Source organism: Lissotriton helveticus, chromosome 1_1 (assembly GCF_964261635.1).
Source record: "Lissotriton helveticus chromosome 1_1, aLisHel1.1, whole genome shotgun sequence".
NCBI lineage: Eukaryota > Metazoa > Chordata > Amphibia > Caudata > Salamandridae > Lissotriton > Lissotriton helveticus.
The window spans coordinates 1,140,981,113-1,141,125,291 of NC_136057.1; the positions used below are offsets into that span (position 1 = coordinate 1,140,981,113).

Consider the following 144,179-nt stretch of genomic DNA (forward strand, 5'->3'; position numbering starts at 1 on the left):
GCCATTTTCAATAAGTTTACACCTGACGTAGTGCACTCTCCCCCTCAATCGATCGTCGATACTGGCCCCACATTTGCAGCTTTTGAACCTACCACCTGCGAAAACACTCTTCCTCTGATCGCTCGAACCAAATCTGGTTCACCTTTGGACCCTTGCCCTCCAAGTATCTTTAACCTCATCCCTGAAGTCATTGCCCCACCACTTACCATCATATGCAATGCAATGTTTGCATCAGGTGTCTACCCTTCAGTATGGAAAAAAGCAATAATCAAGCCCCTACTCAAAAAGCCCAGCTTAGACCCTCTCCTGCCTGCCAGCTACAGGCCCATTGCCTGCCTCCCATTCCCTGCAAAAATCTTCGAAAAGATTATGAATACCCAGCTGTCACACTATATTCATCATAACAATCTACTAGATGACACCCAATTTGGGTTTCGACAAGGCCACGGAACGGAGACGGCTTTATTAAAAGCTGCAGATGAGATCAGGGCTACGATGGATAACGGAGGAGCCGCAGTACTGATACTCCTCGATCTATCCGCGGCCTTTGACACGGTCGACCATGCCACCTTGATCGACCGTGTCGAGGCCATAGGAATCACAGACAAAGCCAAAAACCTCTTGGCTTCATTTCTGGCAAACCGTCCGCAAACTGTAAGGCTGGGCAATTTTACATCCCAGACTTTCTCCCTGCCATGTGGAGTACCGCAGGGATCCTCGCTAAGTCCGACACTATTCAACATCTATGTGTCGGACCTGGCGAGGGTCATAAAATCCTGCGGAATCTCCCTGACTACTTATGCTGACGACACCCAATTGGTGCTGTCAATACACAATGACGGAATCTCGGTGGCAGCCAACTTCCAAATGGGAATGATGGCAATAAGCTCCTGGATGTCATCCAACTGTCTTAAACTCAATTCTGATAAGACAGAAGTGATGACATTCGGGAGGCTTCAACCTACCTGGTCCCCACAATGGTGGCCCCACCAGATGGGACAACCCCCAGAACCTGTAACGAAGGTACGCAACCTGGGCGTTATCTTCGACAACAAGCTGTCATTTCAGCAACATGCTAATGCAGTGGTTTCCTCTTCCTTCCACACACTAAAAAGGATAAAAAAACTAATCCCATACCTTCCTCCTCATGCAGGCAAAACCCTGGTCAGCACTTTGGTATTCTCCAAGACTGACTACTGCAACGCACTGTTTCTCAATGCACAACAAAAGGTCCTCAATAAATTGCAAACAGTGCAGAATGCAGCAGCAAGGACACTGCTATCCATCCCTAGGTTTGCATCGGTCTCCCCCTACATCCGACAGCTGCACTGGCTACCGGTGAGGAGCCGTATCAAATTTAAAGCTCTATGCATAGCATACAAGGCTATCCATGATCATGGACCCCTATTTTTAAGAAGAGCCTTCCGACCGCTTGAACACACAAGAACCTTGCGGTCATCCTCAGCACATTTACTCATGGTCCCCCGTACAAGAAGGGCCAACTGGGGCGACAAACGCTTCTCAGTGGCAACAGCCATTTTGTGGAATACGCTCCCTCTACATATCAAGTGTGCTCCGACTCTTCTGAATTTTAGAAAGAAACTAAAGACCTGGTTGTTCCCTGCCTAAACCTCCATACCCCTCACCCCCCATGAGAGTTCTGTATCTACAGCGCCGAGACACCCAAGGGTATTTGCGCGCTTTAAAAATTGCCAAAATAAATAAATAAATAAATAAATAAATTTGTTGTAGGAAAAGTGGCCAAATAAAATTCCGCAAAATTGACGGTAAATTTCCATATTTGTGCCGCTAAATTTCCATTTTTGTGCCGCTAAATTTGCTAATCCATGCTGCTATATCCTGGGGGGTACTAATTTAGTAGAAGTTACAGGTGAAAACGTTGACACAAATGACTGTTTTTTTCATCTAATTTTAATTTTTTCCTATATTTAACTGTTAGTTTCTATGAAGAAACCTTGAAGGATCTACACAAATGTCCCCTTGCTGAATTCAGAATTGTGTCTACTTATCCAAAATGTATAGCTTTTCAGGATCCATTATTGCTTTTATACCCATTTATACCATTAACTGGAAGGAGGTTGAAAGCACAAAAAATAGCAAAAATAGGCTATGTCCCAGAAAAATGCCAAAACTGTGTAAAAAATATTGGTTTTCTGACAAAAGTCTGTCATTCCCTAAAAGCTGGCAAAATGGTGATTTCAGCCCTACAAACCCTTTTTTGATACCTGTTGCAGCAAATAAAACAGACGCTTTTATTTGCAGCACTTTTTTCCTGCTTTTCCCTCAAAAAACAGATTTAGCTGTATTTCGTCTAATTTCTGGCCCCCCTCCAGGGAAATCTACAAACCCTGGGCACCTTTGGAATTCCCATGATACTGTAAGAAAAGGACACAAATTTGGCGTGGATACCTTATGTGGTCAAAAAGTTACAGAAGCCTAAGCGTGAACTACCTCACATAGCCAAAAAAAGGCTTAGCACTCGGGAAAGGCCTAGTAGCGAAGGGGTTACTTTATCATTAAAGGTACGGACAAGAAGTTATAAGACTTTCTTGTCTGTAAGCTGAAATTCAGGCTTCCAGTGGTATGTCCTGATTGGTCAGAAGTGGATTAGCCAGTATGCTTTGATGAGGTGATAAGTAGACTATGGGATTAAAGATCCATTCTGGGAGCAGAGGGTTCTGCTACATAGGAATGCCAGAGCAAGGGGGAGGGGTTGTAAACAATAATCTTCAGTAGAAGGAGGAGACAGGAAGGAGAAGCCAGTTTCATCTACACCCCTACTCTTTGAACCCAACCAGATGGCAGGCTTAAGGAAGGGATGTGCAGATGCCAAGGGCAGAGTGAATATTGATATGAGCCATCCTAGAAGTTGGGGTAGCCAGCTCTTGCCTGTCTGCTGAGACTTCAGCCATATTGCATTTTGGAGATCAGTGCTTTCTGGGAGACTATTGTGCCACACTTTGTAGGAAGTTGTCATGCTCTGGGGAGCTGTCCTGCATTTCATTGGACAGGAGTGCCCTTCTGTGTGACCCCATAGAACACTGAATATGTATCTGAGAGAAGCAGTGCCTCTGAGCTACGCTGCTTGAAACTGAGAGAAGAAGGATTGCCAAGCTGAAACCTTAATTTGCATCATCAGACCCTGCATTCTGACTAACTGCCCCTGCTGCATTATCTGGAACTACAACCCTTTGGATGTACCTTGCTTCAAGAGGAATAATGAGTGAGCTCCCTGCAAGTTACAGGTTAACAGAGCCCACCTGAATCAACTCCACTGTGTCCTCTGCCTGGAGTGTGTCCCGTGGACCTTTAAGGGTGTTGTCTAGATGCATTTTGGGAATTGTGGTCCCAACCTTTCAAGGATCATCTCGGAGATTCCAGACCCTTTGATTGTGTTTTGTCCACATTGGACCCTCAAGAGGAACTTTAGGAAGAAGCTCCAGAAGTTTGGGAATTTTGGTAAACTTTTGTGAAAAAGATCCAGGGGGTGACCGGACTCTCACAGAAAGGCAATCCAGCGAACCCTCACTGAATCCATCCTCCTGGAGGAGGCTGCACAACGTCTGGTGAGAAGCCCTTCAGGAACGTTTGTAAGTGTGAAGGTAAACTTGACTGGGGCCTCCCACTTAGTGTATCCGACCAGGGCTCCATCATGGCCGGCCTCAAACTTTGATTTTGTCCCAGTCAGAGGCGACCAAATGTCCAGAAGTGGCACTATTGTTTTCTAAGCACCAGAAAGTGTTTAATCTTTTAAAAATTCATATCTTTGGTTCCATACAGTCGATTTTGTTTAGTTTTGGTGACATTTTAAAGACAAAAATATTTTCCATTTTGATAAATTCGTGTTTGATTTTTTTGTGTGTTGTGTCTAAATAATGTACTGAATTGGTGTTTTTATATGCTTTACATACCTGTCTCTCAAGTTAAGCCTGCCTGCTCGCAGCCAAGCTACTAAGGGTTGTTCATGGGAATATTTTCTGAGACCTATTCTGAGCCCTAGACTGTGTTAATTGCCTTATTGCCACTACTCATAACCCACTTTTCAACAACTTTACAGATTAAAATCAAAGAAGAAAGTGAACAGGTTTGTGTAGCAAGCATTTTAGTAAAAGGGAATAAAACTGCGGGAGGTTACTAAACCTAGTGACTGTTGACTGTGGCATCTGGCAATTTGCAATTGGATGTTGAGGTGGCTATCTTGATAAGACTCCACATAGTATAGTGTACCCTAACAACTTCCAGTCGGAATGTTCTCATGTTTGTCTTCACAGAACTATTTGTCTAACACAAATTATTCACAAACAGATTACTCGATGGAGAGATTGAAAGGCAAAACCTTAGGATAACTGTTTTTAAGAAATGTTGTGTGCACCTCATACCAGCTCAAAAACAACAGCATATCTTGCCTTGGTGGATGGGATACGGATTAAAAAATGGGAATTCATCCGGTCATTGGTAGGTTAAGGTTAAAGTAAATGGGGCACATTTACAAGCATCCCGCGCCACCGGTACGTCACTTTTTGTGACCTACTGCTGGTGCATGTTATGGCTCCATATTTACAAGGACAGGAAAAGCTACCCTGTGTGGCGTTTTCAGTCCTTGTAAATAAGATCCGTTTACACGCAGCACTTTGTGTGAAAGGGGCATTACATGGCTGTTGCTGTGGGTGTTCCCACGCAACACCCATGGAACAAGACACATTTCCAGATTAACGAGGAATCGTAAATCTGGAAATGAGTCTGAATGCCACGCCACCCTAGGAGTGGCATAGCGAGGCGCAACGAGGTGAAATGTTTTCATTTCTCCTCGTTTTTTCCTCTTTCAATGCGTGCTGCATTCTACAGCACGCATTGAAAGAGGAAAATGCCTGTAGTGATTGTTTTTCTGCAGGAAGGTGCACCTTCCTGCATAAAAAACAATCTCCCCATGACGCAGGTATCCTTGCACCATGGTGCAAGGGTGCCTGCCCCAGCGCCAGCGCATGGCAGCAGTCTGTGCGCCAGTGCAGGGGAAAGCACAGGAATGAGACATATTTTTGTAAATATGATACATTCATGTGCCTTGGAAGTGTCACAGCGTGGCGCAGCCAAAGGGCTTGTGTGACCGCGTTACAGCACTTCCTTGTATATCTGCCCCCTTGTTTTTACAACAGGTGTACTTAAATATTCATGCTGTCAGTGGCACCCATGACGTGACCTGTATCACTTGCTCCACCTTGAACTGAATATTAATCGGACAAACACATTACTAAATAATAAACGACCTTGCAAAAAAAGAACATTATTAAGAACTCATATTTCATAATAATTATTTTGACAAAACGTCGAATTATTCACGCACGTAAAAAAGAAGTCATGCATCAAATTTGTAATGTGGTAATTTATCAACAGTAGAAAAAAGATAATCCTAATTCAAAATTCAGAAGTGTAAATGATCAAATAAATCTAGCATAAGGCAATTAAAAAATGGGACATTTAGAGAGAAGTGATGCGGTAAACATAGCAGTAAATGTAGAAATATCACATTTCAACAAAGCAAGTTTACATTAGCATAAATGACTATTAATGTACAGGTCCAATCGATATCACCATTAAATACTTCAGTCTAATATTGCTCTATGCTTACTCCTGCTGCCACATATTCTTGCCCAATATGTTTCTTCTGTTATTTTGGCGGTAGAACCCCTTTGCTTTATACTATATTGATGCTTAGGGTTTGCCCCCCTGCTTGAAATGACAGGAAAATGTACACATAGGGAAGTCGTCAAGAAGAGGAGCTAGCAGTTTTCGTGCAGAAGATTGTTCATAACCATTTCTCGATAAACTACCTTCACAGCAATACTTTTTTGGCAATGAAGAGAGTACTTTCCGCTCTCGCCTTTACATTATTGATAGTTTCTCGAGCGTGTCCCTTCATTGGAAAGGTTAATGCTTATCATTCTAATTTCTTTCTATTGACTGTCCACCATGTGTCTCAGTTAGATACGAGATTTTGAGTTGTGACCTATTAGAATATAAGTAGTCTCTCAAAAACAACAGACAAGTCGCAAAATGTTGTTTTGCAGTTTGCACTACTTGTGACTTCCCTGTACCTACATCAGGCACAACATTATTTATAAATGTCTGATTGGTTCATTGAGCCCAAATCGTTGGCCAAGAATTAGCTTTATGACATGGGTATATATTTAAAGGACATCAAAACTTCTATTACAACTAAAGGATACTTTGTGGATTATGGGCCATATGTATCAAGCCTTTTGCGAATCGCAAACGGCCTTTTTGCATGTTTTGGGATGTATGAAATATTCCCAAAATAAGGAATCGGAAAGATTTGCGATTCCTTATTTTGCCATAGCATTTAAGGAATCGCAATTTTGCGGTTCCTTCCTTCCTATGTATGTAGTATTTTTGGGTTGCAAATTTTGGTTAAGAATTCGCAAATTACCACCAACTTGTAGTTGATGGTAACTTGCGAATTCTTCAAAAAATTCACAATTTGACATTTTTTAAGGTGGCATGTGATGCACACACATGCCCATAGGGCATGTAAATGCGCCATATGCACACACATGTACATTTCAGGGGTGCAGCAGGGTGTCTTTAAGACACCCCTGCACCCTTGAAATAATTCTCATATTGCGATTAGCAAATTGCGAATTCGCAATTTGTAAATTATTTCGCAATCATGAGGCCCATAGGAATGCATTGGAAATTATTCCTTAATTGCGAATTCGCAAATAAGGAAGATTAAGGAATCGCTAAAAAATAGCGAATTTCTTCATACATACCATTTTGCGATTTCTAATTAGCGATTCCTTAAAAATCGCTATTTAGGAATCGCAAAAGGGTTTGTTGATACATATGGCCCTATGTTTTTCTCATTCATTTTCAAGCCAGGCTGAGATCATTTCCGGAATGTTTCTGTCACAAGGATTATTTCAAGAACACAGACAAATTAAATAACTTCTGGCAGGTTAGATGGCCATGCAGAAGTTGGGATGAGATCAGTATAGCCTCTTTCAATTTTGTAAAGAGTAGTTTTTTTAGAGCTGCATGTAAGATTTAGCATCTGAGTCCCTGTTTATCACAAAATGCAGACATAATCGGGCAAAAACCATGGGAATAGTTTCTCAAAAGAAATGTGAGAATATACTGATATAAAGCAGGATCATGGTCTTTAAAGTTTGATGTTGAATTGGTTTGAAGCATTAATAAGCCTCTAGTAAATGCAAAGATCTTCTGGTCCTAGTATGGAACATTCACTCCGATACTTTGGGGCCCACTATTCATAACCTTGCATTGTCAGTTCTCTAGACCCAAATGATTGCCTATGCACTGCTCTCACACAAGATAGTCAGAAAAAACAAGGGTGGCTGGGCCCAATGGGAAGGAGGGTAGGCAGGGCCACACTAATATGAAATAGAAATATTTGCCTATGCCTCCGAACTAATTAGGGTACACACTGATTCATGTACGAGTAAACCACAATTTATTAGTTTACCCAAACAACAGTTTATGTCTTTCAATTTTTACTCAATTTACAAAAAAAGATATTCAGAAAAACAGACCTAAGACCACTATCAACCTCATGTCTTAGCCATATACAATTTCGAAAAAAACTGTTTATCCATATATACAGTGAAACAAACAGATACTTGACGTTTTAACAAAAAGTGACTTTTTACCATAAATACATATCACCATGAATACATTTATATAACATGGACAAATTGACCATACACATTTGTGAATAATGAAGAACTTTTTACCAACAATCACAAATAACGGGAGAAAAAAGAGAAAAGAGTGTTTTTCAAAACGAATTCAACTCCCAAGACCTGAACAAGAAACAATTAGTTAAATTTCAGGAACATTGCCCATTTTTGCATCATTAACATTGGCCAACTGGCCAGTGAAAAAGAAAAGGGGGGTGCCGACGCGTTTCGAATCCTGATTAGTGACTTGCAGGATTCTCGTCAGGGCAGTATGATTCTAGTCCATGGGAACTGTTTAAAATAAAGAACAAAACAGAGTGTTTACTAAAAAGTGGGTCCTCTAGCCACTACTCTCAGAACTCAGTGAGTGACAGAATAAAGCGTACCTTGTGTTATTCCTGCCCACAGTCACTCCTGTTTGCATGGGAATGTCGTCTATGCCGTGGGGTTTACGCTGCAACAGAGTAAGGAGTGAGTCAAGTCTGGCGGGGGTGGAGGCCCTATTTACACATGGATGTTAAAAGGTTTGTTTGTTACCTGCGTTATTCTTGGAACCTTTGGCAAACTGTGCCGGTGTCTTTCAACACTTATGGTTGTGCTCATTTAATTTCTGAAACAAGTAGACAAAAAGAAGCGCGTGTTTTAATGCACTGCTCACTCGGTGACGCGCTAGTGATCCGCTAGTGATCATGGCCATTGATAGATGACTTACTTGAACACCGATCCGCGGTGGCGGCAATGGGGGTTCTGGTTCTAAAACCGTGTTTGCCCAACAATGTTTCACTTCGCAAATCTAAGGGGGTAAGGAGAGGAAAGTGTTAGCGCCCTGTTGCGCTAATTCTGTGTGCTTGCAACCTGCAATGATGGCAGATCTGATTACCGGCGGGCTCCTAGCTTACCGCAATTGTCCGTAAACCTCCGCTCCGTGTACTTGCTCCAGACCGACAGACAAAGGTATGTGGGTGTCCGTGGCATTGCCGGTTTAGAAAATCACGGACCATGTGATTCGTCTGGGGCCAATCAGAATTGAGAACAGATACTAGTGCTCTCTGGGACCTGTAGTTTCAAAAAAACAGTCGATTGTTTTTTCTCTGTTTCTTTCACTGAAACTATTCAGAACAGATTCTGATGCACTCTGGGACGTATAGTTTCAATGAAACGGGCGATTGTTTAATCATGCCCTGTTTATTTCACTGAGACTATTCAGACCCTTATTTACACTGTCAAACTTGAGGATTAAATAAGCCTCCTTGCGCAACAACATTGCGTCCACGTCTTGAAAATGTTTAGGGTCAATCCATGCCAGTGTGGTCCATTTGAAGTCATTCTCAGAATGATCGTTACTGATAAAATGTTCCACCATGGAGGCGGTCAAGACTTTTTTCTTTAGACGGGATCGATGCTGGGTAATCCGAGCGTTAATGGGCTGGTTTGTTTTGCCTATATACACTCTGTTGCATGGGCAAACCACCGCATAGACGACATTGCGAGTCTTGCAATTAGTGAAGCATTCATGCTTCCACCTGATGCCATTATTCATGAATGTATCACCTTCTAGCGTACTGGAACACGACACGCAGTTGCCACATTTGTGGTGCCCGCATATTGGTTTCAGCTTCCACTGTGCGACAAGATCACTTTTGGGTAATGGGATATGACTGTCCGCTTTAATCAATTGTTGCCCTATGCTTCTATTCTTGCGCATAGCGAAGATGGGTTTGGAGAGGGGATGCTCCAAAGTCTCAAGCAGGTGCCAATTCTTCCGAATTATATTCTTGAATTGATTTGTGTGTTGGCCAAATGTTGTGACGCAAACCAATTGTTCCAAATCTTTCTTTTCTTTCTTTATAAATAATGTTTCTCTTGGAGTGAATTTGGCCCTGTTTTTCGAATGTTTTAACAGTTTTTTTGGGTACCCTCTTTCTGCCATCTCTCTGCAGAATCTTGTTGCATGACAGTCAAAATCACATAAATTCGTACAATTTCGCCTGATCCTCAATAGTTGCCCGTAGGGCAAGTTGTTTTTTAGTGATTGAGGATGCGAACTAGTATAGTGCAAGATTGTGTTCCGGTCAGTTTCCTTCTTATGCAAGGAAGTCGTCAACTTGGATTCGCTGGTGCCTACAGTGACGTCAAGGAAAGTCATTTATTTTGGACTGTGATTCAGCGTGAATTGAATATCTGGGTGCCTAGAGTTCAACCACAGATGGAACTGCTCGGGTGACGCCTGACTCCCCTGCCACAGGAGCCAGACGTCATCGATATATCTCAGCCACTGAGTGATATGGCCTGAGAAGGGGTTGTCATTCAGGACAAATCTCTCCTCGTATTGTGCCATATAAAGCACTGCCAGCTCCGGTGCATAGGGACAACCCATGGCTGTCCCTTTGATTTGAATAAAAAAGTTATTCTCAAACTTAAAATAGTTACTAAGAAGAGTAATCTCAGCCAATGACAAAATGAAGCTGGTAGGCACCCGGTGGGGTCTCGCCCTTTGTTCTAAGTAGAGTTCAATGACCTCTAAAGCTTCATCCTGCGGTATTTGGGTATAGAGCGAGGCAACATCCAATGTCACCATCAACTCAGTCTGTTCATTGAATGTGTGCCCCTCGATATGTTTGATGAAGGCTGTTGTGTCACTGAGATGCGATCGGACTTGTGCTATACACGGTTTTAAAAAGAAATCGATATATTTCGATATTGGTTCAAGCACCGAATCGCATCCAGAGACAATGGGTCTACCAGGGGGTGCCTTTTCATTTTTATGAATCTTCGGTAAGAAGTAGAGAATGGGAGTTCTTGGCATTTTTTTGTTCAGAAATTCGTACTCTTTGGACCCTAAAAAACCTTCGTCCAGACCTTCCTTTGTGATTCTGGATATTTTATCCTGAATTGCATGGACGGGATCTTCTTTTGAAGGTCTGTACCATTCCCTATTGTTCACATGTACTTGGCCTTCAGCAAGATACATCGGGCGTGGCCAAAGAACCACTGCCCCGCCCTTATCGGCTTGTTTTATGACTATTGATGTGTCAGATTTCAGATCACCAATAGCTTTTTGTATGCCTTTGCTGATGTTGTTTTTAACAAAACTATTTTTCTTCTCAAGTTTAGTGAGGGAAGACAGTACAGCTTGCTCAAAAGCAATGATCTGTTTTGGGATGTTTGAAGTTGGAGTAAACCGTGACTTCACTCTGAGTCCAGTGGTTTCCTGTATTGACGTCATTTCGGCTCCTGCGAAATAAGTTTTCAACCTTACCTTGCGGCAGAAGTCAAGTGCTTCCAATTTTAGTTTCGTAAAATCAGTTCTTTTGGTGGGGACGAATTTGAGGCCCAGGTTAAGAAGCATTTCTTCATCCCTAGATAATTCTTTATTAGAGAGGTTCACTATAGTGGACAAATTTAATTGTTGTTGTAATTTTTGTTGCGAGTTCGCATTTGCCATGGTTGCTTGAAACGAGGTCGCGTTTGGCCGCCCCTGGACAAAAAAGGAGCCGGCCCGCCAGTCGCGCCTCGTTTGTTGAAGTTAGACTGCCTAGAGTCTGTGGAAGAATCAGAAGAAGTGGTGTCTGAAAAAGTCAGAAACCTATTTTTAGATCTACCCTGGAATGTGTTTAGGGCCCCTCGTGATTCACCAGAAGTGTAGAAATCCTCTTTTAGAAAAGGATACACCCGATCTAGCTGGAAAGATTTGGAGTCTTTATCAAACTGTGCTGATTTTGTGTTCAGGGTGTAATCTTTAAATGTGGCAATTTCCTTTTCAATTTTGTCCAGGAGTGCCTTAGCTTCAGTCGTGGTCTGGTTATCATTAATGATTTTGATCAAATCCTCTATCTCCTTTTCTTCCTGGCTGCAAATGCGTTGGGCAGTTTCAATAGTATGTACCATTAAATCTCTACTACATTTAGTATTGATTTGACTGAACCCTTTCTTGTACTCGGTATCCTCTATGAAGATGACCGGAATGTTCTTCACCTGAAGGCCCCAAGGAATGGTGCCTGCTTTTAAATGTCTGAGTAGGAAATGGCCGTGAAGTTCCGTTCTAATGTGCTTCTTTTGAAGCCTAGTTAATTTGTCCGCCTCGTTTTGCTGCTTGGCTGAGGCACTCAGAGTAATAGAAGAGAATGGCGAGGACGCAATGAGTTTTTCAATATGGCTTTCCGTGAAGGACAGCGTGTCCTTGTCTGCCATACTAAGCAAGAGTGAACACTCTTGCACGGCAATTAATCCTCACTAGAAAAATCAATGGACACCTTTTTTTTGTGTCGTTCCCAAGCCACTCGGGCAATTGCCCGCACAAATAATCAGAAAAAACAAGGGTGGCTGGGCCCAATGGGAAGGAGGGTAGGCAGGGCCACACTAATATGAAATAGAAATATTTGCCTATGCCTCCGAACTAATTAGGGTACACACTGATTCATGTACGAGTAAACCACAATTTATTAGTTTACCCAAACAACAGTTTATGTCTTTCAATTTTTACTCAATTTACAAAAAAAGATATTCAGAAAAACAGACCTAAGACCACTATCAACCTCATGTCTTAGCCATATACAATTTCGAAAAAAACAGTTTATCCATATATACAGTGAAACAAACAGATACTTGACGTTTTAACAAAAAGTGACTTTTTACCATAAATACATATCACCATGAATACATTTATATAACATGGACAAATTGACCATACACATTTGTGAATAATGAAGAACTTTTTACCAACAATCACAAATAACGGGAGAAAAAAGAGAAAAGAGTGTTTTTCAAAACGAATTCAACTCCCAAGACCTGAACAAGAAACAATTAGTTAAATTTCAGGAACATTGCCCATTTTTGCATCATTAACATTGGCCAACTGGCCAGTGAAAAAGAAAAGGGGGGTGCCGACGCGTTTCGAATCCTGATTAGTGACTTGCAGGATTCTCGTCAGGGCAGTATGATTCTAGTCCATGGGAACTGTTTAAAATAAAGAACAAAACAGAGTGTTTACTAAAAAGTGGGTCCTCTAGCCACTACTCTCAGAACTCAGTGAGTGACAGAATAAAGCGTACCTTGTGTTATTCCTGCCCACTGTGCAGGTTGCAAGCACACAGAATTAGCGCAACAGGGCGCTAACACTTTCCTCTCCTTACCCCCTTAGATTTGCGAAGTGAAACATTGTTGGGCAAACACGGTTTTAGAACCAGAACCCCCATTGCCGCCACCGCGGATCGGTGTTCAAGTAAGTCATCTATCAATGGCCATGATCACTAGCGGATCACTAGCGCGTCACCGAGTGAGCAGTGCATTAAAACACGCGCTTCTTTTTGTCTACTTGTTTCAGAAATTAAATGAGCACAACCATAAGTGTTGAAAGACACCGGCACAGTTTGCCAAAGGTTCCAAGAATAACGCAGGTAACAAACAAACCTTTTAACATCCATGTGTAAATAGGGCCTCCACCCCCGCCAGACTTGACTCACTCCTTACTCTGTTGCAGCGTAAACCCCACGGCATAGACGACATTCCCATGCAAACAGGAGTGACTGTGGGCAGGAATAACACAAGGAACGCTTTATTCTGTCACTCACTGAGTTCTGAGAGTAGTGGCTAGAGGACCCACTTTTTAGTAAACACTCTGTTTTGTTCTTTATTTTAAACAGTTCCCATGGACTAGAATCATACTGCCCTGACGAGAATCCTGCAAGTCACTAATCAGGATTCGAAACGCGTCGGCACCCCCCTTTTCTTTTTCACTGGCCAGTTGGCCAATGTTAATGATGCAAAAATGGGCAATGTTCCTGAAATTTAACTAATTGTTTCTTGTTCAGGTCTTGGGAGTTGAATTCGTTTTGAAAAACACTCTTTTCTCTTTTTTCTCCCGTTATTTGTGATTGTTGGTAAAAAGTTCTTCATTATTCACAAATGTGTATGGTCAATTTGTCCATGTTATATAAATGTATTCATGGTGATATGTATTTATGGTAAAAAGTCACTTTTTGTTAAAACGTCAAGTATCTGTTTGTTTCACTGTATATATGGATAAACTGTTTTTTTCGAAATTGTATATGGCTAAGACATGAGGTTGATAGTGGTCTTAGGTCTGTTTTTCTGAATATCTTTTTTTGTAAATTGAGTAAAAATTGAAAGACATAAACTGTTGTTTGGGTAAACTAATAAATTGTGGTTTACTCGTACATGAATCAGTGTGTACCCTAATTAGTTCGGAGGCATAGGCAAATATTTCTATTTCATATTAGTGTGGCCCTGCCTACCCTCCTTCCCATTGGGCCCAGCCACCCTTGTTTTTTCTGATTATTTGTGCGGGCAATTGCCCGAGTGGCTTGGGAACGACACAAAAAAAAGGTGTCCATTGATTTTTCTAGTGAGGATTAATTGCCGTGCAAGAGTGTTCACTCTTGCTTAGTATGGCAGACAAGGACACGCTGTCCTTCACGGAAAGCCATATTGAAAAACTCATTGCGTCCTCGCCATTCTCTTCTATTACTCTGAGTGCCTCAGCCAAGCAGCAAAACGAGGCGGACAAATTAACTAGGCTTCAAAAGAAGCACATTAGAACGGAACTTCACGGCCATTTCCTACTCAGACATTTAAAAGCAGGCACCATTCCTTGGGGCCTTCAGGTGAAGAACATTCCGGTCATCTTCATAGAGGATACCGAGTACAAGAAAGGGTTCAGTCAAATCAATACTAAATGTAGTAGAGATTTAATGGTACATACTATTGAAACTGCCCAACGCATTTGCAGCCAGGAAGAAAAGGAGATAGAGGATTTGATCAAAATCATTAATGATAACCAGACCACGACTGAAGCTAAGGCACTCCTGGACAAAATTGAAAAGGAAATTGCCACATTTAAAGATTACACCCTGAACACAAAATCAGCACAGTTTGATAAAGACTCCAAATATTTCCAGCTAGATCGGGTGTATCCTTTTCTAAAAGAGGATTTCTACACTTCTGGTGAATCACGAGGGGCCCTAAACACATTCCAGGGTAGATCTAAAAATAGGTTTCTGACTTTTTCAGACACCACTTCTTCTGATTCTTCCACAGACTCTAGGCAGTCTAACTTCAACAAACGAGGCGCGACTGGAGGGCCGGCTCCTTTTTTGTCCAGGGGCGGCCAAACGCGACCTCGTTTCAAGCAACCATGGCAAATGCGAACTCGCAACAAAAATTACAACAACAATTAAATTTGTCCACTATAGTGAACCTCTCTAATAAAGAATTATCTAGGGATGAAGAAATGCTTCTTAACCTGGGCCTCAAATTCGTCCCCACCAAAAGAACTGATTTTACGAAACTAAAATTGGAAGCACTTGACTTCTGCCGCAAGGTAAGGTTGAAAACTTATTTCGCAGGAGCCGAAATGACGTCAATACAGGAAACCACTGGACTCAGAGTGAAGTCACGGTTTACTCCAACTTCAAACATCCCAAAACAGATCATTGCTTTTGAGCAAGCTGTACTGTCTTCCCTCACTAAACTTGAGAAGAAAAATAGTTTTGTTAAAAACAACATCAGCAAAGGCATACAAAAAGCTATTGGTGATCTGAAATCTGACACATCAATAGTCCTAAAACAAGCCGATAAGGGCGGGGCAGTGGTTCTTTGGCCACGCCCGATGTATCTTGCTGAAGGCCAAGTACATGTGAACAATAGGGAATGGTACAGACCTTCAAAAGAAGATCCCGTCCATGCAATTCAGGATAAAATATCCAGAATCACAAAGGAAGGTCTGGACGAAGGTTTTTTAGGGTCCAAAGAGTACGAATTTCTGAACAAAAAAATGCCAAGAACTCCCATTCTCTACTTCTTACCGAAGATTCATAAAAATGAAAAGGCACCCCCTGGTAGACCCATTGTCTCTGGATGCGATTCGGTGCTTGAACCAATATCGAAATATATCGATTTCTTTTTAAAACCGTGTATAGCACAAGTCCGATCGCATCTCAGTGACACAACAGCCTTCATCAAACATATCGAGGGGCACACATTCAATGAACAGACTGAGTTGATGGTGACATTGGATGTTGCCTCGCTCTATACCCAAATACCGCAGGATGAAGCTTTAGAGGTCATTGAACTCTACTTAGAACAAAGGGCGAGACCCCACCGGGTGCCTACCAGCTTCATTTTGTCATTGGCTGAGATTACTCTTCGTAGTAACTATTTTAAGTTTGAGAATAACTTTTTTATTCAAATCAAAGGGACAGCCATGGGTTGTCCCTATGCACCGGAGCTGGCAGTGCTTTATATGGCACAATACGAGGAGAGATTTGTCCTGAATGACAACCCCTTCTCAGGCCATATCACTCAGTGGCTGAGATATATCGATGACGTCTGGCTCCTGTGGCAGGGGAGTCAGGCGTCACTCGAGCAGTTCCATCTGTGGTTGAACTCTAGGCACCCAGATATTCAATTCACGCTGAATCACAGTCCAAAAGAAATGACTTTCCTTGACGTCACTGTAGGCACCAGCGAATCCAAGTTGACGACTTCCTTGCATAAGAAGGAAACTGACCGGAACACAATCTTGCACTATACTAGTTCGCATCCTCAATCACTAAAAAACAACTTGCCCTACGGGCAACTATTGAGGATCAGGCGAAATTGTACGAATCTATGTGATTTTGACTGTCATGCAACAAGATTCTGCAGAGAGATGGCAGAAAGAGGGTACCCAAAAAAACTGTTAAAACATTCGAAAAACAGGGCCAAATTCACTCCAAGAGAAACATTATTTATAAAGAAAGAAAAGAAAGATTTGGAACAATTGGTTTGCGTCACAACATTTGGCCAACACACAAATCAATTCAAGAATATAATTCGGAAGAATTGGCACCTGCTTGAGACTTTGGAGCATCCCCTCTCCAAACCCATCTTCGCTATGCGCAAGAATAGAAGCATAGGGCAACAATTGATTAAAGCGGACAGTCATATCCCATTACCCAAAAGTGATCTTGTCGCACAGTGGAAGCTGAAACCAATATGCGGGCACCACAAATGTGGCAACTGCGTGTCGTGTTCCAGTACGCTACAAGGTGATACATTCATGAATAATGGCATCAGGTGGAAGCATGAATGCTTCACTAATTGCAAGACTCGCAATGTCGTCTATGCGGTGGTTTGCCCATGCAACAGAGTGTATATAGGCAAAACAAACCAGCCCATTAACGCTCGGATTACCCAGCATCGATCCCGTCTAAAGAAAAAAGTCTTGACCGCCCCCATGGTGGAACATTTTATCAGTAACGATCATTCTGAGAATGACTTCAAATGGACCACACTGGCATGGATTGACCCTAAACATTTTCAAGACGTGGACGCAATGTTGTTGCGCAAGGAGGCTTATTTAATCCTCAAGTTTGACAGTGTGAATAAGGGTCTGAATAGTCTCAGTGAAATAAACAGGGCATGATTAAACAATCGCCCGTTTCATTGAAACTATACGTCCCAGAGTGCATCAGAATCTGTTCTGAATAGTTTCAGTGAAAGAAACAGAGAAAAAACAATCGACTGTTTTTTTGAAACTACAGGTCCCAGAGAGCACTAGTATCTGTTCTCAATTCTGATTGGCCCCAGACGAATCACATGGTCCGTGATTTTCTAAACCGGCAATGCCACGGACACCCACATACCTTTGTCTGTCGGTCTGGAGCAAGTACACGGAGTGGAGGTTTACGGACAATTGCGGTAAGCTAGGAGCCCGCCGGTAATCAGATCTGCCATCATTGCAGGTTGCAAGCACACAGAATTAGCGCAACAGGGCGCTAACACTTTCCTCTCCTTACCCCCTTAGATTTGCGAAGTGAAACATTGTTGGGCAAACACGGTTTTAGAACCAGAACCCCCATTGCCGCCACCGCGGATCAGTGTTCAAGTAAGTCATCTATCAATGGCCATGATCACTAGCGGATCACTAGCGCGTCACCGAGTGAGCAGTGCATTAAAACACGCGCTTCTTTTTGTCTACTTGTTTCAGAAATTAAATGAGCACAACCATAAGTGTTGAAAGACACCGGCACAGTTTGCCAAAGGTTCCAAGAATAACGCAGGTAACAAACAAACCTTTTAACATCCATGTGTAAATAGGGCCTCCACCCCCGCCAGACTTGACTCACTCCTTACTCTGTTGCAGCGTAAACCCCACGGCATAGACGACATTCCCATGCAAACAGGAGTGACTGTGGGCAGGAATAACACAAGGTACGCTTTATTCTATCACTCACTGAGTTCTGAGAGTAGTGGCTAGAGGACCCACTTTTTAGTAAACACTCTGTTTTGTTCTTTATTTTAAACAGTTCCCATGGACTAGAATCATACTGCCCTGACGAGAATCCTGCAAGTCACTAATCAGGATTCGAAACGCGTCGGCACCCCCCTTTTCTTTTTCACTGGCCAGTTGGCCAATGTTAATGATGCAAAAATGGGCAATGTTCCTGAAATTTAACTAATTGTTTCTTGTTCAGGTCTTGGGAGTTGAATTCGTTTTGAAAAACACTCTTTTCTCTTTTTTCTCCCGTTATTTGTGATTGTTGGTAAAAAGTTCTTCATTATTCACAAATGTGTATGGTCAATTTGTCCATGTTATATAAATGTATTCATGGTGATATGTATTTATGGTAAAAAGTCACTTTTTGTTAAAACGTCAAGTATCTGTTTGTTTCACTGTATATATGGATAAACTGTTTTTTTCGAAATTGTATATGGCTAAGACATGAGGTTGATAGTGGTCTTAGGTCTGTTTTTCTGAATATCTTTTTTTGTAAATTGAGTAAAAATTGAAAGACATAAACTGTTGTTTGGGTAAACTAATAAATTGTGGTTTACTCGTACATGAATCAGTGTGTACCCTAATTAGTTCGGAGGCATAGGCAAATATTTCTATTTCATCTCACACAAGATAGAGCATGATAAATGTCAATACGCAGAACTAGATTTATCAAGTGAAGTCAGTCAAATGGCTCTTTGGAGGTAATGGCAGTAAAGTTAAACATTTGTATTTATTTGTTCCGATGCCCTGCAGCACATGATAAAAAAGCCAGATTCTGAATCAGATAAAGAATAGGGTAAGCACTTGATCTTGAAGATGGCCAATTTATTATCAGCCATGACAGGATTTAAAGGAAACGCTTGAGATAAGATTATCAGATGATGGAACTAGATAAATGCCTTACTGGTGAGCAAAATAAAATGAATGACCAAAATACACAATGTAAAAATATAAACATGCAAAAATATAGAAACTTGTAAATATATACAACCAAAATGTTGAGTACAATAACACACAAATTTAAAATTAAATTTAGATTTAACCACAATAGTTATATCAAGAATACACAGTACTAAAATATTATTAATATATAATGTAGTAAAAGGAAATATATTTTTAATCAATTTAATTACCAAAATTACATTTTAGTCATTATTAAAACTAAAAAACATCTTTTAAATATACTTTTTTATGCATACATAAAAAACGTGTTTTTTAGACATAATTAAAAAATAATAATGTATACTTTTAAAAACTAAGGGGCATATTCTCAAGGAACTGTCGCCGAGTTATCAGCAGTTTATCGCAGCCAAAGTCGTGATAAATTTATCACTCCATTCAAAAGCAGGTGCTAACAGGTGACATCACCAGTTTACCCGCGATAGCAGCAGCGAAAAACATTGCCACAGACGACCCCGGCAACTATCGCTAATGAGATGCAGAGTAGGCGTTCCTGTGCAAAAAGCCGCTACAACACCACTCTACAACATTCTCAACAACCAGCCAGATCGGCGATAAGATCACAAAACATGCGATAAGGCGAGTCAGCAGCATCAAATTAGGACGACAATTTGCACCACCAAAGAGAGCCCAGCCCAGAGCCACACCTGAAGAACAACAGATGCCATGGAGCCACTGAACATGCAGGCTGGACACCCAAGAGGGCCACAACACCAACCGCCACCACCCCAAGGACCCACCCCCACCCCCCCGGGCCCTACCTCAGGCACCCCCACCTGCCCCGGACCAATATACTGCACAGTACCGACAAGAAAACATGACCAAAAGCACCCGCCTGATGTCGCACAATTACAACAATCAACATACATGTGAGTACAGAAATCCTGATTCATTCATTCACCATTGAAAGACCAAACAAAATAACACATTCTAACTTGTCTCCAAACAACTATTTTGAAGAGTCATGGCGGGGCATCCCTGGACAATCTGTGAGTCACAGCCTGCAAGACAATATCCAAGATAAGAAGGTGTGTCAGGCACTCATCAAAGGACAGGGAGAGAGAAAAAGAGAGAGAGAGAAAGAAAGAGAGAGAAAGAAAGAGAGAGGCTGAACAAGGAGCGCAAGGCAAATCGGGTCCTTGGCACATGCAAACATGCCAACAGCTGCGCGTGTCTCGAAATTGCAAGCAGTAGTCAGACTAAAACTAGGTATGAAAGCTCCTTTGTCTCAATACACAAGGAGGAAGGCCAACCAAACATCCGACCTTGGTCCTGAATGCGGCTGGCACACCCTTCATCAGATACCATACCAGCCTCTGACGTCTCCGACTGAGGAGTGCCGGTGCTACGAGACCAACAAACGCAATGGCAGGCATTCCTGGGCACATGCAAAAACCCTGTCATGTGGAACTGTACCGTGCACGAATGCTGCATCTATTGGGATCTGTGCCAATGGCAGTGTTGCGAATCAGTTACTGTCTGAGTTTCCATCTTGCCTACGTCAACTTCGTCCAGCCCTGGTTCCACTGTCGATCATGCACATTTGAGGGGCCCATGGAGGTCTGCCTATCCAACGCAACGGTAGCTGAATTGGATTATGACCTGACAGAGCGCCCCCTGTTGGCCCATGAACAGGAGTGTCACCGGTATAGCCGTGCATGGGATGCACTGATCTTTGGCGTATGTGCTGGCAGTTGTGTATGGGAGATTGCACAACTCCTCGTATGCAGTGACCACATCGAGGCACTCCCCTATTGAGCTGTGTGGTGGATTGGGGAAATAGAGTGGACTGAGCACATCTGCCAGGACCAGTTAATGGATTGGCTCACCCTGGTGTTCCTTGAACCCGACAACGACGTACTATTGGAACACATTGCCTATGAAGCTGCCCTCGCATTCATGGACGAGTAACTATGTTCCTGCAACCACATTGGATTGTCACCCACAGCACAGGTCTCAGCATCATGGGGAATGCTCACATATCCCACCACAACTGTTGACATGTCTGCCTTCGTCTGGACTCAGAATGCATGTTCGTGGAACTACGCGTGTGTACACACACCTGTGCAAGGTGATGCAGTTCCATGGTCGGAGCAGCACAACGCTAGTTTGGAAACGTTTCCAATTTCGACATACTGCTGGGGGGAGAGTACACAGATGGCAATGTAGCACAACATGTGACCTTGTCAGACCCTTTCACCTGATCACTGTCAGCAGAGCAGTCGGCGCAGTCCGTGGCACAGCACTATGCAGATCCCATGAGCTGTGAGTCGTGTCCCCTCACACGGGGCAATGAGCAGACGCCAAACATCACATGACTAGTCCAGGAAGTCAAGGTGGGCTGAGACCGTTGCCATCGGTAATGATTTTGTGTACATTTTTGCCTCCCCATTCCTTGCACCTCGAAATTTTCCAATGCTGCGGATAAGGGTCTTAAGCATTTTTCTGCATGCTGTGGCCGTTGCATTGTCCGTACTGCCACGCTCATGCCAATAAAGTATATGCAACTTCACTGGTGTCTAACTGTGATGAATGTTGATTAGATTGACAAATTGTGTGCTACAAAGAGCATCATACTTACACAGGGAGGGACTGACTGACACATATACAATGGTGGTGGGTCCCTTTTGACAGCTCCACCTCTGTGAGCCAGACTTTGTTTTGGGATAGTTGCTGGCAGACCTGTGCACTTATGTGTCTTCAGCAATGTGAGTATGGTGTCCAACCTCTGACCATGTGGAGCAATGTTGTAAATCAAAACAGAATGTGTTCATACAGATGTGTGTGAGTAGGTATGTAAAGTGAAGTTGTATTGTCACATGTGATGTAGGACACCACTTCTGGCCTGCTACCGATTTGGTCATTTCTACACACATCCCTATTCAATACAAAAATGTGTGGCTACGTTGGGGTATTGCGAGATTGTTATTCATGTGCAATGAGGCCATAGCTAGTGCACACCTTCCAAGTCATCTAATTGGCCATGTGTCTCAGGCTCAAACATGTGCATTGATGTCATTTACCAGGGTGTACCTTCTTGTGCAATCATTGTCCCTTCATCCATACATACTTTCATACTTGAGTGAACATAGTCATGTCATATCTGTGAGATTTCAAATGTTTTATTCACATTCTGGTGAATGCCGGAGCTGGAGCTGTACATGGCCATGCCACACCCACATTAAATGGTAGCCCAGTGGTGGGCCAACAAGAGTCATTTGGGGATTGAAAAGTGAATTGGAGGAGGGAGAGTGCAGTCTGCTGCAGCATTGCTTGCTGTGTCATTGTCAAGCAGTGAAGATATGGCAGTCCATGTTGGGGTCCAGGTGAATGTCGCAGAGTGTTCCAGGAGTCAGTGGGAGGTGTTGTCCCAGGGCATGATGCATAGGGCTGATCCAGGCATGGACAGGACATATGGCGGTGATGAATGCTACTACCTCCTTCCTCACACAGTAATTAACATCCGCATTTTGCTCCACTGATACGAGTTCTGTGTCCAGTGTGTCCGGTGTGTGTGGTGGTGTAATGGCTGCATTACCTTGTGCCTATGACATATCAGGGTGCGAAGGTGATAGGGCTGCATCACTGTGTGCTACTGACACATTAGGGTGGGAAGGTGATAGGACTGCATCACTGTGTGCTACTGGCACATCAGGGGTCAGAGATGTGTATGTCAAAGTTCCCACAGCAGTTATCTGGGAGAGGATCAGTGGCAGCACTGGCAATATGAGGAAATTGAAGGAATGGAAGATCCCATGTACATCTCACTGGTGTTTAGCTGTGGCAGCCATACTTCTAGCCTGCATCTGCTCCATGGTCTCCTTTGTCCTGCGCATCTGTGCCAACTCTGTGCTGTCATCGCTGGTGCCTGTCTGACTAGACACTTCTTGTATCCGAGTAATTGCCCCAGCGAAGTCAGCCATGGATTGTCGGGGAGCATGGTAAGGACAGTGGGTGTTCATTAGGGATTGTAAGTGGTCCCTGATGGGACTCAGGCACCCACGTATGGCATTGAGTTTGGCTGCCACAAGCTCAAAACCCACCCGCAGCTGATCAGCCATCTCCTACTGGCAAACCAACACATGACGTTGAAATTCCATGTGTTGTTCGGGAGGTCCTGGGAGACAGCAGTGGTGGTGTGTGTTTCCTGCTGTGTGGTCTGTGCAGGTGGTGGGGTCACCTCGAGGCAGCTGGGCTGCCCTACTCCTGGGGCTGGGGAGCGGAGGCTGTCCATTATCCATTGGAGGGTGTCTGAACATATGAGATTTGTGGTCTGCACTACAGTAGGTGTTGATTGTCCCTATGCAATGTAAAGGGGAGATGCAGGTTGACAGAGTATCCTAAGTATGTTGATGCTTTGCAGATGTTTACATACAGACTGCATGACAATGTACATTCTGACTGTTTTAGTGGAGCTGGCTATTTGATGGCATACAGTGGTATTTTTGACTACATGACGATGTGTGTTTTACTCATACATTATCATCACAAAGTGTCAGGCAATGCCAGATGTGAGTGGCCAGTTATTATGCACAAACAGAACCTGATGTGTCCTCTGTCCTGTGGTGCAGGTGTTGCACTTTGTACCACATTGCCGTCATTTTTAATGTGCTGAGATTGCTATATGTGTGTGTTGTATTGTGGGAGACTCGCCCCTGCAGCTCTGATTTCTTGGACCTTTGTCCCTTTGAGGCGGTGTGCCTTTGAATTGTGTGCTTTTTGGGGGCTGAAATGTTTGCGACTTGGGTCATTTGTGCTCTTGGACAGATTTTGTTGTCTTGTGCATTGTGTGTCTGCTGCGTGTATTGGACGGCATGGGTTGTGGGTGCACATGGATGTGTTAGAGTGTGACCTGCTACTTTACGGATGTGATCCACACTGGGCCACCTCCATGTCGAATCGTGCACCATGTCATGTATTTTGGCTGCAGCCATGCAATCGGGCATTCAGTGTCACTTGCACAGTCAGTGTGGCTCACACAGCTGCTGTTTTTTTGTTTTTTGTGCATGAGGTTGTGTCGTTGGTGATTTGGAGGGGGCGCATATGTGCACATGGTGGACGGGGGCCTACGTGGTGTTTGTATGTTTACTGCAGTGTGCCAAGGGTATCCGGAATATGTTCCACAATCATTGTGGGTGTGCAGTGTGCTACACATGATTGTGCATGTGTGCCATTGTGCCCGATCTCCCCCATCCCCCCAGTCCCTGGTCACTACTCACCCTGTTGATGTTGGGTCAGGTCATATCAAGCTGTGTCCAGACCCCCAACTCCTATCACCGTCTCCACACTGGTGGCTGTGGCCATTATTTCCTCCAGCTCATCCAGCTCCTCTTGTGGCGCAGGACTCCCACCTCCAGTCGCCGTTGCTGCCTTCCTGTTGGTGGTGAGTTTCTGTTTGGTCTGGTTTTGCACATCATGCCAGTGCCTCTTCACCTCCGCCATTGACCTCCTCGACACTCCGACTGCATTGACATTGTTGACAATGATCTGCCATATTTCTGTTTGGGGTGCCAGTGCCGCAGTGGAGGTGATGAACAGTTGTTGGTAGTGTTCTATCACCTCCGTGACGATGATCTGGTCTTCCTGCAGACTGATCCCATCTTCCTCTTCCTCTTCTTCTTGCCCTTCCCCGAACACGGGGTTCCTGGCTGGTCCTCCGTGGAGCTTGTTGGGTTCGGCTTGTCTTCTGCACTTGGTCTGGGTGCATCCATGGTGCTACGCAGTTTGATTTTGATTTGGTTTGGTGTGTTTTTTTGTTGCTTTTATAGTGCATTGTCCAGCATGATGCATGGGAATTGCAGGCATTTCGCTGTTGTTTGCTGATTTTGGTATCGCGCTTTGGGGCATCGCAACTTTTTTGGCCTTTGTGTTTCACGGGGAACATCATTTACAACGCAGTATTTACACCGCATTGCCTTTTCAACGATGCCATTACTGCGCAAGTCGTTACTACGACTTGCGCTGGATGGCGCTGTTGTATAAGGAATATGGTAATTTTATATTCCCTACTGTTACGTGGACTGGTGTTGGAATAGAAAAATATAATATTCCACAATCCACGCCATACATCGCAAGGCGTTGTAATAGCAGCGTTGTCATGTACGGCGATCTAAAAGATCGCGTTGTACTGACATACATCCTGTTTCACATTTTTTGTTTGTCGTGTTGATTTTTACGTGGTCATTTGATGCGTTCGCATGGTGCCGCCGGGTTGGGAATTGGACGTTAAGACTGTGTTATTTTCTTACGATAGACTGCGATATGCAAAGTTGCGTTAAGCAAAATTTGCGATGATTTTCACATGTTCTTAAGAATATGCCCCTAAATGTAAAAAAAAATGCATGAATTGAAAAACAAATGTAATGTTTAAAACATGTATTGTCTAAAAATAGAAAAAACTGTGATATACGAATCATTTACCTTAAAAAAATTAAAATATTTTTAACTAATCAGTAAAGAAATAAACATTTAGTTGATAACAAACATATTTGTATAACAAACAAAAAATACATGTCAAAACACACACTGATCATTCATTCAACCAAGATATTTAAATGTAATAATTAATGAAATATCAAACATTCCTAACATCATTTCATGAATATCTTAAACATTAAACAATTATTTATAAAGTCAACATTTAAATGTAAGTTAATTCCACACCAAACAACATTTTTATAATTGTGTGTGTGCTCATATATATATGTATATAATTATTCACTGAAAAAAAGGATGTAATGTTATAGTTAGGTAAAAATTTCAGTGACCACCTAACATATTAAACTAAAAAGTACAGTTGCATTTGTCATTTATAGTTATCTCAAGTAACCATAACTCTTGCCCTATAATACCTATAACTCACATTCCCACTGTGCACAGTGCAGTCATTTAGGATGTCAGTTCAGTTGCCCTCTGCAATGCTATCAATGATGTCAGTGAACATGTAATGAGTATTGTAAAATGTGAGGTCTTAAGCACTGCATGGCGAAGGCGTGAGTTATATTTGCTTAGACCATGAGCTGATAAACTTGAATGTTTTCTTTATTTTAAACCATTGCGTTGCGACTGAAGTTTTCACTTAACTATTACCTTACTTTAGCCTTTGCTGTTTTGCACTAGATTTCTTTTCTTAACTTGAAGTAATATTTTATCGCATATAAAGCCAACCTCATGCCTTCAGTGGTTTCCGGCATGGGATTGGCTGCATGTGTTGTCACAGCGAGGCCTGGTAATCCCCGCAGGCAGCCAACCCCCAAAATGCACAGCCTTTGGCCATGTGCAGAGTGGGTTTGCCCACAGGCCTGGCTAGGACCTGCACTCAACCCCCTACAAACACCCTACCCCCACTGTGTGCAGCCTGCAGCCAGGCACTGCGCCCAACTCCCTACAACCACCTTACCTCCTGCAGCACACGGCCTTCTGGTAGGTGCAGCGTTCTGTTGGTCTTGCAGATGCTGGCAGCACTCAGACAGACTTACTGACTTTGTCAAAGGGTCACAACACAAAAATATAAAAAGTGGGCCTATTGGCTTTAATAAGGAAAGACCATATCAATATATACACGGCAGATCTATCATCATTGTCCAAAAATCAGTAATATTTTTTATCAAATGTATATTTTAGTAATTCACACAGTGCAATGTTTAATAACTCTTATCATTATAAAATCATGATAAAAATATTTAACAGAATTTAAATGAAAAAAGTCTCATCAAAATCTCTGTGAGTTTTTCTTTTAACATAGTTTTTATGATTGCATTTTGTGGGCTGAAACTTTTTGAAAGAAATACTCAGAGACTTAAAAAAGAATGTAATAAACATGTGTCTGAGTCTTTCTTATTACTTTTTAACTCCATAAAATGCAATCATAAAAACAACCAGAAGAGGGTCTTGCACTTCAGCTGAAGAGCATAGAGCTTCAAATAAGAGTGTTTTGAAGAATATGTTATGTTCTCCTGGGGTCATTCATTAAATAACCAAGGCCACTTCCTGAATTTTTGTGTATGTTGTTGGGGGGGGGTGGCTGCTGCACTTCCTGCGGGGAACATCCTTTACAAAGCGGTAATGACACCGCAGTGCCATTACAACGTGGGTTTCACAATGCAAGTCGTTACCACGACTTGCGCTGGTGGGCGCACTAGGCTAAGGAATAGTAGATTTACTATTCCAGCACATTCCCTACTGTACGTAGGCTGGTGTTGGAATAGTAAATCTTACTATTCCTAAGTCCAGCACCCTACAGCGCAAGTCGTGGTAACGACTTGCGTTGTAAAACATGTGTTGTGATGGTCTGCGGTGTTTTATACTGCGTTGTACCATCATACATCCCTTCCTGCGGCCCCAAATCATATTAATAAATGCTTGGTGGTGCCTCAGTTACTTCTGGGGATACCACCAAGAAAATAAACACACAACAAAACTTTCTTGAGGGGTTGCAGAAAGAGCCCCAGTGACCCCCCCCCCCCCCCGACCCAGCTGGCATCCCTGGCAGGAGCTGGCCTTAAAAACAATTCTGGTGGGTACCTAGTGCCCATCCAGAGCACCCACACTGCTGGTTATGTTAGGGGGAGTCCCAAGGCCCCCAGCCGGTTCCCTGAACAGCACCATACTGGGTGCTGCAGGGAGCCAGCATGTTTCCTTTGCTCACACACTAGCAGGAACACCATTTGTTACTGTTCCCATTAGGAGGAGGCAAAGTTGAGTTTACTGCCTGGGAGAGTGTGTTCAGGGTATCCCTGCACTCTCCTGGACAGGGAACAACAGTCTTCCGGGGGTGGGCTCTTCAGGAACTCGCACAGTACAGACCTAGTGGGATGGGGTCCCCGGGGTGGATATTGGCATGGGAAGGGGCATGCACCCCCCCTTTAAAGTATTTTTACCATGAGGGAACGGGTCCCCCAGGCCTGTAGAGGCATGTGGAGGGGTCCTCACATCTATGTAATCAAATATGTCATTTCAGATGTCATGTGTGATCTCATTAATTAAGTCACAGAATCTGTCATGAGTGATATCATATTGAGGTCATAAGCAGTGTATAGCAGGGGCATAAGTGATAGTTTGTGCTGCTAACTATAGCTGTTGAATGTCTGTGTTTTTCTTGTGCAAAAAACATTAATGTTGTCATTAACAAATTAGCTGAACTATAATTGTACCTTAACTTTAGGTTTTTTTCAGTGAATTACTATGTTAAAAAAACTAGATCTTTTCATCACACCTTAATATAAAGTTACTTTACCTTTTGGCTTTTTCAGTGAATTTCTAGTAAATACATCATTATTACTTTTTAATACTTGTTTATTGTTTTATGCATGACAACATATACTTTAACACACTTGTTACACAATCCCTTGAACAACCAGGTCACCGTGAAGCACCCTACAGCGCAAGTCGTGGTCACGACTTGCGTTGTAAAACCTGCGTTGTGATGGTCTGAGGTGTTTTATACCGCGTTGTACCATCACACACCCCTTCCTGCAGCCCCAAATCATATTAAAAAATGCTTGGTGGTGCCTCAGTTACTTCTGGGGATAACACCAAGAACAAAAACTCACAACAAAACTTTCTTGAGGGGTTGCAGAAAGAGCCCCAGTGACCCCCCCCCCCCCGACCCAGCTGGCATCCCTGGCAGGAGCTTGCCCTAAAAACAATTCTGGTGGGTACCTAGTGCCCATCCAGAGCACCCACACTGCTGGTTCTGTTGGGGGGAGACCCAAGGCCCCCAGCCGGTTCCATGAACAGCACCATACTGGGTACTGCAGGGAGCCAGCATGTTTCCTTTGCTCACACACTAGCAGGAACACCATTTGTTACTGTTCCCACTTGGAGGAGGCAAAGTTGAGTTTACTGCCTGGGAGATTGTGTTCAGGGTATCCCTGAACTCTCCTGGACAGGGAACAACAGTCTTCCGAGGGTAGGCTCCTCAGGCACTCGCACAGTACAGACCTAGTGGGATGGGGTCCCCAGGGTGGATATTGGCATGGGAAGGGGCATGCACCCCCATCCCATTTAAAGTAAATTTACCATGAGGGAAGGGGTCCCCCAGGCCTGTAGAGGCCTGTGGAGGGGTCTTCACATCTATGTAATCAAATATGTCATTTCAGATGTCATGAGTGATCTCATTAATTAAGTCACAAAATCTGTCATGAGTGATGTCATATTGAGGTCATAAGCAGTGCATAGCAGGGGCATAAGTGATAGTTTGTGCTGCTAACTATAGCTGTTGAATGTCTGTGTTTTTCTTGTGCAAAAAACATTAATGTTGTCATTAAAAAATTTGCTGAACTATAATTGTACCTTAACTTTAGTTTTTTTCAGTGAATTACTATGTTAAAAAAACAGATCTTTTCATCACAGCTTAATATAAAGTTACTTTACCTTTTTGCTTTTTCAGTGAATTTCTAGTAAATACATCATTATTAATTTTTAATACTTGTTTATTGTTTTATGCATGACAACATATACTTTAACACACTTGTTACACCATCCCTTGAACAACCAAGTCACCGTGAAATCCAGACAAATACCCAGTTGCAGAATCAATGGTCATCTTGGCTTCACTCGCCACTACTGCCTTGCCATTCCTCCTATAGTTCTGAATCCCTTGTGTGGAAAAACATCTTGACCTGCAGGCCTCTACCCTCTCTGTCTGTATCAAAGGCATGCACCTGTCCCTGCCACTCTCTCAAGCAACTCCGCATTCCGAGTAGAACATTGAGTTGCAGATATACTCTGCAACGGAGAAGAGGCGTTTTTTTTTGTTGGTGCACCCAAAATGCATTTTCACGTGCACAGGAGCGACTTACTGAGTGTCCGCTATCGCCAACGAGATTTCCAAGCTGTTCGTGAGCACCACAAGATTTGCTAGGTGGCTGCATGGCCCAGCGGTCGCCAACATGTCATTCGAGCACGCCAGTGGGGTTTTGTGAAGAACGTGATCCCGAATGCGCAGGTTCTACCACAACTGCAATTTGGAGAAGGTTCTCTTCCCGAGCAGCATGCAAACCTTCTCGAAATGATGTTTTCGAGTAAAAAAGCTCCTCAAATTAACATTTGGCTATACCTTTTTGTGTAAGGAGTCTTTTTATACTTTTATTTTGAAGAGGAAGGAAGTGCCCCAGCGTCTCCAACTTCCTGTTCCTGTCAAGCAGGCTCCTCTCAGTGCTTTGTACATCTCCTAGTCACTCTTCATTTGGATTTAGAGCTGAAAGGATCACTCTTTGTGTCTGCTGCATAATATATCATTGGATTTGAGGACTTTGAATTTGAAATTTCACAAGTAAGTTGGAAAACTGCTGTTGTTTGTTTGATTAGGCCATGCACCTACATTTATTTGTACTTGTCATTGATTTTTTAAAATATAATGTGGTGGGTGGCCTGTAGTTTCAGTGGGGGCCTAGTTGTTTCGTTATAAGTAATTTGTGTTCTTTTATAAACAATTTATTAAATTTTCTCCAACTTTTGAAATCAATTTGCAATTTTTATTTAATTCACTATGCAGCTCAGTAGTATGCCAGTAGGCCTTTCGGCCAGTAGGCCCAGAGGTACTCATGGGTGCATGAAACAACCGTGTCTATGGTGTCTGTTGAAGTTAAACATCATTTAAGGCATGGATGGCATTGGATTGAAATACAAAACGTGTTTTTATGTGGTATTTCCCTTTTTTACGAGTTCATGCCTTTGTTGGATGTGTGTGGTTGTAACTTGCAAACCTTTTTAGCCCTGTGGATTATCGTTTTTTGGCATTGTTGCCTAAAAGATGTGTTGTTTAGCATGCTTCCTTTGCCTGGCCAGTGTGTGAGTGTGTTTGCATTGCAATAGGAGGCAATTCATTTGCCATGGTTCCTGATGTGGTGGGGGCCATTTTGTAAAGTCTGTGTCCTTAGACCTGCTTGTGTTCATTGTTTTCCAGTCCTCCTGCTTGTTGTTGTTGATGTGACCATGAGGCTAGCTGCCATTTTGTGAAGCCAGTCAGTGTGCTTTTGCCGTAGGTTGGCATGTCTTCCCTCTGTTCCCCTTGGCTTAGTGCTTCTTTTTGTGGCCTGGGCATTTTGTGAAGACAGCCAGTGTGCTTTTGACATAGGCCTGCAAGTCTTTTCTTTGTTTACAAATGCCTTTTTCTTGTTTTTGTTAATGATGCACATGTGGCACTGGCTGGCAGCCATTTTATGCGTTGAGCCATTGTGCCCCTTTGCTATATGCTGGCATGGATGGTTGATCAATGAGATAATAGCATATTAATAAATTAATAATTTGACACTTGAGGATAATTTTTATTTTTTACTTATTAACAAAAATTCAGTTATTTAACATTTCTGTATTTTTGTTTATTTAAATTTCTATTTATTTTAATTTTTCCAATTTGTTTAATGGTTTCTTTTATATATTTTTAATTTTGCAAATACTTTTTACATTTGGAAAAGTAAAAAAAAATGCATTTTGTTTTTCAGTTTCAAAAGTAACATGGTTTGGCATCAATGAACCATTAACCCCATGTCTACTATATGACGTGAGCAACAGTATTCATCGTCTAGGGATTGTTCCATCGTCATTTGTCAGCTGCAGCTCTCAATGCCACACAGTTACATTTGTAATTTTGGTTTTCTTTTTCTTGTTTCCTGTCTTTCCTGAGTGTACTGTACAGTACAGTACACCATGAAAGCCCTTGTTGTTGTCAAAGTCTCACAAATTGTTACACTGTATTGTTAATTTTTTAATACCTGAGGTAACACTAACAATTGTGACTACAGACTAAATTATATTATATTTGTTTGTACTAGTAATTGAACTACAACAATGCCACGTTTCACTGATGTTCTTCTTGCTTTTTTGCTTTTAGGTGCACAAGAGAAGGAGACATCATCACCCATTATACTGCCAGACAGAAGGCCTGCGACCTGCACATGACGTCACGTGACATGTGACAACAGACATCTCTTCAACTTGCGAATCTAAGACAAGTACCTCTGCGTGCTAACTGACAGCCTCAAGATGGCCCACAGAAAGGTACCAGTACCAGTTGCCAGTGAGAAGACGAAGGCACACTTACCACCACTGGTATGTCCCCCAAGACCTTTTTTGGAAAACTAAAAATTGCACCTGCAGCAGCGATGTTGAGGGAGAAAGCTGAGAGCAGCTCCCCTGCATCAGCGGACCCACCCCACCAAGTTAGGCCCAAGCCCATGTCTGTCTCAGAGGCAGCTAGTCTAATTACGCCAACAACGGCGAGCTGTGACGTTGAAATGGATTTATCGTTATCACAAAGTAGTACCCAATCAATGGAAACTCAGATAAGTGGGAAACAACAGCCGCAATCACCACCAATAGTAGTAGATCCTCCTGAAGTAGGGTCAGTTCCGGAGATAGAGCTTCCTGCTGAGGAAGAAGAGCAAGCTGCTCTTTCGAAAGATCCAAGGATTTTCAGATCCCCAGCAAGGAAAAGGAGGCTAGTCCATCCACTTCTTCTCCAAGCCCCCCTTTTGCTGATCTAGACATCACTTGGATCCTGCCTCAGTCTGAGAGTGAGACACGCCGCACCCACAAGACAAGGCTAGGGAACAGGAAGGTTTCAGAAAGCTCTAGAGTTATTGAGGTAGATGTAGAAGAGGAGGATCATTATTAGCCAGTCATCATAGATGTTAGGCCCGCCCCAGTAGAGACCAACACTACCCCATCCCAAATTGCTGTGAGGGATGCGGCACAGATACCACCAACACAGATACCACCAACACCACCACCAGCTGCCATATTTACAAAGTCCTGGCAACTACCTACATCCAACACAACCACTTCAGTAGAAGTAGGTAATGCAGAGAGTCAAACATCATGCCCACCCACCAATTGATCCGGCATTGCAAGTGGCACCAGCAGCATCAGAAAGTTGACCTCCCTAGTTTGGGACTTTTCGGTTAGCAGGAAGGAGCTGAACATTGCTATATGCTCCATTTGCGGAGCAAGGGTTAGTCTGGATTAGCTTGGTACAAACTATGGTACCGGAGGTCAAACAATCCATCTGAGAAAACACCACTTAATCAAGTGGGAGATGCACCGTAGCAGCCAAAAAACTGCCAGTGTTGTTTGTGGAGGGGTAAAGATCCAATCACGGTGGGAGGTGAAGAAGAGGGACACATTTTCTCTGGTACATTAAGCAGCCCTGTCCCCAGCAGCGCATAGGTATCACCCACATCTTCATCAGTAACATCGCAATGGCACAAGGGTCATGTCGAGACACCAAGAGGTCCAAGGCAAGAGAGTACAGTGACTGCCGCAACGAAAAAATGCGCATTGATTCTAACAATATCTGGTCTCATGAAGTCACCTACACTAATGGCACCATAAAAGACTACCATTCTCGGCAAGTTTAGGCCGGAGGGGCAGTAGGAATGCAACCACCCAATGGCACATTTGCACAACGAGAAGCAGGCTAAAATATTAGCACTGTATCTCTTCCCTTGTTCCTTTCTGTAAGGGGTGGGTTTTCTTGAATTTGTGGCAGCCATCTGTTTGAAATGGAAGGTTGCCAGCCGGTCCTATTTCGCCAGAGTTGTTGTTTTTGCACTACACACAATGTGCTGGAATTGCTTAAACAAGCTTTTGACATTTTTAATAGCAGGCAAACCACCAACAACAGTAAGAACAACATCAACAAGAACAGGAGCAGGAGCATCAGCCCCACAATCTGCAAAGGAATGGTTTCTACTGGCAGGGCTTAAGTCCAATATTGAGGCAAAGGCAAAAGAGGATGAGCAAAGCGGAGCACCCATGACTATTAAGCGGATGGTCCAGGCCTATCTGGATGACGCAACAGAGGTCTACTTTGATCAAAACGCATTGCTGTATTGGTATGGGAAAAGGCACCAATGGCCAGTGCTCAGCAGGCTGTCGATAAACTATCTGGCTTTCCCATTAGCAAATTTCTCTGCTGAGCGTGTTTTCAGTGCTGCTGTTGCCATTCTGACAGTGAGAAGGACCAGCCTCTCGCCCCAAAATGTGGAGTGGTTAAATGAATCAGCACTTTATGCCACCGGATTACACCATACATGAAGTACCACAGTGGGAAAATGATGACAGCAACTCAGATCATGGACATAGTGTGTTAGATGACCTATTCCTGGGCGAACCACCAGAATTTTAGGACGAGCTCTACGTCCTTGACAACTAGGCTTTCTATTTACTTTCCTTCTTTGATGTTTAAAAACAAAAAGGTATAGCTAAGGAACATTATTTACTTTATTATTTGTGTGTGTCTGGTTTACCAATCCATCCTCACCGTCTTACTCTTAGACAAATTTTATTGCCAGTTTTGAGTTGCAACTATTTGCAGGGAAGAAGTCCTGACTTGCCCTAAAGCCATTTCCCTCAAGCCATACATTGGATGGAGAATGCAAACAAATGTGTGCCTGCCTCTGCCTCCAACCCTGGGCACTAACTATCTATCTATCATTTCCTCCTAGCCTAGAGGGACTGTCCTACCTAGGACATTATCAATAATTAGATTTACAGCGAAGAAATGGATGATCTGCATTCTGCAATGTGCCACCAATAGATCTCGGTGAGTACACCGGAAGTACACAAGTAAATGATGGCATGCATTACATGCTGAGTGATTACTGTTTGCTGTGATGTCATCTTGTGAATGATGATATGTCATCATTATCATGTGTCTGTCAACTTGAGGTCAGACTTGAGAAGAAGAGATGATTCATGTGGTGGCAGCAGGCAGGATGAGACTATGTCATTGTTTTTTACGCATAATGTGTTAGTAATGATGATTGAGATTTACAATGTTGTGGTGGCCTACCGACGGCTGATCAATAATTTTGCCCTGAAGGTTATTTTTTATCCTTCCCCTTTGAAAGATCGGATAGCGAGATTCCTACACTGGGTTCACACTACACTGTCCACACTGCTTTTTTTATGGTTTTATGCTTACTTATACTCCTCTAAGAATCATACCTGACCAGTCACTTAGTTAATGCAAAGCTTGCAAACACAAATCTAGTCTACTCTACACACAAAAAAGTGACTTAGTCAAGTCAATCTTTCCCTTCTTGTTCAATAACAAAATTGTTCTTCTACAGACTGATCCACTGCATTGAGTCAGGATTCACTTGGGACAATGTTGGTACCGAGTTGTACGCCATACTCGGAGTGACTCAGGTTGTGGGCGTGACTGTGACTACTTTGAGAATGCCACCAGAAGAAGATGGAAGTTTTCAAATTCACTGAAACCAACTGTGTATGTTTTTTTATGTTTGTTTACTTGACTCCTACAGATATTTACATTTTATTTGCTATCTTTCAAAGCCCGCTACAAGAACATAATGTAACTTGGGTCTCTCTGGGGGCAGACGGAAAATTTGATTTTTACTTATCATCACGCATGCTTTTCCTTTTCCTCCCACACAGATTTATGATGGTCGGCCCCCAAGATGAATGTGTTGTCCTTGTGTAGTAGTCCTTGTGTAGTAGTGTTTGTCTTTGTGAAACCTATGCCTCAAATTCCCCTTCCCATCCATTCATCGAACCCCAAACCTTTTTTCCCGAACTGTGTGATTTATTGAGATGTGACTTAATTGATAAAACACTTGGTGGGATGGATCTGGTGAAAGCAACACCAACTCAAGGGTAGCTAAGTAAAACTATAGCCCACACTGGCAATATATATATTAGATTTCCCACCCATGCACAGACAGTATGCGATATTCAACTATTTTTCAGATAAACATAATCCATCATAATTCACAGCATCATCATCCTTCCAGAACTAAAGGTTATGCTTGTCCACTCCACTTCATAGCTTGAGTCGACTTCAGTTTGTAACTTGTACTAGCCCACCATTTTTTTCCTTGTTTTTTATTTTACTTTAGTATTGCTTATCATGTTTTCTTGTTTGGTAGTCTTCTTCTTGTGTACTACTAGTTGTACTCTACTCTGTCTAGTCTCCCTCAGGTGACTGTCTCATTTTTGTTGCAAATAAAACAGCATTAACTCAGTTTGTAAATGTAATTAATATTCCTCATCCTACAGTTTGAGTTGGTCTAGGAGGGAGTGGAACCTCGCTGCAGAATCTGGTGCTTGTAGCATTCGACTATTCTGCTAGCATGCTCCTACTGTCTACTACCACCCCCACCATGGCACCGTGGGAAACCATCAGCATGCAGCCATCACTTCCCGGTAAGAGAGAAGAACTATGGGTGATCCATTCAAGATGCAATATTCTAAATACTATGGAAATGAATTCACACACCCACACCCCTTCTGAGTCCATAGGGGTTAAGATTAGTTGCAGACTACATGGACTAGGAGGAGAGACTGACAATAGTAGGAGGACAAGTGAGGGTACCACATCTATCTGTTGATGTGTTACACTAACAGCAGATTTAAAACAATGCCTGCTGCCCTGCAGCAAAGGAAACAGTGCGAAATAAAAGAGTAACCCCCCAATTTTCTTTTATATCAGATGTAAAACTATAAATGTGTTCCCCTAACAAATATATCCTAGAATGAAAAAAACCTACAACACTCGACCCACCCCTCTCCCTAACCCCAACCAATGTCCAGTAAAGCAAGTCCAAAGAATTGTCCATAAAAATCAAATGTCCCAAAAAGAAAAACAGTACACCCAAGTTTTCCCCACCTTCCTCATTCCCACCCTTTCCCGAACAGGTGCCATGCACCAAACAAAAGATTAAAAAAGAGGCAAGAGAGGTATATCTAGTGGCAGGCTAGGACCCGCATATTCCTCTCTAGCTGGTCGAAAAGCTACTCGATCCTGGCTTCCAAGCGCGCCAATCTGAGGAGCATGCAGCGCTGAAAGATTCGACATGAAAAGAGGGGGAGCGGCAGTGGTTTAAGACTTGCGACGGGCGGCTGCCAGACCACGATGACGTACCAGAGGCTGCAGCTGATGCCTTTTCCTTTCCAGGACCATCAACCACCGATATTCTGCTCTGATGGCCTCCAGCTTCCGTTGCCGGGTCTTGCCTGCTAGCTCCTGCCTGGTGGGTTGGGAAGGAGTAGCTATATCAAGAAAGACAATTAAAAATAGACAATTGTAACTAAAAGTCTTAGCAAGACAGTAACATATAAAATTATGCACATAAAATTATAGTGCCACAGTAGCACTAGCAGTACATATTATTTGTGGTATCCTCAATTCCTCTGCCCCTAAGAATGATATTGATGTGATTAAAGTTTCACTTTCTGGCATTAGGTACTATGGTGAAGACAACTATTCTTCTCTCTCTTGTTTAGGAAAATTAACCTTGTAGGCATGCCAGCTCAGCTTGCACTCTAGAGAGATTATCTCTTGTTCTACTATGGCCATAATCAGTTACATCAAAGGAAAATGCTGAATTTCACTTTCACCCTGACTACTACAACAAGGCAGATGATAAGATTACTAATATGAATGATAATATACTGCACAATGTCACATGATGTCAAGTACTATTATTGTTACCATGCAGCTGATAGAGCACCCATGGCTGACACTGTCAAATTACTAACCCTGGGCGAAGCACTACGCTCCGCTTGCGGAGTTTGCGAAGTTTTTGCAACTTCACACTACGAGAGCAGCACGTAGCACAGTGCGAACATGCGTAGTGCAGCGTAGCGTAGTGCAGCGCTCATTTTTTGCTTGTTCGCGGTCCTGAACGTCATGTTCGGGACCGCGAGCAAGCAAAATGATATCCCGGCGAGATTCTCAATGCGAGGAGGTCAGGTTTCTCATTGTGAGTGGTTGTGCATGCTCGCGACCGCTCTCAATGAGAAACTACCTGTTCGCGTTGAGAAAGCTGCCGCTCGAGTAATAATCTCCTCGAGCAGCAGAAAACTACAGCTCACACTATGCAAGATGCCGTTTTCAATGCTTGCACAGTGCCGGATGCTTGTCCGCACTGTGCAATCATTGAAAACGCATCTTGCACAGTGCGAACATGCTACTACGCAGCTCGCGTAGTGCTACGTGAAGTTCGCGTAGTGCGAAGTGCACTTCGCTTAGCTTCGCATAGCGCTACTTTGTGAACTACGCCCACCCTTACAAATTACATGGGTAGGGAGGGAGTGGGCCTCGGAGTCGGAGGGAGGCGATGGATGATGGGTGGGTACATACATATGCATGTTGTGATTGCAAAGTACTGTGAGTCAAGGGAGAAGTCTGAAATACAACCTCAAACCTTTGAATCAAAATCCTTGAAAAAAAACCATTCCTTGTTTATTCTTTTTCCCAAGATTTTTCCATTTATCATTGCATTGTTCTTCTAGCCTTATTTGTATTCTTCACTCTTGGCTTTGTTTCACAGGCACAGTTTAATTTTATTTTACATTTTCTTCATCCAGTCTTTACATATGATTTACTACCATCCAGGTATTCATCCATCCAAACATGGCTATCATTCTCAACAAACCTTTTACCAACAAACATTTGTCATTTACCCACCCAGGTGTCCTTGCTTGCCTTTGAGTTTGACCCATAAAACCCCTGGAGGATTCCTTTCACCCATACAGTTTTATCCAACCAGGCAGGTATCCTTTCTTTCACCTTTCACCCATCCTTCAACCACCCATGTATCCTATCAGCCACCTATATGCATCCCGGGCCCCCTTCACCCATGCTTCCTTTTCTGCCAGTCAAATATTACATGTCACCCGTCCTTGCTCCTTCCATCCTTATTTCCCTTTTCAATCAATCCATCATTGTTTGACCCTTAGTCATCTTCATAAAACTTTCTCTGCTGAGTTGAAGATAGAAGCGGTCATTAGTTAGTCAACTCCTGATAATGCTAATGTTGTCTTCTTCAACTCTTCACAACCTAGTCTCAACAGTACAGTGTACAGTGTACACCCTTGCAGCGAGTGAATAAATGTGATTGTCTATAAGCAAGCAATAAGACTTACCCCCACCTGCCACTGCTGCTTGCTCACCCCCTGCAGCTGCTGCATCGCCTCCCTCCTGGCTGATGTCACCATCCCTGCTGGCCCCGGCACTGGTTGTCGGTACAACTAGAAAAAATATTATACATTTTTTACATGCCATATACGCCCCTCCTTATGTATTTTTTTCATTAGCAAGATTAAAAATACAATACGTACACCACACACATCACTATAATTTGGGGACCCTAGAGTAGACAGTATAGGCAATGAAAAATAATAAAATATCCGGTTGAGCATTTTGTTGGTGTCAATTTTTGAAAAGCCTCTCAAGAAGAGGACAACCCGAAGGCCTAGACTCGGTAGCTAGAGCTATTGGTGAATCTGAGTTTTTGAAAAGAAAAAGAGTGGCCAACTGGTCAGACAATCTGACATAAGGTCAGATTGTCTGCCCAGTTGGCCATAAGGACATGAGGGCTTCTTGGTTAGAAAATGTACTGGTGCTGTCCTCCTCCTTCTCTTACTTCCTTCCGGCTGTGGTGCATGTTAATCAATTCACCATCAACTGCAGCTAATAATAATACTAGGCCTAGACGAGAAGAAGATACAACTTTGGGGTGTCCAACATGACCATCATTTACTGACAGAGCATGAGAAAGTAAAAGAAAGCCTTTTGATCTCAACAAACATGCGTAGAATACCTTACTTGAGCATGCAATCCACTCCGGTTCAAGCTCCTCTAGCAGGGTTCGCAGAGCTTTGCGCTGGCAGCGCACCTCAGGTACTCTTTCTCCTCTTTGCCTACTTTTTTTCCGTTCCATTTAAACCCCCTCACTCACTTCTTTTATTGGCCTGTGTGTAATTTGCTGTATTTAAATTATTTACTGTTGTTTTCACTTGGTTTGTGCAATCTTCCTGCCGCTAGCCCCCTGCGGCCCCACCCCCCCGGCACAGCCCCGCTCCCGCCACTCTACCTCGGGGCCCACCCCCCTACTTAATGCCGACCGATGTGCGGTCACGCAGCTGGCACGCCAAAGGCGCGCCAAAGGCAAGCCCTTCTGTGCCCATCTGACACCCTACCGTGACCAGCACCAGGGCCCCTGGTTCTCCGAGAACTGTCTGCTGCTACGACTCAACCAACCTCCACGCACTCAACCCCAGAAGACACACCGACTACACAAGATCCTCGCTGAACATCACCCATGGGCATTTTTCATGCAGACCCTGCCGTAAATCCTTCACCATCGACAGAGCCCCCGCGACCTCTGAAGAAACACCCAATACACACACTACCGAAACCCTGACTTGCATCCTGCTCAACGTACGCTCCCTGCACTGACACGCCGTTGAGATCTGGGACCTGCTCGACACCCTCTCTCCCGACATCGCCTTCTTCACGGAAACCTGGACCAACACCACCTCCGGTCCTGACCTCGCCACAGCTGTCCCTGACGGCTACAAGATCCAGAAAAGAGCCACCCGCTCCACCCGGAGGAGGACTCACCATCGCAGACAAGACCCACCTCCAATTCTCCACATCCAGCATGAGTGACCCCCAATCCAGCCATGAACACCTCCACTTCCAGAGCCACACAAGCCCCAGCATCACTCTATGTGGCACCCTCATCTACAGACCGCCAGTACCTTGCACCCACTACGTAACCACCATCACAGAGCTCACCGCATCACACGCCATCACCTCCACGGACTACATTTTACTCAGGGACCTGAACTTCCACCTCGACAACGACTCCAACTCCACTACTCTCCTTGACAACCTCGCCAACCTAGGGTTGAAGCAGCTCATCAACACACCCATCCACAGAGCGGATCACACCCTTGACCCATCTTTGTTGAAGGAACAAACATCCGCTTCTGCCACACCACCCAACCCCTCTGGACTGACCACCACTGTATCCATTTACTTTCAATACCACCACTGCACCCCAATCCGCACCACGTTCACCACAATGGAACTGGAGCAAGGTCACTGAGGAGCACCTCATTACCACCCTCCGTCAATTTCCCCCATAGCTGCAACCGACATCAACTCAGCAGCCAGGGAATTTCACCGCTGGATCTCCTGCTGTGCCGACAAGCTTGCACCCCTCCTCCCCGCCAAACAACGTCTGCTGAAAGCTGCATGGTTCACCACAGAACTTCAAGAAGCCAGACGCACCGGCAGATATCTAAAGACATCTAAAGAAAACGTGGAGGAACCTGAAAACCACAAAAGGAATACCACCAGCGCATTAGAGACACCAAACGAACCTTCATAAGAGACAAAGTCCAGACCAACACCAAGGAACTGTTCAGCATCATACATCAGTACGTAAAACCCACCTGCGAAGCCACTGACGTCACACCCTCCCAGGAACTCTGCAACAAACTCATCTCCTACTTCCATCCTAGAATCAAGGCCCTCTAAGACAATTTCAGCGAACCAATGACAAGCACCACCCCCAACCCACCGCCACCAGTAAGCCGACCATTACGTCCTGGGATCCTGCTACTGTCGAACTCATCACAGCGACCATGAAGAAAATCCACTCAGGAGCCGCAACAGACCCTTGCCCACCGCACATCTTCCACAGATAACCACCATCATCGCACCCAAACTAAGACGCACAATCAACGCCTCCCTCAGATCAGGCATCTGCCCAGATGACTGGCAACATGTAGAGGTAAAACCCCTCCTCAAAAAACCTTCAGCTGACCCAACGGACCTGAGAAACTACCCTCCCATCTCTCTCCTCCCCTTTGTGGCCAAAGTCACTGAGAGACTTGTGAATGCCCAGCTGACCGCCTTCATAGAAGAAAACTCCATTCTGGACACCTCCCAGTTTGGATTCTGCAGCAGCCACAGCACCAAGACCGCTCTCCTCGCTGCCACTGATGACATCCGCGTGCTACTTGACCAGGGTACACCGCAGACCTCATCCTTCTGGACCTCTCCGCAGCCTTTGACACCATCTCACATCGCACTCTTGCAGCCAGACTACACTACACAGGAATACAAGGAGCCACCCTCGACTGGATCCAATCCTTCCTCTCCGGCTGAACCCAGAGGATCTGACTCCCTCCCTTCCTCTTCAAATCCATGGAAATCAACTGCGGAGTACCCCAGGGATCATCACTCAGCCCCAAGCTTTTCAACATCTACATGGCCCTTCTCGCAGCCATCGTCAGACATCATGGGCTCAGCATCGTATCCTAAGCCGACAGCACCCAGCTCATCCTCTCTCTCACCAAGAACCCTGTAGACACCAGACTCCGTTTCCAGGAAGGTATGAAGAAAGTGGCAGCCTGCTTGAAGCTAAACTCAGGGAAGACTGAGGTCCTCATCCTCGGACCCTGCCACTCCGCCTGGGACAACACCTGGTGGCCCTCCACCCTAGGGAGCCCACCCACCCCTACAGACCACGCTCAGAACCTCAGCATCATCCTCGACTCCTTCCTCTCCATGAACCGCCAGATTAACACTGTTGCCTTCCATAGTTTCAATTGCCTCTGCATCCTCCGTAAGACCTTCAAGTGGATCCCCTCAGACTGCAGAAGGACTGTGACCCACACACTCATCACTAGCCGACTGGACTATGGCAACACGCTCTACATTGAATCAACAAGTCTCTCCTGCACAGGCTCCAGACCCTCCAAAACGCCGCAGCCAGACTCATCCTCAGGACATTGTACCATGAGCACATGACCCAACACCTACGAGGCCTCCACTGGCTTCACATCGAGAACAGAGTCAATCTCCTCACCCACACCTACAAATCCCTGCACAACATCAGACCTAAATACCTCAACGAGAGAGTATCCTTCCACATACCCAAGAGGAACCTCCGCTCCGCCGACCTTGCCCTGGCTGAGTTCACCCATATCTGCAGAAACAGAACCGGCAGGAGAGCTTTTTCCTAAATCGCGGCCAGAACCTGGAACAAGCTCCCTGTGAACATCAGACGCTCCCCGAACCTGCACAGGTTCAGGAAGGTTCTCAAGACCTGGCTTTTTGACTGATCTGGAGCCGCCCACCCCACCATTAGCTTGAGACCCTCACGGGTGAGTAGTGCACTTTACAAACCCCTGATTGATTGATTGATTGAATCTGCACTGCTGAGTAGTATTACTATTACTAGTAGCAGTAAGGACCAATGGGTTCTCTGAGTCTTACAGTACCACCACTAGGCAGTCCACAAAATATATAGGGGAGAGGGAAAGCTGACTGAAAAACCAGAAGAAAGCAAGCCACAGACAGACTAATACAGGGACAGAGGCAGTTTGAGGTAAAAAAACAGACACTAGAAATATAAAAAACTAAGTCAAAAATAGGGAAATGCTGGGATAAGAATTTAGAAACAGATAGATCGAAGAGGATTTGGGAAGCAAAAAAATTAGGAAATGGTATTAATAGTTCAAAATAAGGAGCAGTAAAATTTAGGGAAATATATTCATATTAACAAATTACTGAGGGCCAGTTGGGTCATCTGATGAGGAACATTCCTGGTAGGCACCTCCAACTCCCGCACCCGCCTCAGACGACCTTGTCTTTTTGCCCCTGGATGCTGATGATCATATTAAAATGATTGGTGTTAAATAAATATTAAATAATCGTTTCAAAAAGATTTTTTGACAGGAAACGCCAATTGCAATAACATTGACCTTTCCTAAATCAGATCGACTAGTAGTAGACCAGTATCATGGTTGCAGATCGTCCTATCTCTATTATTCCACAGTTCCATTCCGATTCCTAAATACTAACCTACCTAGCCCACCTATTCGAAAGACTTTGGAATGAATTGCAAAAAAATTATATTTGCTTCTAAGTTCCAATCTCTTTCGCAATCATCTCAACCCCCTTTGACGGACCGATTCACTATGTCTGCATTTAGTCTTAAGTGCACAGATGGATGTATGCATATTGCATACAGAAAATTAGTTGGTTGCTATTCACTCACTTTACAAACTACTAAAAACGTTCTACTAACGAGTCAAGGAATGAAGTGAGTGGCCGCAGGCCGCTAAATTACTAACTAATACTAAGTAACTAACTATCACTATCTTAGTGACAGGACAAAGTAAATGAATTTCTCTAGTCTGCATTACTTAATTTAAGTTCTCTTACATAATCAGCCCAAGCGAGCACAATGTTACTAACAAGTAGGATTAGGTAGCTCCGAGTACCTGTCTAGAATAACAATCACATAATATAAGATTTTTAAACGGAACTTATCTGCATGTGAGCAGCAGCATGCTTGCTATTTGGCAAAAAAATAACATTAGCAATAACATAGAGCACACAATAAAAATTATAACCAGCTTTTTACCAAGCCCCATGACCTCAACCCCTAGCAGGTACAGCAGGTCCTGCTGCCACTTCCTGATCCTTTACCTGGAGCCAGGCCTGCCGCCTGCTGCCAAGGTGGAAGGGAGGTGGCGCTGTACAAAAAAAACAAGCGCTGCCATCTCCACCTTAGAAAACAAGGCCCGGGGCTGCAACCCTTCAGGGTGCCGCCTTCCATAAGGAAGGCGACTCCTCTTTGCCCAGGTCACACTCTCTGCCATGATGCTGGAGGGGCCGGGGAAAAGAAAATTAAGCAAGAAAAAAAGGAAGTAAAAAGAAATTTGAAAGCATGTAATATAGAGAAACAGTACATAATGCACTGCAAAACACACAAAAATAGAAAACAGTATAAAATATACACTTAAGATTACACAGGGAAAGATATTAAATAAAAAGATCAGGAAACATTTGATGAGAAAGAAGGTCTGAAAAGATTAAGGTAGGATAGAAATGTAGTCCCCAGCACCATAACAGTGAGAAGAAAACAAGATGGCTGCACCCATGCATGACCACATGTTGCAGTTCACATTATATTTCTCTCCCTCTCTGTGTTTATTAACTCTGAACTACTGGAACTTTTTTGATTTACCTTTAGCAACCAAGCTAGGAGTTCCATGGGTGGCTAAGGCAGAACCAGAGCCAGCCTTTGCCGTTGATGGCTTAGTATTATCTTCTGGGCTAATTCGATTGCATACTACACCTCTGATCACAGGTTGTGACAATAGAATCACCGAACAGGTAGCCCTTGATCTGATCGATACACCCACCTTTAGTGTTATCCTCAGCATTCCATGGCTGAAATACCACAATCCCAAAATCGCTTGAAACTTACAGACCATAAACCTGGACTCCGCAGTTTGTATGACCATTTGCTATCAGGAGGCTCCATACCCAGTTATGCCAATACATTTTGCAGACGCTCACCACTCCCGCTCCCACCCTGATATTTTGCCTGAGGCATACCATGACTTCCAAGATGTTTTTGACCCAGTAAAAGCAACTCAGCTACCCCCCACACAGAGTTTATGATTGCTGTATTTATCTAATTCCTGTGGTGGTTCTTTACTACATTAGAGTATATGTTCTCACCGAACCGGGAACACAGTAAATATGCAAAACCTTGATGAGCTCTAAGACATAAGGCTTCATAAGACACCTGTTTCCTCACCCCTCTTCTTTGCCCAAAAGGAGATTGGGGAATTACAGGCCTGCACTGATTATAGATCGATCAACAAGACTATAATAAAACATCCTTTACCATTACCCTTGATTAGTCCAGGTTGAAGGTTCCACAATTTACACCAAGCTGGACGTACACAATACCTATTACCTTACACATGTAAAAGAAGGGCATGAATGGAGAACGGCCTTCAAAATGGAATGTGGGCTCTTTGAATAGACCATGATGGCCTTTGGTCTTTGTAAGACCCCAGCAGCCTTTCAATATCTTTGCCATTGTTTATACTGAATGATATTCTGATCCATTAAAAAACAGAGTGAGAACATGTTCAGCATGTGCAGGCTGTTTTGCAGCATTTACAGGAACATGCCCTATTTGCCAAACTGGAGAAATGCTTATTTTATATAGTATCTGTGGAGTTCCTTTGCTTCCATTTAGCTCTAGAAGCAATAACCATGGAACCTAAAAAGGTGCCAGCCCCTATGACAGTTAAAGTGGTCCGAGACTCCTTGGCTTCACCAATTTGTAAAGGTGATTTATTCAACAGCTTTCGAAAATAATGGTGCCCATCATCCATTTACTCAACACAATTGTAATTCGACATTCTATCTAAGCAGGGTTATTCAGGGATTAGTGAGAACACCACTCCTCCACCCAGATTTTTCCATCTATTAAAATTGTGGCTGTCATTGAAGCAGGGACATTCCTGCGTATTGTGAAAGAAGCACGTAAAACATTCAAATACCAGGACTTGGAACTATGATTCTGTATTAGCAGGAGGTAACCTTGGAGACCAGAAAATCATTAACAAGAGCATAAAATACTTTGTTGGGACTCAGTGCGCTATTATGTACTGAGCTATGTTAATACCTGCCCTTTTGCACCCGCAATAAAACACATAGCGCCTCCATGTCTCAAACCATTACCAATACCTTGTACGCCTTGGCACACAATTAGCCTGGACTTTATCACAGACTCGCCAGAATCCAATAAACACACCACAGTTTTAGTGGTAGTAGATTCATTTTCCAAGATGGCACATTTCATAGCCTTAAAGAAGATTCCAACAGTTGCAGAGTTCAGTAATTTTTTTCTAAATCATGTAGTAAAATTGCATGGCCTACCAACAAAGATAATCTCAGATCACTAACCACAGTTCACCTCAAACTTTTAGAAGGTCTTGCGTACAACATTATGACTGTAGGTAGTCAACTCATCTGCATACCACCCCAAAAAACAGATGGACAGACAGAAGAGAATAACCAGACCCTTGAACAGATCCTTAGATGTCTCATGACCACTCTGATTAGTCAGTGTGATCAGGCCCTCCCATTGGCAGAATTCACATATCATAACAGGACACATGCCTCCCTATGATATTCTCTTTTTTTCTACCCCTCTGGATTCCACCACAGGCACTTCCAAACACCCTAATCCCATCTTTATCGGACAGGTCCTACAAGATATACAAGAACACGCCAAGACGTGTTTTGTCAAAAACAAAGGTCTAATGAAGATAGAAGCTGACAGGCATCCAATCCCTGAACTTCTGTTTAAGATGGGGGTTCTTATCTGGCTTTCCACATGACACATTAAATTAGAAGGCCCATGAAAATTACAACTATGCTTCATTGTTCTCTTCTCCAAAGAAAACTGTCTGACTTATGTCACTGTCCGGTTGCACTTACCCCCAGAATACACTAGACACCAAGTGTTTCATGTCTCTCTGTTAAAACCATAACATACCAACACCCGCAGGTATTCCCTAACTCCCCCAATCCTAGTGGGGGATAATCAAGAGTATGATGTGCAATGTATTCTGGATGCAACTCAAGTCCATGGTAAACTGCACTGTCTTATTGATTGGAAGGGTTACAATCCCTCTGAGCATTCTTCGGAACATGCGTTCTTTGTCCATGCCCCTCACCTGATTCATTAATCTTATTCCCATCATCCTACCAAACCCGGCCTGTAGGGTGGTGTTTGACAGGGGGTGACATTCATGAATCTTGTCACCCACAAAGATGTTTGCACAACTGCGTGGTCCTGGTAACACTGATAGGCATGATTCACACAGTAAATGGCCCTCCTCCCCTTGGTATGGATGTTGAGTGCTTTCTTGATCTCTCATGTGCCTGGTGGCAGTGGTAGCAATTCTATTACTAAATTATAACTTAAACATAAAAGAGCAATGCATGTATATTATATTACTGATGGCAGTGGAGGAACATGTGCTAGTGAGTTTATTAACTTAGCTTTTGTACTAACCAAAATGATACAGCATAAACAAACCTGTGTTTTCAAACACATGCATTGGCAGTTTCAGACAGCTCTCCACCCTGTGCACATGACACGTGCAAACTGCCACTTTTCTGATCGTCTCTTTGCTTCCACTGCACATCATTTGAAGTCCACAGCACCGTAGTTCCTGTAAATAAAGCACACAAGAAAGATTGTTAAAGACTTTAAATAGGTAATTCTGGCACTGCACTCTTGTGGTTGCTCGGCTGCATCTCAACAACAACAGATTAGGTAAAACACTTTCATTTGACATTCTAAAAACACAAAGACTTTTGTGCTGAAGGTAGTAGGACATATACTACAGGCACTTGATTACGATCGCGTGTAACTCAAAAGGAAAGCCTTATTTCTTGTGACTTTGGAATATGAAACCTGCAGCCTTGTAACTTTATCATATGATACCTGCTGTTCATTTAGAGCAATACGTCTGTATATTACAGGTGTGCATTAAAAAACTGTTTATTGCATCATGAACAAGAACGCTAACGAAAGACTAAGATATATGTGATGTTGTAAAGAACTGCATATCTTCAAAACATATTATTGAAGCTTTGTTTGAACTTCAAAACTATGAGAGAGAGTCTCTTGAACACCATTTTGTTGGTATGCTACTTAGAATACTGGTGCAAATGTACATTCATGGATAGTTTTATGTGAAACATTTTGTAAGCAGAGTTATCATGAATAGTTTATGTGAAGCATTATTTAATCAGTGATTATCATTCACAGACAATAGAATCCCTGAGATCCCCTAGTACTTGGGTCCCTTGAGTCTTGAACCTAGTAGACATTATCTTTGTGGAACCCCAAAAACCTGTGATGCTAAGCAGAGCTCACAGAAGACCTGGTATTTTTCTCTCTCTTCATTATCCCAACCACCCCCCTTCCACTTGTGAACTACAAGGGTGGCAATATTATACTTCATTGCTACAGGACTAGTTCTCACAGGGATATGGGGAATATTATTGCCCCATCTGAACCACCTGGAGTTCAGATGAGTGACTCACAAACGGTGTGTGCATGGACTGGCCTCTCCTTTGAGACCTCTCTCTCAGATGACGGGTGTGCATAGTAAGGTGTATGGGAAGTGACTAGTCTCTTCTTTGAGATTTCCCTCTCAGATGATGTGTGCGTAGCAGGGTGTGTGGAGGGACTGGCCTCTCCTTTCAAACCTCTCTCTCAGATGATTATTGTGCATAGAACAGTGTGTGGAGGGAGTTCCCTCTCTTTTTAGACCTATCTGTCAGATGATGGATGTGCGTAGTAGGGTGTATAAGGAACTGGCCTCTCAGCTGAGACCTCTCTCTGCAGTATTAGGTGTGCGCAATAGGGTGTGGGGAGGGACTGGCCTGTCCTTAAGACCTGTCGCTCAGATGATAGATGTGAATAGTAGAGTGTGTGGAGGGACCAGCGTCTCTGGTGATACCTCTCTCTGTTATGATAGGTGTGCATAGTAAGGTGTGGAGAGGGCCTGAGCTCTCCTTTCCTCTATCTAAGATGATGGGTGTACATGATAGGGTGTTTGGATGAGCCTTAACTATACTCAAACCAATGAGCATGAATAGCAGATCCTGATAAACACCATCACGAGTAAGACTCCTTTATAAAGTAGCAAGTGTGAATAGCAGAGTGTATTCAAACATCACATAAACCTTCCTAGTTGTCGTGATCCCGCAAGAGGCTCGAGCGATCACAAAACATTTTTTCAAAATGATTTAACCTTCTACTCATCACAGTATTATCTCTTACATTCTTCCTCTTGAAAACAAGGACCAAAACATGTATTCCTTCATTGACAGTATTGAGAACTCATCTACTCCTTTTTACTATTCACTATCCCTCAAAAGTTCTGCAAGATTGTGATAATTAATTATTAAAAGCAATATAAATGTAGTATCTTCACTATAGTTATCCATAGACACCTCCTCTCTAAATCTAGGGGGGCAGCATGTTTCTGCCTCCCGGTGTATATCTTTTTGCTTCTTTTCCACAACACCTCCAATTTTTCACAGTAAACAATGACACCAGTCATTTAATGTATCACATTGCAACTGCCAGCCAATCAAAGTGCTCGCTTCTTCGAGAGCATGAAAGCTCACAGGAAAATGTGGTCTCTCGGCCAATCACGGGGCTCTATTTCTAATTTTGTGCTCTTGCTGGCGTCTCACAAGCCCAACTGCCAAAATATATGATCATATTTGAGCCTTAATAACTCAAAACTACTGAGCAGAATTACACCAGATCAGGCACAATCTGTGGACCAAGATTTAGGTTCCGGCTGAATTTGATGCAATTTTCTTCAGCACTTTTTGCTAAAAACTGTTTTAAAGTGGTTTATGGAAAATGCATGAAGATTTTATGCTTTGGGACTTCCCTTTTTCTTGGCCCCCGCTGCACAAATCATTCCTCAACTTTCCAGGAACAGCTGAGGTGGATGATGTTTGTGGAAAGATTTGTCTAACTGAGCCAATGTTATTAGTAAACCAAAAAGCGCTCCCGTCTATGGAAAAGCAGACCTAACTATTACTACCTAGTGGCAACTGCCAGTAGGTCACGCATTTTTATATATATATAGTATAAAGTTTCAGGGACGTTATAGTAAAGAATTAGCATTTTAAAAAACTGAAAAAAGGAAAGGTTATAGAGATGTTATATTTAGTCTCAGGTATCACTTGTACAAAACCAGAGAAATTCAGCCATTATAGTTAGTGAGCTAACTATAACTTGCGGCCCCGCTATGCACTACATATGACCTCACATATTACCTCACTCATGACATGTCAGTGATATCACTGCTGACATCTCAAATGACATCACGGATGTCATCACTGAATTGATATGGTTATTTAACTAGTAGTCGCGTTTGCAGAGTGGTGGAGAAAGGGACCTGGGCCTCCGACCAGCTCTCAGGAATCCCCCTGTTGAGGACTTACAAGAGGTGCCAGGAGGGCTTCGTGGCCCAAAAGGTCCCACAGGAGTAAGGTGGGCTTCATCTCCCAACCAATAGTGCACCACAAGCTGTGTTTGGAGCCAGCTAGCTCTCCTGTTACCTCCAGTAAGTCCCACACAGCAGCTTTGCTGAGACCTGGAAGGGGGTGCATGGCCTCCTTCCAGGTCTAATGCCCCTTTTCTCCACCACTCTGCAAACGCACCTCCTGGCACACTACTAGTGTCCTTGGGCACCAACTAGCCCTCCTGTTGCCGCCAGCAAGTTCCACGCAGTGGGTTTGCTGAGTAGTTTTTGGTGGCCACGCCCCCTTTCTCCACACTATGTAAACGTGTCTCCTGGCACACTACTATTTGAGGGATGAAGCCCCTTTAGCTCTTGAGGGTCCTTGAGGGCCAACTAGCCCTTTTGCTACCTCCAGTAAGCCTACAGAGCGGGATTGCTGACAGGTCATCAGAGGCCATGCCCCCTTTCTCCACCACTCTGCTAAAATGCCTTCTGATGCACTGCTGCTTGGGAAATGAAGTCCCCTTTAGCCCTCAGGAGGCAAGGCGACCTCATCCCCCACCAGCAGTGCACCGAGAGGCGAGTTTGCAGAGTGGTGGAGAATGGGGGCATGGCCTCTGACCACGTCTCAGCAATCCCACCGTGCAGGGCTTACCGGAGGTAACAGGAGGTCTTGTTGGCCCCGAAGGACCCTCAGCCGCCAAGGGGACTTCATCCCCCAACCAGCAGGGTTTTATTTAGCAAAGGGGCCACGTGGAATTTAAAGAAAGGCGTTCACCTCACCTGGCCTGCCTAGGGATGGTGCAGGCTAAGGGGGGACCTCCTCCTCATCTAAATAATGTTCCTGCCTTTCCTCCCACCAAAAGTGGAGCAGGAAAGGGGGCTTGGTACCAAACATCTTAGAAATCAGTGAATCCATCATGGAGCTAGAAAACTTGTGCTGACAAGTATTCAGCCCATGAACTCTTTATGGCTTCCCTGTTCACTTACATAATAACAGAATGGATAGGACATTGTAAGGACATGTTTACTCATGCTGATATGCTCAAATATAGGATATAGTGCACCCTGCCTTAGGGCTAAAGGCCTGCATTAGGAGTGACGTACCTTTATCTTATGCAGTTCAAGGGAGGCATGACGCACAGGATGGTGTGCCGTCGACTCTTAAGATTTCCCTGCACCAAGACAAACAGCCTGCAATGGCAAAGTGCATAGCCTTGCTGAGGGTCCATGTGGTGGCACAACCTGTGCTGCAGCCCTAGAGGACCCTCTTTAGTACCCATGCCCTAGGTACCAAGGGTACCAGTTACTGGGGAATTATAGGGGAGGCTGAAGTTGTGCAATTGTGGTACAGTTTTAGGGAAAGAACACTGGTACTGGGGAACCTGGTTAAAGCAGGGTCCTAGTACACCTCAGTCAAAATTGCATTAAAAGCCAGGCAAAAAGTATACCTAATAGATAATAAGACGAGGGGGATTCAATCTACCTTTAAGTCCCTAGTATAGGGCCTCACAGCGGTAAATTGTGCAGGCAGGGAAACTGCTGTTTCCCAGCATAGGCTCCCCGAGACACAGTCACTGAGTTGGCCCCAGGGAAAGGTGTCCTTGACGGCTTTAATTGCTCAAGGAGGGGGGCTGTGTCCCTTTCCCTCTTAGTTAGAGTAAAAGCCTTGAGGGAGAAGGTGCCCATGATCTTTTTGAAGCTTGTGGAGGGGGACCTCTGAAATTCATCATGTATATTCATTTCAAAGAACTATAACTCGCTTCTCTGACATGCACAGCATTGTCACCAAATGATGTCATTATAGATGTCATATTGATATTATCAATAATGTCATAATCTATGTCATGACTGAAGTAATATATGAGATGATCAATCAATCAATCAATCAGGGGATATCTAAAGCTTGCTACTCACCTGTGAGGATCTCAAGGCACTGTTGGGGGGGTGCAGCTTCGGGTCATCCAAAAAGCCAGGTCTTGAGGCTCTTCCTGAAGGTGTGCAAGGTAGGGGAGCATTTGATTGTGACTGGTAGCTTGTCACAGGCTTTGGCTGTGACGTAGGAGAAGGCTCTTCCTCCAGCTCTGGATCTGTGCATGCGCAGGGTCGCTGCCAGGGCGAGGTCGGCAGAGCGGAGGTTTCTTTGGGTTCCGTTGAGGTTGAGGTTTCGTTGAGGTATTTGGGTCCGATGTTGTGGAGGGATTTGTAGGCATGGGTGAGTAGCTTGAAAGTTACTCTCTCCTCGAAGGGGAGCCAGTGGAGGTCTCGTGTTGGGTCATGTGCTCATGTCGTGGGGTGCCAAGGACTAGTCTGGCTTTGGTGTTCTAGATGGTCTGGAGTTTGTGCAGCAGGGATTTCTTGATGCCTGCGTAGAGGGTGTTTCCATTTTACAGTCTGCTAGTAATGAGTGTGTGGGTGACAGTCTTTCTAGCTTCAGGGGGGATCCACTTGAGGGTCTTGCTGAGGACGCAGAGGTATTTGAAACAGGTGGAGGTGACGGCATTGATCTGGTGAGTTATGGTGAGGGAGGAGTTTAGAATGATGCCGAGGTTCCGGGTGTGGTTCATCAGGGTGGGTGGGTTTCCAAGGTTGGAGGGCCACCAGGAGCTATCCCAAGCAGTAGGGGAGGGTCCAAGGACGAGGACCTCTGTCTTCTCTGGTTCAGTTTTAGGCAGCTGTTGCTCATCCATGCTGGGACCTCTTTCATTCCTTCCTGGAAGCTGAATCTGGTGTCTTCGGGGATGTTCATGAGGGAGAGGATGAGGAGGGTATACTCGGCATAGGATACTATGCTGAGCCCATGCTGTTTGACAATGGCGGCGAGGGGGGCCATGTAGATGTTGAAGAGTGTGGGGCTGAGCAATGATCCTTGGGGTACTCCTCAGTTGATCTCTGTCGGTTAGGGCTCATGAGCAGTACATGATGAGAGCACCAGTTATAGTTACATGAAATAGGAGATGTAACATGATTATGGCCCGATAATGCTAGCATTTTTTAGAGAGGTGAGCCCTCAACTCCTTCTTAAATTGGACCAGTGTTGGGTCAGTCCTGATGGATACCGGTTTATTTTCAGTAAAAGTCTGAACTTTTTTTAATGCAAAGATATTATTACTAGGCTTGAGCAATGAACTCCGCACCGCTAGCGTAGTTTTGTTAACTACGCATTCCAATAAAAACACGGAAATCAGGCAAAAACTCTGTTCCTCCACGTAGCGGTGTTGGCTACTAAATGTACCCACAAATGCTTTGAGAAAGCAACTTTACATGCTAAAAAGCATATAACCAATTCACAAAAGTGAACTTTATATGAAAAATATCAGGCAATGAGAGAGGTTAGGATTTTGGGGTCCCCCCTAACCTAGGGGAGGACCGAGCAGATGCCTTGAACACCAAGAGCACATCATGCTGAACGATTCAGTGGTGGTCCCATCCTCTTAGGATCACCCCAAGCACAGTTATGGGCAAACATACAATCCCAACCAAAGGCCCTGCAAAGCATTATGGGACGAGATTAGCAATAGGCAGTAAATATTATAGTATCCAATATCAAAATAATTCCACAAAGAGCTGCAGTTCAACTAGTCATTACTAGGTGCCCCTCATGTCAAAGGCTTTTGGGACACCAGCTGATGCCCGTGTACAAAGAGTTTGAACTCCCAAACGCGTAGGGATGCTAATATTTCGGGACACTGTTAAATCCGGCAATTTGAAATAAAGAATGCTGCTTTCAAGATGCAGAATTCGGCTGCTTACTGAGTGTGGCCTCCAAGATGAGGCAACCCTGTTTTGTTGATGTAAATCCGGCCAGTCCTGGTTGGGAGGCATGCACCACCTTTGAAAAATAATATGGGATGCTGTGTTCGGATCACCTGAATCGTGAAATGCAGAGCAAGCAGTTTGACAAAGAATCGGACCGGAGATCTTTGCCCTGAGGCTCACCAGAGAGCTGTGAAACAGAGCAGAATTTAATGTAAATCAGCAGAACCCACCGGAGGGTTTAATTTGTGAGCAAAAAGGAAACAACAAAGCCCAGAATGCTAAGGGTGAAAAACAAAGCCTATTAGAGGGTATAGAAATGTTGAAAATGACGCCGCCTTTCTCATCTCTGCCTAATTTACAAGCTGATGCCGTGAACAAGGAGTATGAACTCCAAAACGTGTAGGGATGCTAATTTTTCAGGACACTGGTAAATCCGGCAATTTGAAATAAAGAATGCTGCTTTCAATATGCAGAATTCGTCTGCTTACTGAGTGTGACCTTGAAGGTGGGACAACCCTGTTTTGTTGATTTATATATATACTAGCAGCCCGCCCCAACGTTGTCCGGGTATGAATTGCTGCCGGCCAGTAGTATATTGTTTTGTAGGATTTCGTTTTGATAGCATTTCTTATCTGTGACAGGCCTGTGAAACGCTCCGATTAACAGTGCACTGCTGATGCACTTAAGAGTGCGCGTTCGGTAGTGTGTGAACTCGAGTTTCCCTACTTTCTTTTTCCTTGCAATATTATATAGCGCGAACTCGACAACATGGCATGAGCACAATTTACATTACAGAAGAACACATTCATTTGTGGTAGGCACGGGGAGACAAAGCGATTTGTCTGGAATCACAGGATGTTGAGCTGATGCCGAGATTCGAACGTAGCTCCTCAGCTCTAAAGTTCGCATTCTAGAACTTGTGGTGGGAGGTGTGTCTAAAAGTGAATGTCGGTATTGGCCATCAAAGAGAGAGACCTGTGCATTTTTCAAATCGGTGGTGAAAAAATACGAGTATGTTGCTGGAGATGTGGCCCGCCGTGCCACCAATGTACTTACCGGGGGAGGGTAAACACACATTATTCCGCAACTTTCTTTCCGCATACCATCACTCCACATACTTTCAATACGAAAGTACCATGACTACGCAATGCCATTATAACGCTTGGCATTACATTTTATATGCTTTTACCACGCATACATTTACAACGAAATTCGTTGTAAATGCATGAATGGTAAAAGCATGTGCTTTTTTTATGTTTGGATAAGGTAAGTATGGGTATAGGGGTATATGTTTTAGGGTACTGAGGTATATGTTTTCGGGTGTTCAGGTATTTTTAGGGTTTAGGGATAGGTATGGGTTTTGGAGTACAGCGGTATTTTTAGGGTTCAGGGCTAGGTTTGGGTTTTGGGGTATAGGGGTATTTTAGGGTTCAGGGGTAGGTTTGGGTTTTGGGGTACAGGGTTATTTTTATGGTTCAGGGGTAGGTGTGGGTTTTGGGGTACAGGGGTATTTTTAGGGTTCAGGGGTAGATTTGGGTTTTGGGGTACAGGGGTATTTTAAGGGTTCAGGGGTAGGTTTGGGTTGTGGGGTACAGGGTTATTTTTATGGTTCAGGGCTAGGTTTGGGTTTTGGGGTACAGGGTATATTTATAGGGTTAAGATGGGTGTTGGGGTATTTTAAAGAGTAAGGGTGGGTTATGATTATGGGGTGCTGGGGTATTTAAGGGGAGCTGGAATGTACAGAACCTGGGAAGAAAAACCAATGAAATATTGGGCACAACGCTCGCTTTTTTTCCGTAATCCCGCACCCCGCACACGCACACACCCCCAGCACATGCCCACTGCACATGATATGAGACATGGCATGAAGGGCGGAACGTACCACATGCCCCCAGCGTTTGTCACGCCCCCAGCACACGCCCACAGCACAACACAGACACGCCCACAAGGGACTACTTTGCTGGCACAGTTCTTTTACCTTTTAAATGTATATGGTGGGCGTCTGCATAGCCTATGTCCTTCTGCTGTACCTGCCCTTTCCAACGCTGTATTGGGTGTTGTGATTGGTGCTGTGGTTCCTGAGATTACCCGCCTCAAAGGTTTGGGCTCTCTCTTTATTATATTAGTATGGATATATTAATGGATTGACACTGGTCGTACTACTTTGGAGAATACATTTTTACTCTGCTTATAAACCAAGATTGCTTTGCCGTGTTCTGACTGTCCGGATTGAAAGGAGGTTTTTCTGAGGTCTACACCTGATCTTTCTCGCTGTGCATTGGCGACCAGGAACATATATATATATATATAAATATATATATATATATATATATATATACATATATATATGATTGATGAGTTTGCTTCTCTAGAAGAGGAGAGGAGATTCAATCTCCGCCCAAGACCCCAGGCAACATACGTAAACAAACCAAGAGGCAGAGGAAACAGAGGCGGAAAGGGGCCAAACTCCGACAATGCGTCCTCGACGACAAGCAAAAAATAATGGAATCTGCAATCGCGGTGGAGAAAGGGACAGTAACCAACTTGCCCAATCTTAACCTTTCTGGTAAAGAGGAAACATTTTTACAACTAGGTCTTTCATATTGACCTCCGGCGGATTTTAATTATGTTGCAACGAGGGTAGATACTTTAAAATGTATAAGATCTCTTAAATTGAAGACGTTTTTTGCATCAAGTCATCCAAAAAGTCAAAAAGAAGGAGAGCAGATGATGAATGCTGCTTTGCAAGCCAACCAGCTTTCAGTGGCTGATATGGATTTATTACTTGACTTGAAACCAATGGATGAGCAACTTGGAACCAGTTCTGAGACTGGTGTAGTAATGATGACTGATCAGGATGAATCTAGACCATTGACCACTAGCCAGGTCTCTGAGGTAGCAAGAGAACAAGAAGTGAAGATCGATATCAGTGCTCCATCAGGATTTTGACCTTGGCCTGAACAAAACCCAGTGCTTAACAATTGTTTCAACTATGCAGTACGAATAAGTAAAACACCCACTTGGGTAAAATGGAGAGCAAAAGTCTTTTGTAATTACACTTTTGGTAATGAAGAGAATCCCACTATTATTGGCGGTTTGGAAGCTTTCATAGCTATGCACTACGCATAAAGTTTTATTAAAAGTCTTTTTTCTGTCGTTCAGAAAGAGCTCGATGGCGTTGCTATTACTATTATTTTGTAACATAGTATTTTATTCAGTACTGCATGCTCTAAATGTAAATGCATAATACATCTGGAGATTTTAATATTAAGAATGGATTTAGAATGAGCAGATGATGTAATTGTGGTTTTGAACTACTAGTCTTTTTTTGTTTATACTGCATTTGTAGTCACGTCATGTGACCAGGTGGAAAATCACTGTGTTTAAAATAGTTCTTTGGCAAATAGTGAAACTATTGGTGAACAAGCTGGCTGTGCCGACGAAACGCGTCCTTTTCAGCTGCACCATTAAAAACTTTTGTGGCCAGCACACAGCATCATGGACCCGTACTTTGTGAGTGGGGAGGAGGTTGAGATATATATATATATATATATGTATATATATATAGATAGATCGATAGATAGATAGATAGATAGATAGATAGATAGATAGATAGATAGATAGATAGATAGATAGATAGATAGATAGATAGATAGATAGATAGATATAGATATATCAAAGTCACTTTCGATCGCGGCATGAAATGCACGGCATGCGCACTCTCCCTCAACAAGAAAAGATTTCATCCCAATTAGCTCATGAAAAAGATTTAATTCAAAATGCCAAACAACTCAACATGTTTCCCTTTGAGCATGGTGTGTTCTATGATGTAACACATTGGGCTGTTCCGCATTTTGTTAACATCAGTAATGTCATTTGAGATGTCATCAATGATGTCACTGACCATGTCAGGAGTGATGTAATATGTGAGGTCATAAGCAGTGTATTGTGGGGCACAAGTTATAGTTAGCTCAAGTAACAATAACAGCTGAAATTCTCTTGTTTTGTATGAGTGAAATGTCAGCCTATCTATAATGTCCCTGTAAACTTTGATTTTGTCTGTGAATTTCTAAGGTTTTTTTAAATGCTAATTTCTAACTATAACGTCCCTGAAACCTGTGGTTTTTTCAGTGAATTTCTAAGGGTTTTTAAATGTTAATTTCTAACTATAATGTTCCTGAAACCTGTGGTTTTGTCAACGAATTTCTAAGGTTTTTTAACTAGCAGTCATGTTTGCAGAGTGGTGTAGAAAGGGGTCTGGGCCTCCGACCAGCTCTCAGGAATTCCATTGTTGGGGACTTTCTGGAGGTACCAGGAGGGCTTCTTGGTCCCCAAGTGGCCTCTGGAGTAAACTGGACGTCATCCCCCTACCAATGGTGCGCTAGGAGGTTCATTTGAAGAGTAGTGGACAAAGGGGGCATGGCCTCCGAAGACCTCTTAGCACTCCCACTGTGTGGGACTTACTGGAGGCAACAGGAGGGGTAGTTGCCCCCCAAGGACGTCATTGGGGGCCAACTACACCTCTTATTAACTCCAGTAAGTCCCACACAGCAGGTGTGGTGATTTCTGATAGCAGGGCACGCCCCATTTGTCAATCACTGTGCAAACGCGCTTCCGGGTGCACTCTTGGTTGGGAGATTAAATCCCTTTTGCTGCTGGGGGTCATTAGGGGCTAACTATCCTACCCATTACCTCCAGTAAGCCCCACAAAGTGAGATTGGTGAGAGGTGGCCACAGGCCATGCCCCCCTTCTCCACCACTTTGCTAACGTGACGCCTGGTGCACTCTTGGTTTGGGGCTAAATAAAAACAAAGCACTGGATGGATGGATGGATGGGTTTTTATATAGCGCAATATCACCGCCAGGTCTCAAAGCGCTTTGCATTGGGAACCCGTCCTGGTTTTTCCCTGTGAGATAGCCCCTACTGGGTATCCCCAAGGTGAAAGCCAGGCATCCCGCCGCGGGGGGCCGTAGTGGAGATTAAGCAAGCTATTGCCCAGAGTTGCAGAGTGTGAACCTGTGATTCGAGTAGGCACCGAAGCGAGAATTACTGAGTCCGTGGACATTTTGGGCTCAAGACCCTGCCGCGTCGGGAATTGAACCCTGGTCCCAGGTCTGATCTCAGCGTCCGGATCTGCCTCCTCTAACCAGTGAGCCACACTTCTGGAGCCCGCACTCCATTTTTTTAAAAACAGTTTGCCCTGCCAACGCAAATCCTGCCCCAAAATTTTTTGGGGTTCCCTGTGGGACCCCCTGAGCCGGCCTGGGGGGTCAGGGTGTTTCTACCCTGACCACTTTTCTTGTTTTTTAATGTTATTAACCTTTTTTCTTGGTATTCGGTTGAACCGAGTCTCATATGGCTGCAACACTTCCTGGTTTGAAGTGTTGGCAGACAATTAGATTGCAGGCACAAGATTGGGAGGGTTCACGGATACTCCACGTCCCCAGTTGTATATCTTAGAAATATTTACATTTTTCATGAACTACTGAACAGGATTACAACAATTATCAAAAAGAGTGATTTGTGAACCAAGAGCTACCTTTTTGCCAAATTTTGTGTCATTCCGTTCAGCAGATCGCGCTGTAGCCATATCTAACAACATGTTCTTCGGGTACTTTCGGCTTTTGTAGAAAAACACCAGCTGCTACACACTAGGCAAGCGGGCTTCAGGGCACACAACAGCACTGAGTTGGTGATGGTTTCAGTGCTGGATGACCTGCGGCTTGCAGCTGACAAGAAGACCCCCTCAGCCTTCCTGGAGGATCAGTCCCAAAGTGTCCAAGTGGGAATTTTTACATCTAGACAGGGCACCCTACAATGGGGGGTCCCACAGGGCTCCTTGCTGTCTCCTCTACTTTTTAATATTTACCTGCAGCCTTTGATAGACCCACTAGCTAAAACAGACTGTCAGGTGTTTAATTACGCTGACAACACCCAGTTAATCATATGTATTGACAACATTCCCGCCTCTTAGGGTAACCTCCAGATTATCCTCTGGTTCACTATGAACTGGATGACCTCCAATTCCCTGAAGGTAAATCCAGACAAAACAGAAGTACTGGCTCTGACCACAGGGGTTTCGCCCTGGTCTAGTCTTTTATGGCCTCAAGAGCTGGGCACAACTCCAACCCCGGTGCCAGCAGTAAAGATCCTAGGCATAAAGCTGGACACTGGATTAACCCTAAAGAGCCAGGTATCTGCCGTTGTAGGGAGATGTATTGGCCTAATGTTGCAACTTCGGAAACTGGTGACCTTGTTGTCTTTCTCCACCATGCAGACTGTTGTGACAGCACTAATCTTGTCATGCTTATATTATGGCAACGCAGTCTACATTGGGCTTCCCGCTAAACTTTTGGGGTAGCTACAAGTGGTCATAAATGATGCAGCAAGTTTGATCTATAAGTTGCCAAGAAGAGCCCATGCTACCCTTCTGTTGCAACAGTTACACTGGCTTCCCATCAAGCAAAGGGTTAAGTTCAAGGGGCTGTGCATCGTGCATAAGTCCCAGTTTGGAGAGGCACCCAAATACATCAAAGACTGCCTGAGGCCTTATGTGCCCGGTCGCACTCTCCAGTCATCAGATTCTTGTCTGTTAGCCTGTCCACGTTTTAATAGAACGACTCTAGGGGGGTGGGCATTCTCTGTCACTGTTCCCCAGATTTGGAATAAACTACCTGATGGTATGCGTAAGGAAATCAGGCTACTACCATTCAGGAGGAGACTTAAAACCCTTCTGTTAACAGAGGCGTTTGGATAGGCTCACTCCGTTGTGGGTTAGGTTAGTTGCGTGTAGGTATTCTGGACCTCTGATTTATGTTACAGCGCTTAGAGACCTTCCTGTGATAGGCACTCTAAAAATACAATCTAACATAAAATAACATAATATAAAGTTTCCTATGGAAAGACATGTTTGTGGACCACCCTTTTTCTCTGCCCTCGCTTGACGAAACACCCCGAAACTTTCAACACAGCAGCTGACTTGACCACCCCAATAGTTTAGGAAATTTTGCAAAGATTTGTAAAACGATGCTAAAAATATTGGTAAATCAAAAAACACTTACTATGGAAAGTAGGTCATAACTATAACTACCTACTAACGACCGCCAGTAGGTAAAATATGTGTGAGCAAGGCAGGAAGTGCCGAAACGTGTAACAGCTGAGACTGCAATAAACACAAAACTGATTGTTTGATCCAGCTCCTGTGTCAGTATCCCATTCTTGACCAAAGGAATTGGAGTTGGAGTGTCTGTTTCCCTGCCAGCTGTCTAGTAAGCTGGGATAGACACATTGCTTTGAGATCCAGGGAGCTTCATGTCAGCAGCTCCCCGGGTCTCAAAACAATGCCGGCTCCTGGAGGAGGCAGGGACCACGGCAGGGACAACAGTCCCCAAACAAAGTGACCATGCCTCATGGGATGGGGTCACCAGGCCGATTTTGGCCCAGGAAGGGGGAGCCATGTGTGCCCCCTCCCCTTTAAAAAAAATATGTTATGACCTGGCCCTAGGGAATGGGGTCCCCCTCATATGTAAAAAAAGAAAAAAAGAAAATGAAATAAGGGACAGGCCCCGGGGAATGGGTTTCCAGGGATACAAATTGGCCCAAGGACATGGGCCACGTGGCCCCCTTTCCTTTTTTTTTTTTTTAAAGTAGAAAAAGATAGGCTGGGCCCTGGAGGATGGGGTCCCTGGCCCGAATTCAGCCAGGGAGGGGGGCCACACAGCCTGCTCCTTTTTTTATATAAACTTTTTTTTTTTAAGGGACAGGCCCCGGGGGATGGGGCCCCCAGGGCCAAAAACAGTCCAGGGAGGGGGGGTCACATGGCCCCTCTTGCTAAACACATCAGGGCTATACAAGTGCCCCTTTCCACTAGAAGTGGTCACTAATGGCCATCGACACCCTAAAGGTAGATAGGGCATTGGCCATTACATCTCTCCCCTTGTAGCTAAATCTAAACCTTGTAGCACCTCTAGATTCAGTATTTAGGGGGCTCCCTGAGAACTGAACCTCAGATTTCATGGGCCTAAAGAAGATAAAGGGAGAAGACATGCTGCTGATACAGGAACTGAGCCCAGCTGCAAAAGAAACCAATGCAAAGCTCAGCCAACTACTAAAAGGACTCGACAACTGTGGTCTGCTGTCCCTACCTGAGACCTGTACAGCCTCTAAGAACCCCGGAGCCCTGCCAGCATTCGCCAATTGCCGGGGACCTCCCTTTGGACTAGTGGTACTAGTCCTTAGCACACCACCAGTAAAAGACCACCACGAGGTGAAGACCAGCACAGACTGTGTCGAAGGGATTCACCTTGTCACCCAAAGGTTGCAGCAGCCAAGGCTTGTTGGTCACCATTCCGGTAACAGACCCTTTCAAAGCATCCACCATCCTGAGGGATACTCACAGTACCTGCAAGTAATGCTGGAAACAGCCCCGCTCTAGTGAGCCTCTACCCACTTTCTGGTGGCTACGATTGCGTGAAAGCAGCAACTTGGCGAGGACCACCTCAACAGCGACAGACTGCCCTCACTGCACCTGTAGCTAAATGCTGCCGGTGAAGAACCAATTCTGCATACCAAGACCTCCGGCACCTCTGATCCAGGTAACCCAGAACTGTCTGCAGTGTTTGAGCCCTGGGACTTCCAAAATCTTGACTCCCCTGGAGTAGAACTTCCCCTGAACTCTGGGCGACCATTGTCCAACCAAAACTCTGTGGCAGAGTGTTGCTTCCATTGACTGCGGCGGTAAATGTGTTGGCAGTACTTAGCTATCTAGACCTATGCATTTCTTCCATTTGACTACAACGGTCTCTGCCAGACGGTATTGAATGCTATTGTTTAAAAAACGGTAAGCATTTGTGTCTTGAACTGCATTTGGTTAATATTCGACATACAAAGCATTTATTAACTGTTAAACAAAGTTCTTGGTTTCTAAAAATAAATATAAAGATATGAGTTTATTTTTCCTAGTTGGTTGCAAATTTGTTCTCGTGTGTGTGTCTCATTTATTGCCTCTGTGAGAGATAATAAATGCTTAGCACTACCCACTGATAAGCCTAATTGTTCACCCACACTACCATAAAAAGAGCAACAGAATTATCTGCTTTTACCTCTGCACACCTACCGGGGATACGCTGGACTCTTTGCACAATGTTCTTCATTTAAGAACAGTGTATAGAAAGCCAGCACCCAACACTAGGAACTTACAGGGTTCTGTCATCGCCGATGATAATTATACCTAGCCATGTACTTTAATCAGAGCACAGGTCCTGGTCTGGTTAGCAGAGCCCAGGCATAATCAGAAAACCAGCACCTAGTAATCAAAATGGGGGTAAAAGTGGAGGGGCACTGCAAACTGGTCCTGATTTCTCACAATGTAATACTATGTTCAGCCTTTTTTCTACTTCAATTGAAGTTTGGTTGAGATACTTCTGCTCTACCGACAAACCCCAGCCCACCCCCAAACTGATTATACTAGGCCTCTGAGAATCATCTCATGAGATATCCTCATTAGCTGCAGCAGAAAAGTACAAATAGTACTTAACACTTTGCTCTCTGACGAATGTCCGCTTATGATATGAGCAAGGCAGGACTAATCTCCTGGGGATCCTAACGATTCCGTTGCTACTAGACTACTTCCCAGTTCAAAGGTCAAAGTTCTGTTGCCAGATGATTCACTTAAGGAGTTACAGGCACAAGCTCGTAATATTGATTACGGTCACAGTACTTGTCAGAATTAGGCAGGCTTGCAGGTAAATTGGGATATTTTCTAAAATGCCAGTGCCTCCTAAAGGTCGATCTGGGTGAGGCAGACTCAGCTACAAATGAGATCTCTGGAGGCTGCTAGGTGTGCACAGCGTGTGTTCTAAAGCTGTGTAATTGTGTTTGTGAGGTGCTTCTGAGCATGTTTCTGCGTCGACTCCAGAGACTCTCTCTGGACACAATGAGGCCCACGGAGATGCGTGATCATATATTTTTTTCCAATGTATTGCTTATTCAAGAGCTTATAAATTATGCACCTGATCCACTCCCAAAATTCCCACAGTAAGTCTTTGCCAAGGCCTGAAAACCTTTTCACTGCAGAGAAATTACATGTAAAAAAGTTGTCAGGTTATTTCCCCTCACCGAGCAGGAAAGATTTATTGCAAAGGGGTGTTGATGATATCCACACATGTCGCTCCCTGCAGTTTAGAATGAGATCTATGGAGGCACAGAGTCCTTGCCTATTGAGAATTACACCCACACGTCCCGCACAGGGACCCGTGTCCTTTTTGCAGACCCATGCTAAGTCCTCTCATCCTTAGACCCCTATTAGCATGTCCATGCCAGGGCGCTGCTCTATTAACTGACACACCCAGGTCTGTCCCTCCCGCACAACATTTTACCCTTAGCATATTTTCCCGAAAAGTAATTCTTTTATAAACGGATTTGCAGAAAAGCACTGCTATGATTTCAGAGGACATCAGGGCGAGATATTACTGCGCACAGCACACTAAGACGTGGTCTCCCCAATTCATCGTGAATGGGCTACGGTTCTGCAGGCCTCTATTCGCTCGCGCCTTCCCAGCTGTGGCAAAGGGTTCTGTGAGCAGCTGATAAGCGTCAGTCATCTCGCGCATCGTTTCTGATATCGCGGCCACCTCCCTCCTTGCCGTCAGGCAGATAAAAGAAGGAAGACACGAGAGCTGGCAGACAGGGAGAGCGAGTGAATATCGCGCTAATCAGAGAGGAGTGACATCTGTGAACGGCAGAACTGAGGGAAGTGCCTGTTGAAGAGAAAATTGCCAGATTCATGGTAATAAATATAAACCGTTCATGTTGAACACATATTTGGTGAGTTCAGCTTGCCTACACGTGCAGGAGAACTGAATTGATTAGTTATAAGAAAAAATGGGTGTCTACTTGTAACAAAATCTGCCTTGCCTGGTGCTATGTGCTGTTAAGGCTTGGGAAACACGTAATATTTTTTCCGAATATTTGTCAGCGTCTCTTCGTGATATTAGTGAACAAGCATTAAAATTAAATAGGTCTCTAGTGGGTAGAGTGCTGAGTGAGGAGGAGAGGGCTGAGCTATGGAGGTCCACATCCAGGAAAAAGGTTGCGGCAACTTTAAACCAGACTAAATTCTGGCTCATACATAAGGCATACTGGACCCCCACCCGCCTGTCAGCCATGGGAATCCGTGATAGTGATTCCTGCTGGAATTGCAACAAAGAAAAGGGAGACCTCGCACACCTACTCTTCCACTGCTCCAAGCTTAGAATTTTCTGGAACACAATTGGAACACTAATAAACGAGATCACAGGGGACACTATGCAACTAGACTTCCACAGCCTGGCACTGGGTTTCACATCCCCCTCAATAACAAGCAAAGAAGACCGCGACCTCATCGATCTTCTGCTGACAGCAGCAGTCAAAACAGTTCTGTACAATTGGAAAGACACAGGGAAAGCCACGCCTAAAGCATGGCTCAACTGGGTCACTTTCCTAAGAGGGGCGGACACTATCACAGCGAAACACTCACCCAAAACACACAGGCAGTCAAGTATGTGGGAGTCCCTAGACAATTACCTATCGTCGCACAAACCCCCATAGGTAGCACAGCCAGACACCAAACCAGCAGCTGCCGAGTACCCCTGACCACCTGATAGTGCACACACACCCGCACTGCTCCTTTTCTCTCCTCTCTCTCTATCTCTCCCGCATGCGGCCGGGGTGTGGGACCAAGAATGACAATCAATGCAACACAGGGGACGGAGGACCAAAACGACAAAACCGCGCTCGAACGACTGGAAATCAGACCTACTCCAAAAAGACTGGAAGCCAGAAATGAAGCAGTCCCCCCCCGGGCGTTTTTCTTTTCCTTCTTTTTCTTTCTTTTTTCTTCTTTTTCTTCCCCCACCCACGTATATGTTATGCTCCATGTAAATATATATTTTTTCTACAATAAAAAATTACAGAAATTAAAAAAAAAAATGAAATAGGTCTCGCCTTTTATTAAGTTAAAGCCATTTGCCCTGCTATACAACAGTGGTGGCTGGTGACATTTGAAAGTGGTGTGCCGTAAAAGCTAGGGAAGAGTGCCCTGAGGCGAGGGAGCGACCCTGAGTAAACTCTTTTTTTAGAGTAGGCAAATGGTGCACTTTCAAGCAAACGTGAGAGAGCAAGGTGGTCACCAATGCACTTCTGAGTTGCCACTACTCCACAGCTCCTCTCACATCCACCTCAGACTCTGCTCTTCCTCAGCCGCTCTGTCCCTCTCCTCCAAGCCTCCACTCTTCCTCCAGTCTCTCTCTTCTCCAACTTCAAGTATCAGCCTCTCTCTCTCTCTCTCACCTGCAAGGATCCACTCCCTCTCTGTCTCTCCCCTCTCCACCCTCAAGCTTCTGCTCTCACTCAGTCTGTCTGTTAACAAAGTCTAGCGCCTAGAGGGAATCCAGTTTATCGAGTGCGCTGTGACAGTGCAGTGATTCTTGTGTAATTAGCATGTTGACGATTAGCCAAGGTCTATGCAGCAGTACAGGAATGACATGCACTAGTGTTTCTTACAGAGTGGAACCGTGATTTAAACAGTGACGTACTAGAATTCTATTAATCCAAACAATGTTAAGGATGTTTAAGGAGTGCGAACTTGAAGGCTGCGTTTAGTGTTTTTCAAACAGCCTGTCCACGTAGGAAAAAGCACATGCTTTTATTTCTGAAAGAATATATATTTCCTTTGTTTCATAAATAATGAGCTTTTTCACAGCGGGATGTGACCCAAGATTGAATTAAGAGTGTACACTAGTTACAGAAGTACTCCCATTTTCAACATTCTCTCAACTCTCTGGACATGCTCGAGTTCCGTACAGCGCGACAAAGGTTAAAGGTACGGTCTTCCGCCTAAGTTGTGGACCGCAGGACAGGGACGCTTGCGCTCTGGCAAATGCTTTCACACTTCACAAGCATCTTGTCCTATTGGGCACAGATTACTTTACCCTCTGTGCCTGGTTCCCTTAATTGTATATACCAGAAACGCTTAGAAACGGGCCGAATCTAGTGCACTATGTGAATACTTCCATTTCTGAAACCCAGAAAGTGGACAGACTGTTCGTGTACAAAACAGACTGTACCTTTTTTCCAGGGAGCCCCCAGTCTGAGGGTGAAGGAGCGGTGCCAGTTGAACCTCGTGGATGGACAGGCCTGCCTCAGTGACAGAGCGCAGAGGGTGCTGCCTCGAGGCGCAAGCTGCCCCGTCACCATCACACCCTCTCACTGGCCACCACCCCGGCAGCTCAGCAACAACCTGCCGTGCAGGAATGCCTCGGAAGTGCAGTCCTAAGCAGGAGGGGGGGCAATATTCAAATATCAAAGTAAAAAGTAAAACTTACCTTAGCCGGTCGCGCCACCTCTGCTCCCCTGGCTTGGCGCCTTCGTTTACGAACAGTCCTGGAGTTGACTGGCAGCCTCTCTCAGCCAAACCTGGTGCAGCCAGCAGCGCCAGGATTGGCTTAGGGCACGGCTACTATTCGCCCCGTGCACGCCCATTAGGAGACCGAAGGGCTCCTACTGGGCATGCGCGAGCCAGTGAAAATACAAGTGCGCATGAGTGGGCAAGGGCTAAAAATTCACCCTCCTTCCCCACTCTTGTGCACTTGTGGTGCTGCCTGCTGCCCCTGGTGACAATCATGTCAATCAGCATGACGTCGGACCGCCCACCCCTTCAGACTCTGAAGGGCGTGGGCGGTCCGACGTCATGCTAACTGACATGTTTGTCAGTTCTCCATCGGCCTCTTTGAACTTAAGTAAACTGAGAGTTTACTAAAGTTCAAAGACGCCGAGGGAGCTGCTGCGAGCGGGGGGCCTACGCCCGCACGCCCCAATGGACGCACTGCGCCTGCTATACAATACCATACAATACCAAAGGCGAGACCTATTGTATTTTCAATGCTTGTTGTATTTGGGAGTGCCAGCATCTTTCTGGTCGCATAATTGTGAGAGCGGGAAACAAAACTACCAGAAACCACACTAGCCGTATCATTCTCGCTGTCATATACATGCAGGAGAAACTGGGCTAGTTAAAAGAGAACCAGGATTAGTGCCTCATTTTGGGGCGCACCTGAAGAGAACCAGGCATGTCATTCTCAGCGTGGATATGTATGCAGGGTAGCCGTCTCTCATTCCGAGAGAACAAACACAACCACTTGAAGTGAGAACTTGAGGACCACATGTACGACCAGGGACAGACCATGCGCGTTATTCTCTTAGAGCAGAGAATCAGTGTCGCTTTGTCGGAAAGAGACTGACGCCAGACAAGACCTAAAAATGACAGCAAACACTCGCAGCTGTTGGCTATCAGGACCCGCTAATGTCTTCTTGACCGCTAGGACCTACGGTCGCAATTATTATGTGAGGGTACAAATCAGCAACCACTATAGGTGCCCATAATTATCGTCAACTGCATTTGTGCGTCTTGTAAACAGTATTATGTTATCATACTTGAAACCTATGCTCATTCGCTTTCAACCAGTTGCAACAGATCATTGAACATAGTGGAAGATGTCTGGGAACCCATACAAACTCTGCAACACTCGGAGTCCCCTTGCCGGCGCATTAAAAAAAATCAAGAATTCAAAGTCGACATATGGGCTCTCTGCTCAATTCAAATGAAGAACTTTAGGTGCGGACACTGCACAGCCAGCAGTAGTCAACTGTTTTATAGAGATCCTTTAAAACTGTGCTACCAGCGCTCAGAAGTTACCTCAACGTAACACTGCTAACGGGTTACAATTCTCCACAAGCAAATCAATAAATGTATTGCACCCATTAGGCATCTGAGCCTAATCAGCAGAGTTCACTTATCTCTTCACCATGTGCACTAATCCATTAGGCTGCCCTTCCAGTTTATATTGTACTGACAACCAGAGGCATGTTTTTTATTTTAACTATTTTCTGCAAAAGAGAAGATCACACACGGACAAGTCAATCCACGCATTCCGTATTACATGGCGCCAGGGGAGCAGATAATGACAACAATGATAGCCCGAGTCTGACACAGCGCTCTAATGATGATTGAACCTGTCGTGAGGCAGGCAAAGTAGAGGGATATTTGATTAAACTTCTCTCCTGGAACATCGCAGGAGCAAAAGACATTTTAAATGATACCAGAAAAACAGATACCTGGGGCACGTATGACATCATAGCTCTCCAGGAAACTTGGTTAATGGAGCCAATTGATGTACCAGGTAGACTATGTTTCCATGCCAACGCGACCCACACTCAATGTTATGGGCATGCCAAGGGGGGACTTTCGGTATATGTATCCACCGCACTTAGATCAAGGCCTCTCAATTACCCACATCATCGGCAGACATGCAAATTATCAAACTGGATGGGATGACCCAGGGTAAAATTGGAACAATTATCTTAATCAACGTTTATGCCCACCCGAAATATACAGCTAAAAAAGAGTTCTTCAAACGCATTAATAATGTCATCTCCGACCTTCGCCTTGAACAACCAAGATGGGACATCATACTGACAGGCGATTTCAATGCCAATCTTCTGCATTGCCCGGAAGAAGAGGACAACACCATCATAGCAAATGAGCAGTGGGGCGTTGAACCCCAGGAAATTCCACCCGCAAAGAAAATGGATACAGCTGGTAGGCAATTGATGTGGGACCTTGAGCATCTTGGGCTAAGGGTGATAAACGGAAGATACACGCAAGATAAACCACCTTCTACAACCTACACAGGTCAAGGTACATGCACAATCTTGGACTACACAATAGTCACACTACCCTTGCTAAGACTGATTAAAAACTTCCAAATAATCAGCTCATTAGATAGGCACCATTCAATGCAGCACATTGAAATGAAACTGACTCTTTCAAGGCACCAACAAGTACAAACAACGGTAGGCGAAGTATCTACAATCAATCTGAAGCGATTAAGGTGGACAAGCACCGCTCTGCCACAAATAGCGCTGGATGCCAAGTAGGAACTTCAATCATTAGTCTTAGATACAGATCTGTGTTCTGAGACTTGGACTAATTATCTAAACAAGTTACCCAGGACAAATATCAATATTAAAAAGAAGGCTAACTCAACAAGTAGTGCTGCTTTTTCAAAGGCCACACTTATGTGGAAAAGTAAATTTTGCCATGTTCTGTGTCCCTACGCTTCATCCATCATATGTTATGTGTGCATGACCAATATGCATATGTTATTCCCCATGTCCGATTAATGACGCAATTATGGTTGTGTCCACCTCTAGTATGTTAGTTTCCAGTCCTCGTGAATACTACGAATATCAGGCCTATGTAAAGTAATGTTGCCACGTTTCCCAGTGTGCACGTTATTCCATTATAAAGTCCCCGTTTCCAGGCCTCAAAAGGGCCCGGACCCTGGATTCAGCTCCTGTCTCCTGAAAGCCTCGCTGAGGAGCGATACAGCCCCCACCTGTATCCTCGACCCTTCACTTACTTCCTGCCTCGCAGTGCCCGGTGCAGCTTGGCTCTGCCTCTGAGTCTGCCAAAAGTATGTTATAGTCCCAGTTATCAGTTCAGTCCTCCTCCTCTGCATTCCTAAGCTACTGAACTGCATCAATAGTTTCCGTCATTGTCTAGCCTATTCGGCTCCACGTTAGAGAAATACTGTATTTAATGGTCATTTAGTATTCTTCATCACGCACTACATGTAGAATAATGCATGGTCCAGTCTTAGAATCAAGTTAGCTTTTCCCCTCATGACTTCTAGTTTATATCAACATGTTCCCTAAACATCAGATACCAGATAGGGTTTAGGTACATGTCGCTCCGACCCTTCAGACTCTAGTCTCTGCTCCTAGCACAGAGTTCATAGCCCCCAGCTTCTCCTAGTAACACGTCATTGCCAGTTTTCGCGCACCATTAGGTTAGAGGTCCCGGCTCCTTAGGTAGCCCCCTCCAATGTTTCCGCCCATTCATGACATATTCTGTTACGTTTGCATCACATGTCTATGTATACTCCCAGTTACACCCACTTTTACTGTTATCTCTCGCGACTGCTACGCGTCACGCCTTCTGCTCCACCCACTGCTACGCCTACTGCAATGAAATGCTATGTGTTTGCGCTATGTATATAAATCAATGTTTTGTTATTGAAAGTTGGCGCGCTCATCCCAGACCCAGCCCCGGCAGCTGCCGGGCCTTATTGTCCTATTCCCATGCAGGTTGTCCTGATCCTGTCCTTATGCTGTAATAAACCTGCAGAAACTCCTACTACCTCGAATCTTGACTCTTATTTTATTGAGCTATCTGTTATGCTATAAGTCTAGTCAAAAATAGGGTATTATTTATTTATTTACCACACTTACCTTGAGAAAACGCTTGCGGAAATTCACAAGACGAGCGCAAGGCCATAAGGCCAACTCAAGTGCTTGGCAGGAAGTTCGAATAATAAGGAAACTCTATAAGAAGCTAATTTGGACGGAGAAAAAAAATCAAGCCAACGAGTTCTGGACTAAAATGTTGTATAACATAAAAAATCTGACACCAGGGCCTTCTGGCTGCAAGTTAATTCTCTGACCAGATCGGCACAAGTCATAAGTATGACCTGCATAACCGAAAGAGCATGGGTCCAACACATAGCTGACACCTTTTCAATAAGACCTGCATTACAGCCGCCAGCAATTACTTCAAGTACAGTGGCCTTAAAAGACACGCCTCATGACTGGCCAAACATGTCCATAATCCAACAGGAAAGTTTAGACCAATCGTTGCGGACTAGCGATGAACTTCAAATATCACAAATTATCAGAAGAAGTAGGCAAGACAGTGCGCCAGGACCGAATGGCATCCCGCAGGCAATTTATAAGGAGGATCCTCAATATTGGGGAAGTAAATTTAAATATCTGTTTCGATCCATAAACAACACACGTCAACTCCCAGAAAGTTGGACGGGAGCAATTATTAATCCAATTTACAAAGGTGGTGATCGCAAAAATCTGGCCAATTATCGTCTGATAGCCCTCATTGATGCAGATGCTAAATACTACGCATCCCTGGTACTAGCGGATCTTGCAAAATGGTCTGAAACCAACAATAAAATCCCGATAAATCAGACAGGGTTTCGCCGCGGAACAGGCACGATGGCAAACATAATGGCCTTGAGCCTAATCGCAGAAAAAAGTTTACAAAATCACCAATCACTTTATGCCTGTTTCGTAGACTTCAAGGCAGCCTTTGACCGTGTTAGCAGGCATTTACTTTGGTCTAAACTGAAGCAGCAGGGCCTGCCAGATTCAATCTTAATTCCAATCATCGACCTACACACTGACAACCTACACACTGACACCTGGATGCAGGTAAAGATTGACAACGGACAGCGGCTAACTTGAAAGATCATTACCTTTGACGGTCTAAAACAAGGCTGCGTGTTGGCACCTCATCTCTTCAATTTATTTATGGCTGACTTAACATCAAGCTTAGACCAGACCAACGCTCATCCACCACGGCTAGGTCACCTGCGTGTTACACATCTATCCTATGCCGATGATGTGGTTTTATTCAGTCAGACGAAAATTGGCTTGCAACGTCTACTGCAAGAACTGACCAGATACACAAAATTAAACCTACTAGAAATAAACAGCAAGAAGACAAAGATCATGGTTATAACTCATCGCCATAAAGCGCCACCAGCATTTGCAATAGATAACAGCAAATTGGAAGTGTTGGACAGTAACGGCAGCATTCTATTTAGAAACAACATATTCCATTTTTATTAAGAAAAAGCTGATGGCATTGAGATTTGGTAAATTTCCAACCCTGGCTGAGGAACCAACTTGGAAACAGCACTCTGCCGTCACATGTCGACTATGTGGTAGCCCCAAAGAAGATCTAATACATATAATTTGTCATTGCAAGATGATGACCAAGGACCGGACATATTTCTTGAAGCATATCTTTCGGATTGAGAGGCTACGAACATGTAGATCCGCCATTATTGGAGGCTTGAATGCGACTGCCCCTCAAATACATTGCAAGCTGGTTAAGTTCTTGCAGGCATTCGAGAAACGTCTAAAATAATAGGAAGATTTTAACTGTTAATGAACCACTCTTTGCCTGACTGTTTTTATCTTGATCTGAAGGAAAATAATCTAGTTTTAACTCTTGTTCTTACTAAATGTTCTTTCTCCTTTTTAAAGAGAATCTTAAATATTTTAATAACGGTTGTGTGATGTAAATCAAATTGTTACAGTTTTAATTAACTAACCAATAAAGATTAAACTTCAAACTTCAAACTTCAAGTGGTAGACAGTTATAAGTATCTGGGGGTACAACTAGACAAGCGCCTAAATTTCGCAACACATTTTAATGCCATCGAAAAGACGGGGTTTGCCTTGCTACACGCATTCAGCAATTTAGCAACCAAACTTAGAGGCCCTATGTTCAATCCGCTCTTAAACGTAATGAAAGCTAAGTTACTGCCAACAATATCTTACGGGAGCGTATTACATCACGGGAAGAGTGCACAGCTAATTGAAAAAATACAAACAAAAATCTACAAGCGTGTATTTGGTTTGCCAATCAACTCATCACCCGCACAAGTGCGACTAGAATTGGCCTGCAATCTCAAGTCCTGCCAAAAAAATATGAGACTGTCAAATTTTGGTACGATGTCTGGATGAACCAGGAAGTAGAGATTTATCGTGCCATGTGGGAGGCAATCAATAACAGTCCGAATTCCCAGTATGCCAAATGTTTATAACTCTCTCTAGAAATAACAGAACTGGCCCCACTCTGGGAAACCAGGCTTCCGGTACCATTGTTCAAACAAACAGTAAAAAAGGCGGCCAGCAGGCATTCGTTATTTAACGATAAGTCATCTTTGAGTCACGGCGAACATGCCTGGGTGACAATACAATCATATAAAAAGCTTGCTCCGGTAACATATCTTCAACTTGCCTTCTCAGCGCATATCAAATATAGATGTCTAAAATTAAGGCTGGGTAACCTCCCGACAAACTTTGACCAACCAAAATGGAGGAAGCAAGAAAATAAATGGTGCGAATTATGTGGAGCAAGAAAACAAGACCTAATTCATCTGATCTGCATCCGTCACGCCATGAATTTGGAATGCCGGAGCAGACTAAAGGCGAAGTTCAATGAAATTGGAGCACGAACCTGTCGGTCTGCTATTATACAAACACTGTGGTCTGTGGATCCTCAACTTATTTGCGGAGCAGTCCAATTCATAATTAATTTTGAGAAAAAGAGAGGAATCTTGGTAAAGTCTTAATCCTAATCACGAACTCGTACATTTAACATGACTGTTTCCCATGTTCTAGTCATTGCATCTTTTTAGATTCATTTTCACAAATTTTATGACTTATTACTTGCTTATCTGCGGTCTAATGTTCATCTACAGTTTTTTAAATATTCAGGTATTTTATATAATTTTGTAATGGTTTTTATTAACTGTACAATAAAGAGCTTTATCTTATCTATTTTCTGTGTGATAAAAACACAAGGGGTTGTTCTCCACTTACATGTGTTTAATAAAATTCAAACTGTGTGGAGCACACACACATCAAAAGGCGGATTGCCAGGTTTGGAAACACACTGAGTAAAACAAGAGCCATACAAAAAAAATATTGTACAAGTCTACAACAAATGTTCATTGTTATCAAAAACATACTCAGTGATTATGGCATAGGATAGATTCACGAGTGTTGTCTGTTCAGACTAAGCATATGCCTCCAAAGGTCCCCTAAGCACTTCATAATTGATGTTGTGTGTGTAAGGACAGAGAAACAGGAGTCCTGATTGGCATATAGGGAACAGAGACTTCTATATTAGAGTGCCACGAAGTTGAAGTCCCAGCCTATGTCTGAATTTACGCTCAAGAAAGTATCCCTCTTAAATGTCACACATCTGCAATTCAATCTAATTCATAAGTGCACTGAAACCATTCGAATCTCACACATAAGCAATCTGAAAATATGGCAATTATGCAGCATAGCTAAGACAAATTGACAAAGCCAATGTCTCTCGTATAGACACTCCATCACTCATCCCACATGCTTAGTCGATTCAATGCCTGACTGTAGTCCCTTTACCCCTGTTTGGTGAGCCGTCCCTTCTCCTCTGCACCTCCCTGGTTTTGTTCTTACTATACCACTTCTCACACTGTCCCTTATGGTTATTGCTGCTCCCTCCCACTACCATTTTTTATACATGTTATACGGCAGCCTGGACTGCTGCATAACACGGTTTAAAAAATGCTATTACACTGTTAGTACTGGCAGGTCATAGCGCTTTTTTTCAATGACTTTAAGCCATGTTGCACAGCAGCGTGTGCTGTTTTGTAGCTGGTCTTATAAACTTTGACAAAGCCAATAGATCTCACATAGGCGAAAGGCACATTTAATATAAATCTTAAGCATGGGAATAAATATGTTTTTATATCGAAGCAAAGAACTGTAGAAAAATATTGGTGTAGGTTAACAGGACAGGTAACAGCTGTACTGTTGAAATAGAGCTCAAAATGCATGTGTGTTAATACCCTGAGCTCTGGCAATTAACTCTTAAATTAAGTCTGACATCAACACTTTACATATATCCACTCCATTTAAAAAATCCGGTATCTCTACATGTTTATTAATTTTTTATTTACTTTGCAGTTTTATATAGCGCAAACCAGAACCAGTTGGGCTGCACAGTACATGGTCGGGGAAGATGTGGTTGTTATGGCATTGTATTTGGTTATAAATCACTAACTTTAAAATTGGCCTGAGCATTTTTGCAGAAGAGTGAGTGGCTGCCTGCATTTCTTTTATGTAGCCCATTTTCCACACGCAAGTCGCAATTTGCCCCCGTTAAACTACTGTTGCATATCTACACCCTTCAAATCACCTGCACATTCAAACCTGCTTTTCGCAATTGTATTTAAGGGAAAGTTTTATATAGCACAAACATCACTCGAAGGTTCACTCAGAGGTACTGGAGCGCTTGATAGTATCACTACTTACTGAACAATATATTGCCTTTCTTAATAAGCAAATCATAACACTTTACAAACTTTCTTTAACTTATATTGCACAACTGCTCACCAAGAAAAAACTTACAGTAACAAAAAAAATTATTATTAATCACATAGGCGAAACCTATTGCATTTGCCAAATGCTTGTTCTTTTAAACGGAACCTCTCAAAGCCACAGTCCAGGAGATATCAGACTTGGGCGCACACCTCCACTGACTGGCTACCAGGTCATAAAGCCAGGAGGCATCTCAAGCTGGTTGTCCTGCGCATGCATGGAGGATGCAAAAAAACGCTTGTCTGAGGGCAGACATGAAACATACACAAATGGATACCTGTGCTGGTGTCGCAGTTGGAATGGTTGCCCAGAGGGAGGGCCTGGTCCACCTGTCCATCACCTCTACGCATGTTCAGAGTATACCAGACAGTGTATGCGCCCTACTGCCTGTCAGGCAGTTTCAACCATGCCAGTTGACTCCTGGCTTCTCCCATTATAATATAAACAGTACACTCAAAAGTCCCAGAAAGCAAGCGGGAAAACTGTCATAGGTAAAGGGCGTAGATTACTTACCTCCCAGAAGCACTTCAGAAGCATTAATACTGTTTTCAGGTCATTTCTAGACGTTAATATTGGCATGAGGTGTAATTTCTGAAATTTCTCCAATTACACTGTTGTACTCCACCCGTGAAAAACCAAAGTGTCCAGCATAAGGCATTGAAACGTCACACAAACACAGAGATAATCAAAATACAAATGTGGCAGCTGTACTCAATTAGAAACAAGTTGTGCAAAGGGAAGTTGCTATGTATCCCATACAATATGGCCAACCATGCACACTGCACAGGGATGGCCATTGATGTATTAGCCCCCCGGGTCACCCCATGGGTCTAAGTGCAAGTGCACAGGGGTTCCTCCTTGCTCCGAACAGCTAAACTCGTGTACGCACATGGAATACGCGCAGGAGAATAAAGAGGGTGAAGGAGGTTTGATTTATTTACCTTTTACAAATTACTAACATTTCACCTTGAAATACTAATTTAACTAACATATCAGTTAATTTAACTGATATTTCAGTCTGTCAAATATTCCATTTAGGTGTCGAGGTGTCATAATAGCAAGAGTATAAACTCACAAGGTATTTTATACTGCATGGCCCTCGAGCTAATGGCAGCAGATAAGCACCAATATACAGAAGCTGGAGCAGATATCTCTAGATACAGAGATTTATGGCACCTTCTTGGGTAAGCGGGGAGGACACGTGCGGACAGCTCTCAAGATGAATCCGCATGCACCAACCAGAGGTAATAATGACTGCTCAGTGACGGTATGAGATAACACTATCACAGATATTTTTATTGTACTGCCTCAGCAAGCAAGCACCCACTTTGCTAATGTGCCTCTCGCCAGAGAGAGGAAGAACGTAAGCGCTGCTTCATAGAACCTGGGCATTGGTAAAGTCAAGTGACCCATTTAGTGCCCAGGCTGCGAGCAAAGATTTTTACACCCAATGATGGGACTTGGACTTTGGGAGAAAACAGAGCTACTAAGATGAGGAAGGTGAAGTGAAAACTGTGAAGGTTTATCTAAAACAAAAAAATAACGGCATACTTGGGTAACTGAAACACAGCGTCCTATACCCTTCAAAGTGAGGTTACCTGTCCCCTCTCTATTCCCGTTCTCTCCTAGACAAGAGCCCTTTAGAGTAGCAGCCACCGCATATGGCCTCGCAGGATACTCGTGGCCACGGTAAAAGGGAAGGCGATAGGAGAAGGCGTGCAGCCCAGGGGTAGACGCCGGGGCCAGGAAGGACCAAACGTGAAGAGGTTCTGCAATCTGAGGGAGTGCTGCCGCCGACCATGAGCACAGCCAACATCAATGCTCTTCACAGTGGACCCCAGAGAAGGCGGGGTGAAAGGCACAAACAGACACTACTATGGTGCCTCCAAAACTTGTAGGACTCTAGGGCAAGTATACGATGAGAGAAGAAAACAAGGTAGGTCGTCCAGGCTGGTGCACAGTGCATGCGCGTGGCAGGGGGCTTTCACTTTAAACTGTGTTTAAAGTGAAAGCATGCCGTATTTTAAGTGAAAGCGAACGTGTGTTCAAGCGTGCTCCCATGGCTTTAAACTGTGCTTAAAGTGAAAGCACGCGTGTTTACAAGATGGCGGACTGTCCAATGTCCTTACATGCATGTGCAATCTGTTAGGTTTGGAGAAATGGCAAGAGCAGCCATCTTTGTCCATCCCTGCGCATGCATGTAAGGCTTTGGCAGAATCGATTGCAAAAGTTCCTCTCTGGCGAGAGCAGCGCATGCACTGCTTTCGCCAGGCGAGTCCTAAAAAACAGTGCGGTTCAGTAACTCACAGATAAGACTCTCAGAAAATATTATTCACCTGTAATTTCACATATTTGAAAGACTGCAACTATGGAATAAATGTATTTAAGTATTATGTCTTTATGAGTAACAGTTCCATGCATGGCTCAGAAATAAATGATTACATATGTAAAGATAAAATTGACACAATCGTTCATACTTTATTCTTCACTGGCAGAACACAAAAAATCTCATATCAATGCCTGAAAGGGAAATCTAATTTTAAAATGTAGTTGAGGTGCTGTGGGAGGCACTTGTTGCATGTGTAGAACAGTCTCAACACTCGGGTATTATTAGGGGCTAAGAGCCCTTCGCCAGCTATCAGGACATGGCGAATAGGTATGAAGTGCAGTGCAGTGCAGTATCTTCCATCATGTTTGTTGTGCTTTGCTGGTATTAATGGCTTATCTGACTGGGTTAGTTACTCCCTGTTGCAGGGTTGGGAGGTAATGAATACCTCTGAGGTATATGAGGTGGGAAAATTATCAAAGATATAGGTTTTGGTCGTACAGTGAGGTATCTGACATCTTGGGTGATGGACAATGAAGTCAACTCTCACAGCTTTTGCCGACATCACCAGCAGCAGCCTGTACAGGTAAGAGCGATGGGGTGGTAGGGCTGGGTGCAGGTGCAGGATTTCGACCGACGACGTCGAGAGAAAATTGATTATTTATTTAATTTTTCCTCGTGGTCATCTGTCGAACTCCCCCCCCCCCCAACCTGGCCCCACAACTCTTAACTGTGCGGATCGCACCTGGACATCACACTTCCAGGATTGATTGGTAATGCACCATCCATCTTATGGTCCAGTAGCTAGAAATTCTTGTAGTCCTAATGAACAGTAGCATCAAATATGCACCGTAGCCATAACGAACTTCCTTTCTTTTTAAGGTCATGAGTGTGGGTTGATCCACTATGGACTCTCCCTCAAGGGGACCAGACCAAATTACCTTGGTGAGTTCCATTTTCTGAACCTAAAATCTTTATATGGTCACCCTTGACCAGCAGTAAATGCCACAGCTGAGACCTTGGAAGAACTTCACGTGGTGCATTATCAGACCCCAAATAAATGTTTAATATAGTTTCCACAATCCTATGTATTTTTGAAGGAGATATGGAAACAATCTTTGAAGCTAGTGTTGCGTAATCCAGCACTGCCTCGCAAAGGTGTCGATTGGGACATCAGGTCCCTGCTCGACAACGGGGAAACAGCTGCACTCATTCTCCTGGACCTCTCAGCAGCCTTCGACATCGTATTCCACCGCACACTAACACATCGCCCCAGCAACACCGGATTCCAAGGGAAGGCCCTGGAGTGGATCATCTCATTCCTCGCCGGAAGAGCCCAGAGAGTCCGCCTCCCCCGTTCCGATCCGCGGCCACCGAAGTCATCTTCGGCGTTCCGCAAGGATCCTCGCTCAGCCCCACCCTCTTCAACATCTAAATGAGCCCCCTTGCAGCCATCGCACGCCAACACAACCTAACCATCATCTCCTACGCTGACGACACCCAGCTGATCCTCTCCCTCACCAGCGACCCGCCACCGCCAGAGCCAGCCTCCAGGAAGGGATGAAGGCCGTCGCGGAATGGATGACGCTCAGCCGTCTGAAACTAAACTCAGACAAGATGAAAGTCATCATCCTGGGTCCATCTCCATCTGCCTGGGACGACTCCTGGTGGCCCCCTGCCCTGGGCACCGCCCCCAAGCCAACGGACCATGCTCGCACCTGGGCTTCATCCTGGACTCCGCCCTCACGATGACCAAGCAAGTCAACGCCGTCTCGTCATCCTGTTTCAACACCCTGCGCATGCTCCGAAAGATCTTCAGGTGGATCCCCACCGAAACCAGTAAGACGGTCACCCAAGCCCTTGTCACTAGCCGACTGGACTACGGTAACACCCTCTATGCTGGAACCACAGCCAAACTCCAGAAAAGACTCCAGCGCATACAGAACGCTTCCGCACGACTCATCCTGGACATCCCCCGTCACAGCCACATCTCGGCCCATCTGAAAGACCTGCACTGGCTCCCCGTCAGCAAGAGGATCACGTTCAGACTCCTCACCCACGCACACAAGGCTCTCCACGACATAGGCCCCAAATACCTCAACAGCCGCCTCGCATTCTACACACCCTCTCGCCAGCTCCGATCCGCCAGCCTCGCCCTCGCCACCATCCCACGAATTCGCAGAACCACCGCCAGAGGAAGATCCTTCTCCTACCTGGCAGCCAAGACATGGAACTCCCTCCCCACACACCTACGGCTGACCCAGGATCATCTCTCCTTCAGGAAACAACTCAAGACCTGGCTGTTCGAGCAGTTGCGACTCCCCATCCCCCCAGCGCCTTGAGACCCTTGTGGGTGAGTAGCGCGCTCTACAAATTTGCTGATTGAAACTAAAGGCTGATAGTAAAAAGAGAGACTAGAAATGTCATTAAATAATCATTTTGTGCTAAAGAAATAGATATCATAAAGGGTATAAAAGTGAGTTTAACAAAAACTACAATAGTTTTGAAATGTTGCAATGATATTGAAATTAATGGAGTAACAGAACTATTATTTCACACTCAGATGGGATATGTGCTTGCTTGTGAGAATGGATGTGGCGCGGTTCACACATTCTACAAAATTAATCAGTGCATAAACAGTATCAGAAGAGAGTCGTCTAGTCAGCCAGGGCATGGAGAGAAACCTTGTTATATAACAAAGAACTGAAATAAGGAAAACATTGGAAGCGAATGACAAAGGGAAGCAGAAGACAGATGTGCAGGTGGCTATTATTCACCTTTGTGAAAGTCAAATAAATAAATAAATAAATAAATAAATAAATGTATTACAAATAAAAAGGGATTCCATGCGATGAGGAAGTGAAACAGAGTTACACGAAAGGGAGTGATGGGAGAGTTTCACCATCGAAAGAATGAAACTTCTCAAAACCAAAAGGGCTGGGAGTGACAAAGGAGGGAACACTTACTATCTTTCATCTTTTAAAAAACAAGCACAACAAATGTAACACACACAATTGGAGGTATTTATTACATTTATCTAACCTAAGGTCCAAATCCCTGGTGAATTCTAGCCTGTGCTTTTTTACTTCATCTGCAAGCGTGGTGGGGAACCCGAAGAGGTTGTGTGGCGCGGGGCGCACTCTTTAATTACACCCAAATGATAGGAGAGGGAATGGCCGCATCCTCCTTGAGGATGAGCTCCCAGAAAGAAGGATGTATTCTTACATGAGTTAAATATTGTGACAGTGGCAGCTTGATCTCACCATTTAGAAAGTAAAGTAGTTGCTCTATCTTGCGTTTATAAATTTCGGCAACCCAATAAGCCCCCGCTGCTGGTAGGAATGACCACTCTGAAACGAGATCCCATAGACCGGCCTCCTTTGATGATAAAAATATTACCCAGACTTGCACAACTGGCGAACACAGTTACTGCTGCTTTGTCTTGAAGACCATTCCATCCCTAGTGCATCCCTGAACGTTAAAAAGATCTCGTCAGGGAAATGAGAACGACAGGTTTGGGGGAATGAGATATACGATAATAAAACATGGTTGTCACCTGAATTTTGGACTGACCTGAACCAGAAAGGAGCTGACCTAAACCAGAAAGGATAAAGCATTTACAGCAAAATAACTCTTAGTCAGATTCAAGAGGAGCCTCTCTGATCTAGAGAACCAGACAGTCTTCTAGAGCTCTTTCTTTGCTGATGAATGAGCTCATAAGCACTCATTCGCATTTTGCCAAGAAAGATACAAAACAAATAAACCAGTGATTGACATTTGCTCTGTCCAATCACACACTGCTTCATATCAGGCACTTTCAGAGGGCACACTCTGTCATGGACACAGTCAATTCACATTTTCCTCAGTCATGATACAGATGTAATCACACCTTCATTCTATCCGAAATCTCAGTCTGCAGGGCCACCTGGTCTGTAATAAGTAACCCTTGGTTTACAGGTCTGTCTCGGGACGAATAACAATGTAGTTGGCGGTCAAGTGTGTTGGACTACCGTAAGTGTACCAATCCCTAAAAGTCAGGTCCGTATCCTAGCAGCAACCGTCGGGAACTTCAAAGAGTTTTTCCACAAAATAATGATTCTTCACTAGTTCATAACTCTGGTCACATTTACATGAAATCCCGTAGCCCATCAGCAGCGCACAAGTCCTAAAAAAAGAAGTGGGGGGACTCACCTAGTGTGGTAGTATTCAAGTGACATCATGGCGTGCGACATTATGGCAATCGACATCACGGCACACAACATCACGGCGCACAACATCACAGCGCACGACATCACACATGGCATCACAGGAGTTGACATCATAGAAAATGACATCATAAGCCACGACTTAACAGGAAGTAGCATCACAAGAAGTGATATGAGATCCAAAGCCCTCACATATATGTTTAGCAGGTCTATCATGTGTAAGCTTGAGCGCATTGCAAGTACAATAGCACAGTGAGCTATGGAAGATGATATGTGACTTCTACACCTAGCAATGCCCCAGTTTTATGTAAAACATCCTGTACATTCATTTACACACTTATATACTTTATAGTACATGTAATATGCACATGTTGATGTAAAGCGCTCTGACACCCTGCATTGGAATGAGTAGGGCTATAGAAGAAAAAAATACTGGTACTTAAATTATTTCAACGCCTTCTCAGGGGAAGTTAGCTCTATATAAATGCAATTGGCTTTGTGTAAATACTGGGAAAGACCAACACATCTGATATTCTCACAGTGTATGTATATCTCCTAAACAGGGACTGAACATAGTGAAAAGCTCCCACTCTTAAGTATGTGTGAAGCGCTAACAAGGTGTGAGCCTTTGTTTCCCCTCTGCTTCATTTGCATCAGGTGTGAGGTTCCTGACTGCTCTCAGCCAAGAGACTCGAACAAAAGGAAGCCTGATGACCCCTCAAATTCGGCTTTTGTAATGGGCGCAGCAGGAGTTTTGAAATAAGAAAGTCCCATCCCCGCCTGCATGTTGTTGCTTATTGCAAATGGAAAGCAGACAAAGTACAGGAGCTGCTGAAAGTGTACGGTATTTGGCAATTGCACTGGGACGAGTTCAGCACATAATTCAGTGGGGCCCAAATTCTTGGCAGAGTGGACGGCGTTCACCCTGTGAAAAAAGTGGGTTGACGCTGTCCACCTGCGACTCGTGCCCTACACATCAGGAATTTTTGTAACAAGGAGAGGGAGGTAAGGCTTGCATGAGGTTTTTTAAACAATTTTTACGGAGTTTTATATAGCGCAAACTTGACCCAAAGATATCCTGTATCAGAGCACTTTACATGAGCACCAGTTGTGTTACGTGAGAACACATTCATTTTTGTTAGGTACAAGGAAATTACAAGAATTTTCCAGAATCAGAGGATGTTACGCGTCCTTGCCAAGACTCGGGCAGTCCACCTCAAATTTGAGGTGGACTGCCCTAGCCGTTAGGCCATTTACTCTCCCCATTGAGAGTTGAAAGCCTAATTTATATGATATGATGTAAGATCAATGTAGTGAGAGCGTGACAATACAAGATACTAAAGGTGCTTCTGAAGAGTTCGACCATTAAGGATACTGGAAGGGAGAGAGGCAGGGGCACAATCAATTACTGATCACAAATTTGTATAATCTTTTTTAAATTAGATTTTTGGGGAGCATAGGCAATGTAATAAAGCGGGCATAATTCAATGTTTCATCGGGCAACATTTGTATAAAGCTAATATACGTAGGAGAATCCTAGTGTAATATTTCATGTCCTCCATTGTGTTCACCAATATAATGGAAATGGGGGAAACCAATATTTAGATGAAGCTAGTTGATGATTTTGTTTTCAGGGCCAACTTAAACTACTTTGCGTGAGTAATTTACACTGGGTTATGCATATACTGGATTACATTCTACTGGAGTGGTATTTAAAGGAGTCTTTAGTGAGTTTTATATAAAAGTGTTGATTCTGTGATAAGCCCTTCGTATCTATACTGTGTGTCATCATGATTAGAATAGGAGCATTCAGTCACTAGAGGTGGTTCACCAGTGACAGTTGGCAGAGATGGGAAGATCAGGGTTGAGCGCAGTGTGGGTGCCTGATGCTGGCGTGACTTTTGTTTATTTCTTATTTTAATGCTACCATTTCAAGACATGACATATTTATTCTGAAAAAGGACTTACAGAGAACCAACCAGTCTCCAGCTTTTATATTTCCATGTAGTCCTTACATTCAAGACCATTGGCTTACTCGCCAGTGGCTGCAGGTCTCCTCAGCAGTTTGTAGTACACAGTAACTATCAAGAGACTCAGGAGTGAAGGAGAGAAAGAGCATGAATAAATCCCACCAGAGCAGTGTCCCCAGACATCCCATCAGAAATGATCACTCATCTAACATGCTGCCCCAGCATGAACGCTGGGCGCCAACTCTGGGCTGATAATGTATTGATGGGAACACCCAGGCAGGGAATTAGATGAGAGAGATTTCAAAGTTGGGAGCTGAGATCTATAGTCTTGTTCATTGCACAGGTTCACCCACAGGCACCCTGCTGTCCTCGTCCTCAGGAATGTGGTTGTGAACCTTTTGTATGGAAGTACACAGAGGGTGATACTGATGATAACAGTCACATGCATTGGAGATAGTATATGCTACATCAAACAATGATCCTAGCACTATCCTCACCAACACAATATCTATGAACAACTGTCCATTCTATGAGGAATTGCTTATGGTTGCAAAGAGATGGAGCATAACTATGTGCCTATGAATGAATGCTGCAGCAAGAAGCAGGATGTTAGAGGCAGTGATCTAGGACCTCAGTCCCTCCCTTCTATATCATACTAGTACCTACCTCTACACGCCTATTGTGTCTACTTGCTGAGGTTTCCAGCGGTGAGCAATAGGAGTGTCCATTACTCTCATGATCACAGAAATCCAGTAAATAAATATTTTTATGTGTTATTTAATGTGAAGTTTTGTTTTCTATAATATTATCTTGTTATTCAACAAAGTTCCCTTCTTCCTTTTTTTATTGATCTGAGGATATGCAGTGGAACAAAGTGAGGATAAATCGCTGATGTTGGCATTTAAATAGGTAGAGCAGTGTGCAAGCACAGTAGCTGACTGTTTTGTAAAGTTATGTTCTCTCGCTCTATTTCAGGAGAAAATAACAAGCAGTGATAGCAACAAAAGTCAAGACCCTGTGCAAACAGAAGCCACCAGTCAATAAAGACGTACACAGAAGTCACGAAAGTAAGATGGAGCATGTGAGCTCCTCTAACCACTGGCAGCTGCCTCGGAATAGGGGTGGTTGGCAGGGGTATAAGGGATGAAAAAAATAAAAATGAAACTTACCTTTTTCTTCGCCGCACATCTCTCCTCAGTCTTCTTTGCTGCACTGGAAGCACCCAGGCTCCCGGACTCCTTGCTGCTCATGCAGTGTCACGATTGGTGATTGGTGCCTGTTTGGCCACTCAGGCAGTACCTGGGAGGCTGGACATGTACTCCACTGGGCTATGCAACACAGCTCAGTGGAGTACATGCCAAGTGCGCATGCCGGTTTGGTCAGCCCCAGAGGGCCGACCAAGCCGGCATGCGCACTTAGGGAGAGAGTGCAAACCACTCCTGCTCCCTCTGACACAGGAAGCCCAGCCCGCCCCGGGAAACGGCCACTACAACGAGGCCGTTTCAACTAAAACCATAACCACGCATGCATTACAACGCATGCGTGGTTACAACGACAGCCTTTACCACGCATACTTTTACTACGAAGTACGTAGTAAAGGCATGTGTGGTAAAGGGTACAAATAAAAAAAGGGGGGGTTAGGGGGGCTAGCCCCCCCAAAAAACATAACACTAACCTTTAAAGAAGATGTGCAGGAAATCGGCGGCGCAGGGGAAGGAAACGGCCGTTTTTTTTTTTATTTATGACGTCACCACGGAAAAAACGTGGAGAAGGAATAGCGTGAAAATAGTGTTCCGTTGTAACGCATGCGTGGTAAAGGCATGCGTTACAACGGAGTTCGTTGTAATATCATACAACCCCCGCCCCGACCTGGCTGGAGTTGCAAAGAAAAATAAAATTATAATAACTTTTGGTATTATCATTTTATTTTTATGGGGCGACGCTTTGGGAAAACCTGTTTTCGCAAGATTTGTAGTTCAGCCTCACACGCTCAGGGTTTCTATGTGTCTATTTCAGTGCCGGATCCTGCACTATTGACAACTCATGTCGGGATAATCCCGAAGAAGCTTTGGTAGCCTATGGTAGGGAAAAAGGAACAGATGACACATGTTGCATTTGATGTATCGTCTCACGTTCTTTAATGAACATGTCTGTCATACATATCTACTACTAGTCCTTTCAGACAATATTCAAGGCCTTATTCATTTTACTGTATATAGATATTGTGTGTTTTGTCTAGGCACTTTGCAACAACATTGGTGACTTAATGGTTGGCAATGAACATTGCGCATACATTTATTGAATTTCGTTTGCAAACCCTGCACATATCTGCCAAGCCAGAAGCAGGTGACAGCAATGAGATATGCGTGCAGTCAGTGGCAACTAGGATGTGTAGAAAGTTGGCAATTTTTTAGAAGTCTGTCTTGACCTCTTGCTGATCGGGCCTGGCTCATGGAAAATAAGGTGCTGTGTGGTTGTGACTGTTCTGATTTCCTCCAAAACTTGTAGTGGTAACACAGATAGCGTGCTTGGTGACACCCTAGCAGCTTTGTTACACCGCTCTGAAGTGAACATGAGACCAATAGCTGCATCCAGCGGCAGCTCCTCCATTATGGAGGAGCATCGCCTCACATACTGCGAGTGCATCCGGCACACATATTAATTAAATGGTAACAAATACCATTTTATTTAGGTGTCCCAGGCACGCAATGTTACACTGCGATAGCAGGAGGCGGGCCGATTAGTGCAATTGCACTAATAATGCAGCCCCCTGCCAGTGTGCAGGTCAGATTGGCCGGGTGCCTACAGTTATCAATCTGACCTGCACTTTTCAGAGCCTGCGATCCCAAGGCTGAGGAACAGGCATGGGATTGCAGCAACAGACCCCCATCCTCAAAATGAGAGCTGATTTAGCCTGCTCCAGCCATTGGTTGGTTTCGCATTGTACTAGGGTGGAAGTCCTTCCGTTTCCATCCGAGTCAGCACCGAGAGGAAGGAGACTTCATCTGGAACCTACGCAGCAGCGAGGACACGGAAAAGAGTGTCAGGCTGCAGGTGGAAGGTAAGTTGTTTGTATTTGTTTTTTTTATGTTTCGTTTTTTTCCCTCCCTCCTCTCACGTCCCCATCATTCCCCCTGACTCACCACTGCACCCCCCACATCAGCCGCTACTGGCTGCATCACTAAACAAAAAAGTAGCTGGTATTGCATGCCATCTATGAATGGCAACTTCAAGGGAGGGTGACTTGTTCAACAAGGCTTATGACACTGCATAGCCAATAACCTTGTTGATGATGCGTTGATAAGAAGGTGGCAGAGGTTTAAGAAGCACAGCCAGCACCTCTGTTGTGTTTGCAAGGTTGCCAGTATTACAAGTCTAATGCAGCGTGCTCAATGCTGATATCGTGCCACCCACAATATCATTCAATGCGCGAAATAAATTCCACACATATAGCATAAACACATTTCCAATAGCAGACCACTGCACGTATATGAGTCCAAACTGCAAGGATTGTAGTACAAAAATGCATTTTATTTTTCAAACATAGAAAAGTCCAAATATCACAATCTTGATCAAAAGTTGAATGGTTTGACAAATTGTTGACACATAGGTATTAAAGGGGAACAGCTGACACATGTTTCGTAGCCTAAAGTGACTTTTTCAAGGCTCAAATACTAGAAGTCTGATGGCATATGAAACTCCACTTGGTCCACACAGTTATAGTAGAACTGAAATAGATAGCACCAATTACTCCATCCCTCCTCCTAGTTCAAGAAATCACAACGAGCGACTCAAAAGCTTCCCGCTAAGTCCAAGCCCACGTATTCTGCCCTCCCGAAGTTTGACAATCTTCCTTTTCAATCGGAAAAAGTAGAACACTCGCAGCCTGCGGAAAGAATTATGTGGAGACTTCATGAAATGGATCACACTCTTCAATGTGCACTTGCACTCTTAAGAATGTAAGAGGCGGCAAGGGACATGGTCAGGCTGTCAACACAGTAGAGGAAAGGGCTTGGCTACATTTGGGGGTATCGCTACCTCCCCCATACGGGGCATTGAGCAAGCTAACAATACCACAAATGAACTTCCTGGCCGACGCAAGCTCAAGTCTTGACCTTATGGATTACACTCAGCTAAGAGCAGCAAGCCAGATGCCGGACCAGTCGGCATCTAAAACTGACATGTTCATTAAGATTCAGAGAAATGGACCTATCTTCTGTTCTCTATAGGGGCTCCAAAGGGTGCTTAAACTTCTTCTGAACTAAGAGGCGACTAAGCTGAAACCACCATGCAAAGTGCCAAATGGAACATGTCATGATCCTTCAGGATGAGGTGCAAGTGCAATCCAAAATTCTCCTCCTTTGGGCAGCAGTACAAATCACGTTTTAATCTCTCCAACAGAGGTGTTTTCCTTGGTGACACCCTAGGCCGAGACAACTTTGATTCACATTCTGATGGAATTTCAAGAGATGAAAATCTCCCAGAAAGAAGCTAATAGGAAAATTAACAAACAGTTGGAACAGATCAACACAAATCTTTAACAACTCTACTCTCGCATGACCCATGTGAAACAAAGGGTGTCCAGCCTGGAAGAACGAAGCAGCAACCAGGAAGGGGTTAACTTTAAAATTTAAACGGAATTTCAAGAACTTCAATTGAAGCTCAAGTCAAAATCTAGGATGTGGTGGAATCCCGGGGGATCATGAGACTGGACAGCATGTCACAGGATTAATTTCTGATTTGCTCTTCAATAATGTACTCCCAGATAAAGTAAATCAAGGACTTGATTTAACCATTACTCATGCTCATAAGGTTCCAGCTGTTTGTCCTGCGAATGCCAAGTACCCTCGAGCTATTCAGGCCCTCGAACTATTCATGCCAATTTTGGTGATTTCAGAATAAAAGAACTAATCTTGTCCAGAGCAATCAAGAGCAAATCGTTCTCCACCTCTGATAACGTCTCAGTTCGCATTTTTTCAGACATGTCTTTTGTAGCCACATAACGGCATAACGAGTTTGGGGGACTTATTAATGATTTTAAGCTCCATGATGCCCCGGCTGGTATCGTGCAGCAATCTAAACTTGAGGTCTTGCCAAGGGTCGAGTGCATGTCTTATAATCAATTGAGAAGGCTAGAAATCTGCTCTACGCAATTAAGGATGCACAAGGTGGAGAGCTTAGAAGCAGTCTTTCACAAAAGAGTGTCCTTCAAGAGATTCCTTGTTTGAGCAGAAACAATGGTTGGGCTAGGAAGTGGTGGCTCTCTCCTTAGTATACTTGTCTTGTATACATTACGATTCTAGGTAAGGAAAAAAAGAGGAAAATATGTTTTTGGGCTCCCTTTTTCCACTTTTGGTGGTGTCAGGAGGGGTCGGTTAGCCAATGGGTTCCTAGAGTGCCATTCAAAGGCACTCATTCAAGGGATAGAGGGGGGGCATTCGGGAAGGAGCCCAGGGCAGTTAAGGCTCCAGGATGGGGAGGTGAGGTGGGTGGCAAACAAAAAAACACTGGTAGCCAGGTCAGGACAAGGCTGTCAGTTTAACCCCTTGCATGCGTCGGACGTCCGGCGGCCGTCCGACGTCACGGTGGGCGTGTGCGGAGGACGGCCGGGGGCCGTCCGAACCACGCCCACGCCATAAATCACCCGCACCGCAGCTAAATTTTCGCCACGGTCAAGGGGTTAATCAAGGAGGTCTCTGGACTCTTCACAGAGGTGAGGCTCAAGATTACTGGAACCAAAATGGAATATTAGTAGTAGAAGTAGAGAAGCTAGCAGCAGTGGGGCAGGTTAAAGTGGTCAGAGCATATTGGCGGCATTCCAATGATTAGGAGGTTAGTAAAAGTTGCCTCATCCAATATTATTGGGGCCAATAATCAGGTCGGGTTTAGATCTGTACTTCAATGGCTCGTATCAGCCCAAATTCAAGTTATTATGCTGCAGTAAACTCATCCTAAAAGGCAAGCAAAAATGCCAAAAATGCCCAATTTTATTTCTCAATTGTTCTTTGCTTCAGCTGGTGCTGGGGTAAGAGGGGTGGGAATATCGCTTACCTGGAGTTTTAGGATGGAAGTCGCACATGTCTTTAGGGATCTGAATGGGAGGTGGATAATAGTCAGAATAAGACTCTAGAATCAGCTGCACAATTTAGCCAGTTTGAGCCAGTTCAGAAAGATATAGCCGCTCTTGAAGATCTTAAAGATCTTAATGAGGCCCTTGTTTTTTCCCTGGGTTACGTGGTGACATGGGGTGATTTGAACATTTTGCAGGATGTAAAATTGGACTCTTCACAGAAGAATAGATATCAGACTAAACCTAGGGCTCTGAGCTTTATGATTGAAATGATGAAGGCTAGCGTTAGTTGACCCTTGGCGGTTAAAGTTTCTGCAAGCATAGGAATTCACTTTCAAAAAGGTTCAACTCAGTTTGGAGGATAGACTATTTCTTAATCTCACATCAATGGTTCAAGAGAAACTCTGATATTTTGTCAAATCAATTTTTAGATAATTCAGTCCGCTCCATAGAAGTGAATAATGGTGTGGATCAGCTATAAAGACCATGCAGGTTACCTGACAAGTCACTACTAATGGATATAGGCAGGGTCACTGTGATGCATTTCCAGCATCGATGATTTTTTAGTATGGAATGAAGGATCAGGTTCTACATTCTTGGTTTGGAAGGCATGTAGGGCATATATCAGAGGCAAAGCAATTGCCTTTAAAGCCCAAGTATCTCGTATATTGAGGGAGAAAGTTCAGGCACTACAACTTGATCTGGATCAAACAACATTGGGCCATCAGTCAAACCTCTCTCAGAGCTCACATTTTAGAGTAATAAAGGTCAGGAAGGTCTTGAAAGAGCACTTTTTAGTACAGAGAATAATTAATCAGAACTCAAGGTTTTAGCATCACTACTGTCAGAACGACATGAGCAGGCTGGCACTAGGACCCTGCACAGAACAGATGTGGAAGGAAATCGACACCGGACACCACTTCTGATCTTGGAATGGGGACATAGGGCATTCTACAACTACACCCAGAAGGAGGTGCCCGACCACACCGTGCTGACTGTCAGAATAAAGAAATGTGCCTACCCTCCCTAGCCTTCGAGTGTTGTCCTTTGGGCTTGGGGCACAGGAGACATGACATCTGGTGATGAGAAGGTGGTGGACTGGACTGGTACACCATGATGTGTCCCTGCAGTGGATCAAACAGCACCAGGAGCCCACCCTGGTCCATTCACAGCAGAACAAGATTGGTGCAATCTGTTGTGCTCATCGCGATGTTGGGAGTCCATATTAGTTGCGCACCATAAAGATCAACAACAGACAAGCGGTAAACACTGCTCCACTCTAATCAGCTGTAATCAATCTCTAGTGCTGCTCCACGGAAATCAACTGCTTATTGTACCCTTCTCATTGTGCCACCGAGCCACAAGCAAGCGGTGTGCAGCTCCATGGTCTATGCTGCCATCTGACCATCTCAATGTGCTCAGTACAGCTGCTCAAGGCTCCCACGTTATTCTCAGGAACAGAAGAGATATTGCAAGACATTGGTGGCCATTTTGGAGTCAGGCACACTGGCACATGAGCAGCAAGAGATCCTGACAACAAATCTAAACTGGTTTAACAGGCTGAGACAGCTTCAATGGCCCACTAGTGGCCATTTTAAGGTCAAGCATCTTAAAACAAATTACAAGAATGTAACACAGCCAACAGTGTGTTCATGACCAGTTGCTCTAGCCATGACAGAGGAATGCAAGGAGGGTGCAATTTCAAGCACGATCTTCCAACAACCTGTTCCTTTAGACCTCTCTGACTCTCATATGACGGAAGCCCACAGGGAATAATGGATCAGGGGGTTTGAACGCTGCATGTGTGCCACTTGCAAAAACAACACAGATGAAAAGGCCAGATACCTATTCCTAAATCTGGTTGGTGATGAGGTAATAGATCAATGCATTACCTTTCTGCCAGTCCCAATAACAACAGACAAAGGCCTGAGAAAATGTCTCACTGACAGTTTCAACTCCCAGAGAAACGTCGACTTCGAACGCTATTCATTCAATGAGGCATACCAATGAGCAGTGTAGTCCCTTGACGATTTTGTGACTCAGTTGCACAAACTGGTGACCTACTGTGGGTTTGACAAATTCAACAGTGAGGCAGCAATATGGCTGTACATCAATACAGGATGTCAATCAGTTGGATTCAGCACAAGAGTCCTAAGAGAAACATACACATCAGACAAAATACTGACTATGGCATGAACAGAAGCCAGGGCTACATCGCATGCCATACAGATGGAAAATTGGAGAGTGGGGATGATTGAACAGGCCATTTGCATAGCCAAGAGCACCTGCAGACAGGATAAGACATCGCAGCCATGGAAGGACAGACATGAACAGTCATGGTAGTGCTGTGGACTGGAATACCTGCCAGGACATTGGACACAAATGTCAGAAATGCAACTGAGCAAACCACTTTGGAAGCATCTGCATGGGCGGACACCTCAAGTCAGAGTAAGGGTGACTTACCAGACCATGAATGATGTGAAACAGACATGCACTGCACATGGAAACACACAATCGCAGTCCATCCACTGACACTGATGCAGCTCAGGCTAAGGCACGAGAGAACACCGAATACTTATACCTCATGTCAGACGTCTCAGCACAAGACCATACATCTGAACATGTCCAGCTCATTGACAAGGAACAAATAAAAAAGATAGCGATGGTGGATCTTCAGGTTGGAAATCACACAATGTGATTTGTACCAGACAATGTAACCACATACAACATCATGTGTATGTCGGAGTATGAGAAGATGAAACACAGGCCTTCTTTGTCACCCTCCACTGTTGATGTTTTTAAAAGGGTGTAAAGAAACATGTAGTGAGCATAGGAAAATTCGTAGGGACCCTCACATATAATACAATGTCTGTACATGGAGAGGTGCATGTCCTACAATGAGATATCCTAGGAACATGTTTGCTCAGCAACATTACTGGTGAAATGATGGACCTCCTAGCAATTACATACCACATGTATGAGCAGCTCAACATCCTGAGAAAACACCCTGCAATCCTCAAAGGGCTGGAGAAGCTGAAGGACTCGCAAAGTACCCTTCACATCAATGACGCAGTCAAACTAGTGGCTCAAAACTATCTCAGAGTCATTGTGCACCTCCAAACACAGGTAGAAGAAGAGCTAAAGAGCTTGTTAGCACAGGATATCATCGAGCCTGCTGAAGAACCAACTCCATGGGTGTCACTGATCATTGCCATGCTGAACAAAAACAAAACAAAAATTTGCATCTTTGTCGACAGGCCCCCAACTGAATGATATGATCAGCTACCTCACCGGAGCCTGTATATCCTCAAAGGTAGACTTATTTAAAGGCTACCACCAGCTGGAGCTTCCCCCACAATCCCACTACATTACAACTTTCTCCACCCACCTGGGACTATTTTGCTACCAGCGACTAAGCTTTGGAGTGTCTTCAGCAGCTGAAACATTTCAAGAGATGGGGCGATGGGTGATCAGGCCCATAACAACTGTCTAAATTACAAGACAACATCCTAGTATTTGGTTGCACAAATGAAGAGCACGATAAGGCACTAAGAGAGGTCTGAAATCAGTTGGAAATTGCTCACCTGGCACTGAATGAAGACAAATGCAAGCTGGGAAAAGGAGAACTTATGTTCTTTGGCCACATTTTCTCATGGAAATGAATGTGGCCAGACCCCAGCAAATTTGAAATGCTCTACAAAACACGGCCCCCAGCGGACGTAGAACAGGTGAGGTCATTTATAGGGCTGGCAAGTTACTGTGCTTCCTACATCAAAGACTTTGCCACAGTTAGTACACCACTTCGTGAACTGACTAGACAAGGACAATCATTTCTCTGGGCCTTGGAATGTAACAGGGTGTTTGAAGACATCCGGCATGCAGTCACAGCAGTAGGCCACCTCACCTACTTTGATATGTCTCTGTGCACTGAGCTCACCGTAGATGCCAGCCCAGTGGGGTTAGGAACCATTCTCACACAACACACAACAGGAAGAGACTCACCAAGACAGATTGTTGAGTATGCAAGTAGGAGCCTGTCAGACAAAGAAAGGGCATAGTCTCAACAAGAGAAAGAGAGCCTAGCAGTAGTGTGGGCATGTGAACACTATCACACGTTTGTCTATGGAAAGTCATTCACCATTGTGTCAGACCCCATGCACTGGTCATGATATACAGCAATCCAAATGCAAAAATTCTACAGCTCATCCAAAGATGGGGGATATGCCTGATGGACTACGACTTCAAAATAGTGCACAAACCAGGAAAGGAGCACAACCCTGCCTTCTACATGTCGCAGCATCCCCTGCTCCGGGCAAAAGAGACAACATCCATGTCTGAGGAGTACCTCAACTTTGTGCTGTGACAAAACACACCAGCCCCAATAACAATAGAGGAATTTGTGCAAAATACAATGATTTACACCATGCTACAAGCAGTAAAAAAACTCAGAGAGCAACAGAGGTGGAGACATGTGAAGAACAGCAGTCCAGCAAGTGAAGGGGACAGAAAAGAAGAAATACTTGCTTTCCCGGAACTTGACTTCACACACTGCCCCCCGCTCGTGCGTCTTTTGGACTCCGGATCACACGATTCATGGTTTCTGGTGCATGTACCACATGGCTAATATGTCTCGATGGATGTGGTGAACTTCATTACCTAAATTGGTTATGCATTGAACATACTGAACAGTCGATTCACTGGTTCAGTATTACACCTTTATATATTTCATGCACGTGTTTGTTCATTTTTTTTCAAGTTGTACACTTATTTATTGAAGTAGCTGAACGATTGACCCTGAAGAATGTCGTGACACTAGTTTAGATTCCCCTGACCGAAACATGTTGGTCAGACACTAACACAGTTGCTTCTAATGTTGGCACCTGCATTAACAGCTATTTACTGTCTTTAATCCTGACACCGGGTAGTTGAATAAAGTTGCAGCATAGCTAACCCTGTAGCTAGTTTAACCACTCACATTACAGCAATTCACATTTTCCTACACACCAGGCTCACATAGGGTTTAAGTACACCCACCTTATCCCAACAAAACGATCCCTGAGCTCCTCACTCGCAGCAAGGGGGTTGTAGCCTGCGTGGAGACTAGGTTTCTCACGCGAGGAGGCACCCCTATGATGAAGCATGACACCTCTGGTGTGTGAGGGGAACTGTCCTTTTAAGGGAATTCTCCTTTGTATGTAAGAGTATACCCAGTCACCTGTTTGACCTTCGGTTTACTGTGGACCCGTGGCCTTTTTTGTGAAGTGGTAGAAGATATGATCATGGCTGTCACCTTTGTCAGGTAGAGGGAAGGCCATCAAAACCAGAGCAAGTACGCATTCCTGATCTCCCTGAGGAGGTGTAGACGGCACTGGTCGCAGACTTCTACGGGCCACTGGACACAAGAGGTTACCTACTAGTCGTAATTGATGAATACTTCCACTTCCCCATAGTACGCCCAGTGTCATCAACCTCAGCATCTGCCACCTACCTATTCTCAAATGACATATTTGCAGCCTTGGGTGTTGCACTGACAATTAAGTCAGACAATGGACAACCATTCTCAGGAGAATAATTCTGCAAGTTCATGGCCTATCTGGGAATACACCACAGGAAAATATTATCTCTGTTGCTGGAAGCAAGTGGCATGGTGGAAAGGTTCAAGGGCAACATAAAAAAGGACGTTCAACAAGCAAAATTGGTGCAGATCTCAGTGGGCCAAGCACAGTGCTAAATACCCACACAGTTCCACTGGATAATGCCAAACAGAACTGGTACTGGGGAGAACAAGCAGAATCCACCTGCCTCTGCTGGAAGCCAAAGCACCACCTAAACACAATGACATTGCCACACGTGACCAAGAGTCTTTGAGGAAGGTGAAACAACTAACTGATACATTGTGTCATGCCACAGCAGCTGAACTATAAGGACGACAACAAATGTAAAAGGGCCATAGGGGAATAGGGTGGGAAGTAATTTAATTGTAATTAATTCATTATTAATTTTTATTTATTGGTATTGATAATTAATTCATTTTTAATTAAATAATAATTGGTAAATAATTATTTGAGCGGGTTGAGGGTTTATAGTGGAATAGGGTGGGAAGTAATGTAATTGTAATTAAGTAATTATTAATTGGTATTTATTGTTGTTGATAATTAATTTACTTGTAATTAATTAATTGGTATTTTTTTAAAATGTATTGATTAATTGACAATTATATTAATTGCATGAGTTTTTTTTAGCGGGTTGTGGGTTTATAGGGGAATAGGGTGGGAAGTAAATTAATTATAAACAAATTATTATTTTTTATTTTTTGGCATTGATAATTCATTTACTGCGTATTAATTATTAATTGGTCATTCATTTTTAATAATTAATTAATTGATAAATATATTAATAGTGTTAATTTAAATTAGGGTTCGGTTGTGTGTTTATAGGGGAATAAAGGGGAAGTAATGTATTATACTTAATTAATTATTTATTACAAGTTATTGGTAATGATAATTAATGTGTTGGTAATTAATTATTAATTGGTAATTAATTTCTATTATTTGAATAATTGGTAATTATTATAATTGTGTTAACTTTTATGCGGAGTGGGTTGTGTATTTATTGGTGAATAGGGTGGGAAGTAATTTAATGTTATTAAAGTAATTAGAATTTTTTCTTATTGATATTTTAAATTAATTTATTATTAGCGTATTAATAAATCATTATTTAATAAAAAAATTATTTAATTGATAAGTATATTATTTTTAATTCCTAAGCTATCCAACACTTTCCATACTGTTGCACTCTTTGGAGTGGGAATAGTAATTTTTACCCCTACTCTATTTAACACTTTCCCTACTGTTGCACTTTCTGGAGTTGGAATATAGCCTTATAGCCCGCCGTAGAGGGCTATACCGGCTATTAAAGGCCCTCTCCAGTGTTAAAGCCCCCGAGCCGAAGGCGAGGGCCTTTAACAAGGGAGAGGGACTTTAATAGCGGTATAGCCCATCTACGAAGGGCTATAAGGCTATTAGAACATTCCGTCACTAGAGGACAGAATGTTCTAACAAACAAAGCCTTTTGGGAGCGTGAGGGGATTTGAATCCCCTCAGGTTCCCTGAAGCCTTTGTTCACAGCCAGAGCTGTGAACAAAGAAACATTGGAATGTTGGAGCTCCAGGCTTATACCAGCCATTATAAGCCCAGAGCACTCCATTATTTTCAATGGAGCTCCTAACATTCCAATGTTCTAATAGCAATTATAACCCCTACGCTATCCTACACTTTCCCTACTTTTGCACTGTCTGGAGGGGGGAATAGTAATGTTTACCCTTATGCTATCCTACACTTTCCCTACTGTTGCACTCTCTGGAGTGGGAATAGTAATATTCACCCCTACGCTATCCAACACTTTTCCTATTGTTGTATTCTCTGGAGTTGGAATAGTAATTTTTACCCCTACGCAATACTACACTTTTCCTACTGTTGCACTCTCTGAACTGGGAATAGTAATTTTTACCACAATGCTAGCCAACACTTTCCCTACTGTTGCACTCTCTGGAGTTGGATTAGTAATTTTTACCCCTTCTCTCTCCAACACTTTTCCTACTGTTGCACTTTCTGGAGCGGGGACTAGTAATTTTTTTCTCTTCGCTTTCCAATATTTCTCTGTATTGTTTTAGTTAATGTTGTGTCTAATTTATTTTAGAAACATTAAAAATATTGTAGTTTTTTAATTTGTTATATATTTTTTTATTTTTTTTATTGACATTATTTGTGTATGTGTAATTATGTATTTATAATTTATAAAATGTTTTTAACAATTTAGAAGTTATTAAAATAATTATTTATGAATATTTTTAAGTACGTATATATATTATATTTTATATGTATAAGTTTAATTTATTTTCATTTTATGTGTATTAGTTATTTCCAAACATGTTTTAATAATGTTAACAATTTGTTTTAATTATATGTATTATTTACTTTATTTTAAATTATTTTTTAACATTTAAAAAATTTATATTTTTTACAATGATATTTTTGACATTGATATTTGTTCTCAATATTTTGGCACTTACCATGATGTAGATAGGATGTCAATATTCTTGACTTTGATATTTTTGTCATAATATTTTTGCACCTCGATATTTTTGTAATCGATATTTTGTAAGTGATTCAAACTTGAATGGTTGATTTTGAATACACTGAATGAGACAGATGGAGATGCCGAATGCATTCTCTTTCAAAAAGAATAAAGACGGGTCTACCATCTTAGAACCTTTGATATAGGGCTAAATGACAATATCCCCTGGTAAGCGTTGGGTCAATAATAATATTATTTATTTTACGGCAACGTCAGCAATAGTTTCTTCTTATCAAAAACATCTTTGAGAGTTTATCTGTGTATTTGACACAGCGCACCCATAGCAGGAGTCTTTCTTTCTTTCCTTTTTTGAAACTCCTAGAAATGAATTAATCACATTACTGCAATGCCAGCAACAGTTTCTTCTTAACAAAACATCCCTGAGAGTTAATTTTTCTAACCACAAATGTTCCGCACATGCAACTTTTACTCCAGACAATGATATATGGCCTTGTCAGTAGTTGATCACAAAACATTGTGCTTTCCCATCCACATGAGCCTTTAGCAACCTACAGAGCAACCTTTAAAAACGTTGTTTCTCCACACCACATTCAAAATTTTGTTAGGGAGATGTATGTGGGTGCACTTCACAGGAGGGTTTAAAGTGAAGTAAGTGCAATTGACAGAAAGTACAGATTTCACCCCCTAATTGTTTAGTTTTAAATTTAAAAGTGCATGTGGATTTGTTGCATTACTTATTTCATTTTCACTTCAGCCTTAAACCCCTGTCCTACGTTTCTCCAAATGTAAATGAAATGCCTATTGAAGGTAACAGTACCTTTGTTTTTTTATACAAAAATCGCTGCCACAGGGTTTTTAGTGTCATACTGGGTGAATTGGGAAATTGACAGCGTTAGTTTTATCATGCACTCAATTTTCCTTTGTTTCCCTCGCAGTTATAGGCCTAAAAACCGTACCTATAACCAGGTTTCCTTCTGGAGCAAATTGTACTCATTGACTAAGACTGGTGAGTGCTTCCACTCACTAATAACACAGTATCCTGGAAGCCCTGAAGTATAAGGCCTCCATGTATATTTCATTGTTCCTGATGAAGGCCATAGACCCACAGGGGCTGTTCCAGGCCAAAACATTTCAGCCCGACCACTAGGTGTCTCATCCCACTAAACACCACTTTGTTTTAGACTTATACCCATCCAACTCCTTTCCCCAAATAAAGATTCACCTTAAGGATGGGAGATCATTTTTATCCACTCACCACTGTCAACATCCAGACAGTCTCCCTCCTGGAGGAGGTTTTGATGTCACTTGTAGAGCGGGACACTCAAGTGACAAGACCCGATGATTACAATATCCACTGAACCACACTAAGGGGCTGATTCCGATCGGGTTCGGAAAGCTCTCCGACTGAGCCGGATCCAGAGTGTTTTCCGACCAAGACGGACGCCTGCAGTCCGACCAAGTGAGTACGATTTGGCACCATGCTGCCGGACTCGGTTCGGTCGGACTCCCATAGAAGTCAATGGGAGCCGGTCGTACGACGTGTACATGGGCTCCCATTGACTGAATGGGTGTGTCTCGCACAAGTGTGCCCGCCTACAGTGGGTATGCATTCGTGCCATCTGCACCGTACATGCCTGTGTTGGGGAGACCCTTGGGTCTAACCCTGTGTCTGAGTCGTAAGGCTGTGGGTGATGGGGGGTCCGATGCGGATCCCCAAAGTAAGCTTCCTCGAAATTTTGCGAGCCGGAAACTTTGGCTCGATCCGGCTGTCCGACGTGTGCATCGTACTGGCTTGGTCGGAATTCACCTCCATTGCATGGCACGGTTTGCTTACGGACGAGGCGTATGGTGCGGTTCGGACCCGGAAATGATTTGGTCGGCGATTTTGCGTTTCTCGCATCGTACTTACTCGCTCGTACAGCTGTACGAGTCGGGCGGAGAACACACATATGGCTAGTACTTTTTACAGCCGGATCGCGTTCGGGGACCTTTACAGCGAGATCATAATCGGCCCCTAAATGGAGATTACATACATTGCAGTCTGTGAACGTGTGGTTGAGGGTCTCCGAGACAAAAGGTTTTGAGACTCTGGTATTGAGATAAGTGGCATATCCACAACTGGGAAAAAGCTGGGATTGTCCACTTTAAAGATTATTATTCGTTTGGAACTCTGAAAACCTGGAGCCAGGTGCAAATGTGTAATCCTAATCCGTTGGTCTCTGATTTCCTGTTTTTCTCACATCTTAAGTTCCATCATTTCCTACACAAATTAGAGCCCCCAAACGATTCCCAAGCTTCTGCTATTAGCTACGCTTACTGTGTTAGCAAACAGAGTGGAGTGGACTACTAGAATCATATCCTAGTACAGCAGGTTAATGTCAACTGGTCCAGATGATCTTCCAGTGGCTCACTGCAACAGTCCAGCATCTCTTCACACTTGATCCTTTGGGAGTCCTTTATGGGATTTGTAAAACTATGAATCTTTCCATTCGGCAGAGGGAGCTGTTTTTTTATATCATCTCTGGTGGCAAATTCTCGTATTCTTCAAAAATGGAAGTCAAGGGATGCTCCTTCATTTGACTCTTCGGTCTTTGAAATTCAACAGGTGAAAGAAAGGGAAAAATGGCATGCTTTAAGGGTAGGGGCAGTACGACGATTACAAAAATATGGTAGTGTGAGGATGAGCTCCATACTGTATCTTTTCCAGTATGAATGCATCTTTTTTTGGTTATTTGTATATACCCTACTACTAAATAAAAATCTTTTAAAACAAAAAGGTTGAAATGCTTGCAAATACATTCATTTTATATAATTTTTCACACTATTTATGTGGACTCTCGATTGGGGATCATGGTTGCATTGATGTGAATTGCTGTTTGCACTTTTCGTGACCAAACCTCACATTCCGCATACACTATTGGACCTTTCACACTACGGGATACAAAGCCATTTTGGCACTGCTTTCGCAACCACTTTCAATGTTAAAACACTTTAGCACCTGAACATTGATTGTTGCTGAATTTATGAGTTGCTCTTAGGCCCTGATTATGAGTTGGTCGGTATATTCCGACCCTATGTAAACTCCTGTTTACACATTGCCGGAATTTCAAGTTGGTAGGTATTTAACACATCTGCTCAATATCAGATGCGTTAATTACCTCAACCTTTGTTCAATTTCAGCAGGTCAAACCTGCTAAAATATAACAAGGGAATAGCATATGGTATTTACCATATCACGTGGATTTTTGGTGCGCTAAACAGCAAAATCTGCACGTTATTCCATACTGCATGGTGTTGTTATTTATCAGGAGAGATAAATAATACTTAAACTCGTAATCAGGGCCTTAGTGTCACACATTGACCCACGCTTTACAGTGGCTTCTTCGGGTGCCCTGCACCCACTCCGTGGCAGGATGGCTCTTAACAATTTAGAGGGCCCTCAGCTCTTCTAAGGGGCACCGTTTAGCGTAATCCAATGAATATCTGTCAGATATAGGAGGCTATAGAACCCCTCATCACATTCCTCATGGGCCCTGTTATTTTGTGTTACGCCACTGGGGCTTATATTTAGGAATCCAACATTGAAACTAATAGGAAGAGAATAAAACCCTTGCAGAAAGCTCAACTCTGCTTAAAGTTTCAATCTGAAATCAGAACTCTTAGGACAATAACCCTCGCACTCTGCCCCACTCTACATGCATGCATCATCTTTACCCCTTCGGTTGTTTCCCCTCCCGCCAAGAAAAGCCACTACACTTCTTGTCTTGTGGTGGTCATTTGTTGGCCGCAGTTTATTAGGGTTACAAGGAAACAGTTATATTTGTACTTTGCATGTTATATAATTCAACATTTCCTTGTGATCATCTCTTGGCCCCATTGGGCCGGTTCTTTGGTAGGTTGGATTTTCTTTGCGCCAGGAAGGGGGTAGCCTTTGTCCCCGGAGTTAGGCCGCCTCGCTACCTTGTCCGACTTTGTTGTGCCCTGCCATCCGGCGGGGGCTGGGCTGCGGGCGCCGTCTCTGCTTGCTACCCCTTCCCTTTTGTAGCAACGAATCCCAGCCGTGAGGCATCCCAAGGTCGCTTTCCTTGGTCCACCTCACCCAGCCGTGCGGCATCTGAAGGTGAGTGGACCTATTCTGGCGTACCGCCCTCCGGTGTGCCTCCGTACCAACCGTTCTCAGCGTAGCCCTTTGCCACGTAGTTTGCCCTTTACAGCCCTTCGACATCGCTGTTCCTTTGGTGTGGGTGGGTGGGACAAGCTCTTCGGACTTCCGTCGCGCTGCTCCCCCGCTCCTGGATGCTAGGAGCTTACCTGGGGGAGTCGCGCTTTTAAGCCCCCCAACTGTACTTCGGGGTTCGCGCCACATTGCTGATTGGGGGGTTTGAACCCCACGCGCCCTCCCGATTGGTCATTGCCCTGCCCGGGGGGGGGGGGGGGGCTGAGAGGGGGACACATTGCCCGGCGCCGACCTTTTCGCTCCAATCCGTGTCCCCCTCCCCTTTTCTTCCCGGGGGCGCCGCCGGGTTATGGCGCCGGCTTCTGAGCCCCTTCGGGGGTTCGCCTCTGCGATAACCCTCGCACTCTGCCCCACTCTACATGCATGCATCATCTTTACCCCTTCGGTTGTTTCCCCTCCCGCCAAGAAAAGCCACTACACTTCTTGTCTTGTGGTGGTCATTTGTTGGCCGCAGTTTATTAGGGTTACAAGGAAACAGTTTTATTTGTACTTTGCATGTTATATAATTCAACATTTCCTTGTGATCATCTCTTGGCCCCATTGGGTCGGTTCTTTGGTAGGTTGGATTTTCTTTGCGCCTCCTTTGCGTGGGGAAGGGGGTAGCCTTTGTCCCCAGAGTTAGGCCGACTCGCTACCTTGTCCGACTTTGTTGTGCCCTGCCATCCGGCGGGGGCTGGGCTGCGAGCGCCGTCTCTGCTTGCTACCCCTTCCCTTTTGTAGCAACGAATCCCAGCCGTGAGGCATCCCAAGGTCGCTTTCCTTAGTCCAACTCACCCAGTCGTGCGGCATCTGAAGGTGAGTGGACCTATTCTGGCGCACCGTCCTCCGGTGTGCCTCCGTACCAACCGTTCTCAGCGTAGCCCTTCGCCACGCCGCCAGGGAGGCTGCCGTCTTCCTGCGGCTCCCCCCTATAAGTTCCGCTTTTTACTGACATCCCGCCAGTACCATGGCGCCCCACAGGTTGGCCCAGAAGATTCTCATGCCCTCCTCGGAGAGGTGCACCCCATCGCTGGCGTAGTACTCTGGGCGGCCCGTGTGTATCAACCCGTGCTTGATTGATCCCAGGCCGTTTAACCTGCAAAACTTGCTCACTGCTAGGTTCAGCTTTTTTCTTGAATTTTCCACCCCTTTGTAGGATTCCGCTCCTCTCCATTCCTTTCTACTGATTAGCTCAGACCATACTATTGTTGTGCGCCCAAAAACCCTGAACGTCTCAATTAGGTCTTTCTGTATCCCGAGGAGCAGCACTCTCCGCCCCATCCCGGCTAGGTCGTTCCCTCCCAGGTGTATGATTAAGAGGTCCGGGTGCCGGCCTGCGTCCTTGCGTAAGTCTTTGAGGGCTGCCGCCAATTGTTCCCAACGCATGCCAGACCGACCGAACCACAGGATGCATGTGTATGTCGGTCTGTCCCCTAGTGAACGCCCTGCTGTTTTCCACCACGCCTCCATTCGTCTGACAAATGAGTGACCCACCACCCAGACTAGGTGCGGTCTGCTGCCTGTTGGAGCAATGAAAACACGGCCGGTCACTCACAAGGCTGCCTCGCATGTCCTTTGGTCATAACAGCTGGGGGCGAATGTATGTTTTGTATGCTTGCGAGCGCCATCTTCCTACCGCTTGTATCCCGGACTCGGACATCCCATGCTGTGCTGCGGTCGTGGCTGCCCCTATCCGGAAGGAGTGGGACCCAAAGCCCCTTGGCGGCAGGCCCGCCTTGCTGATCGCTAAGCGCATTACTGCTGTGAACTGGAATTTGCTGAGGTGCGTGCCATCCCTGTGCTTGAACAGAGGCCCCTCCCCCGCTGGGCGCACTGCCATGAATGCCCGCAGGCAGCACACTGCGCAGTGTCTCTGATCCTGGATACACTGTAATCTGATTAAGGCCCCTTTACCTGCCTGGTCTGTTTTTGACCGCCTTAGGACCAATTCTACTCCCTTTGCCCTGGGTGTCACGTTGCTGGCCTGAATTCAGTGCTCGGCCAGCCCCTCTCTGGCTGGGGCCACTAACTCGCTGATGCTAAAAGCACCGAAGAAGGCCGTGGAGAACGCGGCCCGGAAGAGCAGCCGCTCGTACCCGTCTGTTGTTACGCCCTGCAGGGCCTCTAGTAGCACTCCCAGCCTTTCAAAGTCTATTGGGCGTCTCGTGTCCACTGCCTTTCCTTCTTTCCTTCTCCACCCCTTCATTGCTGCCTTGATGTAATGGGATGCACAAGGGTTGTGCCCTGTTTCTAGTTTTGCGTGGTGTGACATGGCTGCTAGGTGGGCCTGTGCCCATGACCTCGATTTCCCTTCCATGTAGGCCCATCCAATGAACTGTTCCACTGCCCCGTTGGTGTCATCGTTGTCCGCCAGGGATTGGATGCCCCCCACTCTCATCACTGTCGCTATGTATTTACTGTAGTGCTTGGCTGCCGCGGGGGCAAGGGCGTGTGTGATCAGTTCCGACAGGTCTGTTTTGCCAGCTCCCACAGCTGGACCGGGAAGGGGGTCATGTTCCTCTCTGCTTTGGGTGCCAGCTCCCTGAATTTGCCCATCATGTTCCTTGAGAGTGCATCTGCTACGTCGTTCTCCACCCTGGGATGTGCCTCGCTCGCAGTTCTATGTTGCCCTCCATCTGCAATGTAACCAGATGCCGCATTAGTCTCAGTGTGTCTGGACACCTGGCTGACCCTCTGTTAATAGCCTGCACTACGCCCTTGTTGTCTGACCACAGTGTCAGTTTCTTGTCCTGTAGTTCCCTTTTCCAAATCACTAGTGCCACTAAGATAGGGAATAGCTCTAAAAATGTTATGTTGCCTGTTATGCCTTGCCTGTGCCAGTCACTGGGCCACTGGCCTGCGCACCATTGTTTCCTCAGAATAGCCCCAAACCCCGTGCTTCCTGATGCATCGGTGTATAGCTCGATTTGTTTGCTGGTCAGCCAGCCCTCCCTCCAAATCAGTACCCCGTTGAAATGCGCCAAGAAGGTGTCCCACATCTGCAGGTCCCTCTTCACTTGGGGCCCGAGTCGCACGTGGTGATGCCTGTGATTAAGGCCCCGTGTCAGCTGTGTCAAACGCCTTGCGAACACCTTGCCTGCCCGTATGACCCTTGTTGCAAAATTCAGTTTCCCTATGAGCTGCTGTATGTCCCTCAATGTGGCCTTGTCTCGCCCGCATAGCTTCCTTATGTCCTGTCTGAATTCCTCTACCTTCTCGGGGGGTAGCCTAGATGTCCCTGTGACTGAGTCAAGCTCGATGCCTAGGAACACGATCTTCGTGGTTGGCCCCTCCGTTTTGTCTTTGGACAGAGGTATCCCCCGCTGGGCCGGTAAACAGGAAGTCGTCTAGGTAATGTAGTTTCCCGCCCTCCGGGTGCCTGTCGTGCAGTGCCCACTCTATAAATGTGCTGAACAGCTCAAAGTAAGCGCATGACACTGAGCATCCCATGGGCATTGCCTTGTCGTGATAGTATTGTCCCTCCCACTGGAAACCTAGCAAGTGGAAACTATCCGGGTGGACTGGGAGCAGGCGGAATGCTGACTCGATATCTGCCTTTGCCATGAGGGTACCGCTGCCTGTGGTCTTTATAAGGTCTATTGCGTCGTCGATCGTGGAATACGTTACTGAGCACACCTCAGCTTCAATTCCATCGTTCACTGACCTGCCTTCTGGGAACGAGAGGTGGTGGATCAACCGGAATTGCCCTTTCTCCTTTTTTGGTACCACCCCCAGCGGTGATATGATCAGTCCCCTCCCCTTTTTGGCCGGGAGGGGGCCCTCAATCCTGCCTAATTGTCTCTCCTTCTCTATTTTCTTGGCCACCACCCCCGGGTGTTGCATTGCTGACTTCAGGTTTTTCTCACAAGCGGGGGGCATGGGGCCACTGAAGGGGATGGGAAAGCCTTTCTCAAAGCCGTGTACTAGTGTCTCTGTGTCTGCTTTGTTGTGGTATCTGTTGGCTAGCGTCCTTAATCTTTGTGTGTTAATGGGGGACCACGCTAGCGGGGGGCTGTCTTGTTCCTCCGCCCCCTCACCACCCCCCTCTTGCCTCATTGAGTCTTTTTCTCTCTTATGTCGCATTTGGGGTCGTCCCTGCGCCTACAGCTCGCTGCGGAGTGCCCTCCCCCGCATGTGGAACATGCGTGTTGGAATTTACATGCTGTCCCGTATGTACATTCCTCCACCTCAAATTTCCAGCATATCGCCGTTGGCCCATTGGCGTGTGCCCCTCTACCTGCGCTGGCGTGCTTATGCTTCTGAAAAGGCTGAAAAGGCCTCCCTTTCCCCTTCTGAAAGGGGGGCCGAAAGGAGTGATCGCTCCTGCCCCCCCATGTCCTGGCCTCTTTTGCTGCCATCATCTTATGGATGAAACCGGACACGTCTTCCTCGTTCCATTCTATCTCTGGGTGTGCCTGCATTTTAAGCCTGAAGCCCTTGTCATATTCTAGCCATGCGTCGCCTTGGAACTGTCGCTGTGCGTTGTGTATGTTGGCTTCGTACAGCCATAGATCGGCCGCGCAGAGCGGGAACTTTTCGACTATAATGCACGCCATGATCCTGAATGCGTCTAACCAATTATCAAATGTCCGCTCCTTGTGCTCCTTCCTTCTCTCCCTCCTATCTTCCTCCTTCTTATCACATGTTGTTAAATCCAGCCCCTCTAACTGAATCTCCAGCAATGAGAATATATCTATAAACTCTTTCCTCCAGATCCTTTCTTTTACCGCTATGGGTATTAGGCTAGCCAACCCCGTGGCTCTGGTGGTCAACGATGCCGGCCCTGGCGAGGGCCGTGCGTATGTTTCGGGTGATGGACCTATTCCCGGGGGTAGGACTGTGGGTGGGGCGATAACCCAGGCTACCGTGGGTGACCCTGTCCCCCCCTCCGTGGGCGCTAGCCCTAAGTGGTGTTGCCGCGCCGCCCCGGGGTTGACCAGGTGCCAGGGTAACCCTGTGGCCTCCCCCACCTGTGGGATTGTGGCCCCGTCCCCTGTCCTGCATTTGTTTGCGCCCCTTGTGTCACTGTGCCTTGCACCGCCAATTCTTTCAGTAACATTGGCGCCATGGCCCTACAACATTCCTGAATTATTGCGCTGATTTGCTCACCGTCAGTAGCTGTGTCCTTGGGCCCCTGGTCCCTCCGCCGCCGTGATGGCTGCAGGTGGCTGGATCCGTCTGCCAGGCGCTTTCGTGACCTTTGCCGCATCTGCGAATTTGGCCGGCATCTTCCTTCTCCTTTTTTCCGCCGGTGGTGCGCCCACGCCACGTTGCTGGTTGCTGGTCCCCTCCCCTGGGTCGCGGTTGAGTTGTTGTTGCAACCATTCCTTCCCGTACACTGCCGCGGCTGCTCGCATCCTCCCTAGTAGGTCCTGCAGGTCATCCTGCTCTCGTTGTTTGCCCCCTTTTCTTGCCATGTGTCCTGTGCGGGGTGCTGCCGCGGTATTATGCACCAAATAACTTGTGTGTGTGGGGGGGGGGGGTGCTGCCGCCAATATCCCTGCACCAAGAACTTGCCTTCATCCTGCCCCAGGCACTTCCTTTACCGCAGCCCGTGCCTGGAGCTGTCCGTGCTTCACTCGCCGAGGGTGCTCCTCTCCCTCACCTTTGGTTCGCTCGTTGCCGCCTCCCCTTTGTTGCCTGCGGGGACCTCTATGGAGCCGGCTGCGTGCACACGCCGGTAAGCCGGCTGCGGGGGTGTTCTTTGTCCAGCAAGGCCCGCTATGGTACTCACGCTGACCGGGTGGGCTCCGGTCGTGACAGGCTGCGTCGCACCAGTCATCTGCTCGCCGGGTGGGCTCCGGTCGAGTCGTGCTTTGCTTCCTGGCCGCCCAGTCGAGTCGGGCTTCTTCCGCGCTTACCGGGTGGGCTCCGGTCACGTCAGGCCGTGCCGCAGTGGTCGTCTTCTCGCCCCGCTCGCCGGGTGGGCTCCGGTTGAGTTGAGTTTCCCTTCTGGATTTCCCGCGCTGACCCGGGTGGGCTCCGGTCGCGTCGGGTTTTCTGGCAGACAGTCCTGCGCTGCCCTGGGGCTCGGGACACTTGTGAGACGACCGCGATCCCGGTGTTTCACTGCCACACCCCGCGCCGGTCAGGTGGGCTCTGGTTCCGCTGGGCCCTCGCCGCAGGTTGGCACATTTTCCCGGGTGGGCACCGGCCGGTCAGCAAGGTTCAGGTCCTGTGATCGCCGGGTGGGCTCCGGTCGATGCAGCTGGCACCGCGGCGGCGTTGTCCCGGGGGTAGAGTTGTCCACAGATAGGCTCCCGCCAGGTGCTCCATCGAGGCCCACGTCGTCCACAAGCTCTTCGGACTTCTGTCGCACTGCTCCCCCGCTCCCTGATGCTAGGAGCTTACCTGGGGGAGTCGCGCTTTTAGGCCCCCCAACTGTACTTCGGGGTTCGCGCCACATTGCTGATTGGGGGGTTTGAACCCCGCGCTCCCTCCTGATTGGTCATTGCCCCGCCCGGGAGGACGGGCTGAGAGGGGGACACTTTGCCCGGCGCCGCCCTTTTCGCGCCATTCCGTGTCCCCCTCCCCTTTTCTTCCCGGGGGCGCCGCCAGGTTATGGCACCGGCTTCTGAGCCCCTTCGGGGGTTCGCCTCTGCGAATTATTGTGTCAAATCCATAGGATCGGCTGACGTGAAAACCACAGCGTCTGACATATAAATTAATGGAATAGAGTCGGTAACGAGGTAGTCAACACTCATGGAGAACCCTCCATTTGGTGTGTGTGAAGTTGCTAAGTTTTTGGGCAACCATATTGAAGGTTTATATAAAACCTTGAATCATCTGCGTGAAAAAAGTGACATTTGCAGCAGTTTATGTCGCATATTATCCCCATTTAGTGCTAACAAAATTGTCTGGGTTTGCCTTCCAAAAAAAAGTAATTGTTTGTCTTCTACGCATTGCAGTAGTGCACAGAGAAGCCCTTTAAACGGCAAACTTGTATCTACATATATTTGGAATGTGCACAGAAAAGTTCAGTAAATTGCAAACTTGGAGAAAAAATCTGCATGTTTTTTTTCTTTTCGCCTGGGTCGGACTACAGTACAAATATCTTGCCATGCCGTTAAAATATTTTCAATGTGTAATGAAAAACTGCGCAGTTGAAGATAAACTGTAAATTTCCGCACATTTCGTGAATGTCAAAAACCGGGAATTTTTGCCAAATTGTGATGGTGGGTGGAGAAAGTACAGATTTCCCAGATGTAAAAGAAAGGCGATTAGGTGCAGGATATTGTGGGATATGGTTTAAGCATCAAGAGAATGTACGACAGATTATCTATCTATATATATATCTATATATCTATCTATCTATCCATCCATCCATCCATCCATCCATCCATCCATCCATCCATCCATCCATCCATCCATCCATCCATCCATCCATCTATCTATCTATCTATCTATCTATCTATCTATCTATCTATCTATCTATCTATATTGTATTTATATAAAGTGTCAACCTAGCTGCAAGACTGCGACCACTGTACAGGGCCAAGTACAATGCAAAGTCTCAGTAAACGTGATAGGAGGGCTAGCTAGTTTGTGGACTGTTATTGCACCATGCTTAATTCAAAAGATGTTTCCATTAATGTAGTTTTAGTACAGCTCAACTACTGCTTTCCAAGAACGAAAGAAAGAACAACTAATGTGCCAATTAATGTATCACTATTAAATAAAAAGGCTATGTGGGTCATACACCATTGTTCACAACACATTGACTTGATCAGACTGGAAGTGGAAGGAAACCCTAGAAAACTATCAACTGTAATTCATGTTCCATATTTGAAAACCTCCTGCACTTCCTTTTTATATGTCAGTGTTAAATAGCCATAATGTGGCAGTGATTCAAGAGCGTTTAATTGTTTCATGAATTAAGGGCATGAGCTGCGACTTTTATTGTCTTCTCCAAGGACCTATTTTCGAGGTTTAAATCGGTGTTCGGAGATTAGTTTGTGCTGTACAGAAATTAGGAACCCACAATGATTAACAATTCACAATTAGACACCTGGGCGAATTATAATTTGATTTTAAAGTGCATTGATGTTAATGGTTCAATAAAATCAAATGTGGAATTAATCTGATCCCACATTGAAGCTTATGTTGGATGCTGAGTTTTTATGACTTGATGCAGGTCTTTTCCTATTGTAAAAAACATATGATGCTGCTTTTTATGATCTGCCTTCACACCGCAGTTCTCACCAGACAATTATGTGAGTATCAACAGAAAAGGTGCTTTGGCTTCACCCACATGTTAGGAGCCAGGAGTACATGTATTGATTTGGCAGAAGCTGTGTGTTTTCACAAAAATGATTGCCCTCCACACAGCATTGAACATTTTATTTATTCAGCTGCCTGAGCTGGAATTTTCAGGGACACAGACATGGATTTGTAATGTTAATAAAGTATCTTAGATAACTAGATAATTTATTATGTTTTTCTCTCACAGCAGCACAGATTAAAGTAGGGCGGTCATTAATCTACATGGAGTTTTAGGTGTGGTTGCACAGTCCAAATGCAACCTGACCTTTTAACCTACACCAAAAATATTCTGCAGTTCTTTACTTCCACTCAAATACATATTCATTCTCATGCTATTTACATGTAATGCTTCACATTACCATACCACATTCTTTTAAAGGTAGACCGTTTGGAACTGCCAGTGTTATAAATTGTGTTTTGGACTTTTGTTATTGGATGGAAAACTGCCCTACATGTTGCTGCCAAAATGATTTTAGACTAAAGACATACATGTACATTATAAATACATCTTCTGGAATGCCTTCCTACACCGCATGGCCATTGAAATAAATGACAAGAAGAGTCATATATATGTTTGCAGAAAGTTGTTGTAAATTTTGGGAAATGTATCCGACACAGACCTGTAAGAACACCAAAGCAATGAAGGGGTTCTATGTTACAATGTGCTTGACCTGTCAGATCCACACAGAGCATCATTTCATGTTTTATATTAATTTAGGGAATGCTAGTGGTTCGACAGCCTTTGCCCCTAAAAAAGGGGCTTCCACTTCAAAGGCAGGAGTGGGGAAGGGGAAAGTGATAGCAGTGAAGCCAGACCATGAATGGATGCCCTGACAGCCATTTGATTTTTCAAAATGCAGACACGCACAGTGGGATCCTTCTTCTATTTTCCATAAACTGTGAGATTTCTTCCAGTACATGGGGGACATTTCTGAACTTTTTCTGTACAGGACGGCATGACTGATATTTAGGGCCATTGTAAAGTATACACTACTGGGAAAGAGCTAAATCTAATTAATTTCCCCTGGCACTGGTTCTGTCCAGGGAGTTTCTGTAGGTGGGACCAGAGGCATCTCTGTTTTTTACAAAAACTAAGTACCCTGAAATCTCGAAATTTGAATGTGGCAAGGTAACTCAGAGGAAAGCAGATGGTGTAGCCAGCAATTTGTGATGAATGCCCCTTTTCTGTCTTTCTCCAAATTGAGCCCAGAGTGCTATGTCTGAAGTAATTTTGTATTTGTTCTTAGCTCTTTGACCCCAACTAAAGTCAATTCTTTTACAGAGTTTAAATTTAGATGACAATCAGTAATCTGTCCTAAACAAGAAAGGTATGCTGTTCCCACTGGGCGGACAAAGAGAAGAAGGGGTAGAGGAGGGGGATCCTCCTTGTCGGAACTAGAGTCCTCATACACCCAGCAAGCTAGGTGTTATGCTTCATCACATGGACTTGCTCCTCGTTGGGCCGGCACTGCACTGCCCGACGGGCATGCAAAACGTGGCTCTTTAGCGGGGATCTTTAGTTCCTGCCGTTTGGTGCCCGGGTGTGAGGGCCCTCAAGAACAGTGTAGTTGTGGTGCAAGTGAGTGATATTAAAAAAAGGTTGGATAGTACACAGATACTCTTTATTAGATTCTCAATCCACCTTCTTAAAAACAAATTGAGTGGCTGTCTTCTGGCGCAATGGTCAGTAGAGCTCAGCTCATCTCATGTGAAGTGGTTGATGTGCTTCATGCGTTGCGGTCACTACTGATCCATCGCATTTTATCAGGACCTATTATATTCAATACTATCTACATGTGGTGGTGATGGGTGAGAATGCTCCTACCTACCACACTCCTTGGATGCGAGCATGGGGTCCCGTCAATCCTAGTGGTAACCTATACATAGGGGATGACATAAAAAGACAGGATTCAGTCACTAGAGAAAACTGTCTAGTGCACTCATCTAGGCGTTCCCTCAACCTCTCAACTCTGGTGTCCATGCTGTAATCAATCTTGGATCCTAGTGTGATCCCTGATAAAAAGGACATACTAGACAGTTAGGTGAGTTTAAAATTTCCTCCATTAAAAATAGTTGTGAGACCGGACTTAAAAGCAACAACAAGAGAGAGGTGCGTAGCTACCAACATGAACAATCATTCTACAGTAATCCCATTGTAGAGGATGCCAATTTGCAAGAGGATACTCACCTAGCTAGTGGCCATTTGGTAATAGTCGGGGCTTCTGACACCCAAGTGTCGGTGTCCTAATGATCCCGAAGTAAGGAAGAGATTGGGATTAAACATGGGTGATGCGGCACTGAAAGTTTTGCTCATAATACCATATGTGCCCTAATGCACAGCTACAAGTGGTGTCTGTATGGGCAGGGGGAAGGGGGGACTTACTTCATCACATCCCATGCCATGCCAGTAAAAGCTTGAGAGCTGATCGCCCCCACGGATGCCCCCACGTGTCGCGACACAAAAGTGGGTTCACCGCCATTGTCCCAGCCGTAATCGGGGTGTTGGCTGACCCCCCAGGGCGGCCGCCAGACACAGGATAAACCAGGAGTCGCACCAACACCCACTAGCACTTAGGTGCATTCAGAACAGGGGCGGGAAGAGCATATCACTCCCTCCCCCTGTGTTGGGACCCAATCGGTCCATGTTACACTCAAGTCTAACCCGTAAACCCCAATAAACAGCGCCCTCACTAACCTGTCCGCCGCGGACGTGCGCTGATACACCTCCCACGGGTGGAGACGCAGGTGAACCGTATGCCCATAGTGCCAGCCGAACGCCAGTAATAAGGGTAATCCAGGCTCCCCGCTGCCCTTCGCATCTGGGGTTGACGTCATGCCCTATAGCATCACATGGTGCAGAGGGGAAGTAGCTTGTGTGCGAGTCTCAGGATCTAGCAAGATGTCACAGTCCAAAAAATGCAGCGGCCATCTTACAGTGTTCGTAGGCCTTATTGGGGATAGCAGTCTAGTTAGTGCTGGCGTGTGTGCTGAGCGCCATTGCTGCACCATAATAATGCGGTAATTTAAACAGACGTTCCAGGCCAGATGTGCTGCAGTGAGTGGTATCCTCAAGATAGATCCCTTGAAGTATCAATATATTTACCGGTATGCTCGTGCCAATATACACCTCACTTGCAAAAAAACACAGTTGATGGACAGAACAATGTCATACATTCACCCCAGTACAAGGATCTGGGCCTAAATCCATCGTTTTTTTGCACTCCACACCACCCTGGGTTAGACACTGGCTATATGCAAATCAGCTCTGACCCTGTGCCTCATGGGAACAGTCCAGTCCAAACTACCAAGCCATGTCTTTCCCAGACCGGAATCAAGCATCCAAGGACCGGTTTCTGGCTATCAGCCTTCATCAGCCTGGATAGCTTGACTCCAGTGGTGTGGAGAGCCTGGGACTCACGTCTGAGCATACCCAGCCCACTCGGGGTGAAAATTGCAAAAAACACAGTTGATGGACAGAATGTAGAACAATGTCATACATTCACCCCAGTACAAGGATCTGGGCCTAAATCCATCGTTTTTTTGCACTCCACACCACCCTGGGTTAGACACTGGCTATATGCAAATCAGCTCTGACCCTGTGCCTCATGGGAACAGTCCAGTACGAACTACCAAGCCATGTCTTTCCCAGACTGGAATCAAGCATCCAAGGACCGGTTTCTGGCTATCAGCCTTCATCAGCCTGGATAGCTTGGCTCCAGTGGTGTGGAGAGCCTGGGACTCACGTCTAAGCATACCCAGCCCACTCGGGATGAAAATTGCAAAAAACACAGTTGACACAGTTTTTTTGCAATATACACCTCAGTAGCAGCGTGTTACAGGCGCAAATGATTCTAAAAACCAACACGGGCCGGTAAGCTACTTGGGAGTCACGTGCAAAGCCTGATGTTTTGTAGTGGCAGCGCCCTCGGGCTAGTACGTTTTGAATGTTGTATTGCTAGTCATAATAGTCACTGGTATGCACGAGCTTCCATTAAAGTCAGTAGCAGCGTGTTGAGAGCGCTGTTAATCCATAAAATCTATGTGGGCAGTTACGCAACGTGGGGCTCTTGTATAAAGACAGTTGTATTGTAGTGGCTGCACCTTACATCTTAAATATTACAGTGCTGGTGATCATGGCCCTAGCCACTCTGGTGTGCATGTTCACTGGTGGGTAGTGCTGGTGATCATGGTTCTAGCCACTCTGGTGTGCATGTTCACTGATGGGCCACTATGCATATCCACTGGTGCGTCTAGCTGCCTACCATGGAGGCCCATTGAATGTCATCATTCAAGCCATCAAGGCCGGTCGAGTGGCGGTACACCCATCTCTGTTCTATCCTGAAGAGAGCCCGCTGTGTGATCCTGGGAAGAGCTTCCAAAACCAACCATGTAAGGGACTCTGCAGGGTGATTAAGATCCTTGTAGTGCGTGTATAATCTGGTGGTGGTTTTCATGCATCACACATTGCTTTTGTGCTCCGTGATGCGCAACTTCACTGCCCTCATTGTCATCCCTCTATATCTCTTGTTACAGGGACATGTCAGCATGAAAATACATTTCTGTGTGTTGCAGTTGGTGTGTCTCATAAGTTTCCATGTGAACGTGTCCGTCAGAGGGACATCCTTCACTGCTTTTGTTTGTTCACACGCCGAGCAGGACCCACAGGGGTAATGTCCTGTTACAGGAGGGAGGTCCCATAGGGTCCTCCGTGTCAGTTGTTCCTTGGTCCATGGTCTGGTGTGTATCAGGATGTCTTTCAGATTTTGGGTGCATTTAAAGGCAAACCTGGGTCTAGGGAGGTGTAGTTCAACTGTGTTGACTATACCCCAGTGCTTGTTAATGATTCTTTTGAATTACGTGGAATAGGGTGTGAATGAGGTGACGCATGTGAGGACTTAAGTCTGTTCTCTGGTGGTAACCAGTAGTAAGGATTACCGTGGGTTATTCATGGCCCTCTTATAGGAGTTCCTAACCTGCCTTGCTGGATAGCCCCTCTCCTTCAGAATCAGTTCTAGTTGTTGAGCCTCCCACTTGTAGTCGGCCAGAGTGCTATAGTTCCTCCTGATACGGAGGAACTGGCCAAATGGTAAGTTGTTCCAAAGTGTCATAGGGTGGTGGCTATTATGCAAGAGAAGGCTGTTCCTGTCTCTGTCCTTCCTGTAGAGGGTTGTACTCAACCCCTCTTTATTCAGTCTTATCCTCAGATCCAGGAAAAGGATGCTGGTGTCAGAAATGGTGTGGGTAAACTTGAGGAAGGCATTCTGTGTGTTGATCCATTGGCAGAATGCCTCACAAGTAGCCTTGTCTCCCTTCCCAAAAATGAGGATGTCATCTATGAACCTGTTCCATAGTGTCAGATTGTCCTATATGGGTTAATGGGGTTCATGATAACCTCCTCTTCAAACATTGCCATGTACAGGCAGGCCAGGCTCGGGGCAATGGTACTCCCCATGGAAGTAGTCTGGGACTGGTGGAATAGGTGCTTCTCATATTCTGAGTAATTCTCCGTTAGTGCTAGAGAGGCACAACCCACTATGAATAAAGTCCACATTTGTAAAGCGCACAATCACCTGTAAGGGTCTCTAGGCGCTGGGGGCCGTCGGGAAGATTAAGCGAGCTATTGCCCAGAGTCACATGGTGCTGGGCTAACCTGCCGCCGGAGCCGGGGATCGAACCGTGGTCCCCAGATTCCAGCGTCAGTCGCCCTGGCCGCAGCGCCACACCTCTCCCTACGAAGGACGTCTGTAGTGTCCTGTACAAAAGATGGTATTTTCCTCACCAGGGGCTGGAGGAAGTGGTCATAGAACCTGTACAATGGTTCCAGTAATGACCCTATCCCTGTCACTATCCGCCTCCCTGGGAGGGTATGGAAGTAGGGCACTCTGGAATCTTTGGTTATGAGGAAGTCCGCCTCCTTTTTGGTGATCCAGCCATTGTTCTCGGACTTGTAGACCATAGCGACAATCTCGGATTTGAGCCTGGGGTCTACTGACAATGGTGTGTAGTGTAGGGTATTCCCTAGCTGTCGTCTGCATTCTCTGTCTCTGTCCTAATCCGACGGGGGCTGCCCGATCCAGAATACACCGAACCATGTCCGGAGACCTCAAGCTTAAGGCTAGACAGTCCCCATCCAAATCTTTTTGAGAGTGACCTACCCAAGCAACCCTTCTCACCATCTTAAACTCACTAAAGAGATGGTTCCCAAGCCCTGTCTTAGTGTTCAAAAAGTGGAGGGCCTTGTTCTTAAGTGAGGACCAATGCTCCTCTTCTTGAGGTTGGAGTTTCGGCACATTTGCTAGAATAATGGTGAATGGGGTCGCCTCGGGTGGAAGATGTATTCCCTAGCTGTCGTCTGCATTCTCTGTCATAATCAGCAGTAAGCTTGCTGTTTTCGGAAGAACATGACGGCAGCCAGTTAGCTTGCTGCGGTGCTCCGCACAGATCACCCTGTAAAGATCGCCTTATTGCTCGCTGCAAATGCGTGACGGACCTTAATGATGCCAGTAAACGTCTTGTGAATAATTTCATGCAGCATCTTATCTCTTAGCCTTAGTTTTTTGCTGCAGGTACGGTACAACTAATATCGCCATATCCTCGTACCGCATCCATGGTTGCTTTTTTCTGCTCACTCGGCGGTGCGCGGAAGTCCTTTCTCTACCTCTATGGTGTCCCGACCTCGGCCACGGCGGAGCAGTCTGCAGCGGTGAAGACCGAGGCGGAGACGGCGGCGGTCTTTGGTGCAGCCACAGAGGTAACGGGTCTGCTGTTGGGGTTCAAGTGAGCTCAGCAAACACAGGCAAGTCGGGCTTTGATGTGCTAAACCCCGGGGACTGTAATATTCAGTGTGTTTGTCTTGCGGAGAGGTTGGGCTGCAAAAATAGAACTAAGATCTACACCAGTCACTCTATCCATCGAGCGAGTAGCTGCTCACCCCTCCTGCTAGAACGTCCACTATTACAAGCTATTTCAACATCCAGCCCGAGGATCACTAACCAGCAGCACTGGAGCTAAGAAGGGGCAAGAGACTGAGATATTATTCTTCTCCTCGAAGCACCTTAGATTTGGATACTTACTCTTATGGAAACACATCCTCTAAGGAAGGGCTACAAGGTCATTCCCACTCCGGAAATCTACAAGTCTCCCCTACCTTCGCTGTAGTGGAGGGATCTTTTGGCAATAACCTGGCCAGTAGTAGCCCTCCAGACTTGTCGCAGTTAGAGTCAATCTCTACCACCCCTACTATATCTGACTCTCACTTTGATACTCTCAATAGCAAGGGACACATACACACCTCTCCACGTAAGAGTGTTTTATGTCTCCCTGGGGTACTCAACACTACAGCTAGCCCTCTAAATACTGCGATACTAAATAATGCAAAAGGGGAGCATAAACGAGGTCGCGGTCGTGGACGAAGAAAGAAATTAGAGCAAAAAAAAAGCGACGCTCCAGTAGGGGGACTAGAAGTAGCAAAGGGAGTTAATGTACCATCTAAAACGAAGTCATCCTCTTTTTTGAACACCGAATTCAAACCTAAAACCCTGATTGTGAAGACTAAAGTTAAGGCGAAGTCTAAGGATTCTAAAATAGTATTTCCAGCAGGCTCCAAAATTACTCCTTCACTTCGCTCTTACTTTAAAGCCATTCCACAGATTCTACATCTACCTGAAGGTTTAGATGATAAAGACATGGCATCTACAGTTGAGACTAACTCCTTATCTTCTTGTCAAGCTGCCATACTAGGGGATACCTCAGTATCTGAGGTGACAGATAGCGCTGGAAAAAGTTTAGCTCAAGTCTCAGAAATAGCTCAATCTAAGGGTTTAGTGGTCAAGGTACAAGGAACTATAGATCCAGAATCAGACCTGCAGCTCTTCCTGCCAGGACAATCCCAGCTCCAATCTTTATCGCAGGATCGGAGCTTACTTCAAGATCCTATTACTGTATTCTCTGAAGAGGTTGAAGAATTAGATTCCACCGAATTGGGAGGTGCATCTGGCAGTCCAGATGTAGATGATTCTGCTAATCCTGTTCAAATTGACACTAACTCATTATCGGCCCCTTCCTCTTCTTTACAAGCTCCATTGACAGCAGCCTCCTTGCTGGAAATGTTTTCAGCTCTTACACTAGAGATAAGGAAGGGATTTGCTGAGTCATCCGCTAACCAATTAGAGTTTAAAAACTACTGTGAAACGCTCGATAACAAAATCGAAAGTCTCACCATAAGAACTGGTGTGTTAGAAGAGACTGTTGGCGCCCACTCGGTCCATTTGGTTTAGGCGGTTGAGGATATTAAGAAACTTACTAAGGAAGAGCTGGCCCTCAGCGAGAGGATGGAATCCCTTGAAAATAACGCAAGAAGAGGGAACATTCACATCTTGAATGTTCCAGAAGGTTCTGAAGGGTCTGAAATTAAACAGTTTATCGTTTCTCTACCTAAAGAAGCACTTTCTCTAGAATGCTCTTCTGCAGAATTGTCTCTGGATACCCAGAGAGTACATAGAGATCCTTTTAAACTGAATCCACAGAGGTCTAAACCACGCAAAATTTTAGTCAACTTTCACACCTACGTTCTAAAGGAGCGCATCTTAAATATGGCTTTAAAACAAAAATCTCTGTCTGGGAAAGGCTTTACTTTTTTTATTAGATCGGACCTTTCCCGAATTACTCTTGAAAAGCAATGGGAGTTTGGGAGGCGGTTGGACGCCTTTAGAGACTTGGGCGCAACAGCCCAGCTTATGTTCCCTGCAGCCCTTAAAATAATGTACAACAATAAGATGTATAACATTAGGTCTGTGCAAGCAGCTGATGAGCTATTAATGGATTTGGGCAAAGGGGGTCGTAAGGTTTAACATTAGGTTCAATATTTTGGCTAAAATATAGGACGCCCTCTTTTCAAAAGCCTAGTGGCTCCCGTTATATAATCTTTCATGTTTTCTATTTAGGGAATCCACAAGGTAGCTCTATATATATATATATAGGTATTATGTATCCATCACTTTACTTAAAAGCACTACAGAGCGAACTAATTCTAATTTCAATTGTTCTTACTTATTTGTTATTAGTCACTTGATTAGGTACCGATTAGGCTTTCTTGCAGGGGATCAACCGGTGGGGCACTATCTACTGGACACTGTTCCGGTTAGATAATGCTGGGATTCTTCAGGGGGGGGTGGGGCTCCCACCTTGTGGGGGGGGAGCGTGCACGGGTGGCAAAAATTAAAAAAAGTCCTCATTAACCAAAAAAAATGAATTGGAAGCTTTTGGTATGGTAATTCATTCTTTACACAGGTATGCTACATTATTATAAACACTTTTCGTTTCCTTATGTATAGCGCTATTCACCGTGTTTTTTGGTTAGGAGATGAGTGATGTGGGTTTCCTTTCCTGGAACGTCAATGGCCTCCGCACCAAGTCCCGAGCTAGCAAGATTTTGCAATATTTAAAGGACTCGGATGCGCAGGTCATGGTGTTGCAGGAAACTCATCTTACACAACCTGAACTAGAGGCACTTATCAAGAAGAATAGATGGATTGATTTTTCTGTCTCTACCACCCAAACCTCTCATATAAGAGGTGTTGCTATCATCTTTAAAAGGGGAGTTAAAGCCAAATTAATATCACAGGTGGTAGATCCTTCGGGTAGATGGGCCATAGCCTCTGTTCTTTTGGCTGGCTTCTCAGTCACAATAGTGGGCTATTATGGTCCGAACCAAGACGACCCCTCTTCACTGAAATCAATCTTTTTACAGTTGCTTTCTATCTCTGGACCTATAATTCTAGCCGGCGACTTCAATATTGTCCTGGACCCCATCCTGGACAAGTCCCCGAATAATAGATCTATGGTCTTGTCTAAAACTAGATCTTTCTTACTAGAGGCTATGAGACTGCATGGGTTTGTGGATGTCTGGCGACTTACGTCGGGAAATCAACAGGGGGTTTCCTATAGGAATTTTAAATATCACCATAAGTCTAGGATCGACTATATATTAGTTACTCAAAGATTGGTTGATTCTGTCAAAACGATAACATATATTCCATCGCATCTTTCAGACCACTCTGCGGTTAAATTGGTATTAGGTCTCCGTAGTAAAAGAACTTCGACAACGTGGTCCTTTGATCGTTCTCTCCTCACTAAGGAAGAAGACATCCTGTACCTTAAGTCAGAGACCTATAATTTCTTTTTGTCTAATAATGGAACTGCCTCCAATAGTATTATCTGGGACTCGTTTAAGGCTATGTTGAGGGGGTTGATTGTGTCTAGGGTTGCCTTTCGGAAGAAGGGCTACAACGAATCGATCTCCTCTCTAGAATTAGAAATGACTCGCGTTCAACATGAGATTGACCTTAATAGTACAGCATCGAGATCTATTTTAGACCCTCTTCAGAATCAGCTGGTCGTCTTGAAGGGAAGCTTGGCATCGATTTGAAATCTAAGGGTCCAACAGAGATGGGAGGCCAGTAAGCTGGCTCATTTTGAATATAGTGAAGGCGCTGGCAAACTACTGGCTTGGAAGACTAAAGTAGATCAGGTCCGGAACAACATTGCATCCATTAAAGTAGGTAATATCAAGATCTCTTCAGATGACGAGATCAGGAAGGCATTCAGAGAATTTTTCCAGGAAATATACCGAGAAGACAGTGTGGTATCAGTTGAATCTGCTAAAGCTTGGCTGAATAAAATTACTCTGCCCTCTTTTTCTCCTGAACAATCCCATTATTTTGATAAACCAATTACAGAGAGTGAGGTAACATCTGCCATTAAGAGATCTAAGAAGGGAAAGGCGTCGGGACCAGATGGCCTGCCAGCTGAGCTATATAAGATCTTGGACTCAGAGATCACTCCTTTTCTAACTAATCTCTTTAATCAAATACTCCTAGAAGGAATGGCCCCTCCATCATCTTGGGATAATGCCTCTATTACTCTCATTTTAAAATCGGGTAAGCCTAAGGAAGAGTGTGGGTCGTATAGGCCAATCTCCATCTTGAACGTGGATTATAAATTGTTTACCACAGTTCTATCTTCAAGACTGGCCGACATTGCACCTTCTGTCCTACATTCGGATCAAAAGGGGTTCTTGAAGGGTAGACAATTATACGAATTGACTTATGACCTCATCGGCGCCATAGATATTGCAACATCTTATAATCTTCCACTGGCGGCCCTTCCATTGGATGCAACCAAGGCTTTCGACAGAGTCAATTGGGTGTATCTGTCGGAGGCCTTGGCCAGGTTTGGTGTCGGAGACCGCTTCCGTAGGGTAATTAGCCTCTTGTATAGCAATCCCTCTGCTGCCCTTCTTGTCAATGGCGAACTATCCTGCCCTTTTTCAATTACTAGGGGAACCCGACAGGGTCGCCCGCTCTCCCCTTTGCTTTTTGATTTCTACATCGAGCCTTTTGCTCAATATTTGAGGGAGGAGGTTTCTATTAAACCTTTTTGTTATCAAGGTTGGATGAGGAAAGTGGCACTATATGCTGACGATGTACTTATTTTAACATCAGAAGCCGTTACAGCTCTTCCTGCCATCGTGAAATTGGCTCAAGCCTTCGGTCAGGTATCTGGCTATGAAATCAACACTGCCAAAACTGAAATGCTTGTTTGGAAAGATGTCAACCTTCCATCGTATCTTCATCCGGGCACCTCAATGAGATACCTAGGTTTGACCATAGTTAAAGACATCGACAAAATTGTCCAAGTTAATCTGTCGTCAGTATTTAAAGATTGCCGTAAGCTTCTCCAATCTTGGTCACACCTCCCTCTGTCATTAATAGGTAGGGTCAATCTTGTCAAAATGTCTATTCTTCCAAAGGTTTCGCTTTTGTTTAATACTATTCCTTTATACTTTGATTCAAAAACCTTAGCCAAATTCCAATCAAACATTTCTTCTTTCATCTGGAATAACCATCTTCCATGGATCGCCTGGAAAAAACTAAGACGGCGACGTGATAAGGGTGGTTTGACAGCCCCTGATATAACATTTTATGCTTGGGCCTTTCAACTGTCTCATTCACGCATGTTATTGAAGGGTCCCGCAGCTTTGGGGGTGGGTCTTATGTATACAGCTATGTTGCAGGGGGAAAAAATCAGCCATTCTGGTTTTCTTTTTAAATTTGGAAATCCTAAGTTTAAAAAAAATAAATAAACTGAAGACTTTACAAGGTTTTGCTAGAACATGGGCTGAAATCATGAAATGCATAAAAGTAAATTACTTCTCTGAGAAAACTCCACTGTGGGATTTGCCAGAAAATCCTCCCTGGCTGGATGACGCCTTAGCAATCCCTCTGAGAGAGGCAGGTTTGCTAGTATGGGGTGACCTTTTCTATGAGGGGGATCTACTGTCTTGGGAACATTTGCAAGCTAAGATTGGCTCTAACTACTCCCGTTTCAAATACATACAGATCCACAGTTGGGCAGCAGCTTATAAAATATCTTCGGCCAATAAGAACAAGTTAAAGCTTGGAGGACACAGCTCTTTTATCATGGACTTATTAAACAGTGATCCAGCTAAGAAAGAAATTTCTAAATGGTATAACTTTATTCTGGAGGAGTCAGATGGAGAGTTAATTTTGCCAGACTCCTTATGGGGTTCGGTTATGACGGATTTTGATCTGCAAACGCGTTGGAAGTCTTCTTTCGAGCTCTTGTGAAATATTGTTAAGCCCTCCTGGCTGCGTAGAAATCACATTTTTACCTTGTATAGGGCATATTATTCCCCCCTAAGACTTTCTAAATTTACACCTGGCCAGTCAGTGTCTTGTACTAAATGTGGGCTGATCGCTGCCTCGGATACGCACATGTTTTTTGAATGTCCCGCATTAACTACATTCTGGCAGGATATTAGCAAGTCCCTCACATAATCTTTAGGAAGACCGGTGATAATGGATCTGTCTCTAATAATATGTGGAGTCTTAGATGGTGTACAATATCCACTCAGGTGTTTAATCTTTTACTCCGTCCTGCTTGCAAGAAGAGAGATCTGCAGGAAATGGAAGGATCCTCTTCCTCCCTTGCTTAGGGATTGGCAAAACTCAGTATTGCAGACTTCACTCACTGACTTGTCCAGATCCGGTAATCATAGTAAAAGAGCTTTTTGGCATTTATTTGCATGGCTTCAGTTATCAACTCGGGTTTTTTTTTTCCCCCGAGTCCAATGATTGATTTCCCAGGGTGCTTTTTTGTACCTATGGAACAGCCGATATCCGGTTCATGCCCGGCCCCCCTTTCTGGCTGTTAAAACTACTCCAAGGTTTGCCTTACGTTGGCGTAACAACGACTTAGTGCCTTTTTGGAATATGGTGGAAAGCTGTGGGATAGGCGGCTCCTACAACAATTTTATCCCTTCCAGTTGCTTGGTTATACTGAGACAGCTTTTTCCACTAATCCTTTTGGTACCTTGTCAATATGGAGGTTATGAGGACAAAAAATAAATAAATAAATAAATAAATAAATAAATAAATAATCAGCAGTAAGCTGAATAACAGTAGCAACACCTTTGTCACCCTGCTTAATGATAATGCTAGTGTTGTTTGCCAATGCCTCGGCAGCATCCCTCTCTTCATTGGAAAGGTTGTGGAATGGAGTGGTCCTGGTGGATCTAAACAACTCCTTGAATACTGCCCTCTCAAAAGTTAAGATATCTGGTGGATCCATACTGGTGTTTGGTGTGAAGGTAGAGGGGTTGCGGAGGCCTGAGTCCCCGGGGTCAATGGAAGCCCTGTCTTGAAAGAAGGCCTTGAGGAACACTTTCCTGAAGAATGCTCACACATCTCATTGAACTTGTCAAGTTTGGGCATTGGGACGAATCCAAGGCCATTTTCTAGGACCCTGTTCTCTGTTATACTCAGGTTTCTGTTGGAAAGGTTGACAATTAAGCTCTTTTCCCCCTGCTCATACTCCTGGTCTCTACCGTGTGGGGGGTCTGGTCTTGCCATTGGATTCCCTTCTATGTTCCTCTTCTTCACACTCTTCCTCTGCCCCAGTCTCTGCCTAAAAAAGGGGGGTTGTTCATAGGGAAGTACTGTGGTGGGCCCTGAGGATACAGCTGATACTGCCAGGGTGGTGCAATTGGTCCTTGGAAAGCCGGGCCACTGTTATGGTTTGGGTAAGGTTGGTAGTTAGGTCTACATAGGTTGTGGGAACCCCAGCTACCAGTGCTTGAGTCGCTGTTTGTAGACTACCTCCTGCTGTTGTCCAAACTCTCATCGGAGGAGTAACTTTTTCTGGGTGCAGCATAGTCATCCTTGAGATAGGGGTATACTTTCTTCTTGTCAAAGCTGGCTACATCCTCCTGTAGTTTCGTAACCTTCTGTTTGAAGAGATATTATAGTGAGGGCTGGGCCTTGTGACTCACACTGTTAGCATAGGCTTATTAGAAGCTTAAACGCCATTTTACCTTTTTGCTGCTTTTGCACACAACACTGCATATAACTGTTGTTGTAAGTTAGGCTGTGTGAAATGCTTCACATGAGAATGGCTTGTTTTCAGCATCCCTAGACTTACATCGTGGCTCTAGTCTGCACACTGAGTGCTAAAGCCTCCAAGGTTAACATAAAAAGGTAGCTGTTGTTCGGGCTGATTGGCTCATGTTTTAGCCATAACATAAATGGAGCTGCAAGCCAAAGTGATTCTGGCGGCTTTAACAATGCACTGTATGCATGATTTCACACACTTGATAGAAGCCCGTTTTTCCAGAGAGACAGAGAGCTTTTGCATAACCAGATGTGATTCACACCCGCTGATCTTGGAGGTATCGGGTCCCCCAAACAAGCCTAAAAGACCTTCTATATTTTATAAAGCATAGTTCCTAGCTAGGGAGGGTGATTTACTAGGTGCTATAGTACTTTTTATCATCATCATTATAATATGATTTCTCTTTTTGTGTTTTATGGAATTGTAACAATGCTGATCATATTATTTATAATCATATGTCTGCAATTGATAGCAAAAATACTGCATCTTAGAGCACGTCATTAAAATTAATATTTTAACCTTTTTGTGTTTTTTTTTACTTCTGTCGTGGACTGGTATGAGAGTATAACAAAAGAGTGTTGTTGCTTCCCACCATTCCTGAGTATAACCTAAGTCGCATGTTCTGGGTTGTCTAATCATTGGTTACTTTGCTATAGGACGAAGAGCTAATTTGATACTGATGCTAGCTGGTTAGGGTTTCTAGGCACTAAGGTGAGTTTTTTGATACACCACAATTCACTGAGGTCCTGGGTCTCTGTGCACAGTTCTGTGTAGGAGCAGAATCCCTGCGGCATGGCGCACCTAACATTGTGGTCTTATTGTGAGACACTCGAGTAGTGCTCATATCAGTCCACGACCCCCTCACTATTGTTTCCGGTTGACGGTGGTGTCGGATAAACCTACCTATATTTAAATAGGTCTTTTCAAGCTTGATACTTCAAAAAAGGTTTCTATTGGATTGCTACCCAGTTGTGCTATTTTCTTTGCATTGTTATTTTTTCCTTCTGTGTCATAATGACGGCCGTTGTCATCCCGCAGCATAGTAGGATGGCGGTACGCAATCATTTACAGGATTATAACATCGCCTTGGAAGGCATAGCAGTTGTTTTTATTGTGAGTGCTGACACGGCTTACCCGTTTGAGCTTTTCTACTCATGGGTTACATTTCCTGCGGTCAATGCGGATACCAATTTGTTTCATACTTAAACTCACACTGCCGTGCCTATGGAGTATTCTCCTTATGGGACACAGTAGATTCCGATTTCTGCTTGGCGGCACTGCATTTGGTTTGATGGCGCCCTTCCCCACTCTCTGACGGCAGTTAGATTAGGTCCTTTGTCCATTCCAGGCACTTCTTGGCCTGTTTTGGCTGGATTTACCAAGCACCTGCGTGTGGGGCAATGACCCTTACTTGAATTGAGGCCCATTTATACCTCTGCAGTAGCAGTTATTAGGGCTTTGGTTCATTATATTTCCCGCAGGGTGGGGTCCCTGGTGTTACAGCGCATCCAGTTGAGCCGAACAGGTTGAAGCTTAGTCCCGTTATGGTTAATGCGGTTATGGGCAAGCGTCCCCAAGATAAGGATGAAATGCCTTTTTGGCTTGCCGAGAAATTTTAACAACTGAAGGCAGTATTTCCTAATACAACTCCTGTGGAGAAGCACAGGATTCTTATGATTAGTTTGCAGAAAGACTTAGTGCCTGCAGTAACTGACTGTACCACAAGGGGTATGATTTTTGCGGCAGTCAATGTCTGTCCTACCCACCATCATTAAGCGTGTTCAAGATGAGCACAGACCGGAGGCGGCTGTTGAATTGGGAATTAGACTCGTTGGAGTGTTTGACGTAGTTTCCGACCTTGTCCTTGTTTCCGGTGGCGCTAGAGAGCAGGCAAGCAAGCAAGCAGAGCGAGCAGTGAAGCCGCGACCACGTCTGTGTGGAAGAGACCGGGCGAGACCGGGCGAAACGGACGAAACCCAGGTGAAAACTGGGTGAACTGTCAGAAGCCGTGAGAACCGCGCGAGCCCGAGTCCGAGCCCGAGTCTCAGCCAGCCCGAGCCAGGCCAAACAGCGGAAGTAGCGGAGCGCCCCCCCGGCACCTGGCATCCAGTGTGACGGCAGTCTTCACAACCAGAGAGGTGAGCAGCGGCAAGAGGCGAAAAGCGGGGCCGGGTGGGAAGAGGAGAGACCCCCAAGCCCCGCGGCCCCAAGGCTTCTTGTATCGCCTCGTACTGCCCTGCACTACATATTCCCACAGTAGCCAGAAGCCTGGAGCTCAAAAATAGGACCCGGCGAGACTCTGGAGGTGGCCAGGTCAGCAGGTCACCTCGGCACTCTCGGTCTGCGCATCAGACCTCATTACTCATTGTCGAGCAACCCGCACAGCTCTCCTTACTGACTGACTAGCTGACTTTGTGTGAGGTCTTAAGTCAAAGGATCCGGCCCGGAGTTTGCAGCATCCCGAGATTGGAACGGAGCGATGGTGAGCCACAAGCAGTCTGAGCGACAGGGGCTGGGGAAGCGGCCGAGCATTTTCACCAGTGGTCAGAGGTCAGGAGGTCAGGAGCAGGGTAAGGAGCCATCACCCCTCAGACTCTCTGGCCCCCCTGGCCCATCAGGACTCAAGCCTCCAGCCTCAAGCTCGGCAGCTTGGCAGCCTGGCAGAGCCTACTGGTCGTGGACCAGGGTCAGCGGACTCGATAATTCTCGCCTCGGTGCCTACTCTGACCAGGGATCACACTCGGCAACTCTGGGCATTAGCTTGCCTCATCTCTACAACGGCCCCCCACATTCTCCTGGGATGCCTGGTTTCACCTTGGAGATACCCAGTAGGGACAATCTAACAGGGATAGCCAGGACGGGTTCCCCAGCAGTCTACAGCGCCACGACGCCTCAGGGCAGCAGTGCGCTTTACAAGACACATACATTTACATTTACATTTACTTAGCGACCTCAGAGACCTAAGGACCTAAGAACCTAAGGAGAGGCGGTAGTGACAGCAGGTGCCACTCCCCACTCCTGCAATCCATAATAAGCCTCCCCCAGGCCCCCAGACGCTCCCACAGCCTCTCCCACAGCCTCTTACAACCTGCCGCTACTATCAACCACAAACCCTCCACTAACCCTCCACCCACTTCAGAAGGGGGTGGAAAAAAGGTGACAAAAAAGGCGAGCAGTGGGTCCCCAAGCGACACAACAAGTGGCATAACAACAAAGGCTTAAAAGACATAAGACACTTGGGCTTGTGGTCTCGTGGCCTCAAGAAAAAAGGAACTACAGAATGAGGTCGGGGAAGCAAAGGGATAACACGGACAATACTGCACCCCCAAATGCCGCGAAAAGGGCAAGGCAATCAAAAAAGAAGCTTAAGAAGGACCTGATGGATACGAGTGATGAATGCAGGGAGGGTGGAGGGAAGAAAGAAGGAGAGGATGAACTCCCTCAGTTCTCCCCCTTGCTCGCCTTGCTCTCCAGCCCCGGAGGGCTGGGAGGTTCGGAAGCACAAGAGCACCTACGCAACCAGACCAGCAGTAAATTCCGTGTTCAACCAAAAATGTATACAAAATTCGCATTCATCAAAGACCCCAACACGCTTCTCTATCTAAATAATGCCAGCAAAACCAACCTACCGACACCACTTTACCCAACCAAAACACACAGAATAACCTCCACTGAGCAGGGGCTGGAAAGAGCGGGGTCAGAGGAGAGAGATATTGCAAATCCCCAAAAGTGGGCTCCATCGCCGTCTGACGAAGCAAGTTCAGGAATCCAGGCGAGCTAACTGGAACCAGAACTGGAACTGGAGAATGGAACAAAACAAGAGAAGAGCGACCCAGAAGCGACTGCAAAGGGCGATGTGCATGACAACTCAAATAGTGTAAACAAGGAGGATGCAATGGTGGACTCAATGGACAGCCCAACTGCAAACCATGAAGCAAAAGCAACCAATGGGAGTTACAACACAACCCCCATAACTCCAGTAAGACAAAGAGAAACAAACAAAGGGAGGGACGGAGCTAAATGCGAATACCAAGCACCCCAGCTGAGACCCCAGGGACCACCAGGGACCGCTGAGGCTCTGGACGGCTCAGTAACGACGCCAGACTACGCAATAAATAGGGGGTCCATGGATGAACCTCTCTGGGTCGACACGAGCAAACTTTCAACGATCAAAGCCCAAGAGGGACAAAGGGAATCATCACCCTGCGAACAGACATGGAAAATGGCAGTGGAGACACAAGTAAACCTTGCCCGCGGCAATAAGCATGATCCGAGCGCAGAGGCGGACCACGATAAGGCCAGGCAAGCAACTGATAAAACAAAACAGGAGCAAAGGGAAAACGGTCGAAGCACAACCCTCACCACTGATCAAGAACATTGAACCATGACAAAATCGAGCCGAAAAAGGTGGGTGGAGAGCAAGCTCCACAACCACCCGGCACAAATATTCGGTCTCAACCAGCCACCTCTACATCATCTAGCACAGGACCTACAACACCCAGGCCACACGAGCCGGATAGCTCGTCCCTCACTCCGGAAGAGTGGGAAGCTCTGGCTGCATCTTGTCCAGCGGAATCGGAACAAGAAAAGCAAAGAGCCAGCATCTGCGACAGTCTGGGAAAAGAAAGAACCAAAAACAATGGAGATATCTGGGCATCCCTCTTGCAGACAATGCAACTTTCAGTAAATGCTATCCAGTACCAATCCGAAAAGATGGACTTGCAACTCTCTGTCCTCAACTCCCTGGCAATATTCGTCTCCAACATAGACGGTAAGCTAGCAGACCTGAACGGACTGATAAAAAGGGCGCAAGCAGAGACACAGTTGATAGCATCAAACTGTTCTTGTATCACCATAGTGGACAAACTAGTAACGTTACCAACAGCTCTGGACAACCTCCTATCTGACATAAAGATGGCAGTCAAAAAACAGCCATCCCCATAATCAACCGGAGAGAATTCAAGAAACTGCAGTACCTGGGCAAGACGCTCCACAGTCCACAAAGCAAGAGTCTCCAAAGACACCTACTAATTCACTTCAGCCAAGGGAAAAAAACAAATAAGACGAATACACTGACTATCAGTAGACACCAACCCGAACGAGGTCAAAACTTCGCTGCGACCACAGCGCACTCAGACAAAACCAACCAAAAATACGGAGCACTGCCCCCCCCCCTCAAGGAAAAGCGGGAAGAAAACAGAAAAGGAAGGGAAGAAATCAAAGGAAATTGACAGGGATTATAGCATGGTTCAAGGGCTGCAACAGTGACCAAACAGCAGCCAACCTCCCACAAGCAGGGACGCCAGGGAAGGATGAAGAACCAATCCCCCAAGAGTACAACCTGTGAAAAGGCCAGCCCAGCGAATAAACCTGTGATAGGCCCAGCTCCACATAGTTGTCCTATCAACAGCACCTCACCCAAAACTCTGAAAGACACGCTGAGCATGCTAAAAGCGGGAAAAGACATCCGCATAGATGAGACCGACAAGAGGAATAACTCACAAACAACTCCAGACTCACCAGATAGAGAAAAACAAGAAAGAACAAGACAGAGCAAGGCAAACCACATTAAAAATCCCCCGGAGAATAGGGGCGAAAAACAAATCTCAGCAAGCCCCGAGCTGATTTTAACGACAAGTTTAAATCCCCCAGGACAAGATCCACGGAAAAGCAGTACAACGAATGACCAAATTAAAAAAGCAGCACCCATAGTACCGCCCAAACAAAGGGAAACCCAATCCACTGACCGCGAAAATACTCAGCCAATCGAGAAAGGACCAAACGGTACAACAACGACAGTAATATTCCACCCAGAGTATCATTCAAGAGGCCCAACAGACTTTTTAAACAGGGGAAACATCCTGCGGTTACTGAAAACAATAGAAAGCCTCAAAACAATCACATCGGCCGACTTGGAATCCGTAGAATTCATTGAATCTCTGAGGCACCCTGGCGTTGAGTCAACAAAAACTACTTGGACCACAGGAGAATTCCCAGAGAGAATAATTAAAGAAAAGGTAAAGTCCGACTCTTGGGGAATAAAACTGCAAACTCTCTCGCACTCAAGATACCCTGAGCCCTTACTACATGACAGTTTTCAAAAGAAGCCCAAGGAGCCGTCTCTTAAAAGAACTGTCCTAAGAGGTGCTCGAAGTAAAACGCCAGAGAGACAACTGCACTCAAACCAGGCTGAAATTAGATCACTGGCTAACGACACGAGGCCTTCACCCAACTGGAGTTGGCTTGCAAAGTCCTTAAATGCAAAAGAGACAAGTCAATGACAAATTAAAACAAAAACAGCTAACATCTTTAGCATCCTAAGCATATGCTCATGGAATATTAACGGCACAGGCGATAAGTTCACAGATACTGACCTAGGTAATTATCTGCAAAAATTTAGTATCATCTCTTTACAAGAAACTTGGACCGAATCGCCTCCAGTGCTGTCTGGGTATACTTTGAATTCGCTACCGCCCACCCAGAGCTCTCTGTTCGGCCACAAGAAAGGCGGCCTTGCCACATACAGCGCGCTTTCATTGATATCAAAGGTAGTCCAGTTAGACTACATCATAGCCGCCCCAAACGCAATGCAAGCTTTGCGACTGTCACTTCGCGCGCAAGATCTAAAAGAGGACATCATTCTAATAAACCTCTACCTGCACCCCAGGGAGAAAAAGAAGGGAGCACAACAACTGAAGGAAGAACTCGTGAAACTAGTGAAAACCGAGCCCACGAACGATATAATTATCACAGGGGACATTGATCTAAATATGCTGAGCCACATGGACACGGACACCAAATACGACGAGGACCCATTCGCCTGGGAACTTAACTGTCAAGACTGCAGCTCAGGAGGCAGAAGCACAAAAACCATAAGGACTCTGCTGGCCAAATTAGAGGAGTTGGGCCTCAGGGCAATTAACGGAAGACTCCCAGGAGACCGACCGCAGTCAGCAACATACCATAGCACTCAGGCAAGCTCCACTATTGACTTCACCTTTGTCTCTCGTAGTCTATACTACAGAGTTAAAGACTTCCGCATTGGTTCAACTGACTGCAGCGACCACCTGCCCCAGGAAATAACGATGAACCTATCAGCAATACCAAACCCACCCAGCTTTAACAACTTAGGTATAGACTTTGCATCAAACGAAAGGCGGGTAAAATGCAAAGTCACTAACCCACAAAAACTATTAGAGCTAGCGAAACGCTTCCTTATCGAAGCGCAACTTACCACACAAAATCCGATAACAAGCTGGGAAGCGTTCATAAAACAAATGAGAGACTCTGCCGAAAGAAAAGAGCACGCAATACGATATAGGAAAATCTGTAACACAACACAGAAGAGTCATCACAACTTCCGCAACAACAGCAGGCTAAAAACACTGAAGACGTTGATTAATCGGACCCTACGAAGAGCAAAAACAGACCCCTCCTCCTACAAATTTCTCAGACAGCTAAAAGGAGAGCGTAGGAAACTAATATGGCAGCTAAAAAAGGACGCCGATGAGGCATTTTGGGGAAAACTCCTATATGATGCCAAATCAAACCGCAGTGCACAGTTCTGGCAAAAGATCAATGGCCAGATCAATGAACAAAACCGAGGGACTGTATCCCAGGTGACAGAAGAGGACTGGATAATGCACTTCAGCACTCACTTCAGTGTCACTAACGAAACAGGGAAAGAAACTGGTAAAGTTAAGGTAAAGACGAATGAAAATCCGTCCCCACGTCAAGAATCCTCGACAGCTAATGAAGCAGTAACAATTACGACCGCACAAATAATTAACAGGATCACGAAAGGGACAAGAGATGGAGCCCCCGGTCCAAACGGAATACCTCCAATAATATTCAAACAGGAGCCAGAATACTGGGCCACCACTCTTAAACCAATGTTTGAAAGAATCTGGCAAACTTCGACAATCCCACAATCATGGAAGGGGGCCATAATATCACCGATTTACAAAAAAGGAGACAGAAAAGATCCAAGAAGTTATCCGCTAATAGCCCTTCTAGACAATGAGGCTAAGTACTTTGCAGGCCTCCTACTTCAGGAACTGACACTGTGGGCAGAAGAAACCTCAACAATCCTGTATAATCAAACCGGCTTCAGGAAAAATATGGGGACGTCCACTAACATCCTAGCCCTGTCACTACTGATCGACTCAGCGCTAGAGGGAAATCACCCCTTGTATCTGTGTTTCATAGATTACAGCGCCGCATTCGACCGCGTAGATAGAAATCTGTTGTGGACAAAACTGAAGAGAATGGATATTCCAGCAGCTCTATTGAACCAACTTATCCTCCTGTATAGTGGCACGTGGGTCCAGGTCAAACTAGGTTCCGGAGACTTCTTAACTAAGAAAATTCCAACCTGCACAGGAGTAAAACAAGGGTGCGTGTTAGCGCTAACTTTATTCAATCTCTTTATGGCCGAACTATCAACTATATTAAATTACAACAACTCACATGCTCCAAAACTAGGGGGCATCCAGTTATCCAACCTATTTTACGCTGATGACCTGGTGTTAATCAGCCGGACTCAGATCGTTCTACAGCGGCTTCTCGACATCACTGCGGAATACTCCAAATCAAACAAACTCAGTATCAACTACAGCAAAACAAAAGTCATGCGCCTCAACCATCGCAAGCAGAAACCATCATTCAGATGGCACTTGGACTCAAATAACCTGGAAATTACAAACAAATACTGTTACTTAGGAGTGATCATAGATGACAGGGGTAGCTTCAAACCACAATTGGAGGAGGTAAAGAAGAGAGGCCTAATGATAGCAGTATCTCTAAGGAACCTCAAAAACAAAATCATTGGCCCAAACTTTACTCCACTCCTCCAAGTGATCCAAGCAAAACTGATTCCATCCATCACCTATGGAAGCGAAGCAATGAGAGGTAGGGACACGGGAACTTTGAACGGAGTAGTCACAAGAGCAATGCGGATAATGTTCGGTCTCCCGAAATATACCTCTCCGGCGCAGATCCGACTTGAATTTGGGTTGGTTAAGGAAGAGCTTGCACGAAAGGGAACATACCTCAAGACCTGGTACAAAATAAGCAGAGGGGAAGCAAACACTCTTAACGCACTCCTCTGGAAAGACCGACAAAGCAAAAATGACTGTCCAGAAAAACTCTTTCTGGAGGACGCCATCAACCATTTGGGGGCAAGGCAGCTATGGGAACTGCAAGGGAACCTTGCAGGTTTTAAAAAAACTGTAAACAAAATCGTTAAGAAAGAATCCCTCCTTCAAGATAAAGCTTCACTAGTTAAGAGAGCACATGGCTGGCTGACAGTACAAACTTACAACAAACTTACTCCACAGGCGTATCTGTTGACCAGTTTCACCAAAACAACAAAAGAATCATTTTTAAAACTACGACTGGGAGTATTACCAGCAGCTGGCCACATGGCCCCGTGGCTGCGCCCAACAATACCTGCAAGATGCCGCCTGTGCGGTACGCACGAGGAAAACATTACACACCTCATTACCATCTGCAAAGAGCTGCAGCAAGACCGCAAGAACTTACTGTGACCCATATTTATAAAAAAAGGAATCAGGTCTTGCAGAGAAGCAACCTTGACTTGCTTCAGCGGAGGGGACGTGCAAACGGCCTGCCGACTGGTAAAATACCTCGGAGTGGTAGAAACAAGGCTCAAAACAACGAAAGACGACACGGATACCGACACCACTCCCTCAACATCGTCAGTTTCTAAACATCAGGCCGGCCTTGAGATTTAAACTGACCCGTAACACTGAAGCACCATCTCCAAGAGTTATGAACACTTAGGGAGAGTGCTAGACTGTCCTCCAAAAGGTAAAATGGGGAATGGAGTCGACAGAACACCCCGCCCGTTGGGAGCAAGACCCAGGATAGATATACAAATTCCTTTTCAAAGAAACACATGTGCATCTCGTGGAGGACGGCCATTCCCCCACTTCCAATTTTTTATTCTGTCTTTTTAATTGTTTTTTAACTGTCTTTTCTTTCTTTTTTAACAACCTGCTCTTTTTTATTGCTAATGGCTACTTGTAATGGTTTTTATTAACTGTACTATAAAGCTCTTACATATACGATCTTGTCCTTGCTAACGTTAAGTGAGATGCGGTTAGCTTCCAGGTGTTGAATGCTTTGCGCGATGTCCCAGATGCAGAGAAACCCCGTCAGTTACCGAAAATTATTACGGCGTCTTATAAGACCATTGGCCGTAATAGTTTAGGTGTTAAGCCTTTTGCCAAAGCAGCGCAAAAGCAAACTCAGGTGGCGAAGTCTGACAAAGATGCTCGCCCCTCTGTTCCAAAACAGAATTGGAATAAGAAACAGGGGAAAAAGCAACAGAAACAGGGATCCCGTCCTGCCTCGCCAATACCTGTGTCTACTGAGCGCACTTATGAAGTCACCTTATCGTTTTCAAGTTCCTGATCAACGTTCTCCTCACTCTCTGCAGGATTCATCGGTCTCACCCACATGTGGAGGAGATGACGGCAGGAGGAGGGGTGCATACCAAGACTCACCCCGAAAGACTGACGGTAAAGGCAAGCAGGACGACTCTCCACGTCAAAGGCCCAAGTTTCAGAAGAAGAAAGTTGCTGCTGTAACATCGGGATATGCCACAGATAGTGAAGATGCAGCTTAAGAATCTGACATGGGCTCTGACGCTGTTGGACAGGGCGGCGGAAATTACCATAGTTCGAGAGGCGCACCGGGCAGTGTGTGGAAGGAAGGTTACTCACTTTTGGATGCAGCACTGTCTGAATGGCCTGCCCCAATGCTTTTCGTCCCATTTGGGCAAGGTCGTTGCCACCGAGATGAATGATCAGGACGTCCGGATGGGGAAACAGCCATCACAACGCAACTTTTACGAAGCAGGACCATAACAACGCAACTTTTACAACGCCGGTGCCATTACAACGCATGGCACTACAACGCATGGCATTACAACGCAGGTGCTATTACAACGCATGCCATTACAACGTAAGTATTGGTAAGTATTTAATTTTGTTAAATATAATTTATTTTAATTTCTTTTAATTTCATATATATTATTTATAATTTTTAAATACATTTTAAATGTATTATTAATTAATTTGTTTCAAATAATTATAACATTTTAATTACAAAGTTATATTTTTGTAAGAATATTATAATTAATACAAATATTTTTTTATTTTTTAATTACATTTATTTTAGAATAGTAATATTTACCCCTACACTATCCAACACTTACCCTACTATTACACTCCCCCGGAGTTAGAATAGTAATTTTTACCCCTACACTATCCAACACTTACCCTACTATTACACCCCCCCGGAGTTAGAATAGTAATTTTTACCCCTACACTATCCAACACTTACCCTACTATTACACCCCCCGGAGTTAGAATAGTAATTTTTACCCCTACACTATCCAACACTTACCCTACTATTACACCCCCCCCCCCAGAATTAGAATAGTAATTTTTACCCCTACACTATCCAACACTTACCCTACTATTACACCCCCCGGAGTTAGAATAGTAATTTTTACCCCTACACTATCCAACACTTACCCTATTATTACACCCCCCCGGAGTTAGAATAGTAATTTTTACCCCTACACCATCCAACACTTACCCTACTATTACACCCCCCGGAGTTAGAATAGTAATTTTTACCCCTACACTATCCAACACTTACCCTACTATTACACCCCCCCGGAATTAGAATAGTAATTTTTACCCCTACAATATCCAACACTTACCCTACTATTACACCCCCCCGGAGTTAGAATAGTAATTTTTACCCCTACACTATCCAACACTTACCCCGCTATTACACCCCCCCGGAGTTAGAATAGTAATTTTTACCACTACACTATCCAACACTTACCCTACTATTACACCCCCCCGGAGTTAGAATAGTAATTTTTACCCCTACAATATCCAACACTTACCCTACTATTACACCCCCCTGGAGTTAGAATAGTAATTTTTACCCCTACACTATCCAACACTTACCCTACTATTACACCCCCCGCGGTTAGAATAGTAATTTTTACCCCTACACTATCCAACACTTACCCTACTATTACACCCCCCCCGGAGTTAGAATAGTAATTTTTACCCCTACACTATCCAGCACTTACCCTACTATTACACCCCCCGGAGTTAGAATAGTAATTTTTACCCCTACACTATCCAACACTTACCCTACTATTACACCCCCCGGAGTTAGAATAGTAATTTTTACCCCTACACTATCCATCACTCACCCTACTATTACACCCCCTGGAGTTATAATAGTCATTTTTACCCCTACAATATCCAACACTTACCCTACTATTACACCCCCCCGGAGTTAGAATAGTAATTTTTACCCCTTCATTATACTGAACTTACCCTACTAGTATACACACTAGGAGTTAACATTATTAATTAAAAGATATATTTAAAAAATTAAAATTAATTACAATTATTGATGGAATAATTTTTGTAATTTAAATAAATTTTAATTAATTTTATAAAATATAAATACTTACCAATACTTACATTGTAATGGCATGCGTTGTAATATCACCTGTGTTGTAATGCCATGCGTTGTAATGCCATGCGTTGTAATGGCACCTGCGATGTAAAAGTTGCGGTGTGATGGCATGCGTTGTGAATGCATGTGTTATGACGTCATACATCCGTCCGGATGCCATGCCGAGTCTGCCAGCATGTTGTCGAGCGTTGCTGGCAGGTGGTTCCATTTCATCCCAGGCTGCTCCAGCCAGCGGATGCATGTAGCTTTGGGCTTGCTTGCTATCCTGTGGCCTGACTGCTGCCACCATGTCTCCATCCTGGACACGAAAGAATGGCCCACTACCCACACAAGCTGGGGGCATCTTCCTGCTGAAAAAGAATTGCAAAAATAAGGTTGCCTGCAGCAGCACTGGGTCCTTTGTCTGCAGTATTGGGAGAAGGGGCACGTTCTCTGACACCCTGCGGTGCGGCATCCCATATTGAATAGCCCCCCCTCATCACCCACGCTGCTCTACAAAAGCTGAGGTCGGATGTAAGTCTTGTAGGCTCTGGACCGCCATCTGCCGATGGCCTGAATTCTTTCCTCTGGCATGCCATGCTGCGATGCCGAGGTGGCTGTTCCGATTCTGAAACAGTGGGGGGCAAAGGACTCTGGGTGGAGCCCTGCCTTAGCGAGGAACTGGCGCATTACTGCAGTGAATTGGTTACTCCCATCCTGATGTTTGAAGAGTGGTCCTTCGCCCACTGGCGGGTCACCATGTATTTGAATAGACAGCACACTGTGCAAAACCTGCTCTATGGAATGCATTGCAGCCGTACCACTGCGCCTGTTCCCGCCTTGTCAGTTTTCGACCTTCTTAATAGTATCTCCACTGCCTTTACTTTAGGTCTGATGTCTGTGGCCTGGAGGCACCATTGAGCTGGGCCCGCTTGCTAGGAGCCACCAGTTTGCTGATGCGGAAGGCGCCAAAGAATATTGTGGCAATTGCCGACTGGAAGAGCTGGAGTTCGAAACTGTCTTTTCTAACCCATACCAATGCTTCTAGTACCTGGCCCAGTTTTTTAAATCAATGGGGCGCCTGGTATCCACCCTTACCCCTTCAGCTCTTCTCCACCCTTTCAGTGCTGCCTTGAGGTATAGGGACGCTGTGGGATCTTCCCCCGTGTGAATTTTGGTAAAATGAGCTATGGCTGCCAAATGGGCCTGTGCCCATGACCTTGTCTTTTTGTTATTGAATGCCCACTGTATGAATTTCTCCACCACTCTTTGTGTCCCAACCCTGTTGCTCAGTGATTTTATGCCCCCAACTTTCATTACTGTGGCTGCAGACTTCTTGTACCGTCTAGTTGCCTCTGGGGTCAGTGCCTGATTTACCAGTGCAGATAGATCTATCCCCCCAGGTCCCACAGATATGCCGGGAAAGGGGTCATCTCGTTGTCTGCCCCGGGTACCAGCTCCCTGAATCGTTTCATCTGAGATCGTGACAAGGCATCCTTCGCTGAGTTCTCCGCCCCTGGTACATGGCGAGCCTTCAGCTCCAGATTCCCCTCCAGCTGCAATTTAATCAACTGTCGCATTAGCCTCAACGTGTCAGGGCACCTCGCTGTGCCTTTGTTAATGGCCTGTACTACCCCCTTGTTATCAGACCACAGGGTCAGCTTTAAGTCTCTTAGCACCTGTTTCCATACTGTCGATGCTACTATTATTGGAAAAAGCTCCAAAAATGTGATATTACCTGTGATGCCCTGCCTGTGCCATTTCTTCGGCCACTGGCTCGCACACCACCTTTTCCCCAGGATTTCCCCGAAGCCCAAGCTCCCCGCAGCGTCCGTAAAGAGGGCTATCTGTCTGGCTGTCACCTAACCCTCTCTCTATATCAAAATGCCGTTAAAGTTTTTGAGGAACTCGTCCCACATCAGCAGGTCCTGCTTAACCCCAGCCCCTAGCCGGACGTGGTGGCGTTTGTGGGTGATGCCTGATGTCAGCTGTGTCAGGCGCCTGGCGAAGACTCTCCCGCCGGAGATGACCCTGGCCGCGAAGTTGAGCTTACCAATCAGCCTTTGCAATTTGCGAAGTGTTGCCTTTCTGCGCCTGCACAAGCTCCTGACCTCTTCCCTGAAATCCTTCACTTTTTCCTCTGGTAGCCTGGCCGTCCCAGATATTGAGTCCAGTTCTATGCCCAGGAATGTAAGTTTTGTGGTGGGGCCCATTGTCTTCTCGGTTGCCAAGGGGCCCCCCAGTATCCCTGCCAGCTCCTCACAGGCTGCCAGAGTGTCCCCACAGATGGGAGACCCTGTGGGACCAGTGATCATAAAGTCTTCCAAGTAATGCAGCTTCCCACCCCCTGGGTGTCTGTCATGTAGGGCCTATTCCAAGAAGGTGACAAACTGCTCAAAATATGCGCAGGATATGGCGCAGCCCATGAGCATTGCTTTGTCAATTAACAGGTCCCCTTCCCACTGAAAGCCTACCAGGTGGAAGCTGGAAGGGTGTGCAGGTAAGAGGCAGAATGCAGACTCAATGTCCGCCTTAGCCATCAGTGACCCCTTTCCTGCTACCTTTACTAGGTCAATCGCGTCATCCACTGATGCGTAGCCCACTGAGCAGGCCTCTGTGGCGATCCCGTCATTCACGGAGGACCCTTCAGGGAATGAGAGGTGGTGGATGAGTCCAAATTTCCCTGGCTCCTTCTTGGGGACCACCCCCAGGGGGGAGATAACTATACCCTTGTGCAATTGTGGCGGGAGGGTGCCCTCAATTCTGCCCAATGATTTCTCTTTAGCCAGTTTGGCGCGCACCACCTCAGGGTGTTGCATTGCGGATATTAGATTGTTGGCCCCCTCTAAAGGTAGAGGGCCCATGAATGGAATCACAAAACCTTCCTCAAAACCTCCCATTAAGACAGTGGCGTCTGCTTTGTTAGGGTATTTGTTAGCTAGTCTGCGCAGCTGCTGTGTGTTAATTGGGGATCTGGCCAGCTGGCAATATTGCAGGTCTCGTAAGTCCCCCCCACCAGTTGTCCTGGATCTTTTGCTTCCTTTTCTTATCTTTCTTGTCCCTTTTTGACTCCTGCATGCCCCGACATGCCACCGCTGGGTGCCCTCCCCCACAGTTTGAGTATGTGTGCTGGAATTTGCATGCTGCGCCCCACGAGCAGTCCCCGGCATCGTATTTCCAGCAAATGGCCGTGGCTCCATTGGGGAATGGGGGCTTCCCTGCGCCGTGCTTTGCCCTGTGAAATGGCCTGCCTCTCCCCTTGTGGTAGAAGCTCCGAAAGGACTGGTCGCTTTTTCCCGCCCAAGCTTTTACCTCTTTGGCCACTAGCATCTTATGTATAAAACCAGAAACATCCTCCTCATTCCATTCCATTTATGAGTATCTCTGCATCTTAATCCTGAAACCCTTGTCATATTCCAGCCATGCATCCCTGGGAAACTGCCTCTGTGCCCAGTGAATATTGGCCTCGGAGAGCCATAAGTTTGCAGCGCAGCACGGGAATTTTTCAACTATGATGCATGCAATAATTCTAAATGCATCCAGCCAATTGTCAAAGTTCCTTTCCTTTCTAGCGCTGCGCCTTTCCCTTCTATCCTCATCCTTCTTGTCACAAGTTGTGAGGTCCAGCCCCTCCAGCTGGATCTCAAGTAGGAAAAAAATGTCTATAAATTCCTTACGCCATATCCCATCCTTGACTGCCAAAGGGATTAGACTTGTGGTCAGTGACGCCGGGCCAGTTGATGGCCTGGTGTATGGATCGGCGGCTGCTGCCTCGTGTGCTGGGAAACTTGTATTACCATTGTATCCCCACGCTGCCACTGGAGACCCCTGTTCACCCTGGGAGGCCTGCCCTACCTGGCCTTGTATTCTATCCTGCCGCGCCCGGCCTGGGTCCAACAGGTGCCAGGGCAAACCTGATGCCTCTCCTGCGCACTGTTCCTCCGACCCCTCTGCCCCCTGCCCCATACCCTTAAAGAACAGGGGAGCCATAGATTAAAAACACTCTTTTACAATGGTGCTAATATGCTCACAGCTCGCCAGTCTGCTGGTAGCCTCGCTGTGATCATCTGCCCTCGGTATGCCCCCGGGCGGCCGCTCTCTCCTCTGTGGCTTCTTCCTGGGGGATTTTTTCTGTGGTGTGATCTTGCATTTTTTGGGTGAAGATGGGCCGGCATCGTCCGCCTCTTGTGCTTCTGGGGCGTTGCCTCCCGCCTGATCCAGATGTGGCTGCAGCCAGTCATTGCAATGTACTGCTGACACTTCGTGGATGCGCTTGAGTAGCTCCGCGAGCTCTTCTGGCTGACCCTCCTCCATTGCTCCTGGCAGGGAGCTGCCGCCTTTGGATGCACCAACAGAGAACAAGGTATCTTTGTTCCTGATACCTTTGATGCTTTTTATTCTGCCCCAGGCACTTCCTGCGGGCCGTCCTAGTCCAGATCTTTTTTTGTGTTGACGATCGTGTGTCCCTTAGTGCTCAGGACGCTGTGCTATCCGTATGCCGGTCCTTGCACCAGCTGATTTGTGCGCCGGTAGTAGTGGTTCCACAGGGCCGAGCCATTCGGCCCTGGCGTCTCTCCCGCCGCTGGCCACATGCCGCGGGAAGGGGGGGAGAGGGGGGCCTAGCCACCCGCTCCACTCTGCAATCCTGTGCCACCGCTGAGCTTTCGATTGTGGGGGTGAGCGTGCCTTGGATTGTGGCCCCCGCAGCCCCGCCTCCCATTACGGTTCTGCTCTGTTCAGCCTGGGGCAGCGGCTCACTGCGCGCTTGCTCCGGCCGAGGTGGGGAAGCAGCTCTGGGCTCGCAGCACACCTCAGGTGGGGGAAAGGAAGGCCCCCAAGATGACAAGCCGGTGCCCTCGCACGCGGCGTATAGCGCACTGCAATTCCAAATATTGTGCACACAATTGGGAGCCACAAGCTCAATACTGGGTCTGGGGCAGCCTCGAATTAAGAGGTCTAGGAGTCGGCTGCAGCAGACGGTGGGGGTACAGGGAGAGGGCACTTGCTCCGGCCGAGGGTTCGCCGCACGCCCCAGAAAAGAGATGAAGGCCGTCCAAACAAGCTTTTGTGCCCCCCAGGTGCCAAAACTTTGCATGGTGCAGTGGGTGGCAAGGTCCGGCGGCCAAAACGAGTCTACTGCTCCCGCTGATGGTGCTGAAACTTGGCAGGCGCACTGTTGTTCGAAATTCCGGCGATGGTCCAATATCGGGTGCTCCTTGATGTTCCCTCGCGATTCCTCTGTTGGTCTCTCCGACAGTGCTTCGCCTCGTCGCTGGTCCGATCTGCAGAACTCCATACGGTGCGCCGCTCTCCCTGCTCCACAAAGTTAGGAGCTACCTGGCAGGACGGCGACTTATATTCCCAATTTTCTCACCTTAGTGCTCAGGTGGTGCCCCCTGATTGGGGGGTTCAAACCTAGCGCTGACCGCCCATTGGCCATCTTTTGGCGACATTAGGCGCTCTTCGGCGAGGTGGGCATTTCCCTCGGGCTGGCTTCAGGACGCTTAGGGCGCCCAGAACCGGTTTTTCCACTGGAGCTCGGCGTGAGTTATGGCGCCGGCCCCTGAGCCTCACCCCCCTTCGGGGGCATGAGGCGGCCTCTGCAATATCGGC

The 144,179-nt window shown here is 45.2% G+C and overlaps 1 protein-coding gene across 1 annotated transcript; it reads right to left on the minus strand.

The window, feature by feature from the left end:
* Positions 1-28,588: 28,588 nt before the first annotated feature.
* Positions 28,589-86,239, minus strand: LOC144821651 (uncharacterized). The gene is made up of 4 exons (XM_078678885.1): positions 86,106-86,239; positions 47,664-47,799; positions 38,872-38,976; positions 28,589-36,993 (listed from the first exon to the last, which is right to left on the minus strand). Exons 1-4 carry the CDS (start codon positions 86,184-86,186, stop codon positions 36,824-36,826), a joined length of 492 nt encoding a protein of 163 aa, XP_078535011.1. The 5' UTR covers positions 86,187-86,239; the 3' UTR covers positions 28,589-36,823.
* Positions 86,240-144,179: the final 57,940 nt, after the last annotated feature.

Excerpts from the sequence above, each read along its gene's own strand:
- LOC144821651 (XM_078678885.1), bottom strand. The coding sequence starts at position 86,186 with ATGAGCAGCAAGGAGTCCGGGAGCCTGGGTGCTTCCAGTGCAGCAAAG. Across the intron at positions 38,977-47,663 it reads GCATGTGTTTGAAAACACAG|TTGTACCGACAACCAGTGCC; the intron begins GTTTGTTTATGC and ends TATTTTTTCTAG. Across the intron at positions 36,994-38,871 it reads AGCAGCAGTGGCAGGTGGGG|CTACTCCTTCCCAACCCACC; the intron begins GTAAGTCTTATT and ends TTCTTGATATAG.